This window comes from Scardinius erythrophthalmus (genome assembly GCF_964197995.2).
Source record: "Scardinius erythrophthalmus genome assembly, chromosome: 18".
NCBI lineage: Eukaryota > Metazoa > Chordata > Actinopteri > Cypriniformes > Leuciscidae > Scardinius > Scardinius erythrophthalmus.
This window is the reverse complement of record NC_138238.1, coordinates 13,235,126-13,357,536: the sequence shown is the minus strand read 5'-3', so window position 1 is coordinate 13,357,536 and position 122,411 is coordinate 13,235,126. Positions and strand designations below refer to the sequence as shown.

General features: G+C 37.4%; 7 protein-coding genes across 11 annotated transcripts; 6 read left to right on the top strand and 1 right to left on the bottom strand.

The window, feature by feature from the left end:
• Window positions 1-1,659: 1,659 nt before the first annotated feature.
• Window positions 1,660-33,222, top strand: skap1 (src kinase associated phosphoprotein 1). Its single transcript, XM_081393259.1, has 13 exons — window positions 1,660-2,426; window positions 3,070-3,175; window positions 3,838-3,863; window positions 4,080-4,196; window positions 17,382-17,462; window positions 17,543-17,626; window positions 17,723-17,847; window positions 17,961-18,024; window positions 19,074-19,328; window positions 21,682-21,726; window positions 21,818-21,924; window positions 31,055-31,148; window positions 31,626-33,222. The coding sequence occupies exons 1-12, from the start codon at window positions 2,387-2,389 to the stop codon at window positions 31,145-31,147; spliced, it is 1,143 nt and encodes a 380-aa protein (XP_081249385.1). The 5' UTR covers window positions 1,660-2,386; the 3' UTR covers window position 31,148; window positions 31,626-33,222.
• On the bottom strand, window positions 32,933-38,196 carry psme3 (proteasome activator subunit 3). Of its 2 annotated transcripts, none has more exons than XM_081393261.1 (11): window positions 37,787-38,196; window positions 37,164-37,196; window positions 37,017-37,079; window positions 35,672-35,776; window positions 35,265-35,310; window positions 35,057-35,175; window positions 34,907-34,975; window positions 34,613-34,680; window positions 34,479-34,533; window positions 34,301-34,387; window positions 32,933-34,171 (listed from the first exon to the last, which is right to left on the bottom strand). In XM_081393261.1, the coding sequence occupies exons 1-11, from the start codon at window positions 37,826-37,828 to the stop codon at window positions 34,091-34,093; spliced, it is 768 nt and encodes a 255-aa protein (XP_081249387.1). In that variant the 5' UTR covers window positions 37,829-38,196; the 3' UTR covers window positions 32,933-34,090. The 2 variants fall into 2 exon arrangements, with proteins under 2 accessions (XP_081249387.1, XP_081249386.1); XM_081393260.1 differs by having other exon boundaries at window positions 35,618-35,776; window positions 37,787-38,158.
• Window positions 38,197-38,381: 185 nt separating this feature from the next.
• Window positions 38,382-48,905, top strand: nbr1a (NBR1 autophagy cargo receptor a). 4 transcript variants are annotated; one of them, XM_081393254.1, is made up of 21 exons: window positions 38,398-38,614; window positions 39,004-39,066; window positions 39,241-39,259; window positions 39,368-39,390; window positions 39,580-39,762; window positions 41,273-41,350; window positions 41,478-41,692; window positions 42,369-42,488; window positions 42,581-42,832; window positions 43,081-43,240; window positions 43,329-43,577; window positions 43,691-43,813; window positions 43,903-43,978; window positions 44,096-44,206; window positions 44,836-45,012; window positions 45,104-45,229; window positions 45,388-45,853; window positions 45,976-46,058; window positions 46,658-46,724; window positions 47,174-47,276; window positions 48,031-48,905. In XM_081393254.1, the coding sequence occupies exons 1-21, from the start codon at window positions 38,513-38,515 to the stop codon at window positions 48,208-48,210; spliced, it is 2,976 nt and encodes a 991-aa protein (XP_081249380.1). In that variant the 5' UTR covers window positions 38,398-38,512; the 3' UTR covers window positions 48,211-48,905. The 4 variants fall into 4 exon arrangements, with proteins under 4 accessions (XP_081249383.1, XP_081249382.1, XP_081249380.1 ...); XM_081393255.1 differs by having other exon boundaries at window positions 44,120-44,206; window positions 48,031-48,904; XM_081393257.1 differs by lacking the exon at window positions 39,241-39,259 and having other exon boundaries at window positions 38,382-38,614; window positions 39,004-39,081; window positions 44,120-44,206; window positions 48,031-48,904.
• An 892-nt stretch (window positions 48,906-49,797) lies between these two features.
• On the top strand, window positions 49,798-54,641 carry tmem106a (transmembrane protein 106A). Its single transcript, XM_081392333.1, has 8 exons — window positions 49,798-49,977; window positions 50,946-51,117; window positions 51,205-51,268; window positions 51,380-51,533; window positions 51,638-51,778; window positions 51,911-51,954; window positions 52,124-52,177; window positions 53,469-54,641. Exons 2-8 carry the CDS (start codon window positions 50,994-50,996, stop codon window positions 53,581-53,583), a joined length of 696 nt encoding a protein of 231 aa, XP_081248459.1. The 5' UTR covers window positions 49,798-49,977; window positions 50,946-50,993; the 3' UTR covers window positions 53,584-54,641.
• A 1,104-nt stretch (window positions 54,642-55,745) lies between these two features.
• On the top strand, window positions 55,746-58,946 carry arl4d (ADP-ribosylation factor-like 4D). The gene is made up of 2 exons (XM_081392332.1): window positions 55,746-55,972; window positions 56,686-58,946. The coding sequence occupies exon 2, from the start codon at window positions 56,814-56,816 to the stop codon at window positions 57,414-57,416; it is 603 nt and encodes a 200-aa protein (XP_081248458.1). The 5' UTR covers window positions 55,746-55,972; window positions 56,686-56,813; the 3' UTR covers window positions 57,417-58,946.
• A 25,465-nt stretch (window positions 58,947-84,411) lies between these two features.
• dusp3a (dual specificity phosphatase 3a) lies at window positions 84,412-97,848 on the top strand. Its single transcript, XM_081392074.1, has 3 exons — window positions 84,412-85,043; window positions 90,994-91,220; window positions 97,082-97,848. Exons 1-3 carry the CDS (start codon window positions 84,877-84,879, stop codon window positions 97,288-97,290), a joined length of 603 nt encoding a protein of 200 aa, XP_081248200.1. The 5' UTR covers window positions 84,412-84,876; the 3' UTR covers window positions 97,291-97,848.
• An 11,029-nt stretch (window positions 97,849-108,877) lies between these two features.
• Window positions 108,878-113,363, top strand: sost (sclerostin). Its single transcript, XM_081392536.1, has 2 exons — window positions 108,878-109,170; window positions 111,421-113,363. Exons 1-2 carry the CDS (start codon window positions 108,930-108,932, stop codon window positions 111,813-111,815), a joined length of 636 nt encoding a protein of 211 aa, XP_081248662.1. The 5' UTR covers window positions 108,878-108,929; the 3' UTR covers window positions 111,816-113,363.
• Window positions 113,364-122,411: the final 9,048 nt, after the last annotated feature.

The window sequence follows — 122,411 nt, the reverse complement described above, 5'->3', positions numbered from 1 at the left end:
CACAGGCAATCATCATTTACATTTTCTTCAGAAAATCGAAAAACCTAGTAGGCTTTTACATTTGTCTGCAAGGTAAGGTTAATGCACAATGTATAAAGGTTCCTTGGGCAAAAGGTTCATTTGAAAGACACACCAGTACTTTCCTAAACACCACTTTGTCAATATGCACTGAAAAAATTAACCATAAAATCATCATGTGTAATAATGATTTTGATTAAATTAGATCGAACATGTAATCATTTTTTTGGATCACTGCATATGAAAATCTCTGAAATGATATATACTGAGACAAAAAAAAAAAAAAAAAAGCAGAACTAAAAATGAAACCAAATACCCTTTTATGCCGCAACTAAAACATTGAAACACCATTAAAAATACATCATACCTGAATAGTTTTTCATCGTTGGGAGGGAACAGATTTGTAAAATGGATCACATAACTTCTCCAATTAAAATGGAGATTAATTAATAAAAACCTGCTTATATTGGAGCTCCAAGATATTAATTGTACTGGACTAAAGGCAAAACAACACAAGCTCTAATAAAACATTTAAATGGTTATGAGATGCCAAAGTGTTAAAATATACTGGTACAAGTACAATTGTATGGAGTGTCATTGTCTTTCCTGCAATTTGAGCCTCGCTTAAAGCACTTCATTGCCCAATAGCCCTGTGCAACTGTACAAATAATAAATTGCACATAAGTTGTTAATATGTTACTCAAAAATATTTTGTCTAAAACATTTGGATATGATGAGATTTATTTTGTGTGTCATATCACTTCCCCAGAGGCTTTTTGCCCCAGGTTGGAGGGGTGGGGTGCTTTTACTCCACGTGTGGTAAAAAAAAAAAAAAAAAAAAAGGCCCCTCTAGCTTAATTTTTTTCCACAAACTTTTTTTTTTTCACCTTCTTTACTTCTTTTAACATTTCTTCTTACACAGATTATGTTGGTCAATAAATATATGTAGTAGCCTAAACATAATCAAAATAAATTGTCCTTGCTCTGATTAAATTCTGTTATTAATGTAATAACAGAAGAGATTGTGCCGCCCCAATGTGATGCATTGCATTAGGTACCAGCTCAGCATCAAACTGTTGCAAACAATTGTGAGAGGCAAGCAAAACCTTTTGTGATATGATGCAAATGGCTCAGATAGACTACACTGCATGAAGAGAAGTAATTCCACTGAGCAAATGTAGGCCAAACCAGGAAGTGTCATTAGTTTAACAAATAAAAAAGAGCTACAGCTTCATGTTCACCACATGTCTTGTCCTGTCTCTGCATAAAACATATGTGGAAAAATGTCTAATTTTATTTGGTTTAAAATAATGATGATCTTTTACATTTTTTAATTAAAAACGTTAACATAAAACGAGGGCAAGAGGTAATGATGGCAGATGGCTTAGTAGGCTAATTATTTCTAACAAGTATAAAAAATAAATAACGTAACGAGTATAATAGGCTAACATTAAAAACAACAAGAATTAATAAATGTAGCCTACATCTGATTATCACAATAAATTAATGGTAAATTTAAAATGTAGGCTACATGTTTTCTATCCAGCTTTGACACTAATTTATGCAATTCAGGGTGAGTAATAGATTTATAAACTAGGCTACACACAATACTTAAACTTCCGGTCTCCATGAGGTAGTTTTGCTTTAAGATGGCGCTTAAACATTGCATAAAATAATAATAGACGCACCTGACTCGACCTATATAACAACATGGAAACTTCATTTAAACAAACAGACAGACCAGAGGCCTAGTAGGCTACCCTAAACATTTCGAGTCTTTCAATGTGGAGAAAAAACATGGCCACATTTGACCGCTGATGGTGGTATAGTCACGATCGATGGCCATGATACGAGATAGAGGTTGGGGAAAACAATGAGATAAAAAAAAGAGGTGCAGTGGTTTTGAGTGGGGCCCGTTAGTGTCAATTCGTAGCAAACGAATAAAAACACTCAAAGTTTGACAACAAATTCAAAACGGTGTAGCCTAGCCTACTCAATTTTATTTTTAACTGGGTGGATGGTCTAAAAATATACATATGGTGGAAAAGGCAAATTCACTTGTAATATTTTAAAATTAGTTGGACTTCATTTGAGACAGTAGAGAAGTAATTCGCCTACATCTCTTTAGGCATTGTTTCATTTTCACAACAATGTGCTTTGCACTTCCTCTACACCTTTCCTCCGCGAGCTGGTTCGTGTGGTGTGATATCTCTCTCGATAATTTTTTTTATTTTACGCTGCAAACTCATTATGTGGGATGACAAGTGACCAACAAATTCACTCAGAATTGTTCTGACCTACAATCGTTGACATTAGCATATTTTATTTGCTTTTATTTCTGTTTGGAGTCTCACTCAGAGAGTAAGAGATGGGGACGGTGCTTGATGACATCAGACAACTATTAAGAGGTAGGCTAGGCATTGTTTCAATGTTAATGTGTTAAAATCAGACTTTTATACGTAGGCTACCTATTTGTTTGCTGTATTGTTTTATCTGTGTGTTTTTATTAAGCTAAATTATGAAAGTAAACTTTTGACTTTAAAGAAATGCTTCTTATATAGCATACTAAACGTGAAATTCACAAAGAAATCGCAGGACTTAAAGCACATGTTTAGGCTACATCTTAAAGTTAGCTTTCAAATTCATTGTAAACAGGTCATAATTATATAAGTTGTGGTTTGTGTTATTAAACCTACAGACTTATGATTTCAGTTTTATGATTTCTTTAGTTTTATCTACTCTTGTAATTATTCTGCTTTGCTGTGTTTACTGTAGAGGAAAAAAATTTGTACAAAATGGTACTTCATGAATGATGCCATCATGAGATTGTTATCGTCCTTCTGACACGCAGACAGGATGACTATTGTCATTTACACATTCTGGCATCTATGACATTTGCATGAACAGAACAATCCTTTTATGATTTGCATCTTTCAAAACATATTGAATGGCAATATCACATGACATAAAGGTCACGTTTTTCTTTTTCCACATGTTGTTTAAAGTTTTTTTTTCATTCACAGTTTCATTCCCACTCTCTCTCTCTTTCAGACTGTGAGCTGTTTGTTTTTGAAATACTCCAGGATGAGAATCTCAGTGATGTTGCTCTAGAGTCCAGGGAAATTCTTCTACGAAATTTTCATGTCATCCAGAAGAGGTGAGGGGTGTCACAGTATGTTTTATTCATTTGCAAGTATTAGAGCTGACACATACTTACTCCCCTTTGTTTGCATTGCGCAACGAAAACCGCAAAAAGTAAATTTATAGAAGCAAATTATTGGCCGCTTGAGAATCTGTGCTCCCAGTCGAGCTACAAATGAAACACAACAGTTAAACAGACAGGAAGCAAATTGCTCAGTTTTTCTATTGTTGTCTTTTTAGAAGAAAGGAGTACAATTACAGCGCTGGAGTGGTTTTGTGGTTTGCTGTGCTGAAACAAAGTGTTTGCAAGGAGAACAAGCATACTTAGACTTTTTTTTTCCTTCAGCACATGAATGCTTTGTTGTCAATGCATCGTTTGCAAATGCTGCAATGCACAGATGCATGTTTATACTGATACTCAACCTGCCATCAATCAAACGCCTCTTCAGTTCTTTTTTGAATTTGTAGTTCAGCTTTCATTGTAGAGCTGAAATGTTTATCTAGACTAAGAAAGATAGTGGAACAATGCAAACATTACATGCACTTGATTAGAAGCATTATACAGTGATCCATTTTAGTAAAAACTTTGAGCATTGCAATGTCCATTAGTTTAGAAGGTTATTTTATCCTTTATTAAACGTACTTCTCTAAAAGCATTTCTAAATCTTCTCTTTTCAGACACCCACAAGAATTTCCCCACAGACGTAAGTGAACAGCTGCTTCATAATTCTAATTAATTGCGCACCGAGATTTCCGTTCAGATTCAGTCTTTCCCGGAACAATGGGTTCTTTAGAAAACGAGTCGGTTTGACAAAAATGATTAGATTCTCCTCCCACAGCATTTTCATTTTATGTATATCTGTCGAACTCACTCAACAAAGTTTCTACTTATGTGAAGCTCTTTTATTTTTTTCTCCTAGTTGAATCCAATCTTGAGGATAGTTCAGATGACAACCGCAGCTCCAGTCTGGGACGCTCTGCCCCCTCAGATGATATGTCAGTGGCCTCTGACTACCAGGAGGAAGGTGCCAGTGAGCGTGAGTTCAAGCCACTCTGTGCATATGAGTGTTTTTACTCGTATGTCTAATGCATGTAAGCTGTGATAAGTCAAGACAGGAAAAATGGCTGAAGCATCTTTAGCACTTTTCTTGTTGTGGGGGTTTCACTGCTAATGATGAAATACCCCAGTGGAGGTGTTTGGTAACAGATCACCCTCTAGTGGATTCCCACAGCTCTGCTGCTGGCATTGAGGAGTGTGTGGAAGGGGAATGGGAGGGTGGTCTTTTACCTCCATAGAAAAGGGATGAAGAGCTCCCTCTAGTGGCAGGCGTGGCGGATGTTTGGGCATGTGTGCTGCTGCTGAGGCATGCTGGGTTCTTGGGGTTAAACTGTGGCATGTTTGCCTGCTTTTAACAATGGTGTCTAAACGTTAGCTTTCTTGTGCTTCTGACACAAAGTAAATTTACTTGGGTGTATAGCCTACTAGAATTTGAAAAACGTTAACCGGAGTGAAATTCGACGTTTAAAGAGGGTTTAAAAACAGGATGTACTGCAGATTGAAAATAGCCCACCAAAATCTGTTTTGTGTTTGCTGATTGTTTTATTGACCAATATGGGCAGTTTGCTGTTGCTTCGGGCCAAATCTTTGACTGATCATCCCTGGCTCCTCTGTAAGCAGCTGGTCTTGAAACTCAACACTGTACCTGAGGGGCGTTTAATCCATTTTCTCTTCTTTATCACTCATCATACAGCTGACAATTTTCTCAGAGGCATCAAAAGCTTGCAGCTTTGCAGAAAAAGCTAAAAAAAAAAAAAAAAGAATTAAGGGACATTCAATTCAATATCATTGATCACTAGTGACCCGCTCTGAGATGCTACTGCAATACGCTAAAAGTCAAAGACAATCCAGATTCTCTCTCTCCGTCTCTTTGCTGGATTTTACTTCATAGACATATTTTCTTCTTTCAACAGTTTTCCAGATTGAACTGAAAAAAAAAAAATGTCAGGCAGCACAATTGTCAATTGTGAAAACCATAAATTATTGTTTTTATCTCGAATACGTCTTCTTGTTCACTGACACGAAACTTCTCACCACCCTGGAAAAAATGAATAGCTACTCCACTATCCCATTTATTTTATATGTTGTTTGTAATTTAGCAACAAAAGGGGGTCAAACCTGGATGTGCTCCTTTGATTCGCTCCTTTGCCGGAAAAGGCATATAAGTCAAAGAGGAGTAACTCGAAGAAGATTCGCATCATGTCGCTCTTTCAATAAAGATAATGACCAGCAAGGGCAAGTGCAGTTCAGGGTTCATGTTTAGTTCACCAGTTGGGAATCTCACATCAAACCCTGCGATAGGACATTTGGAATTTGAGCGGGAGAGAGAGCGTATGAAATTAGAAAGAGAAATATAATCATGAAGATTAAGGTTCAAATGTGCACCTTTTTTAGCAATTCAGATTTAGTTTTCTCATTTGCCTTTGATTTAATAAAGACGCTCCACGCTGTGAGCCCTTCAGATTTTTTTTTTTTTGTGTGCTTAGCTCGAGTGAATGAAAAACAAAATGCATATGTGATATGAATGAGCTGGTGTTCTTGCATGCTGATATTTTCAAATTTGCCCTATTGAATCGGAGGGTAAATATAGTTCAGGCATTCAATTCCTGCACTGTTACTCGCTCCGTGATGTCACATGCTCGCCTGTGTGAGGAAGGGAAATTGACTGTGTCTGCTTGTGCTCTAACCTGACTGGAAGAGAGGCAGCGGTTGACTCGTCGGTGGGAGGAGTCAGTTTTATTTCATTTAGCCAGCTCTGCCTCCCTGTCTCCAGAGGGAGGTTTGACAGTAGATTTGTTATAGCTGACAGGAACAGATGGGCGCTCTATTGTCAGGGCCCCTGTCTGTATGGTAATGTGAACTGAGTTTCACCCGCAGACCGCACGGTTGACCCCACCGTGCCTGCAGCCTCGTCTGGATGACAGCAGCCCTGCAGCCGAGGATGGGAAGCCCAGGGCAGGAGGAGCCTCACAGTGGGGTGGATGTTTAGCCAGGTCAAGTTTAGGAAATGCAAAAGTAGTAGAATAAAAAAACATCCTTATCTCTTTGACTCTTCCGAGTCGTAGATATTTGCCTGGGATTATCACTAAAAATGATTAAAAAAAAGGCAATTTTATATTGCGTACAACAAGACGTCAGTTCCACCAATCATTTCAGTCATAACAAATACAGCAGAAAAAGGTGTATGGTTTGTCAGCCTGACAGGAGTTTGTGTGTTTAAGAGGCTAATATCAATGCACGTCCTATCAAAGGCTGCACATGCTCTGGGCTCTTTGTGTGCACTGACTTGATTTATGTCCAGAAACAAAAGCCCCTCTCGTTCCTGTTATCTTACCCCACCACGGCTCTACAGGCAAAGCTGGAGAAGCCAATCAGAGAGAGGCAGAGGAGTCAGAGTTGAGTTGTTTCTTTATCGCAAATTAGATCATCAAGATGTAAATTTGATTTTTTTCAAGATCTTAAAGCCTCTTAATTAATGGTTGTGTTGGTTAGGGAATTGATTGTTGTAATGAATCTCTGGAGAGTCCAAAAAGAGCTTGCATCAATGAAAAAGACATTTTAGCCTAGCAATTAAGCGATCCCTCGCAAACCGAAGTGACCAGCCTAACATGCAAATCATCTTCGTCATCATCGCGGTTACTGTCAGGAATTTCAGCGGGGCTCTGTCCTGCAGCCTGATCCTGCTCTATTTTTCCTAATGCAATGGCATGCGGCCACGTAAAGGTGGAGTCGTGTGATCATAAGCACCTTACATGACCTCAGTGTTTGAGTCGTCGTCAGCTGGTCCTTATCCACGTCGCCTCTTAACTCCATGCGTTTGCTGTGAGTCCTCACACTCTTGAGTGTTTCTTCCTCCCTACAGTAAACTTTTGACCCCTGGGTCTTGTTCTGGTCATTTCATGACCTGTCTGAACTCTGTCTAGGGCAACTGAGTCTACATTATTGACCTCAGTTGCCATAGCCACAGCACAGTTCAAATAAAGTTACCCCTAGCTCGGACAGGATTATCAAAAACTTTTTCAAACCCATTTCCCCCCCCAAAAGCCTCCTTCCATTCTAGTAATCATCCATTAATTTTCCTCTAATCACAATTAATATTCCAATGCGGTTATAGAAAGCGTAAAGAATGAGGCATTGGCAGGCTTCATAGGGCACGTTAAATGACTTCGGCAAAGATGACACCATCTTTCCTCTGCGCTGTCGTTTTTCCCACCCTCTGTTTCCCTTTGCATTAATTAATTGAAATAGACACATATTAGACCCGAGCATCCTCAGTGCTCCGCTGCTTCTGCCGAACGGGTTCAAAAGTTCACTTCACTCTCCGAAGGCTGCGATGCTGCTGAAAAAGCCCATATTTGCTCTCGCTCATTTGTAATTTTACTGTTTCACCCAAACACGCTCCTGCCCTGTAAACTGATCATTCGGAAGAGATTTTCAACTGTTAATGTCATATCATTGTCAGTCGCCCTATTCATTGTGCAATGATGAGTCAACAGAGCATACATCACTATATTCATCACACATTTTCTTTTATTAGTTGGTAAAATATTGCTTCTGTGCTCAATATAATATGTCCAGGTCTAGTAAAAGTTAGCGTGGGTGAAGAGAGGAAGTCTTTCATGATTCGCAAGGTATGAAATAAGCAGAATAGGAAGTCACAACCTTGAGTGTCTAATCTTCTTTGCAGCCTGTCAGTATCTCAGACAAATGGCAAAACGATTCAATGCTGTGGGTTCAGCTAGAGGTTAGCCTTCCCAGGTACCTCTCTCTCTCTCTCTCTCTCTCTCTCTCTCTCTCTTTCCTCTTACCCATCTTGCAAATGAGAATTTGATTTTTCTCTCCACTGGATTCCATTTCTGGAGATTGATGAAGTTTCGATGCAAGGCCCAGGTGGCCTGATGCTTTCATTGGGAAACAAATGAAAGCGTGCGTAGGTGTGTTTGCTGTACACCCACAGGGAAGGAGTGCTGTTCAAATGTCTTCTGTGTGTCTTTTTTTGGTTTTGTCTTAATGCAGATTTGCTCTTGGCAACCATGTACGTGTTGCATTTTTAATATTTCGAATTTTTGTGTTTTACAAGGGCAGCGTTTTTATGCTAGAAATAAACAATGGCCGATTAAGAACTTTTTTTTCGTCTTTATATTTACCGACATAATCCATTTGACACGTCTGGCTCTCTGAGGTTCTGTTCTACTGCAGCATTTGGAATGTTTTCACATCTTTAAACTGACCAGAAGATCTGTTTTTCCATGAAATGTCTTTCTACCCACTGATTTGTCAGCCTGTAGGTATCATTTATCTGTCAAAAAATGGAAAATATTATGCTAATTGCCTAATTTACCATATGTTTTCTATTGAGTGTTGAAACATGTAATAATCATAAAAGAGTCTTTTCCCCACACGGTTCTGAATTTGAGTAAGGATCTTCACGAGTGAGAGGCTATATTTAAGTTTGGGAGGTTTAGGCTGGCCTGGTAATGTAGGTACATCACTGCAATGTGTGTGTGATAAAACACAGCCATCGGTTACCACTGAACCAAATCATTTTCATGATGACTGGCAGGGCCATGATATGACAGATTCCCATACAACAGAAAAAAAAAACCCTCTTGATGTAATCACAAGATGAGGATTTTCTGTGAAGTGATCTTTTTTTGTAACGACAATTCCTGGCTGCAGTCTATAAGCATTTTGAGCCAATACAAACACTTCAAGTTAAATTATCCTGCTCTCCTAAATTTTATAGAGTAGCTTAAGATGGAAAATTGTTTCCAGATTTTTGTTGTGTATATATAATAAATTATTTAAAATAAAGGACAAGTTTTATTTTTATAAAGAGGATATTGCTCATATATGGCTGGATTAAGATTACAGACGTGTTACCGTTGGCTCTTGTAGTTCTATCATTTAAACAGTTAAGCCTTTGAACTTTCTATTTATTTACTGAGGGGACACGCGCTGAGGGCCTGGATGCGCGTGCTAGTCAGGCAACATGGACATAGGCGAATAACTAAAAAAGTTATTTAGAAAGCATTTCGAATTAAATTTTTTCGTTTTGGTTATTTTTTTTTTCCCCTGATATATAGGCTACGTGGGGCTACCCAACGAAACGAATTCCAAACGGATTTTTAAATCTAAAATAAGAGAATCCCAAATCATTTAAAACAGAATAAAGTGGAAAAGTAGGCTACAAAAAAAAGTTTTCTTTAATATTTGAAAACGACGTTTGTTTAACAGAATAATAGGCTAGGTTAATAATAAGGAATGCGATTATACGGATGAAACTATAGCCTACAATAAACAATAAAAAGAATTACGCATTATATATTTATTCAAATCATTTTGAAAATTAATACAAAGTAAAATAGTATTTTGTGAAGTCCTCTGGTAATTAGAAAAAAATATAATTTTAAATTAATAAAATTGTCTGACTGTTTGATGCGGAATAAATGAGTAAATAAACAATTAGTTTTAAATGTGAATGGCGCCTATAAGTTGTAGGCTTACGGGAAACCAACACATCCAGGGATTTGTGAAAACCTCTAGGTGAAAATCGTGAATATCCTTTTTTAGGCCTAAACACACAATAAACATTTGTGGGAAACATAGACAATCAACAATAGCCTACTGTTATTTTTTTTATTAGGATGTCATTGAATTATTTTTCTTCGTTGTCGTGTTCTGTTAGCTTGTTTTATACGTTTGCTATCTTTTAGTGATTTAGGCTACTTTAATACAGTCGAAGTTCAGTCCTCAGAAAACACCATTCACTTTCCCTCAACACGCGCCCTCTGGTGGGCTTTTTAGTCTTTACCATTTCCTAAATCTAAAGCAATTCTAATGATATTTACACGACTTAATTATATAAACTAAATTACACTTTTGGGCTATCACTTAATACTGTCGAATTTTATATTTTTCCCCCCCTCTGAAATGCGAAATTTAATTATTTTTCACTCACTCATTCTCAGTTAAATAAAACAGACCCACAATAGCAGCTTTCTGGAGTTTATCAGACGGTCATAAATACCTGTGTGACGCACATGTATGTGAGCGTTAACAAACACGTCAAACTTTACGACCGTGCTGCATTCCTCATGTGATCGATGCACGATATCATGAATCATGATTTGCCGTCTGCAGACAGTCGACACGTGTCTGCTGGCATATTTCATCGTTCTTGCATCAAATCTGTTCTAAAAAACCTAACAAACACGCAGACAAGAGACGTACAAACTACTGAATGGTCTAATTGTTGGCCTATTCCTTTACAGACCTTTGGTGTCATGCTATTTTATATTTACCTTCGAAGTATATGTTATTGAACTCGTTCAATTTAAATCTAATAAATCGATATTGACTGGGAGACCATGAAGTACAGAGGCCTTTATTTTGTTTCAGCATTAGCGTCGAGTAGGCTACAAGAAACCGTGAAATTGTATTTTATTGTTCGGCTAAACAAATAAGATTTAATAATTTTTTTTTTTAAATTCAAAACAGCATATTAAATGGGAAACGAATATAGAAGAAATGCATACAAAACAGGAGAGCAATTCTAACAAAACAGGCAGTGTGTGTGTAGCTACCATTCTGTGCAGCCTTTGTGAGTCCCGTTGAAATAGATTGTAACCCGTCTGGCCAGCCATGGTTATATTTATACATATATATATTTTAAAACATGTAGATGAAAACCTTTGTGTGTGATGTTATGTAGCCTCAAATTTAACAAAATTACCTACTGCATTAGTTGATATTACTGTTATTTAGCATCCATTAACATTATGCAATGCAATTGTAAGAAAGAAGAAATTATACTTACTTACCTCATTATTTTCAGCTCTGTAAATCCTTTCTTTTTTTACAGACTTACAACTTGAACTGTCACCTCAGGAGTATGGTGGACATAGGCTATATGATTCAGCACTAAAGTTAATTTCTAATTGGTTGAACTGATGCTTTTACAATTCATCCTGAAATACAACACTCCCTGTCTTCCCCTTTTTTCTTCTCTTTTAGGAATGTCTCAATTTCTCCACGCATTAACAACATTTGCTTGTGACAGAGTCTTACCAAAATTACATTGAGCGGCTATAACAGAAACAGCAGCAGTGCAATATTTAAAAATAATTATACTTGTCTGAATTATAGACTCTATATAAGCAGTATATTTAAAAAATCTAGTTTCTTTTGTAAAATAAATTCATATCCTTTCAGGGTTTTTTTTTTTTTCTTCTTTTTTGTAGCATTTATTTTAGACAGGAACCTGCTCATAATTCTTGTTGAAATAAACACACACTCATTTTTATCGTATATTCATGTTTAGTAAGTTCATTTTTCTTTGTGAATTGGCTATAACCGACAGCACCGAATTCCAAGCTTTCTCATGCCTCAGCTCCACTAGTTTAAGTATATTTCCACATCTCGCCGAACTCATTTTTCTTTTCGGCCGTGTGTGATGATGACACTGCTTTCGAGTCATATCTCCTCTGGCTGTCGCACCCCGGTCCACCTCTCTGCCATCTCAGGATTATAGTATTTGCAGTTAAACTTTTGAATGGATGTCATAATATATGGGGGTAAAATTTATAGAGCTCTGGTCTCTGAACGGAGGACCCCCTTTGCTTTCCCTGCTCATTGCCAGGCTATAAATTCTCCTCTTGTACGGTGCGGCTCGTCAGTAAAGGAACAATGTTGTGGCACTAAAGCATGTTAAATGGTTTCCCACATCATGTGTGAAGCCCACAATTGCGCCGTTAAACAGAGGCCGGCTAAAGGTCCATCCTGGAATCTTGTAAATAATAAGTAATACTGCAAAACTGTTCAGGGGCTTCATGATTTCACGTCTCATGTTGTGAATAACAGATCCTTTTCATTCAAATCGAATCAGTTCTTGTTAAGGACAATTTAGAGAGGTGATGCTCAAGTGAGCCATTCACCTAGGGATCTCTCTCTCTCAGTCTTTCAGTCCCCCCCCCCCCCATCCCTAATGCCTTTCCTTCATTTTTTTTCTCACCCTCCTAATGTTTGCTGTGCGCAGGCATCGCACAGAGGCCACTGCCTTTGCCTTTAATGAGGAAAAATGTGTCAATTTGCTGTTCTCTGTGTGCAGTTTGCGTATTGGTGTGCGGTATGGGGGGTTAAGGATGCTCAGAGTTCTCCTTTTTTCTAATCAAGTGCTGTACAGGAGAGCGCAGTAATTCCGGTCTCTCCATCTCTCCCTGATCAGCATTCCTCCCCTGCCTCTCTCCTCGGCCCCCCAGGGACCCTCGTGCCTTCTGTTTCACCTCATCTCTGAGGTTCACGCCGAGGTCAGCCTCAGGCCCGTGCGTCCCATGCTAACAGAACAATACTGAGAAGACATGGATAGGGCAGCGATATGATGCAGATTTCGTGCACTGTTTATATATTGTCTTTTTGTTGCTTTATAGTAATTGGTTGATATTAGATTTTATTTTCATTTATCAATATTGTGTGTGTGTATATGTTATAGATATTAAATAGTGCATGCTCATTTTCACAGTTTTACATTTTCCTTTGCCGTCATCTTAATCATTAAAAATGCTAATAATTGAATAAAAACTGCTAAATGTCATCTTTAGCAAATATCAAAATTCCATTTTCATACTGTACATTATAACATTTTGCTGACTGAATTTGTAGTGTCCAATACATGTTTAATTTTTAATTTATTTTGACAAAATAGTATCGAATTTTAATATTCATAATCATTATCGGCTTATCTGTGTCGGCCAGAGTAGAATTAGGCGCAGTATATTTTGCAGTGCAATATTGCTTCATTATGCAAATGTGATCACACGATTGGTTAGTAATCCTTCACGGACTCATTTAATCAATAGTGTAAATATGTTAGTGGTCTTGACTTTTGTGTCCACTGAATCTACAGTAAATCATTGTATTGTGTCGATGGTCGCATTCGGAAATGTCAAGGTAAATCGGCAATGTAGTCATTCAATCTTCCCTAGATATTTAATAATTTGATCAATAATGTGCATTTTGATCATTGCCAATGTCGTAAACTGAGAAGAGAAAAAACATGCACACCACCATGTCTTGTAAAATATACCATTTTTAAAGCAACATTTTTGTTATCTGACTAGGGGTGTCACAATATATCGCAATACAAAAATGCATCAATATGTATCGCAGATAGTGACAATCTTTATTGTGTGTAGTTCACCTAAAAGAGAAAAATTAAAGTTTACAGAGTTTTAGTGTCAGTACTACATTAAACTACTATATAAAATGTTGGATATAATGTATAATAATGCATTGGGGGAATATTTGTGGGTCCTGATAATGCTAAATGTTTAATGTCACCAGTGAAAGTTACATTATTTTAAATATATTTAGTCAGTGACAGAGTGCAAGCATATTCGTCTAAAATAATTCTGTATTTTCAGCTTCAGAATCATGGATATTTTTATTCTGGTGTTACCACGCCCTTTCATTTCCACCACAAATGTAATCCCAAATTTAGCATTTTAATCAGCAGTACATTTTTGGTTAACCTAATAACATGTCTTGGGGAATTGCAATAATATCGTATTGTGAGTTCAGTGTCAGTGTGATATATATCGAATCGTGACATGAGGGTATCATTACATCCTTCTATCTGACCCTAGTCAGGCATTATAAAGAGAATGAAAACAAACTTAAATGTGTAAATTAAACTACATTTACTTTTTTGACAACCTTTACATCTGTCACTACTGACTGTGCCCTGTCTTTGATCCATAGCTACTCAACTGATGCTATTAATGTTACATTAAATTCCTCAGATCATTACAACATCAATCAGATTTTTATAGCTGGATCACCTGCTGTGCTCATAACATCACCTGTGAGCACAATATTCTGCATGTTGGTGATGTTGAATGTGCACAGAGCCCAGCTTTATTATCCAATATGAATACCTGATATGAGCTTATGACGAATGGTAATTAATTAAATAGTTTATGAGGTTGTTTGTTTGCCACTCATTTGAGACCTGCTGCTCTGGCTGTCAAATCCGTTTTTGATGTCATTTTTACATAAGGGCTCTCTGCAGAACGAGTCCGTGAGGAGTAAACACTGCCGCACATTGGTTATGGCAGGCAGTGTGCTGTGGAGTGATAGGAGTAGTGTGACCTGGAGCTGTGCCTGTACCTCCATGTTTAGAAGGAGGTGGAGGGAGGCTCTTGGTTCTCCGGTATCCCGCCGAGCTCTTCTCGTGGCATCAGTCCCCGCTCTCCTGCTGCCATGGCACTGATGAACGTCCCTCTGCGTGGCACGCTCAATGCCTCACTCCACCAATCTCGGCCTGCCACATTGCAGAGGCCGCGCCATGCATCACCACAAAGCGTCTAGCAGCCGCCGAGAGCGCCTAGAGGAAAGTCATTAGCTTTGCTTCGCTCCCTTTCTCCTCTCCCCACATCTCTTCGTTTTTGTGTGGCTCTTGCGATGAGTTACTGACAAAAATCAAGCTCGGAATTGGACGTCTGCTTAACGAAAACGAAATATATAAGTACTCTGATTTATGTATTTCTTTTTTTGATACAATTTGATGCGCCGTTTTTTCAAATCACTGAATACTTTATAATAATTGATGTCGGCCCCGTACAACATGAGAAAACAAAATGAATGAAGTTGGAAAAGGCACAAAGCCTCTGAGAACGATGGTGATGTAACACTCTGAAATATTCATAAACATCCACAGCACATTTAAATGGAAATGATTGGCCTTATGCTAATTAAGGAGGGGGAATGCTGGGGTGAGAGTTAAGAAACCTCACTGCTCTGAATAATTAAAAATGCAATTTATAGCCGAAATGAAAATCCTCAAGACTGCATTTTTTATGATGCTTTAATAGTTCTGCAGAGGTAAATGATTGTGTTTATGATGTGCAGGTTTATAAAAACATGTAGAATCAAAGGAAACTGACCAAATGTAAGAAACAGGCAGAAATATAATATGGTTCGGCCTCTTGATTTTTCCCTGCCTTTTTGGCAGCTTTTTGTCCTCTGTGGCTTTAAAAATATCAAGCTCTGATTGGTTTGAAAGAAATGGCTGAAGTTGAATCTGTTCGTCCAATCAGAATCTTGGGTTTCCTTGGAGACAGTTCAGAATGGAAAAACATGCCATTTATTTCTGAAGGTGAAATGTTTGGTTACACTGCTACCCTGTGGAAGAATCACGAATATAGGCTAGTGACTGGCCAGACACACGCCCACTGTTTAGTTTCCACGGAAAGGCAGGTCGTAGGTTGTGAAGAATGGCGAATTTGTGTTCAGTCATTCATTTTACCGTTGCTTAAGTCTCTGACCGCACCATGGGGTCAGACAGCAAGGCCTGAGGAAGAAGGTTGTCAGTAGGTGTGTGAAGATTAGAGAGACTGTTAATTGTACGCCATTCTCACATTTCTTCTGTTTATTCTGTTTCTTCTGAACTATTACCGGGGCTTGACCTTTTAGATAAATGAACAGAGGGGGATGTGGATGGATGAGGGGAGTAAAAGGTGTCAGGACGAAAGCGCACAGGGAGAAAAATTAACAGAGAAGTGGCTGGACTGAGGCCTCGTTTTTTTTTTGATGATACATCAACATATCCTTGACAAACAGTGTGTAGTTCAGTTGTATTTATGACGACGTAGATGTGACCGTGTGTGCAGGGAAGGTTCATGTGTGTTGGTGAATGTGAGTGAGGGTCAAAGGGCTTCTCTCTGAGATGGTCATCTGTCTGATAAACTGGACACACAACATGGCAGGCTACAGAGCTCAGTGGTGATGTCACGCAGACTGGGTGCGTTTGATGAGCTGAGCCTTATTTATAGGGGCATTAGATTCTCCAAGCTGTTATATCCACCGCCTACATCCCAGTTGCACTCGTCGTTGTTCTTTTAACATTTTTTCCAATGACAAGTCCTAGACAGCCCTGCACAGTTGACTACACAACATTGCCTGTTTTATGCATCGAATGGCAGCCTTAGCTCAAAGAGAAGAGATACCACAGAGATTACTTCAACATCAGCGTGCAGGCAAGGAAGCATCTGCTCTTGTCTAAATGAGTTTTAAATAAGTCTGGTAGCGTGCCCAGAGGCCCACCTGTGCCTACGCTCCCTTGAGGTTTGAAGCTGATGAAAGCTGGATCGCGAGGGTGAGGATTTGTGTCTCGTTTCTCTGTTTGCAGCAAATTGTTCGCCTGCGCTGCCACTCTCATATGGCCTAGAAAACATGCTAAAAATAGATGCGCGGGTGCAGATTTAAGTGCAGTTGTAAGTTACAGTTGTCATCATATTAGCTGGGACAATTTGTTTTTGACTTGGCCCCTTCTCCTCCATGCCTAATGAATCGGTTGTACCATATAGATAATGGTAAATGCTAAAGGGTGCATATATATACAAACACAAATATTTGTTTGGGGTTAGTCAGATTTTTTAAAGACTAATTAATTATTTTATTCATCAAGGACACAATGATTAACAAATGATCATACAATAAATCATATTTCTAATAAATGCAGTTCTTTGTTCCTTCTATAATAAAAACTTGCTAGAATGAGTTCTGCCATCACAGCAATAAATTATAATTTAAATTTTTAAAAACAGTAATTTTAAATTGTAATAACATTTTACAATATCACATTTGTACTGTATTTTTATCAAATAAAGCCTTGGTGAGCACAAGAGGCTTATAAGAGCATAAAATATTTGTGTGCCTATGGGCTTGAATATGTGTTATGTGTTAAAACTATAAAGATGACGATATAGATATAGGCCTAGTTCTAAAAATCGTTCTAAATATAAAAGAATAGCAGAGTCTACACCACAACTATAACGATAACGGCACAGAGAAACAATAGCGTTGGAATCACTTTCAGAATGATTTTTTCCAGCTGATGAACGATTAAAAACATTGACAGCCAATCAGAATCCATCCTCCTTTAAATAGCTCAAGCATTTAAAGAGGCAGACGACATAACCGCAGCACGTGCTTCGAATAAACAGAATGATATGGTCCTCTGGTGTGGACGCAAATGTTATCATTATAGTTATCTTTATAGTTATCGTTCTTGGAGTGAATGGGCCTTTACTCATTTTCTTACTACTTATGTGTCACATTACAACATAATTTCACAACATTATTTACCTTGATTTCTGATTGACAGTTTTTGAAGAGATCCCTATGGTGGCTGCACAGGACCTGAGTAACATTCTAAAGCAAGGCTACCTGGAGAAGAAAAGACGTGGTAGGAATCTTAGAAAAACACGTGCATCATACGTTGCATAACGTCCATAAGCATTTCTAATCTTTTTTTTTTTTTTTCAGATCACAGTTTCTTCAGCATGGAATGGCAAAAACGATGGTGCGTTCTGAACAACACCATATTTTATTACTTCGGGAGTGAGAAAGGTGTGTCCTGTCCCGTTGAAAGAGGTACACAAGTCTTTTCATAAACATCAAAGACAGAGATATTGAGAAACTTTGGATTTTGTCTTCTAAATTCAGACAAGGTGCAGAAAGGCTCCTTTTATATCAATGGCTACAGTGCAGAGTTGGTCCCCAGCTTACGCAAGGACTCCAAGAAGAATTCATGCTTCGAGATGAGTGCTCCTGGAAGACGTTCTTACCAGGTTCAACACACACAAACGCAGTCACATTGCTCATTACTGTAGCTGTGTGCTGTCATTACAATGAAGAATGAGAATATAGCCTTCAAATCAACAATGATAGTTTCTCTCTGCAGTTCACTGCCAGCAGTCCCCGAGAGGCAAGGGAATGGGTGGACCAGATCAATTTCGTTCTTAAGGGTATGTGAGATATGAAATACATTTTTATTGTAATACATACCATATTTTATATTATGCTGAATGCATCTGACTTGAGCCAAGCACAACGGTGATCATCTTGATGTGAAAAGGGCAGATTTATAAAAAGAGGCATACCAATAACTTTCCGTCTGGCTCAGCCAATAAGATAGGCTCTAGACCTCCTCATGCCCCACGTCACTGAGCTTCTGAGTCCAACGTGCCTCAGGCTGCCTCCTCTTCCCCGTAGCGCAGCGCTCTTTACAGGAAATTGATTGGGATTTGCCCGGTCATCCTTTAGGGGCATCGATCTGGTCCTGCTTGGCATCTAGGCAGTGAGGATACGATAGCCTGTGTTACAGAGCTCAGTCACCTGCAATCAGGCCCTCACTCCATCTGAGACAGATCTGAGGCACCCTCGCCACTCTAAAATGGGCTCAATGCGGCCCTCTGATTTGCGGGAAGTAATAGACACTCCTGAGATAGTTTTCTCCCTCCCCATCCCCCTTCGCACATGTGGATACAGCCAAATGGCACAAGCATCATTCAGTATTAGAACTGTAATAAATGTCAAACTTGCCTTTTTTTTCAGATTTCTTTGCAGTTATTGTAGATTTCTGATATTATTATTATTATTTTATCTTTTTTTTATTTTTTATAAATTCTCCAAAGCTTTAGTGTGGTCTAAAAGTGCTGAAGATCATTCAAAGTTTAATTTAAACCTGGAAACAAACTAAAGTTTAATGATTTTGGAGTTTAACTAATTAAAATAATTTCAACCAAGTGTCCAACCAAGTGTCCAACCAAGTGTCCAACCAAGAAAACAAAACAAAACAAGACTAAGTAAACCTGAAATTCTTTTTTTGGTAAAGTTCAACTTTTCACTCAAATTAAAATATGCTATGTATTTTGTAATAGAAAAGCATTAAAAAGAAGCATTTCTACTAGTGGTCACAGACTTTTGGGTCCCCACTATATGTAGATTGGTGATTTGTCTGCTGCCGTTTTCATTATTTAGATGTTAATGATTGCTTTTATGACTTCTCTGTAAGATCTGAGCTCTAACTTCATCCCCTTTGATGATGATGAGGAAGAGGAGGTGGAGGTGGAAGAAGAGGAAGAGACATATGATGACATTGAACGAGCTACCACACCACCACCACCACGTCCTGGGCCAGCATCTCTACCGGCCACAACCCAGAGTCTGGGACAAACCCCTCAAAGCAGCCGCGAGGAATGGCAGGACCAAGCAGGGACTCAGGAAGAAGAAGAAGAGGAGGAAGAGGACATTTATGAAGTGCTTCCAGGTATAGAAAAAAACATGAATTGGCCCTTTAAACAAAAACAAGGTTATTGGATTATCCTGATAGATAAACTTACATATGATCACTAGCTTAAAATCCTGATATCAGTGTTTGATGGGCTTTTAGTGGAGCAAAGCAACTAAGGTTGTAACCATCAGCTCTTCAAAGTTGAACACCATCAATAAGAGCACATACATCAAGGTCTGGTCACCCAAAGTGATAGCAGGACCCTCGGAGGACCTAATGAGACCTCTGAGGAGAAATACATCACTCTGGAGTGCTGTCATTTTCACCTTACTTTGCCATGTGTGCTGGGCAGCTGAGCTGGCCACAGATGGCGGATCGAGTGACCACTTCTCTCACTTTTCCGTCCTTCATTCATCTCTCTCATCTTCTTGTGCCTCTCAGATTTTCAGTTTGGAAAAGTGCTGAGCAGTCCTATCAGGACATTGTCTAAAAAGTGCTGAATTAACTGTTCTCATTTATTAACTAATCTCATCAAAGAAATCATGTAGGCTATATTTAATCGTGTATCATACCGTTCAAAAGGTTGGGTTCAGTACGATTTAGATTTTTAAAGAAATGTATTTATTCAGAAAGGATGCATTTAAGCAGGACAACTGTTTTTAGCATTGATAATAATAAGAAATGTTTCTTGAGCACTAAATCAGCATATTTTAATGATTTCTGAAGGATCATGTGACACTAAAGACTAAGTAATTGCTGCTGAAAATCACAGGAATAAATAATATTTTAAATAAAATATATTAAAATAGAAAACAGTAATTGTAATTATATTGTGCAATATGACTGTTTTTACTGTATTTTAAACTAAATACAGCCTTGGTGTATATAAGTATATATACAAAATTTCAGATACATTTCTAGGAGTGTTGAACCGTTAATGGAACTATATATATTAGGGGTGTAACAATATTGTGTCACAATATCGCAATTCAAAAATGCAGCAATGTGTGGATAGTGACAATATGTATTGTGTATAATTCACCCAAAATGAAAATGTCTGTGTGAGAATTATAATTTTTTGTTTAGTTTTAGTGTCAGTACATTAAACTACTATATATAATGTTGAATATAATGTATAATAATGAAATGGGGTAATATTTGTGGGTCCTGATAATGCCAAATGTCTTATGTTACCAGTAAAATGTGGCCTACATTATTTTAAACATATCTAGTCAGTGACCGAGTGCAACCATGTTCATCAAAAAAAAACAAAAAAATTCTAGCTTTAAAATCATGTCAGGTGTCACCATTGTCCTGTGCATTGGGTTTCCAGCAACAAGTCCAAGCCTATTCATTTACACCCACAATGTCATATCAAATTTAATATTTTAATCAACAGTCCATTTTTTGTTAACCTTTTACCAATTTTCGCAATAATATCGTATCGTGAGTTCAGTATCGTGATATGTATCGAATCGTGACATGAGGGTATAGTTACACCCCATATATATATATATATATATATATATATATATATATATATATATATATATATATATATATATATATATATATATATATATATATATATATATATATATATATATATATATATATATATATATACCTTCATTAATGTTTCAACACTGTCCTGGAAATTAATCTGAGAATTGTATTTTTACTGGAAATTTTTGGGATTCAGAACACACACATCAGTTCACACTTTGACAAAAATCTCTATGCTTTTTAAATAAAGGCTTATACAACAGATTTCAACACATATTTTATACGCATTTTACCATATGCACACAAGCATATGGTAAAGGGCTACTTTAGCTTTACAGGTTTTTTCCTCATGCTGTTCCTGGAAGCTCAGGGCAAGCTTGTGCTGTGGGAAGTATAGGGTTGCTGGACGGTGGTTTTATCGGCAGGCTGACAGCGTGAGGATGGATGTGGGAGACAGAAAGCTGGGCTATCACTGTCACCTCATAGACCTAGAGGTGCCACGCCCAGAATCAATGCCTGTCTGCCTGAAACACACTAGCCATCTAACCCGGCCTGGCACCTCCCCTATAAATCAAACGGGAGTTGACTGTACTGCCAGCACCACAGATATTGTTTAATTTACTTATGAAAGAGTTCAGAGGTACACAAAGTTGATCCAGAATTTAAATCTGAGAGGAAGATATATAGCATTAATTGACAGATGAGATTAGCTGTATCAGCTGCAAGGCTCTTAGATTCTTTTTAAAAAGCTACCACCCAAGTGACAGCTATTATACCTTTTTACTTAGAGTGAATAGACTGGTGACAAAATAAGTATTACAGTTAAACCTCAGCAATGGCACTTGTTTTATATTTGTATAACCTTTGATTCTGTATTTTTCAGATGATGAAATTTCTGACAACGCTGAAGAGTTCATTGAAAAAGCTGGTGAGTACTTTGTGTATGCAGTGGTGGAGGGATGCTGTAAATTGACTAAAAATTAGATTTTTTTTATGAGTCTCTGTGTTTTCAAATAAAGGGTCTTCAGATTATGCAAATTATTACCAAGGCTTGTGGGACTGTGAAGCGGACAGACCCGATGAGTTGGCCTTCCAGAGAGGAGATATCATCTACATCCTCAGCAAGGTCTGTGTTTGCTCCCTCCATCTCTCTCTCTCTCTCTCTCTCTCTCTCTCTCTCTCTCTCTCTCTCACACACACACACACACACACACACACACACACACACACACACACACACACACACACACACACACACACACACACACACACACACACACACACACACACACAAGGTCAGACTTTTAGTTCAGCGCTGTTGGTTGCGTCCTTGGCTGATTTGTTGGTTGAAGCGCTCTGCATGTTTTTTGATTTTCTTTTCCTTTTCTCGCTCTATCCATCTCCTCACTAATGATGAATAATACGCAGCTGGCCATAAGATGAGTCATATCGGTCAATACACACTGACTTTCTCTTAGCAGCTATTCATTTACTCTATTCTAAATGACAAAGCTGGGATGGTCTTCGCTTAGTCAGTAAATTCTTATTGTAGCATTTTACAAACAAGACCTTATACAAAATATAATGCATCAGGATTTGTGGCTCTCTATTTCTACAGATTTTTATTTCTGCTGATTTTTCTCTATAAATCACACAATTTAGAAAAAGATGAATAGCATATGCAGCTTTCTAAAAAAGCAGTAGCATTTGTAAAGATTATCCGTACAGATATCCAAGAGATTTGCAGGCAACAAATTGAGCCTGTTTTGTCGCATGTCATATTGACATAACAGAAAACTGTACATCTGTGGTCTGTAGACCTCTGCAATACTGTGGCCACACAGGCACATTCTCAATAATAGGCTGTTGGTTCATCACTGTAGTTGAGTCTTGGAAAATTGAGTGGTCGGCCAAGCAAACCACTTTTATTTGATACATTCGCTTTAATCTATATATTTTTGTGTTTTACAAATGGGGTGTTAGCAGGAACGCATAGTGTAGCTGTTTCTTAAAGATACACCACTGAAAGAATCGATATGTTTTAATTTTGCCTTTAACTGAGCTCAATGTCTTAAAGGGGTAGTTCACCTAAAATGAAACTCTGTCATTGTTGTTCTAAAACACGCAAAAGGATATTTAAAAATGTGTTTAGTGTTTTTTAGGCCATACGTGAAAGTCAATTGGATCCCATGTTGTTTTGAACTGTATTGACTTTCATTACATGGACAAAAACAGTTGAAACATTCTTCAAAATACTTTCTTTTGTTTTCCATAGAAAAAAGGAAAGTCATATAGGTTTAAGAAAAAAAGAAGGTTTAGAATGACATGATGACAGAATTTAAATGTTTTAATTTTTAGGTGAGCTATTCCTTTAAAGGGGTCATATAATGGTACATGCACTTTTACAAGTTGATTGTACTGAAATGTGTGTTGGCAGTGCCTGTACACAACCATCATATAATGATAAAAATCCATCCAGTGGTCTTTTTTTTAATCTCCTTATATGTTTTCCCCCGTCTCAAATCGAGCCATCTGACCGTGTGACGTCACACGGTCGGACGCCCCTCCCACGATTGTTAATTGACAGCATCGTTTCAACACAGACCCGCCCTGAGCGAGCTGTCATCATAGTCCGCCATTGTTGATACGCTGGAGCAGAATGGTGTCTAAGTGATTGTGTTGTTCTGTTCTTGGGTGTAATAACGAACACAGCAGTCATTTTGATGTTCCTAAATCCGAACCGCTGAAGACGCAGTGGCTGAGTTTGTTTTCGAAGGGAATATTCCCCACGATCAACAGCAATGCTTTCATGTTTGCGCAAATCATTTCACACCAGACTGCTTTACAAACGAGGGTCAGTATAAAGCTGGTTTTGCTAAGAAGCTGCTCCTGAAAAAAGGATTGTTACCAACTATTCGTGTTCCTGCTGCACCTCCAGAAGAAGTGAGTGGAGCGTTTTATTAACCTTTATATTAATCTTTGCAAATCGCTTGCACGCTTCAAGATGAATGCGGCTAAGGTTTACACTCAGGGTACACTACGGCATGTTTTCTATGTACAACGTTCTCAGTATAATTCATAATCCCAAGTTTATAATAAACAACGCGTTATGGTTATTGTGTTATTTCAAACTGTGTACCACAGAACAGAGGGGCGGGGTGAGCAAAGCTCATTATCATTTAAAGACACATGCACTTAAATGGCGTGCTGAAAACAGAGCTGTTTTTGACCAGGCAAAATTAGTGTTTTCTTACAATACTAATGAGAATTTTTAATTAAAGTGTATTACAAACTTTTCATTTAGACCCTAAATAATCATAATAACTTGGCATTATATGACCCCTTTAAGTTAAAGAATTCTAACATCATGTTCGACACTCTTGATATTTAATTAACATTAATGAAATGTGGCAGATATGCTATGAACCGTATAATCAGGATTAAATAACAGGGCAGCTAAAATAGGTTTGATTCTGTTATTCAGAAAACGGTGAGAATATATAACATCCGATATGGTTGGCTATCAAAACGTGGTGAGGATGTGCACGGGTCATTTATTTTTTTTATCTCATGTCGTATTTCTAATTTGTATATAAACAATGAGTCTAACCATCTCAGATTGCTGGAGCATGTCTCTGATTTTGTCATCAAGCTGTTATTATATTCAGACAAGTAGATTTATCAGCTCTTACTTTTAATCCCTCTGTGACTGACATGTAATTGAAATAGCTTTTATTGATGGCAATATTTTCAAAACGGCTGCACTTGTATCACTCAAATCTCTTAGACCTCGTCAGATGCGTCCTCAGAATCGTTTCAGACAATGTGGGGCTCCTGCTCTTGTTTTACGGGTGTTCCCTGGAACGTTGACCTTACTGAATGAAATATAGGCTGTTGGCTAGAACTCAAGCCTAACTCTAGCGGTCCCACTCATAAAAGCAGTGGTCATAAAACCTGAGTGCATAAATTCTGCTGCACAGAGGTGTGGAGGGGAGGCCAAGTATATTTGTGTCAACACCAAGCGTAATTACAAGGTGATAAAGACGTGGAAAGTGCTAAATCAATTCCTCTAACCAACAGGTTTTTGAGGCAGCGCTATGATTGACCGTTGTGAAGTCACAAATCAAAGAGGTCGACAGCGCTGTCACAGCACTGGTGTAAGCAGAGCGTACAGATTAAAAAAAGCTCTCTCATCAGTCTTTATTGATCCACCACTTACAGTGAATAAACAGCTATTCGGCTCATCTACACAAATCACTACACGTATCTATAATATGTGGAAGCATTTTGGATAGCACAAAATAGTTAATGGCTTATTAGTGGAGTATTTTGTTTATGCTCAGGTGGAAGCAGGGAAATGAAATTTAAAGACCTAAAAAAGAAAATCTAGTTTTTTATGTTGTTTATGTGTCTATGTGGTGTTTTTAATATGACAAACCATGTGCAAATTCAGTATTTTCTCCTTAAAACAGTCTCAAAAACATGGTTTGAAACTTCCCCTGTTTCCTACAATGACAAACATGTAACCAATCCCTTGAATGTGTGGGGTGGGGCTTTTCTTCACTGACTTCTAAGTTGTTCAAAGCATTTCTAAGAATGCTGACTTTTAGAAGGCAGCTGTCTGACTTTGAGATGGCGAGTGGGAACATGGTTTGTGTAACAAAAGCAACACATTATTAGCTGTTTGATGACTACGTCAAGCTAAAGGCTAATCATATCGATTAACGGTATGTGTCCGGCGTGGTAGTCAGCGACACATAAAACACCATTCTGACACATCAACTTGTAGACGAACCTGTATGATTCGCTCTTCTTCTTCTGAATCAGTTTCTGATTCAAAACATATATGGCTGAATTAGACCCATATTTCAACTTGCCATTGTGTAGCGTTTACTACAGTTGACCGAATGGATCAGGTAGTCCGAGCTGGTGCGATTGAGTGGAGGCGGGGACTAATTTGCATATTCATGTATCCAGGAGATATTATTTTCTTCTTTAGTGTTTCACAAAAGAAATATAGCCATACAGGTTTGAAACTATCTCTTTTTTGGTGAAGTACACCTTTAAGTTCTGGACTGCATTGCGTAGTTATTCATCTAAACCCAATGTTCAGTTTTAATCTTCTGGTGATTAATCCAGAGTTAATTTTGCATGCAACACCGATAGTTGCACTAACAGCTCCCCGCTTCCTTCAGATCAGCCTCCCCATGCCTCCATTGTCTCCTTTCTCATGCCGCATGGCTCCTCAGTCAGAACACTTGAACATGAAATAGTGGCGAACGCCAACATCCATCTGCCAGCTTTGTACAGCCTACTCAATCCTCAAGGCTGAAGAATCATGGCAGCAGGACAGCAGGATATTTGGTGTTTTTTCTTCCTGCTCTAATCACATTACATGTTCGCTACCATGTAACACATATACTTTAATTTGTCTTATTGTTGTAACTCTCGCTCTTTGCGCTCTTGTTGGTTTGCTGCGTTCCGTTTTTTCCTACATATAGTTGAAGGGGCCCATGGAGACTTTTTCTAAACCGTTCTTTTTTCTTCTTCAACCATGCCATCCTTTTGCATTCCTAACTCTTAATTTATGCCCCTAGATTCAAAGTACATGACTCCCAAAGGTCAGACCCAACACATGCCAGTATTCCCAGTGGAATCCCCTTAAAATCCTGGAATGAGATTTATTGCACTAAAAATGGAGGCAGACTTCTCCAGGACTCCTTTTAACACGCAAGCCCACTGATATCCCTTTCTTTCATTTAGCCCTGGTCTTTCTTCAGAATGTGCTTTACACTCTCACCATTAGGGGCTGTAAACCAGGAATCTTGGATGCCAGTCTAGACAAGGGCCAACCCACTGTTAACAACCAGATTCTCCATCAGTATGGCTGTAGACACTACTGCCTCCTTCTGGCTGAAATTTGTAAGGTTTTTCAAGCTAGGTGGCCCATGTAGTGTTTTTTTTTTAAACAAATACATGATGGTTTATGTAGAAAACCTGGCTAGATGTATAGTTTCCAGCTCATTTTACTGTATACATTTTATATGTTTTATTTATCATTTTATATTGATAAATATATATTTTATATTTATAGTTCCATTTAAGTTTTTCTGCTTTTAAGCCGTACGACAGCTTTTAGACTACTATTTAATCTGATAGGCATGTATGTTTTATGTGTATTTCTCTCCGCTGTGCTGGTTTTTACAGGTAGACATAAATGTGAATTTGCATATGAATGTGCAGTTCTCACAGACAAAAAGGGGTGATTGTGACTGTTATCCCTTGTGGGACACATCCTAATAAACTTCAGACAGATGACGGCTCCAGTTGGCCTCCCGCCCAGGGGGTCAGTCTCCTACAAAATGCCTAAAGAAAAGAAAAAGGTGCCATAAAAGAAAAGGAAAATCCAGTGGAAATAGACACTCCTTTCTAACTCATTCTCACAGACTCATCTAAAGGCCTGCTTTCTTTGTGGCAATATAGGCGCAGAGGTGCTGTATAGACATATTGAGCTTTCTATTTACCAGCAGAGGCATCAGGGGGTGAGTCTGGGGTTCTGGGGTCATGCAGAAGGCAACGGTCATCTCCCGGTCAACTACAGTAGGTCATTATTCAGCCTAAGCCAATAGTCCAGAACTGCACGGCAGCCGCCCCCCCTCACACTCTGCATAATTATTATAAATGGGAGGCCACATAAACAGCCATCATTACAGGCTCTCAGCAGCATACACAATCCACTTTAAATGCCTATTAAGTTTAAGTGCCATCAGTAATCCCCAAGTGTACTTTTACAACGGCAGATTATTGGGTCTTCCACATTTTTACTTGATGTCGCACCTTCGAATGCCCAGGATTCAGGATTAAATAAGGCATGTTTCCTCTCCGGTTTATTTGACTACGCCAAACAAATATTAACACTACATGTTCGTAATGACTGGCTAAGATGAAAATGACATGCAAATGAAATGCACTGATTGAGATCGATTGAACGACGGCTGTCTTTGCTCGAGCAGCAGATCAATACCTGTTCGCCACCTGCCGTGTCTGCTGCTTAGGACTAGCAAACAACGTGACGTATTGGTGTTTGTCTTTTAAGATGGCTGGATGAGTGAGTCCCTGTGCAGCACTGAGCGTGTGGAGCCGATGTTTTACGATGCGAGTTAAGGAAAGAGAAGCAGGAGAGGAAAAGTGGAGGAGGGGGGTTGTAGCACCCGAGCGCCGGGTTCAGCTGCGGGGCAATGAGAGACTTCCTGCGCTCCATCACTCCCAAGGCCTACCTCAGTCAGCTGGTGGCCAGGGGCAGAGGCCTCATGTCTCATTCTTATTACCATGTCTCCTGCCTCCACAGTGTGTGTGTGTGCGTTTCTACTCGTAACAGAAAAAATGAATGCGTGTGGGCACCGAGGGAGAGTTTGCAAATAAGGGAAATGATTAAAACACGATTGAGGAAGGAGGCGTGCATGCAAAGCGTGTCGTCTTGGAGGGGAAATTTATAGAATGGAGAGGAAAAAAAGGGAGCTCGGTATTCTGCCGTTAATATAGACAGGAGTCACTTTTGAGCCTGTCATGATATTGTTCAGGTTAAGCCACTCCTTTTTAAGGCATCATTAGCTGTCAATCTGTCCCCTGGCCGCTGGAGAGCAATGGGCCCATCTGAATACCATTGCCAGCCGCCCCCCTGAGTGAAAAATAAATGATATCAGTGGCACACTGCAGGTGTTGTCATGGCAACACACACTCTTGATAGCTCCCTGTGCCAACTCCGCCTTCCTCCAGAGAAGGTCATGCGGAGGTCAGCGCCATCGCAACGACGCACTTCACTTTCACAACAGCTGCCCACCAGACCTAGACCAAACGGAGACGCACCTGACCCTGTCCTGTTACAGAGCAGCTTCCCGAAAAGCCACCCATTATCCCAGTCCCATGCAGTTCTTTCGGGTAAATCTCTATAACAACCTCTATACGGTCAGGCGCAGATTGGATGTCTCCCAAATGCCTCTAGCTGACAGATGCATTGCCGAAAAGCAGATTGCTAATACTGGGAGGCAGGAAAAATGAGGCAGGAATGAAAAGGACACGAGTCATCGAAATGGGACGGACTGCACTGGAATGTATTGACTCTCTTTCTTGTACTGCGTGTGTACTCTGTTTGAACCCACAGTTACACCATGTTGGGGAGGAAGGTGGGGCGGAGGAGGCGTGTTGGACGGGAGGAGGTGCAGCGTGTTCCAAATGGCTTCATTAGCCGTGGGCACCTGTGATTTTACAACAGTTTTTTCTGGTCCTCGACTTTGATTGCCATTCTAAGATTGCTGATATACAGTTGAACGGGACTGGGACTTTTCACTGTTTTAACGCTTGTCTGTGTGTGCTCCAGAAACACTGTGCATTAATGGTGGGGATTTTTCATTGACTCTTTCTGTAGGTTACCTCATTGCACCAGTAGGTGGCGATGTGTAATTTAATTACTACAATAGTAATTTCTTGCTAGAAATGACATCAAAAGTGGAAAACGTTGGTCAAAAACATACATTTGCACACAAACTGACCGCCAACCGCAACTTTCAGTTGCCATCTTTTTTTTAGCTTGGAATGTAAGGCACAGTATTGTGGGATATCAAAAGTAGCAAAAGATTAATCTAAGCTGTCTTCAAAAATCGATCAGATTAAATTCCATATAAACGAGTCATTGAATCATTAACTCAATCGATTTGTTCTGAAACAGTGATTCATTCTGTAATGAAAAAAGTGAGTTTCTTTATGAGGGATTCATTTCCTCAACTGATCTGTTCAAAATAAATAAGATTTGGGAAAAAAAATTCCTAGTAAATAATTACAACATTCATAATCTAAATAACAATAAGGACACAGTTTTGAGTGATCACAGTGTGATTGAGCGAAAATGATTCATTGATTCATTCAAACAACGATTCATTCAGGAACAATTCTGTTGCTCAGGGTGAATGACCTGGGGGTTTTGCGCTTGTGCGTTGAAAAATGTAAAGAAGGAAAAAAACGCAAGGTCCAGCGACGACTTTTTAAAAAGTTGAACTGTTTACTTGAGTGTCACGCTTTTAGAACAGGAAAAATGGTGAGACATGAACGGAACAGTCAAACTGTTGTCCATCTAGTCATGTTTGCATCGAAATACAATGGAAAAGCTGCACATTAAAGTGCAAAACTCTCTCTGCGTGATTGTGAATGACCCCTTCCTTCTGGCAATATTAGGTCTAAAATGTAAGTTACTCAGTATTAACTTCTTGTTTACTGAACTGTTGTATAAGAGCATCAATCTACACCTCCAAAAATCCCCATCTGCATAGCTGTACGCTTCTCAAACAAAGAGCTCAAGTTCTCAGATGTACTGTTACCGAGGCGTTGATGCCACAGCGGCATTCAGCTCACCGTCCAGATGGATTTGATTCTGTATAGCATCATTAAAGCGGCTCATCTGCATGGGCTGAGGACTACATTAGGCTCTGAGCACTGTGGGTGTGCTTAAAGAGAGGAAGGTAATTAGTTCCTACTCTCCTCAGCAGGCAGTGGATGGATGACATGCTCATCATGTCTAAATGTACAGTGTGTGCTTCTAGAATACTAAAGCTCTTAAAACACTTCACTCTTTCACTATCAGTCTATCTCTGCGTTCTTTAATCTCCTCATTTATAACCCCCTGTCCACCTGAGTCTGTCTTCATTCATTAAAGGCCAGATCTTGAGCTCTCTCCACTCTTACTCTGAAGAGCTTTGGTCTGGAATAGCTCTTATATTTGATTTTGGAGAGGAGAGAATTTAGAGAATGTTACGCTGGAAAAACAAGAAGCTTCACGATAAGAATTAGGGATCACTCAAGACATAAAATGGCATACCCTATTATGCAGTTCCAGCACTCAAATGTTAATGCAGTTCCAGCACACCAGTGTTAAATCCTTGTTTCTCTAATCACTAGTCCCCTAACTTAACAACAGAATCATCATATTTCTTTAATTACCATAGAAATGTCTAAATTGGTGTTTTAAGATTTAAATTAACATTTATATTTGCATTTGAATGGCTGTAAGCAGGTGCATGTAATTTTGTTGTATTACAAACATTTTGCTACTATCTATTTACATGCAGTTCAAAGGCCCCGCTGAGACATGCAACTGAGTAAACACCTCTTCGTTCAGCAGATTTTTCTGTGACAAGACTGAATACGGATATACAGTGACCGTATCTGGACACAAAATGATCTGTATTTCTGTCTTTCTAAATTAGGAATACAACATCCATGGATGGTGGGTCGGAGAGATAGACGGTGCTATCGGAATAGTCCCCAAGGAGTTTTTGCATCCTGCTTATATTCTATGAGGTACTTATATTCACAGAATCATTCTACATGATCACTTATAGGACATAAACAAGAACAGCTCCCTAGCTCTCTTAAACTGAGAGTGAGAAATAAATGTAAAGTGTATTAACATATTGTTAAAGTTACAAATGCCATTGTCCTATCTGTGAACTTTAGCACTGTTTTAAAGTTTAAAAAGTTTTCATAATTGCTTCAGCATTAAATCGTATTCCTCTATGCTGACACCTGCTGGAAATTATTGCAACTACAAAGAAATATGTCAGTATTACACAGAGGCTTTGACTGAAATCACATACTTTCTTAAGTAATTACTCCACGACTGCTAGAAAGTACTGTGAATTCGGACATACTACTTTTGTCTTATACTGTTTTTCGCATACTATATAGTAGGGAAGTGTGCGATTTCAGATGCAGCCGGAGACGTGTGTTTTGTTCAAACTGGTTTTAAATATATATTTTTAATGTTTTCTCTTCTAGGTTTGCTTTTTGTGAAGATCACAGAATTTCCAGGGTTATAATAACACTTTCACACGTCATTGTTTCGAAATGGATAGTTCACCCTGAAATTAAAATGAAGTCATAAATTACTCACCGTAGTAATGCCGTATGCCCTTCATTCTTTGATGGACTACAAAAGGAGCACTGTCCCGCTCGCGCTCGTCCTTATGGGTGATTCTATAATTGCAGGTACATTTGGTGTCCAAAGTCATTCTTTTTTCTGCTTTTTTCAAATGGTTATATTTTAAATAATTTTTAATAATTTGTTACTCATTGTCATGGGTCACAAAATGTTACAGGCCATAACAATACATTTTATGTAAAAAGTGTCTTATATAGCTGAAAATCATGATTTCTTGTCAGTGTATTTTTTCCATTATGTATCATTGTATAATCAACATATTTTATTTCACTTTTCTTTTTGTAATATTTCATTTATTTTATTTATAAAAGTCATAAATAGTCATTTTTTCTAATTCTACAACATTAAATTTTAAAAATAAATGTGTGTTTATAAATCTTGCATCAATTCTGTTAGTTGCCTTTAACTACTATGCAGGAAATGATGCCACTTTCCCGCACTGATCAAATCTGAAGCACTGAAAGGCATGTGTGCTTTCTCTGATAAAAAAATGTAATCAGAAGTTCTTACACCGAGTTATTTTGTAAACCGTCAAAATTGTTACCTTAATATCAAAAGGAAAACAGAATGTATCACTGATCACACAGTGGGTTGTTTAAAAGTATTTTATACATGATTTCATTTGTGCCATGTGCTCTTAGCATTTATGCTAGCAAGTGGAGTTTTCGGCTAATTTAGATTTTTTTTTTAAATGCTAAATTTGTCTCCAATAATAGAATCACTCATATAATGGCAGTGAATAGCGACCAGCATCAAGCTTTTTTAAAAAGCCGCAAAAGTATCAAAGTATGATCCCATGCGACACGTGTCTTATATTCCAAGTGTTCTGGGGGGTATAAGATATGAAATTTAATGTATTGTTTAATGATAATTCTGAAAAATGAGTAATTTATTACTTAATTTTCATTTTAGGGTGAACGATCCCTTTAAGTAAAATTGGATTTTAGTTAATTTCTAGAAATGGCAAAAAATAAATCCAAATAATTTCTTGCATTTTTTTTGTGCAAGTCTTTTTATATATTACATTATCAGTGTACACTAAGTCGAGGCGTATCTAAATCTAATTTTCTGATTTGTTCAAGAATTTGCCATATTTACACAAATTGTGTACATATGAAAAACATTAGTTCGAAACTTATTTTCTAGTTTCTCTCATTTATCATGTACAAGTCTATTTCAACATCACAAATTACAATTCTTTTCATGCAAAATTTAGGCTGTGACAGCATCTTGAAAAAGCCATCTATTTCTTGTTAGAGTTATTCTATATGTGAGGTGTTTTCTTTCTTTTCAAATACATTTGTATTTGAAATTGAGTTAATAGTGTGTACCATTAACCAATTCAGCTGATATTACTTCATGGAAATAACTTGTCATACCACAGTTTGTTTTAATCAAAAGAGAAATAAAGAGCCTTTGTACTTTGGACTTGCCTATTTTTTTGTGGTGTAAAATTTAATCTACTTGTATTCATACATGGACTGCAGTTCTAGAACAATGCAAGTTCTTTAATATGGAACAAAGAATAAAAATATTCAGGACAAAAGCACAACACAAGAACAGTTAATGACGTCTATGTCTTGAATGTATTGTAAAACAATAGTTTATTCAGCAAAATGTAATTTATCACTCTTAAAACTGGACAAAAAGAACCTTAAAAAGCTTCCAGAATTTGATGTAATTTCAGATGAAAATATAATATTCCATCATGTTATAACAACTGTCAGTTCACACTCCAAATAAAATCTTGCAGATGAACCACCTTGTTTCCACTTTAGCCTACATGAACATTTCAGATGAACAACGTAAACTGCTTAAATGAAATACAGCATCAATAAGAGCTTCTCCGCTTCTCGACCGGAGAAACCGACCATTAAGGGTAGATCCATATTCATGTAACCCCATAAGGAAGCTCAGAAACACTTGAAATTAACTTAAACAGAGCTACATGGAATTTGGCTTTGCAAAAAAAAAAGAAACCCATTGTTGAAACGTCTCTTTAATTAAAGAAAACCAAATCTGAGAGTTTCCTCAGGACGCATGTTCAGGCTCTGCCTTTATACATTTACACTGTCCGCTAAGAAACAAAAGATAAATCAAAAAGGGCTCAATTTAAAGGGTTTAAAATAGTGACCATATTTTACAATTCTATCTTAAGTGGCATGTTCTATCAGGCCTGATTGAGCGGTCCCACTCTAGGCCTGGTTATAATGGGTGACAGGACTGCTCTAGAACCATCTGAAGGCTAAAGCTAGCTCCAAATGGCGGAACAACGGGCCAAGAACGAAAGGGGAGGGTGATCTTAATACAGAGCATCAGTGTTGCTGCTCCTCGGCCTCTTGATCTTCTCGATGTTCTTCAGGATCATGTCATGTAATGTTACCTGCAAGACAATTTTGCTTTATTAAATCAGTTATCACGACAACACCCAGGACAGCACATACATGCAGTATTCTAAACTTTAAAGATAATCTTCAAAAATAATTTGCATTGTTGTTACAGCAATACTTACGTATTGATTTCTCAGCTCTGACACTATGATCTTGAGGCTGATGTATTCTTTCTCATCAATCTCCGTCACTGTGCGACGATAATCCTCCTATAAAAGTCAAAATATATATTATGCATGTGAAATAACTACTGTATCCCTGATCTAAATGCCATGTATGTGTACTGGAGATATGACTTACAACATGAGGGTATTTTGCCATTTTGGAAACCAGCTTTGCCCTTGTGATGTAGTACCTACAAAATATAGTATTTAAATACGAAGAAAAAAAAAAAAGCCTGAATGTAAATCTTCGTCTGACATATCGTGACGTACCTTGATATCTGATCTAAGAAAGAAGCTGCTTCTGCTTCCACTGTTCTGAGTTCAGCAACCGTCTCCTCCTGTGGATAGTGAAGATAAACAGAATCACAACCAGGTTTTGACAATTTCTGCATTTGACATTCCCTGACAGGACCAAAACTTCCTTGATGTTTCTTTTTAAACACCAAAATTTACCATAAACTGTGACAAATTACCGCTTCTAGTCTATAACAAATGTTGCTAATTGCTGTTAAAAAGATATTTAATTAACAGGCAAACAAAGAACTGAAGGATGTGGCACCATACCTGAATTGAGACGCCAAAATTGTTGCCGTCTTCTATTCTTGGGATTAACAACTGAACCCACATCTTGACCTAGAAAACAACAGAAATGACATTTACCCAGAACACTTTAAATGAGAGAGTATGTCTGAGACTATGGTTACATGGACATACCGTGTTGCACTTTTCTATGAGAGTTCTGAGTTCAGGCTTGACTTTTTCGATCAGTTCCACCAACTTGGCATTGCTTTTCATCATTCCACCAGGCATGACAAAGACCTTGGTCCCGCCAACTACAAACAGAAAACATATAGGGAGGATAATGTAGGGAGGAGTGTCTGTATCGATGCGTTTCAAACTTGCTTTAGTCAGGAAAACTCACCTTTGTCATCTGCGCCATCTTCGAGTTTCCTCTTTTTAGCATTTTGCTATTGAAGAAATATTTCAGGGTTACTGTCTGATCTTTATGTTTCATGTATGGAATCTTATTTCCACCACAGAATAAAAAATAAAAAAGGTAATTGCGACTTTCTCACAATTCTGTCTCCCCCCCCCTCACAGTTCTGCATTCATATATCAATTCTGAGAGGGGGGGGGGGGGGATTTATAACTGACTGTTCTCTGAATTGTGAGGGAAAAAAGTCAGAACTGAGAGATGAAATTTTTTATTTCGTGGTGGAAACAATCTTCCATAATGTTTTGCACAAAGCAACAGAAGCCTATTTTTTGTTTTACCCTATTCAGAGACTTTTTGACTGATGAATGAAGACACTTAAAATGACTGTTTACCCCCTCAAGCCCATCATGGACGTCTGCAAGTAGAATTGGGTCTGGCACTGTCAGATTGATCTCTGAATGAATTTCTTTCAGCTCACGGATATTAATTGAGGGATCCTAAAAAAGAAGACATCAAAATGCTATTTAGAACACCTGAATAAGTAAATGTCAAGTATGCATTAGAGGCTGACATTTTTTCGGGAATCCCACGGGTCACGGGATTCCCGTGGGATTCCTGCAGGATGGGAGTCATCTTTGCTATTAATCACGGGATTTGGACGGTACAGGATAAATGGTTAACGGGAGCAGACGGGAGCGGGAATCAACCAATAGCAAAGACGACAAAAAAAAAAAAAAAGTAAATGCACCATTTTGTAGTTTCCTTTTAACCTGTTAAGCCTCACCAGTGCGTCGGCGCACTGAAGCGTTTTTTTTATTTTATTTATTTAGTTCAAAGTTACTATCAGATTTAATGTTATACATTGACAAACTATAGGCTACATCATTAAAAAGATATAATACTCAAGTTTCAGTATTTGACCACTATTGTATTCTGAGAAACTTATAGTGACAGTTATTTCTTAATTTGTGTCAGGAGTTATGAAATGAAAAAAATGCGTCGATACCTTTAATATGAATTATGCGCGTCAGCCGCTTTCATTCACAAAAAAACCTCCCGTGCTGTCGTCATGACAGCGATACACAAAATAACGTCCCTCAGGGCTTTAGCTCAAAAATGTGCAGATTTTGAGAAATATTGATAGATTCTCATAGATTTACATCAGATTTCTATTGACAGGAATAATATTTATTGAATTTATACCCATAATTGGACTCATTATGCAAGAGCATAATTGATGAAAATCGTTAACATGTAATTAAAAAAAACTATAAATGTAAACTATAAATGTATTGTTTACTCAACAATAAATGAGAAAAAGGCAGCTTTATGTGCTGTTTGGGTTTATTAAACTATTGTAGACATGGTGTGAACTATGTACTGTTTTTCTTTTATTTGCTGTCTTACATTTTCTGGAGAAAATCTAGAAACGGGCTCAGCAGCTGGTCTAAAACAGTATGGAGAGCAGATTAAATCAAATTATGTATTAACTAAACACTAATTGAAGAAAAAAATATATGGGAGCGGTACAGGAGCGGGAGTCAGTTTAAACAGGAGCGGGATGGGAGTGGGAGTCAATTTACCAGGAGCGGGATGGGATGGGATTGTTTTTAAAACTTTGGTCTGGGAGTGGGACGGGACAAGATTTCTTTCTATGGGAGTGGGACGGGACAGGAGTGAAAATCCACTCCCGTGTCATCCTCTAGTATGCATCATATTCTATGATTAAATGCTTACCTTCAAAAACTGGTCCAGTTCTAACAATTTCTTCGGGAAAAAGTTTGCAACCAAGTCTTCAGCCTAAATTTGAATGATTAAACCGTAAGCAGCCCAAATGTCAAAGAAATGTTCATATATAAACTCTCGGTAAGTGCAGTAACTTACCTCTGCTGTAATTCGTTCCCTGAAAGCATCAACCTGGCAAATAGGCAAGATAAGAAATATTCATATACAACTATTTAATCACAAGACTGGCAATTTTGAGTTTTGGTGTCACAATTTATAATGTCATGTGTTTAAAAGTCATACGCTTTTAGAAAAATAAATAAAACAACGGGTGGCCCTTCTATTGTATGACGCTAAATGTTCACAACATGTAACGTTACCATATAATCAAGCCGATTCCCACATGACTTGTTAACTCACGATCTTCACCGTAATCCCTTGCAATTATAATCAAAGATTTAATGTCAAAATCGGGGTTGAAGCAGTTATGCACATCTCCCGCAGCAACATGCTGCTGTGCTAAAAACACGCTTCATTCACACCAAGCATGTGGGAGCTCTGGCTTTCCCTTGAAGATTTGATATGTATAATCCACAAATACTTTACCACAATATGAATTTTCTCTTTTAAAACACAAGTGATTTTACAAGCATACGTGCGTGTAAAAGTTAGCTAACGCGCTCACGAGGTGAATCACGCACAAGCCGGCTAGCCGCAAGCTAACTACAAACAGTTCATCTGAGTGCTCCTTATTTAAATAACGTAAGCGGTGAGAAATTTACCTTTTTCTTGATCTCATTGTCCACCTTAAGAAGCGAAGACATCGTATTAATTCAATAAATGGGAAAAGTAAGGGATTGTCCTAAAAGCATTAACTAACCGTGTGGCTCACTAACTGCTGTCAGCCACAAGGCACTTGCGCGCTTCTAGATGACGCACATGCTTCGAGACCGTAGATGTAAGTACATAGAAATCACATCAGCACTGTCGTGTGGAAACATTTCATCTTCATTCATTTTTAATTTGATACAATCTCCAATACGCATAATCATCTGGCATTCATGAAAAAAACAAGTTAATACAATATAGTAACCGCGTCGACGTATCGCTGTAATCAGCAGAGCAACTATTGCTATAATGGGATCTATGTATTCACTCTATGTTCGCGGCAACTTCGAAATACGTACGTGAATGCGTGCGTCATATTTTTAGCTGTATAAATATTATTTATTGGAATCACAATTTTAAATACTTACAGAACCAATAAAATACTTTCACGAGCTATTGAAATAAGTTTTTATAAAGATAATAATAAAAAAATATTTAGTTAGGAATAGGACGTAAGGAAATCTGAGACACTTCCTGTGACGTGTGTTGGGGGCGTGTACGAATCTAGCGATGTAAACAAGAACGCAAAAGACAAGACTCACAGTGTTGACACCACAACGGGTATTTTTAGAGCATCATATCACCGCATCATACGTATCAGTTGATTCTGGCTCACAGTCATGAACCTCCCCGTCACTGTCAAAGTGAACTTTAGGGGCAACGTGAAGAAATTTCCAGTCTTGGACACGAACAAAGCACAGTGGGAGACTGTGGAGGCCTGGGTAAGGAGTCATTAAGCCTTGCTGGGTGGCGTTTATGTGGGGACGTTTACATTTCTTGGTCCTGGAAGGCCGTAGCTGAGGCCTACATAAACAAACCTTAACCGCGTTTAACCTTCGGTAAAAATATGTAATCCTATCATAGCACATATATCATAACTTATATCTCAGTTCTGTCTTTTATACAGCCCCCAGTGATCTAAATTGCAACAATATCTGTCATTTGCTTTTGACCTTTCTGTTCGGCCATAAATCAGATGACGGCTTGTAAATAAAGCGTAACGTTGGAGGATATTGTTTTTCACTCTAATCTGCCTGTAACTCTTCGATGTCTTACTAATCTCTGCAGTTCTTGATGGTGTTTGTTTACATTGCCTTTTTATAACCTCTAGATTAAAACTACATTCGGCTTGAGCCATTTTCAAGTGAAATATTTTGATGAGGACAACGAGGAGGTAAATAATCACAGTGTAATAACGAGTTTTAAATTTATTTTTGATTTAATAGTTTTACAGATTTCATTGATGCTTATCCTTTTAACATATGTGTATGACAACAATCAGTAAACTGTTTATTGTTATAAATCTATTTTCAATGTTACTTATATTCACATCCTCTTATTTTTACAGGTGTGCATTAACAGTCAAGGTTTGTAATAAATTCAATCAATGGTTTTCACAAAATATGTTATCTGTAGTGTTGAAATATTGATGTCATAATAAATATGATTGTTTTTATCATTTGACAACACCACAGATGAATATACAGAAGCTCTAAAGGTAAGGACATCAATATTTTTGAATTTCTGTGATGCACAAGTCCGTCTACTCCACTGAGGCCCACTGTCATCATTATAATTTATATATATATATATATATATATATATATATATATATATATATATATATATATATATATATATATATATATATCTCCAAGGCTTTAAACAAGGCTTTTTTTTTATTTAGAGTTCATTTAAGCAAGCCAATCAGCTGCACATGAATGTCTATAAGATGAAGGGTCAGGCAGAGGGTGGTGCGGTGAAGGCAGAGATGAAGGAACTAAAGATAGACCCTAGACCAGCTCCACCGTATCGAGCAAGGGTCAAGATGGCAGACAAGGAGACCCAGGTGACCCCCGAGCGGGACTCGGTAAGCAGTTTGCAATCTTTTAAACATACTATATGCCAGGGGTGTCAAACTCAATTTCTGCCTGAGCCACGTGAGCATTATCTGATTCTGTACCATCAAAAGGGCCGACTGAAAATTTAAGCCTACTTTCATTCCTTCTTATCAGAGGCATTTCTAGAGCATTTTTGTTGTTGTTGCAAAAACAGCACCAAAGCTTTCAGTTCTGGTGATTTTGGGAGGAGTCTTTATTTATTTATATGTAACAAACATTAAATATGTGCTGCATGCAGATCATTTTATACGTTTAATATTACAGTCTAATTTCCTGCTTATATATCTTTATATTTTTTTAAATATAAAAAAACTGGTTATGGTTTGGTTGATGATAATAACAAACTCCCCACATATTTATACATTGGAACTCTGTTTAATCATGGTAGTTTATTATAGATGCATATAATGTATTGCATAGGGGTGTGTGATTTTGATACTTTCTGAGATTTTATCGATAATTAGACAATATTTTGCTGCTGAATATTGATATTAGACATTATTTAAAAAATGAAATGATACTTTAAATGTTAAATTAAAACAGCCAGTAGGTGGCAGCAAGTCCCTGTTAATGAGTGAGTCATTGAATCATTCATTCAAAAAAATTGTTCATTTAGTAACGAAACACTGCAGTGTGTTGCAAAAAAATCCTGTTGCTTTGTCTGGAACTATTTTCGTTGGTGAAATAGAGCAAAAACAGGCAATTTTGTGTCTAAAATGTTAGTCACTTAATATTAACTTGTTTATTAAAATGTATCAATATCGTATTTGTAATTATGCTGATATTTGGTGAAAAAACGTCTCTCTGTGTGATATTGATAAACTATATTAAATTATATAAATAGAAAAGACATACAGAGGAATTTTTGCCCCTTATATTGTGGGCATTCTAAATACATTTTAATAAACTAAATCACACAGTGAAACTGTGCACTCTAAATGCACAAGCGGACTAGTCTAACCTACTAAGGCACACTTCATATGCACTTTCGGTCTTGTGGACTTGTGGATCCACATTGTTAAAACGACAATCACAATATTATCATAGACGAGACCCTAAGCATACCTATTTCCATGGCAATGCATCAAGCTGTTACTTAGCGCTGGATGACTGATTATTGCTGCTTCTAAGGACATGAGTGTCACATGAAAGCAGATTGGAATTTAGCAGTAGATCACCCAATGCATTGAATGTTGTAAACACACTGGTGTAATCATATGTATCAAAGGGTTAATATTCACAAGGAAAGCACTAAATGAGAAGCGTTAACTGAGAAGTGATAACCGAGGCGTTTCATATGTACATTTCAGATATTCACTATCCAGTTTCACACCTGTGCTATGTGCATCTCTATAGTGTGAGCTGTTTATTAGTTTATGCATATCTTGTAACAAGATGTAAATAATAATGAATTGGGCTTGTTGCAGAGAAAGACAATTTCAGACTGAGAAAACCGTTTGTATTGTTTTCCTTAAACAGGCTGTGGCCAAAGAAAACAAAGGGATGAAAACTGAGGAGGAAGCAGTCCCAACGTGGTTCAAATCCTACATGGACCGGGTACTGTATTTAAAAAAAATGTCGAACTGATAATTGTATAGGCGTTTTATAGGTCTTTTTGTTGAATCTGATCCAAAATGTTGCAAAAGTTTTCTCTAAGTTATCAAAAAGTGATTACTGTTTGCAGTTCAAAGATCAAGTGGTAAGGGAGGTGGTGGACAAGATGTGCAGTGAGTTTTCAGGCCAGTGTTGCACACACAGAGCCTTGGATCCTCCCTCAGAGGAGCCGAGCACCTCCGGCACTCAGAAAGCTACGAGCTCCACCACGCTAAGGGCCTCTAGCTCAACTCCAAATTGCAGTAGTTGCAAAGGACCGGCCACTGGGGGAGGATATCAGTGCAGGTGAGACTGTCCAAAAACTTGTTTCAAGAATATTTATTATTACACACTCTTTGAGAAACTGAATCACAGGATGTATTTATTATTTATTCATTTAGCAGATGCTTTAATCAAGCGCGACTTACAAATGAGGAATACAACAAAAGATTCATCTTAAATTGCCAATATGAGAATACAACATAAATCAGAATGGTACAAGCTAGAACAGAGAAGAATTAAGAAATAGTGAAAGTATAGAATTTTTTTTCTCAGCAGGATGCAGTTAAAGTCACATTGAAATCAAACCTGACAATTAATATTTTTTTTATGAAATATTACAGTATTTATTATAAATGTATCCGTGCACATCGGATTATGTGTTTGCTGGCGTGAGGGCGGGACAACCTGTCAATCACACGAGATCACGGCAATAGCAAACCACAGCGATCCAATGATCCAGTCAATTCTCGATGTACAAATTAAAATCCTGCTATACATTTTTTCTAGCCGTTTCACTTGAAGACTATCACAACTTCTGTTTAATGCCGACTTTAAGTGCTCATGGAAGAGATGAGTTTTCAGCTGTTCCTCGAATATTGTCAGGGATCCGGCTGTCCGGATAGGGTTAGTAAGGTCTTCCCACCAGCAAGATGTCAAATGTAATGCTCAATATAAAACATTTCTCTCCTTTTACGTGCAGCGTGTGTCCATCTTGCATCTTATGTGAGCCATGTAGTCATAAACACGATCCCAGCCACAACCTAAAGAGAACAAGGACTCCTTTGTCTGTCCCTGAACGTGGAGTTACTCCAGAACCCAGGCAAGCCAAAATAAACACTTGGTGCTCAGAGTTTTGTTGTGTATCCTCTGCTTAACCTGAATGGTTGTTAAGCGATATTATTATATTGTCAGGTTTCTGAGGCGGGGTGACAGGACGGTGCGAAAGGCGGAGAGGCAGCGGCTGAAAGCTGAGCGGAGGCAGCTGAAGGCCGAGGTGAAGGAGATCAAGAAGAAGCTGAGGCTGGAGAAGAGAGGGTTGCTGTGGAGTGGAGCCTCCAATGGGACCGCCACCTCGGGCCTTGCCCCCGCTCACGCTCCGTCTCTAGGCCCAGGACCAGCCCCAGCTCCGGCCCTGTGCCCAGACCCTCAAACTTCCAGTCCAGAGTAAGGGCCACACTGAGAGGGGTCAGGGCTGGGTGACCTCCCTACCCAGCCCAGAACAATCATTATCAAGATTATCACATTGTCTGTTATAGTTGAGTTATCGCTGGCAAGTGGATGGAACTACCTCAAAATGCACCCGCTGCCTTTATGTATTACGTCCTTTTTATACTTTTTTTGATATGAGCTTCAAGAAAAAGACAGACGCTGAAACAAAGCTGTTCTGATGATCCTCTGTGCACTCAAACCAGGGGTCCCAAGGTCTCCTGCTGCACCTTGGTGCCCACAATGACTGCCTTGTTTCTGGATGAGAATCTACCAGATGGCACTTGTCTGGAGCCAGGCACCAAGTTCATCAAGTACTGGAAGATGAGGAACACTGGCAACATCAGCTGGACTTCGGATACCAAGGTACTTTTTAAAACCCAATATAAGTTTATATAGGTCGGAAAAAAAAAATGTGTGAGCTACGTTTGCATGTGTGTTTGTGTCTTTGTAGTTGAAGTTTATGTGGGGCAACCTGACCCTGGGATCACGGGAGCAAAAAGAGGTGGCAGTGCCCTTTCTGCAGCCGGGTCAGGTCGGTGTGGTGAGTGTGGCGTTTGTGGCGCCCCTGCTGGAGGGCACCTATACGTCTCACTGGCGCCTGGCACACTGTGGAGTGCAATTTGGGCCCAGAGTGTGGTGTAGCATTGTAGTGGTGCCAAGCTCAGGGCAGAAACTCAGCACCCACTGCAGCAAATCACTGGTGAGTCAACTTTAAACCATTGTATCTGTTCTAAAATTGCCTTCCGTAATGTTGCACTGGTATTCACTGTAGTTCCTGAGATTGTCATCAAATACTTTATCTTCCCCTGGCAGAGGACCGATCTCTGTCTGATGGGAAAAGATGGCATGTTCTGGTCAGGCACCAGAGATTGTGAAGTGTCTACCAGCTCCAGGAGAGAATGCTACATTCCCTCTGTGGACTTACTGACGGCACAGGTATGTACGTTGTCAGACACAAAAACACCACCTTATGTATGTTCAGTGATGTGTGCCTGACTAATGTCCAAATTCTTGTTGTTGGCCAGGATCTGTTGTCCTTTGAGTTGCTGGATATAAACATTGTGCAAGAATTGGAGAAAGTCCCAGCCAACACTCCCGTTGGTAAGGCCTCATTCTGGTCACAGTTATGTAATATATCCTCAGGAAGAATCTGTTCTTCAATGTCATGTGCATAATTTGTCTGGCATCATTTTTGGAGTAATTGTGTAATCTCCTCAGATATGACCTCCTGTGTGTATCCAGCACTTCATCATGGATCCTTGTTTGGAAAGCACGGAACGGGACTAAGCAAAGTCGAGGCTGGACGTTCAGGCAGGAAAAAAACTCAAGGTTAGAGCAACTGATGTGGAATTTGAATTGCTGATTTGTACTTACATTTAACAACCACTAATATCAGGATAGGTCCTATATACTCAAATCATCATTTCACATACACTACCGTTCAAAAGTTTGGGGTCTGTAAGATTTTTCAAATGTTTTTGAAAGAAGTCTCTTATGCTCAGTTGAATATATTATGAAATCTAATCGAGTCCTTTCATGGCAAAGATCATGACTCAAGAAACATTTCTTATTATTACCAATGTATTACCAAAGTTTAGCATTTATTTGAAATAGAAATCTTTTGTAGGCATTACAAATGTCTTTACAGTCACTTTCGATCAGTTTAATGCATCCTTGCTGAATAAAAGTATTCATTTCCTAAAAACAAATCTTACTGACCCCAAACTTTTGAACGTTAGTGTATGAATTTTTATCAAACAAAGTGGCTTTTGCAAATAAATGACACTAGACTTTTTTTCCGACCTTTCTAAAAAAAGAAAAAAGAAGTAGCTCAAATTCCCCCCCCCCCCTGATGTTTGGAACTGTTAAACGCTTTTGTGAATCATGGCCTATGTGATTAGATCATAAACAGGATGGTAGTGAACTTGTATGTACTGATGTGGCCTGTTCTCTGTTAGTGTTGCTGCCTCAGAAACAGAATGAGCCTCTGGACATTCCAGCCAATGAGGAAGGAGATGAAGACATCAGTGGGACCCAGTTTGTGTGCGAGACTGTGATCCGTTCTCTCACACTCGAGGAGGAACCAGAACGCAAGCCTCAACGCAGGACTCGGCCCAACCTGAGGAGGCATGACGGTGAGTTTCTGTCTGATGTCTTAGTGCTCAAAGAAAGATATTTTATGGGGCCTCTATTATTTTGTTAATTGTACTTTTAATTATTTTGCAGTTCATGACCCTGCTCGCTTTCAGGAGAGATTATTACAGGTGAAGAATGACAGACCTTTGCCAATAAGGCCTGAGGCTCCAGCCCCTGTGCCAAAGCCAGTCATAACAGCGGAATCGGTCATGCCAGGTGTGCATGTTCTCTCTTTGTTTTTTTTGTTTTTTATGTCGTTGTTGCTTAAACGGACATACTGAAAGCACTGAAGTCACTGTAAATCCAGTACAAAGAAACATGTTTTTCTGCTAGAACTGTTCCTTCTTTCAATTCACACCTGGTTATTTCTGCAGTCTTTTCAGAGGCTTTGATTGGCTCAAATGAAAACCTCTACACCGACCCAGCTGCACAGGAGGAGAATGAAGAGGAAGTGGAACAAAAGGGACATGAAAATGATCAAGATAAAGAGGAAGAAGCAGGAGAGTGGGATGAGGTGAGCAGCCAGGTGTCTTCTGCCTCATCTGAGGACTACATTGTCATCCTGCCTGACTGCTTCGATACTTCCAGGCCACTGGGAGAGTCAATGTATAGCTCAGCAATGTCCCAGCCTGCAGTCCCTCTTGCCAACGAGCCAGAAGCACCGCAAATCCCGAGCATGGCTGAAGGAGAGAACGAGGAGCCCACCCCTGTTCCAGCGCTTCAAAACACCCTAAATCGGATGCTGTGCACCTCTCAGATATTGGACACCCCCCCTCTGATTCCAGAGATGGTACCTCCGTCCATAGCTCTCCCGCCACCCCCATCTCTTCGAACTCACAGGTTAAAGAACATTCAGAGAACCTGCTAATTCTTTTTTGACTAATTAATAATGCAGAGTGAATGTAATGTATTATTATGCATGGACTTTCATTCGTTTTAATCGCTTTATGATTCTTTTGCAGATCAGTGAGATCTCATGATCTTGAGTCAGGACCAGGGGCCTCTAAAGAGAACGCATCATGCCAGTCTGAGGATGAGTCAAGTGGTGAGTTTTCTCGTATGCTAGACTCAGTAGCAGTCGTGATTTTATCCCACGACTGACACTGATCTGCACAAGAACACGCACACACACACACACACACACACACACACACACACACACACACACACACACACACACACACACACACACACACACACACACACACACACACACACACACACACACACACACACACACACACAAATTGACACTGATCTGCACAAGAACACACACACACACACACACACACACACACACACAAATAAATAAATAAAAGATAAATCAATAAATACAAACATACAGTACTACTACTATTATTATTACTTTGAAATTAATGTCAAGCATTTTAGGTTAAAAATGTGAGGTGTGAAGAATTCACCAAGAAAAACAAAATACAATTTTAAAATATATTCAAAGTAAATATTATTTAATTATTAAATATGAATTAATATGATTGTTTTATAGGCATACATTTATTTGGTTCTTTAGACCAAACCCACTGTCCAAGAGTTAGACTGTATTTGTTGTTAAACTAGTTCATAGCTTTGAGCCATCTTAAAAAAAAAGGTGTCTCAGAATTATATGTTGTTTATTTGCCCTAGGTTACAGATCAACTCATTCAGAGGCCCCTGTTAGTGCCTTTGAGACCTGCGGCTCCCAGGAACTCAGGTATAACAACACAGTGATGTCATTTCTGCTTACATGCATTACAGGCATCACATTATGATTTATTTTAGTATACATCTACTTCAGGAAAGTGAGAAGGATCGGGTTTTGAATATCTACATAATGTCTTTTTTAAATCCACCTTTTCCTAAAGCTGAAAGTTTGAATGCAGCAGAAGAGGAAGTAGCTCTGCAGACAAATGTTTTCCTGTGGTCGACCACATTTTTTCTTTGTTGTCAGTATGGTTGACAACATGCCTATGCTAAATAGTTTGCATATTTAAAATAATTTAAAAAAGGTGTTAAGCATGTTAATCATGTTGGCTTTCTTTTTTTGTTGACTGCTTTTCTCATAGTGTTGTTTTAGGAATGTTAATCTCTGGAGTCCTCTTGTTTTGATGACACAGAACTATTATGACACGACCTTCTGTTCCTGTTTTTATTCTTCTGCAGGGCACATCACGGTGGTCTGACAGAGGGCCTGGTGAAGGGAGCACTCTCTGTGGCTGCCTCTGCTTATAAAGCACTCTTTACAGGCCAGAGCACACCGGCACAGGTGTTCATTTTTTCCTCATCAGTGCACGACACTCCAGAACAGAACATAAACAGCCTCCATGTTGTGACTTTTCTTTCTATTACACTACCATTTAAAAGTTTGTGGTCGTAATATGTCTTATGCTCTGATGCTCACCAATACGGAGCCCCTAAAGGGATGTGGTGATGTTATAAAAGATGTCAATGCTTTTGCATTCTGTGTTAATGCGTGTTAATTCTTAACCAAATGCATCCTATGTGGGATAAATCAGATATATATTACACAAAATAAACATATTACAACTTACAATTGCACAAAACAAAAGGTTGTGAATGCACAATCAAACTTATAGTCATAAAGGTGTACACTTGCGCTGCAACTGTTGCATTTAACTGTATTTTCCTTTTCGAAGTGATTTTAAATCATATTTCAAGTAATTCAAAACCATCATGGCTGAAGTGTCTCAGCTGAAGGAAATAATCCATTACTTATCAGTTTAAATATATCGGGAAAATTTTCTTATCTGGTCGATAACGATAACATTAGAAAAAAAAACACATATATCGTACATCCCTATTACAAATAAGTTTGTCACTTTTGTATGAAAGTCTTAATTTCCCAAACTTTTGTACACTATGTTCACTATTTCTAGAAAGTTGCAGTATGCATTGTGTACTTTATTGAGGCTTTTCTGCATTCTTTGTTATCTCTGAACTCAGGATTTGGCACGCGAGTGACCTTTTAACATACTAACTTTGGTTTGTTTCTCTTCCAGCGGCCTGCTGTTGACCCCGCCTGCGAGGATGCCTCCATGATGGCTGTTTTACAGGAGATGGGTTTCAGTAACCAGCCGCTCAATCAGAGGTTGCTGAGGAAGCATCACTACAGTTTGCTCGACGTGGTCAACGAGCTTGTGCAGTTGACCGACAGCGAATGGCACATCTCAAGACACTAGGAAGCACCGTGGCAACCTCAGTGAAGTATAGGAATTGTAAATGATTTCATCGTGTTGCAGTAATGAAATGCCTCTGATGTTCTTTTCTTAGAGAAATAGTTTGGACTCTCGAAAAAGAGAACTATATCACTAGAACTGACCATAGCTGCAATGATGCAATTACTTGATTGTAAAATTTTAGTTTCATGTTTGTAGGACATTATGAATGGAGAAACAACATAAGGTTTATAAAGAAGTCTTAATGCTATCTTTATTCAGTGTGTGTGCCCTACTAACACATATAGACTGCTGTTAGGTAGGCTTCAGGTATCTTTTGTACTGCTTGATTAGATAAGACTAATTACCCAGAGGGTTTCCATTTGTTTGAGCACTTTTGCCTCTCAGAGGAAAGATATAAAAAGAGAAGCTTGTGTTGATTTAGTTATTTGTCACAGTGACCTCTATATTTATATATCTTATTTTAAATCACACTAATTCATGTCACACTGGTGTTGGGCTGCCTGACATATAGGAATGTGCAATGAGTTTTTCAGTCATGCTTAACTCAACCAGTGATTGATTGGTCAAAGTTTTTGCTAGGCACCAATTTTGATCATCTTTGTCATTTTCATGTGCAATGTATTACTATGAACTGAAGGCTTATCAACATGGCTTTTTGTGTCCAGCACAGTGAATAAAAAAACATTCCATTATAGTTATGAGTGTGTTTGAGTTTTATTCGCATGTATAATCATGAATCTTCTCGGCTATTGTTCAAATCACACTAATCAGCAAAACTATGTTTGGTGAATGTACACACATCTGAGTTGCTGAAACAATGGAATGTTCTAAAGGTTAAAATAGTTCTTGCTTTAGTCAGCTTCTACTTTCAAGGCAGGAACTGAGTACAGATTCCCCCACACAGATGTTTTGTATCTTTTTCTTTTTAATGATAGTATTAATTGTCAAATGAAAATAAAAATAAACTTTTTTGCTACACTTAATATATTAACAAGATATACATACCTTCTAAGCACAGTGTGTGTAATGTTTCCAAGATATATTGTTGTGAGATCTCTTGGTGTTAAATATCAGAAATATTTTTGATATCCAACAAAATCATGTTCCAAAAAGGGAATATTTTTGGACAACTCCAGAATACATGAAGATGGTCAAAATCGACATGCACATATCCAGTATAGTTATGTTGTGGATAATAGGTTACTTTTAGGGGGTAAGGTAAAAAAACGCATTATTTTTCCATGCAAACTCTTTCCATCTCTGTGAGCAGGTACATGTGTCTTGCAAGCAAAATAATGCCATTTCCGTTTAATATAAATAGATGTGTTTTTTTATATTCTCCATCATGGCCCGATAGAGAGAAGAGATTAATCTGGGATTAGTCAATTATCAACTCTAGTGTATTCAGATCCGTACCATTTTTTTTTCTTTTTTTCGCTTTTATTCTAATACATTTTAAAATGATATATTTTTCTTTGTTAACCTCTAAAAAGTCTCGACACTAATTCCCAAATAATAATAATTCCCAAATATACGGTATATTAATCAACCGCAGTCTTTAAACACGCAGTATCGATTATGACCACCAGATGGCGACACCAAACAACTGTGAAGGACTATAGGGAAGTAACTGCGCACTCGAAAGTTCATACTCAAATCTTGAAGGAAAGTGGCGTGTGGTGTCTTCAATAACTCACGCAACGAATGACATTAATCTGCGGGGAAAGATTAAAACGCGATATCAAACCATGCTCAGATGAATTCACGGTAGGTGGGAAAAGTGCTGTGTGATGATTTGACAATAAACGCATTTAGTAATGTGTCTTGACGTGACTACTAGATGTGTCATGATGTTAGTTAAGGAAGGAAACTGATATAAATTCAACCAGTCTTTTGTGACTTACAACAGTCACTCATCTCTGATACGACATTGTGAGGTTGTCTGTGTACTCTTATCTTTCTTAAAATACTGTTAACTTTACACATTACTTACTGCTGTGTTCAGAAAAGTATAAAAGTTGCCTAACTTACATAGACACATTCGGACTTGGGAGTCGATGGCTACAAAATGTGATTACGAGATAGCTAACTCTAAATACTTTTCACATTCCATTGCATTTACGCCACAAAACATTTCAGCTGGAAACGGTTGGGATTAATTTGGTTTCTTTTTCCTAAACTCGAAAGTTGTCAGCGATCACCAACATCTTAAACAATCAGAATAGTCACTGTCCCTAACGTAATTTGCGTTGTGAACTATTTCTTTTCACGCTTCCATGCCACTTTACGTACTTTAATTCAAAGTTAGTTAATGAAAATTGAGAGAATGTTGCATAACATTAAAGTATATGAAAATCAAAAAAAAAAAAAATGTATACACTTATAAAGTATGTATAATTAAATGTTTTCTTCAAAGGTCACGTAAACTGTGTCGTTTAAGGTCTTTAATTAAATCATGGAACTTTGTTCCATAACCATAATGCTCTTTGACATCATTGCAAATTTATTGTTGTGGAGCTTTGTTGATCATTTGGTGATATTTTACTGTTTTACGGTGAGGTTTTGGAGTCAGTTTGGGTTGTTAGTACTGTAATGTATAACTAGAACAGTACAATCCCTGACCTTAAGTAAAAAAAATGTAAAAAATACTTTGAGTTTGCTTGTTGATTTCCTCATCAATGATGTGTACCTACATACCAACATACAAACCTTACTGAAGCTGTCTTATTGTTTAGGGTGGGGGTCTTTAGTTTTGACCTGATATCTTCTGGAAATACAGCATTATGTCCCAGAATAAATACGGAGAGAAACGAAGGTTTTCCAAATGGATGGACTATGGCAGTGTAAATGGGGAAGGACAGTCAGATCCATGCCCTACCTGCCAGGGCACAGGACGCATCCCGAGAGGCAAGTTTCAGTGTATTTTCTCATTATCTTATTATTTGGTTACAAATAAAGTTTCTTAGGCAGTTTCCGTTCTTAAACTTTTGACAGGTCAGGAGAACCAACTTGTGGCGGTCATTCCTTGCAGCGACCAAAGGCTGAAACCTCACCACACGTCAGTTTCACTATGACAAGAAGCCTATAATTCAGCAATTTTCTCTTTCAGGGATTAATAAAATGTGCTTCATCATGTTAATATTCTTCAACATGGTTCAATGTCCCACAGGAAACTCTATGTGTGTATAGCAGTGGGGCTTTGCCTCCTGATCTGCTCACTGATCCTGTTTTTCCTCTTCCCACGGAGTATGGATATGTCAGATGTGGAACTACAGTCATCTATGGTCTATTTCACTCCAGATAAAGTTAAAATAGTGGTCACGGTAGGTGATCTGACGTATATAGACGACACCCTAAGATTCAACTGTTGTAATGCATTTTTTTTTACAAAGCTTGTATTCCTATGTGCGTATTATCCATTCTTCAGCACAAAATGAACCTTACCAACCAAAACTTTGTCAGCATCACAGCTGACAATCTTAGTGTGCAAGCATTGATTTTCGAGACTGTGGTTGGCAATACCAAGCTCCTCAATGTCACCAACCTTCCTCCTCGATCACAGAAAACGGTAAAACTTTTTTTATTTAAGCAAATTGTAATATAAAGCATTTTTCCAAGATGCATTGTACAAGGCATCAGAAACCTGGGAAGAAAATTATCATTCTTTCAGGATTTCATTCATCTTTCTTTCATCTTTCAGATTAAAGTTGTAGCCAACATTGTAATTGATGACACAGGCCTCAAGTAAGTAATTCAATCAGTATCTAAACTTCACTAATTAATGTATTTAATTATGTATTGTTTCCCACTATAATATCAGTGCAAATTACATTGTGTTTATGACTGTGTATGACAATTTTCAAATACAAAAAATATATCTATAAACATTCTCTAATGTCCGTTCCTTTTACAGTAATTACTGCAAGTCACGTGCCTTTCAGATTCACACTTTATTCTTGCATTTGCAGTAAGTATTTACTTTGCAGTAAGTATGCATTTCTATTAGCATATTGTTTGACTGAATCATTGAATGATAGTTGCTATCTTTGGTTGATGTTTTGAAGGCTTGGATTTGGAAGGTGTGCATTGAAGAATTATGTCGTCTGGTATACCTTGTAAATGTATAAAATTCTAAAATCTATTCACTTTCACTATAGATACAACAAAAGACTTGTATTTCACATAATGTTAAATCATATTCAAGACAAGCAACAGTCAACCACTGGCAATAACTAAGTCAAGTAGTCTATTTATTATATTAGGGTCAATCCATCTCAAGTAGTCCAATGGAAGTTGCTTGAACGTATCATTTTCCTAACTGTTTTTTTGAGTGATTACCTCCCTCATGACTCATGAATTGGTGGCAAAACATAATTTTTATTTTAATTATTATCTTTAGTGGGGGACTAGATGGGAACCTGAAATTCCCCATATCCGCTGTTTTAGACCTGAAGCACAAGCTATTATATTTATGTATTCTGTAATGTGCTATAGAGATCAAGATTTATTTCAAGGAGTTTGGACCATCCTGAAGTGAGATAAACATAACCATGCAAACATCTGTAATATTTGTTGTAGGCCATAACACAAAAACTGGTTGCTGCGCTTAAACCAAGTAAAATAAAAATTAAATTGGTCATGCAACCAGTGACCCATGAATTTTTTGCTGACTGTCAGTCATGTGAACTTCATGGACTTTGGTCTATGTTAAAATCTTGTAAGTTATAAAGTGCATGACCTATAAAAAAACATCTATAGTAAATTATATTTACAGTACCGTTCAAAAGTTTGCGGTCAGCTTTTGTTTTTGAACAAAGTCCAAGCTGCTTACCAAGGCTGCATTTATTTGGTTATAAATACAGAAAAACTGTAATATTGTGAAATTATTGCAATGTAAAACACTTGTTTTCTATTTTATTATATTGTAAAATATTATATAATTTATTCCTATGACGGCAAAGGTGAATTTTTAGCAGCCATTACTCCAGTCTTCAGTCACATGATCCTTCAGAAATCATTTTTAAATGCTTATTTTGTGCATGTAACATTTATTACTATCATCAATGTTGAAAAGAGTCGTGCTGCTTAATATTTTTGCAGAAATTAAATTTCTTGCACCATACATACTCAAGGATAACTTGAATAAGTACATTTTATCTTTAACTTGTATCTTAATGTCACGTGCAAATGTTTGGTTTTATAAATTCAGTTCAATTCATATTTAGTAATTAATGTTAAATTCCTTGTGTTATCTACAGATTGAATATCAAAGTCTCCTACCTGTCCCATTCAGAGGAGGTGTCTACAGATGCCTATGAGTATATTGACTGTGGAGTGAATTCCACTATGCCTCATCACTTCCCTCTAGACTAAACCATTGCCATGGCCATGAATATTGATGTTATAGAAATCGAAGTAGGCTGCTTTAAAAAGGATTGCTATTTTATGCCATAATTTACTGCAGTCCATTTAAATAGGATTAGACTATGATGACAGTAACGTATGATACAATGCAAATATCACCGGAATAATTAAGGAATGTGTTTTGTTAACTTAGACCGCTTGTCTTTCCTGTTGATTTGTTAGTGTTTACATTATATAAACACGTTTTAAAACTTGCACACCACGATTTTGCACATTAAATAGAAATTTTTTGATCAAATTCTGCAAAAAATCGAATCAGAACTGTTAAATAGCCAATTCTGTTTTAATTAGGATTATGAAAGAACAAATAAAGTCTGGTTTCCTGTAAGATACATATAATATGTGGAGTTGGTGCCGTCCAGTAGTCTGGTCTTCATCTTCACCATTGCTGGGAATACTGGAGGGACTAGAGCAAATCAAGCACACATCTTATGTAGATGCTGCTTTATTCTGGATCAGTTTCACCTGATAAGTTCTTTAAATAATCGCTGTGATATTATACACATATGGGGGCTGGACAAAAAAAAGGTAAACATTTAAATAGATAATGTCCAGCCACTGGATCTGTTGAATCTTACAGCTACAGAAACAGGTTAAACAAGTTTGTGATGAAATCTGCAGGAATGTACTCACTGTGTATCTTTTCATCTTGGCATGACATTTGCAACTGCATTGCTTGTCAACCTCTGAAGAAAACAAATGTTTACACGGACTGAGTGAAGATTCCATGTATAGTATGTTGTTAATTTTGTATTTTGATCATTAAAATTCAGTCACCTCTAAAGCGGTGACTCTTTGTTCTGAATGGCATGCAAACAATGGAGAATTCTTGAGTTTACTGATGTTTGTTGACCTGTTATTATGAGCAGCTTTACCTGGAGACTCACTGGACCCTGCAGGTTCACAGGGTTTCATATGTGCCTCAGAATGCTCTTTGTTTTTACCTGGCTTGTCTTCCTAAAAAAATAAATAAAATCCTATTATTTAGATGTAATATTTAACTTATTTATAAAAAAGGGGGTATAAAAGTATTACATATACTTTTGTTAACGTGGGAACCTGCTTCACTGAGGCAGATAACCTGCGGTCCAGCACTTGCTGACGGCGGCGGGCCTCCCAGTGCATTGCTGACATGTTACACCACAAGCGGGCCTGCAACGTGAGACCATTTCCTGATTAATGAAATTCAAACCCACATGATGAGATGTTTCTTTTGTCATGACACACTCATTAAGAAATAAACACTGAACTGATTTCTTAGCTGCTCATAAATGTTGAAAGTAGGCTTCATGACAGCTGAGTTAGCAGTGTTCGCAATAAGGTTAACAAAAACAACAACAATTCGTACTGTGACAACTTGGTCAATGCCGTTGTAGAGCTGTGGAGTAACATTTAGGCTAACGTTAGTCAAGTCCGATACCGTTACATAGGTCTACAGTAGGCAAAGCATAAACATGCAAAAGTATGTCTCAGTGTAAGACAAACAACACTAAATAATAATAATTCTTAACAAACAGGCAAGAAAAGCATATTTGCAGAGCAGTGGACAAAATTTACCAAGTTCTGTTCTGTAGATAATGTCCAAATCCACAGCGGACAACTCCACGTCCTCCTTGGACAGCTTGGTGGTTTCCTAGCAACGTTCAGCAATCGCTCACAACGTGCTGACGACGCCACACAGTTCGATTGTAGCGCGTTGTGTCAATTTAATTGTTTAGAGAAAATAAAAACACACTAAAAACCTTGCTAAAATTAGCATTGTTTTCTGAAAAGGTATATTATAGACTCTAGACATTTTGCTTGAAACAACATTTAGATCACAGCCTTTGACAGTGTTAATTTACGTCTTTATAGCGAAGTTAGCTTTAAACAAAACACTAACTAGTTTTTATGTATATTTAGTTGCTATATAAGTTTTGAGTTTTGTAGACGTTGGCCTACTTTAATTTAGAGAGAACCCTTCATAATTCGCAATCATGCACAGCCAAAAGATACAAGATCTACTAGTACTTGGTAGTTTCGATGCTTAGGCTCGCCACAGTGAGGTGCTGTTTGTTTGTAAAACAAACTCGACTTGTCATTTGATAACTCGCGTTGAACAATCAAACGCTAGAGGGAGTCGCGAGAGGAATGCGGGGTTCGCGTGACGTCACTTGCGGGGATTGTTGTTCTGGATCTTGTGCGCTCAGCTCCACTTTCATCTCTGAGGTCGATACTGTCGGAGGGAAGAGAGACTCTGGAAAATGAGCATTGTTTTGAGTCATTTGGAGAACCGGTCGCCTATGTTTTTAAAATGAGAAATGGAAAAGCTGCCTGTTTCAAGATAGACACCTATTAGGTAAGTGGTGTGAATGTTGACAAAGATGAAATCGCATCGTTTTAGAAGCCAGGTTTTCGTTCTCTTTACACTGCGGTTTTCGTTCTCAAGTATCTGCTGAATTTGCTCGACAAAGATGTTTTTAATTTTATCGTGTAGTCTTTAATCTTTTTTAAAGTTGTTTAGAATAGGATTTTATAATTTAAACTTTAAATGATCTGGCTTCCGTACCTTTTACAGTAGTGGTAATTACTACGTTGACATAGCCTACCCATACTTTCCATTTAAACTATGTGCGTGAATGTAATAATAAATCACAGCTGTTTACAGGAAATTATAATATCTATGTTTTTTTTTATTTTTAGAAATCTATTTCTGTTTAGACTTAAGAGGATTAGAAGTGGCAAGCATTGAGAGCACCCTCTAGCTCGATCTTTAACGCTACAATTAACTTATTTGTGTTCTTTTTTTGTTGTTGTTGTTGATTTTAAATTGACAATAAAGAGTTTTACAGTGAGCTATTGTGAATGTAAAACCAACGTCTTTTTCTAATTTAATTTAAAGATTTTTTATAGAATAGAACCAAATACTTTTTCATTACTTGAACATTTGATGTAGTAGCTGCTAAAACCTTGCAGCTGGTTTACTGTGTTTGCTTGAAGGTAAATCTGGTGAAGTTGTAAATAACTTCCTTATCGGTGATGATAATCAGCTTTTGTTTCTCCTTTAATTAGGTTCCACACGGTGCCGCCGATCTTACAAGCACGTCTGTCTGTCTGCAGTACCTTTGAAGTAGGTGCAAATGCCAAACACTTAGACAAATCTGCTTCTCCTTACAAGAGGGTGAGAAAACCAAGTTGCCATGGGAAACCAGTTGACAGAGATTGCCCCCAACACACCGTTCCTGCCTAACTTCCAGTCCTTCCACGTTGTGGTCATTGGTTTGGACTCTGCGGGCAAAACCTCACTTCTCTACAGACTGAAGCTGAAGGAATTTGTTGAAACTATCCCAACCAAGGGATTTAACACTGAGAAGATTAAAGTTCCTGTCGGAAATGGCCGTGCCATTACCTTTCAGGTGTGGGACGTGGGCGGTCAGGAGAAGCTTCGACCTTTGTGGAAGTCCTACACGCGGCGCACAGACGGCATGGTATTTGTGGTGGACTCCACGGAGGCGGAGCGCATGGAGGAGGCTAAGGTGGAGTTGCATAAGATTACACGTACGTCAGAGAACCAAGGAGTTCCAGTGCTTGTGTTGGCTAACAAACAGGACCTTCCAGTTGCGCTGCCTGTCTCTGACGTGGAGAAGGTTTTGGCAGTACACGAACTGAGTGCCTCCACCCTACACCACGTGCAAGGGTGCAGCGCGGTCGACGGCCAGGGGTTGCAGCTCGGTTTGGAAAAACTGTATGATATGATCCTCAAACGAAAGAAAACGGTTAGGCACAGCAAGAAAAAAAGATGAGCTGAATGGGACGGCTTATTCAACTCGCAAAGCTCCTCGGTGAACCCTGACTTGTCGTAGGATTTTGGGAATCCCTTTATGAAGGAAATACTCCAGATGCCCCAGTGGCCAGGAGAAAACAGATTTGACCTTTATGTGTCACACAGTATTGAACTGCTTTCTTCCATGCCGAGTAATTGCTGTGCAGCTCCCCTTTGTAATGAAGGAATATGTGATAGCAATGATAGGCTGTAGTATCAGCAGAATTTAAGCCTACATCCTTGCCTTTTTTATTTCTTTTTTATTTTTCTTCCAAGCAAGAAAGAGACTGAATCACAGCTTGGCAATATATTTATTTTTCACAAGACTTCAGGCATCCTTTTTTCACATATGTTAAGTTGATTGCCAGTGCCGATATAATAAAAGGCCCTATACATGTTCACGCTATGTTAGTTGTGAAACTGAAGTCCTAAGCGAATCACTGAGATTCACTATTCACAGATCTACATTTAAGTTGGAAAATCTGTTTGTTTTTACATGCTGTATATAGTTTTTGTAATGCTGTAGAATTAATAAATTATAGATGGCTTTGACACAGTCTCAGAAGCCATATCTTTTATTCCTGAGGCTGTAGTCTTTGCTGAAATAAATGATCATTTTGATTATAATTTATTATTAAATCATGTATTATTTATTAGATAGATAGATACTAGGTTTTAATTCACTGTGATGAAACAGAAAACTGCCCCTATTAAAGTATTAATAGAGCAGGCGCTCATGATGATGTCATCTGTGTTCAGGGAGGATGTCCCACAGGAAATGCATTGATGCTGAAAGAACATTGTTTGATATAACCTCAGAGTTATAGCCTAATTCGGAAACAGCCTAGAAATGGGTGGAAGCAACGGTATATCACATTTGCTGACACAATATACAAAAAAACTATTTATTAAACAACCAAAGTAAGATATATGTAGAGACTAAGGCATACAAAATGGAGAGTGACTAATAGGTTTCATGCTGCAGCGCCTTTAATGTAGCCTAAATCTACTCTTATTTTGAGGATTTAATTGTTTTAAGAGAGCAAATGGTTTTTAGATGTCCCGACCCCCACCATTGCACCGACAGACACATCTATTGACTTTGCCATGGAGTTCCCAGTAAAGCAGCTGCTTTGCTCTGATTGGATTAATTGATGCTCTGGGTTTATGGTGAGGAGACTGAAGCAGGGATGATTTACAAGATGGGCAGTAAATGTGATAACGTAGTAAGACTTCTGGGCCTGTGACATGATGATATGTAACTTGCAATTTTAATAATTTGTTTAGGATTAAAAACAAATGTGTTATACTATATGACTGGAAACCAATATGTGTTATTTAAAGTTAGTGTTATATTTCAGTAATAGAACCTACTTTTCCAAACAATGGACAAAAATAGACTGAAATTCATCAGTCAATATCCAATAAGCATCTGCTGTGCTGAAAGGGACACCACCAACGTAAATGTTAAATACTTTATTGATCCCTGTGGTCACCCTGCCTCCACCTCAAAAAAAAAAAAAAAAAACGCTTGTCAAGGTTTCTGATCCATGACCTCTGGCTGTCGATACACCATGAGTAGCACACGGGTGGAGCTCCGAAGACGAAGACAAATGTCATGACAGACTTGGTATCAGTGGCATTTGACCTAACTGGTTCTCTCAGTGTTATCTTAAGAATGAGGCCAGTCATCCTGCTGAGCTGGTTAATTAAGAAGTGGCACTGTCCTCTTCAGCGGAAGACAAACAGTAATCCTCTCCAACAAGACGGACTTACTTATGCAAATGTTTGTCTAAATATTTTACTACAATGAAGTGGATTTGAATCTTGTAAAAAACAAACAAACGCATTTTTAGTCTTAGAAAATGCCCTTAAAAAGCATCTAGCAAATGCATCTGAAAAAAGGGGAAAGTGTTATGTAACAAAGAGCTGTTCCAAACCATTCTAAATTGTTCATGTCCCCTCAGGTCAGCCATGCATGATGTCACATGGTGAGACCAGCGGTCATTGATAATGCACTAGTACACCACTAAACAAGCCCTGCGGAGTATTTCCATGCTCATGCTTTCAGCCTCACCTGAATACCCAGACAGCAACATAGTGTCGGCCCAGATCCGGCCCACATCTGGATCTGGGCCGACACTATGTTGCTGTCTGGGTATTAAGCCTCCAACTTTACACTCAACATTTAACTTTTGTGTAAACTTGCTTCAAACCTTCATGATGGAATTTTATCAGCACTGCAGATAACTCGAAGGCTGTTCCATGTGTAGTTTGAAATAGCTCTTTGTTACATTTGTTCTTTTATCAGATGCTTTTTTGCTAGATGATTTTTACCAAAGCTTCCAGGCCTAATCTTAGGAAGAAAAAGGTAGCACATACAAAGATGTTTATCTGATGTTCTTCTGCTTCTTGAATCACTGTTAGCGTTATTAAACTGGGGCTTATGTTTACTGTGGACAATCCTACTAAACTGAAATGACTTTTAAATCTGACCTGTAATAAAATCAGCAAAATTGTCTGTTGTAAACATACACACTTACGTTACTTTTTATCACAAAAGTTATCACTTTTATTTACAGTGCACCCCCCCCCTCCTTGAACAAGAAATTAATACTTTTTATTTAGCAAGAATGCATTAAATTGATCACAACATAAAAAACAAACAAAAGATAAAATAAAATAAAAATCTAAATGCTGTTCTTTTAAATGTTCTATTCATCAAAAACTATACAAACATATTAAGCAAGACAATTATTTCCAACCTTGATATTGAAAAGAAATGTTACATCAAATCAGCATGTTTTCTGAAAATTCGCCATTGCCATCACAGTAATAAATTACATTTTAAAATATATTAAAATAGAAAATTGTCATTTTAAATTGTTCTATAAAATTACTGTTTTTTTTACTGTATTTTGATCAAATTATTGTTAGCATAAGAGACTATAAAAAAATAAATAAATAAATTCTAACTATAAGGGGCTTAAGACAGCATCTGAATTAAAAAATGCCAAACATCTCAACGAATTACCCTTTGAAAACAAACCCTTTTCAAAATGCATTCAACGGAATGTGAATCGCTGTTTAAGCATATCCCATGTCTACTGTGTCTACTAAAATAAGGATCTGAATGTTGGTAAAATGATCCGTCATGTGTTGACATGGACCCAAGTAAGGCAGGGGAAGCTTCTGGGATTCTGAAATCCCAGGGGAATCACAAGATGGCAGGTGCATGTTTCAAATCATGTCACATCTATCATAGAATGGTTCCCCACAGTATTTCCAGTCAAAGTGTCAAGCTTTATACTCGTGTATTTTAATCTAGAAAATAGCTTGTACGCACAAAACAACAGTTACTATACAGTATACATCAAAATGTGCTACTGCGAAAGAGCTTTCTTTTTATATCTGGGCTAGATTAAAGAATAAGGGATGCAATTTTGGCCTCAATCCGGCTGTAATTTCACACAACACAAAAAAGAGCGTATAGGTGCTCAGGGAGCCCTTCTGTGGAATAGCTGGCAAATCAAACAACCCAGACGTTCTTATTTGTCACCTCAGCAACTGTGAGTGTGTAACCATGGGTGACCTCTTAGAGCTGCACAGGACCTTTTAATTGCCTTTGTGGCTGGCTATGTATTTCATGTGGGGGTGACAGAGGGGGCAGAAAGGGATATAGAGTGTTTATGGCTGCTTACGATCTCCAAAAATCTTGCAAGCCATATTGCTAAATCCAATATTGTCTTGAAAGACACCTCACAGGTCTGGAAGAGATTCAGCGCAGTTGTAAGACCGCCCCTCACACTGGGGGATGCAATGTGTTTATCATTTAACCGTTGTTGTCAGGAGGCGGTCGATCTCTCTAGCCAGCACTATTTTCCACTGGCTCGTAAAGCTGCCACTGGGACTGAGATGAGAAAGCGTCCTGGGGAGTGGGATTGTCGGGAACCGAACAGAGTCCCAGGGCAAGATAGCGTGGGTCATAAATCTATACCCCAACTCAAAAGGTTTGCTGGGGAGAACACTGCCCTGCAGTTTCACACTTCACACTGAGGAAAACACCCTGAAACAGCCGATACATACTGGACTTTATAAATGGGTTGGGGTTTTATTGGTTTTCAATGAGATCGCCATTTATCTCTGCTTTATATTAAGGCAAGGCTCTGTTTGACAGTTTTTTTTCACGCTGAGTCAGGGCGTAGTTTGTGGGGGGGTTGGGGGGGAGATAACCCCCTCAATATTTAAATCTATGCATTACAACCCCCCCAATATTTATACCACGATCACATGAAAAATATGCAGACCCAAACTTCAACCCCCCAATGTTCAAACCAAATCTACACCCTTGCGCTGAGACCATTGGTGGCAAAACTTCTTATACAAATCAATTGTCTTAATGCACTGATTAATCAGCTATATATTAGTTAAAGTGTGTACCTTATTCACCTGTAGTGTCTTGCCTTTAAGTTTCAGTTTTTTTGTAAAATACCTATAGTAAATGTTACTTAGGTTCACACATACAACATGGTTTTGTAAGTGTGATTCATTAGGCGGGAGGCCCCTCTGGAATTATTGCCTTACATAAATGCCTAAATGCTTGTTCCAAAGGTTTCACATAATTCAACAGTGGGCCTCTGATCATTCAAAACACACCGCATTAATGTTGTAACACAAACCTTAACATCTAAAATAATCATTGGTCATCAACAAATAAGGATGGGTTTCATACACTCGATGCGTATATAATTCCCACAGCAAGCATCATTCTACAAAAAAATGTTTTAAACTTTTTAAGGGATAGTTCACCAAAAAATGAAAATTCTGTCATCATTTACTCACCCTTAAAGGGTTAGTTCACCCAAAAATGAAAATTATGTCATTCCTCAGACCTCCATTCATCTTCGGAACACAGTTTAAGATATTTTAGATTTAGTCCGAGAGTTTTCTGTCCCTTCATTGAAAGTCAATGGACGGCATACTGTCCATGTCCAGAAAGCTAATACAGACATCATCAAAGTAGTCCATGTGACATCAGTGGCTCAATCTTAAGTTTATAAAGCGACGAGAATACTTTTTGTGCGCAAAAAGTAAACAAAAATAACGACTTTATTCAACTATTCATTTCCTTCTCTCTGGGCCTTGAGCTATTTCACGTAGTGTTTTTGCGCAGCGCGTCTATGTTGCACGTCACACGTAGGCTCACTATTGGCCGACGCTGGTCATGTGTGATGCGTGTGACGTACAACACAGACGCGTTACGCAAAAACACTACGTGAACTCACTCGAGGCCTAGAGAGAAGGAAATGAATAGTGGAATAAAGTCGTTATTTTTGTTTACTTTTTGCGCACAAAAAGTATTCTCGTCGCTTGATAAACTTAAGATTGAGCCACTGATGTCACATGGACTACTTTGATGATGTCTGTACTGCCTTTCTGGACATGGACAGTATGCCGTCCATTGACTTTCAATGGAGGAACAGAAAGCTCTCGGACTAAATCTAAAATATCTTAAAATGTGTTCCGAAGATGAACGGAGGTCTTACGGGCTTGGAACGACATGAGGGTGAGTCATTAATGACATAATTTTCATTTTTGGGTGAACTAACCCTTTAAGTTTTTCCAAATCTGTACGAATTTCTTCTGCTGAACACAAAAGAATATGGGTAACCAAACAGTTGATTGGCCCCATTGACTTCCATAGTATGGGGGTAAAATTATGGAAGTCAATTAACTGTTTGATTACAGACATTCTTCAAAATATCTTCTTTTATGTTCAGCAGAAGAAATAAATTCATACAGGTTTGGAACAACTTGAGGGTGAGTAAATGATGCCAGAATATTCATTTTTGGGTGAACTATCCCTTTAAGAATGAATCGTGTTGGTGTATGCTCTTTGTGTCTGCATTACTTTAAAATCCTGGACATGTTAATCCTAAATATTGTAAAGGCGTTTGGTAATGCCAGTGTGGTGCACAAGCAGGAAAAACAGTTTTTATGTGTTTATCACCAGTCTTTTCTCTGAGGTCTAGTCATCCTGTACCAGGATTATCCCAGTATCCCATCTGGCCAGACAGCTCTTGGGATTAATGCAGCAGCATCTGATCCAACTCAACAGCTGATTTATGTTTCACAGTGTTGTGGTTGCTGAGAGTGATTGAAAATTGATCTGCCTCTCTATTTCGGTACATTGGAAATCCGGGAATTTAAACCTGGAAATAAAGAAAGTTTTAGAATCTTGAAAAATTAGGATTCAGAAATCACGTCTAACAGTGAGGACAAACAAATGCGGAAAGGTTTGCAGAGCAGAGCAGATTTTGTAAGCACATGTTCTGTAGTAAACAGTACAACCCATGTCCCCTCTGCAAGATAAGGTCAATGAGTTTTCTTCTACTTTCATTAAGTTAATGTACCAGACTCAATTTTGACGACAACAGCACATAAAACATGGATTTTCTGTGTCAGCATGTCTGAAGCTTCAGGTAGCTTCATTATGGCTTAGTCCTTTAAACATCCCAGAGTACTAATAAATGTAGTGCAATCCAGCTCTGCTTATAAAAAAAAAAAAAAAAAAGAAGAAATATGGGAAATAAAGGAAATCTTCCCCATCAATGTTATGACAGAAAACCTAATTTTATTTAAAACCAGTTCCATTAAAAAAAGTACTGGAACCGAATTCTGTTCAGTTCCATTCTTCTGCCAATGTGAACAAAGCACCATAAACGTAAGTTTCCCGCACAATACCGAAACTTTTACATTTGACCGCACAAATGATTTACAAAACACTTCTCAATGTTATATTTTGCATTATGGTTTAAGCATGTTTGCAGATGCAGCAAATTTCATGCTGTTTTACTATTACTTCTCAACAGATCAAAATCTCTTATATCACTCCATCAATACCCTGCCTACCCACTCAGGGCTCTTCTCTCACCACCCACTGTTTGTTTTCTGATAGTTAAGCAGTTTTTAGTGTGGGTGGGTGATCTCTCACTAGCCTGCTCTGCCTCTGGCTGAATGCACGCTGGTGATGACTCCTTTGTTGTATAGCATTCCAAGCAGCCTGTCTTGCAGGCAAACAGTACAGTATGCTAGATACAGTAGTTTTGTGCCATTATTGCTCAACCAGCCATGGAGAATCGTGAGTGGGGTCATGGTGTGAGAGAGAGGAACGCACGTGTGAAGTGAAGCCCACGTGAGTGTGGGAGCTCATGTAGTAAACGACTCACAAAAGAGGTCCTCTTCAAATACATTGCAGTGAACATCTCGGATTCATATGTGTTTATATGAAAAGCTAGACCCACTCTCAAATAGAATAAAGTGGATGAATTTGTGGAACGTGCAAAAAACAAAAGGTGTTTTATTCATTAATTTATAAATTCTTAATTTTAATAATATTTAAGAAAAATTTGGTAACACTTTACAGTAAGGTTCCATTTTTAACTAGTTAAAATGACCAAAAAAAAAAAAAAAAAAATCCAACAACTATATCTGAAGCGTTTATTAATCATAGTTATTGTTAATTTCAGCATTTATGAACATTATTACAATCAAAAGTTTTTTTATATTGTTCAAATTCAAAAGTTTTTAAGTTTAAAAAAGTTTGATGAACCTTAACTAACATGAACTAACAATAAATAGTATTATTTTATTTATTAAATAACGCTAGCAACGCTAGACAAACACTGTAACAAATGTATTGCTCATCACTAGTTAATGGAAAATAATGCGTTAACTAATGGGACCTTATTGTAACGTGTATGGTTGTCGTCAAAAGATGCATGAAGTAAAGCCAAGGTAAATATTTCTAATAATAATCACTGAGAACAATGAACTACACAAACCACTCTGATCAAACAAGAGAACCGACACACTGAAGAGAACATACACACAAGTAAACAAGGGAACTAAACGAGAAACAGGTGAATGTAATTAGGAACCATAGTTACAAACACAAAACTGAGGGGCCATTTGCGACACCATTTTCAACTAAAAACGGAAAACTTTTTATGCGTTTGGCCGTTTATTTAAACTCCACTGTTTTTTGGGGGCCTGAAATGCGAACTTTTGAAAACGTGTTCCAAAGTGCAAATTTTTGAAAATGATTCCGTTATCGTCTCCGTGTAAACTACGCACATGTGTATTATGTGTTTAATCTGTGCTTTTGGCGCGAGTGTCTCTGTAAAATAATGCATATGGCAGCATCTGAAATCGCATACTGTCCTGAGTGGGTACTTGTTTTGAATAAGTAATTACTTCATGAACACTAAAAAAGTATGTTCTATATAGTATGAATGTAATCTGGACGTACTACATTCGCTATGTTTGTCATTATCATGTGACCTACCAGCATCAGTTGCGTCACTTCACTCTCCCTCGGTCTCATGGGATAGTAAAGTGTTCATCGTATGCACACCTCACCGGAAGTAGTAGGTCATCCAGGTACTTTTTACCTATAGTCTTTACTGTGAATTTGGACATACTTCTTTTGTCACATAGGCTACTGTTTTTCGCCTACTATATAGTAGGGAAGTATGCGATTTCGAATGCAGTAAATAAACCACAATGTAAAAATATTTATATTTGAGGTCCACAACACTCTTCTTTCATTAAAAGGAAAACATGATTCAGGCCTTTTTCCTAGAACTGGACTTTTCACAGCACTCACACCTTTTATTTTAGCAAACAATTACCCTATTTAATAGGAAAATAGTCTTCATGCTGGCAGCTGGGAAGCGCTGCAGGTGAGAGTTCAGGTAGCTGTGTGGATCAGCTTTGAGCCCAGGGCTGGGATTCAAGCACGGTTCCTCTCATGATTGTTGAGGGGAACCCATGCAAAGCAGATCGGGTATTCACTCCACAGCCCCTACATGGACACCTCCATAAAGAAGCTATTGTTTATCCCTGTTGCTACAAAGTCCATCACAAGCTTTCCCGTACAATTATTTTCTGGCTTGTGCTCGCTTGGTTGACTATTTTCTGAACCCATTCTTCCAGAGCGGTCATCAGCTTGAGTTCAGAAAGGTGAACGGACATTCTATTCCACTCTTATGGGTTTCAAAAATTAGTGTATTTATTGCTGTAAGATAACCTTAAATGCCCAATGAATATGCTCAGTTCACATATGATTCATGAATTATTATAGGCAGCTAAATGGCATTAAAATTTATGGAAGATTTATGAAAAGCATGCATCCAGAGATGACAGCATTACTTTTCCATTGCCTCATGTTAGAGCTGAGGACCAGTCAGACTCCTGGCTGTTACTGCTTAATACCATGTTTGGGGACAAACTCACCCGTCTTCTTGGAAACAGCACTTTATGCAAGTTAGTAACCGACATTCGCATAAACATCACTAGGGTTTGTTTGGAGAGGATCAGAATGTTTAAAGTTTAACCACGGGCAATGAAGACACACAGATGCATGCTCGCTAAACTTTAAAGATTTTCAGAAGACAAGTGAGAGATGGAAACTTCATAAATACAGTATATAACAATACAGAAAAGATGGCCCCTTCACCAAATTTTACCATGATTGTCATCTTGAACTCTAAAAATAGACAAGAATGAAGGCTTGTATTTGACATTTATGTGGTCTTATTTAAGAGAGGGTGGCTAAGCAATTCCAGACTATTCTCAATCATGTGAAAACATTGGTCAAGAGCTAGAATTAATCTACCATAGCACTATGGCTATGAGGAGAATAGAGTAAATGACGCAAATAACGGGATAAGCTAATGGTTTTGCTGTATTTTAGACTGGTTAATTGCTAATTCAAACAGCAAAAGCTTTGATTCTGGTCTTTTGTTTGCACTCATTCCATTTCCGTCTCATTAAACCCACTGAGCCACCATGAAAACTCACTATTGCCAGTATAAATGAGAAGTTTAATTTGTGCTCAGTGGCCAGTTTTAAACATTCAATTTAAATAAGCTGCATTTTAGCACATCTTTATTCACAATAAAAGCAGAACCAATTATAAACAACAATTGCTTGTAGATTTACTGGGCACCAATGACGTCTTGTTCTTATTCTGACTGAAACATGTAGGATTGCCAAACAAGACAAAGTAAATATACACTCTTAAAAGTAACGGTTCTTTATTGGCATCAATGGTTTCAGAACTTTTAACATACTGGAACCTTTCCATTGTACAAGTTTCTTATAGTGGAAAAAGGATTTTAACATTATTAAAATATTCTTTACACACACAAATAATGGTTATTTTCAAAACTCTTCACTGAAATGCTCTTTAGTGAATCATTAGGTGACAATTCTAAGTATACTAAATATAGTATGTATATTTAGTATTGCATTTCCATTATATGTGGCCATAATATTTCCCCTAAGTATCATGCAATTACGACGTAAAAGTAATATGCAACATTATGATCAGTGTTGGGGAAGTTACTTTTAAAAAATTGCGTTTGCTCGTTACTCGTTACTTTTTAAAAAAGTAATCCGTTACTTTACTTAGTTACCCCATTTGGAAAGTAACTTTTTACGTTACTCGTTACTATTACGTTACTTTTATGTTGCTTGACTTTGGGCAGAACCCAATATCTGTTCCTAAATATGTATACATAAAGTTATACAATGGAGGACATAACAGGTAATTATTTTGTGCTCTTTATTATGAAAAATAGTATCAATTTCGAAAGAAAAAAAGTCCTTCTCATTGGCGCTGCTGTGTGCGGCAACTTTTATTCTCAGCCGGCTCTGCATCATGGGGTAGAGTTCGACACTCCGCGATGAGCAGCGCGCCCGCGCCACTTCTCTCCGCTCCGCTCCACCAATCCACCGAACTTTAAATTTCGGCAACAGCCAATAAAGCGCTCCTGCTCTCTAACACCGGTGCGAATCGCGTCTTGATAGCATAGGACAAAATGATATAGAAGACATAAGCTTAGTTTTCAGACATACGACTCACTCTAAGGGAGTAGGAGAAAAAAAAAGAGATTTTGAGAGAAAAAAATATATTTTGTTTAAAAGTACACATATTCAAGCTTTCTATATATTTCTCAGGTCTGTGAGACAAGTATAGCTTATCTGAGTTTCGGTTCATTTACAGTATGGAGACGAGCTCCAGTTCACGCGCTGGTGCCGTCATGATTATTTTGCATGCCATATTTACTTATTTATTAAATTCAGGCAATTAATTGGTTGGTAAAACATTTATTAAAATTAAGATACAATTAATACACAACGAAATTCGTTTTAAAGAAAGTCTTTCTACAAAAACAAACTTAATAAAGTGGTCTAAATCATGTCTGCCCACTCCATTTATCTCCCGATATATTGCACAAAATTATGATCTTACTCATGCTTTTCACTTTTCATTATTTATTTATTTATTTATTTTATTTAAACATAAACATGAAACTAAATAGTTTTCTTTAATTTACTTCTTATTAAATTCAGGCAATTGATTGATAAAACATTGATTAAAATTAAGATACAATTAATACAAAACGAAATTCACTTTAAATACAGGTTTTCTACAAAAACAAACTTAATAAAGTGGTCAAAATCATGTCTCCACACAAAATTGTTATTTAATTTAATTTAAACATAAATATGAAACTAAATCGTTTTCTTCAGTTCTCAACAGTTCTCTTCTCTCAAGCGCGCAGCTGAGGCAGTGTCGCTGTCAAATATATCCATGGGAAAAGTAACGTTGCGCCGAATTGAAAAAGGAACTACGTTTCGTTACCAAATTTTTAGTAGTAACGCGTTACACTACTTTTTACCCGAAAAAGTAGTTACGTTACTGTAACGCGTTACTTTGTAACGCGTTACACACAACACTGATTATGATACACTGTTTTAGGAATGTGTTGAGCGCTGTACTCTCTGCCTCCCGCGTCCCACAATTCCCACTTTGTGAAATGTGGGTCAGCATTAATGTATGCAGCACCTGAGCTAATTGGTGCAGCACAGAACCTGAAAAAAAAAAAACTCAAAATACAATCAAGACATGCCATCCATTTCAATGTATATGATTTATGCCATCCATTTCAATGTATATGATTTCAAAAGAGTAAATCTATGTGTGATGGTCTGCACAGATGGACAGTCAAACACAAAGTCGCTGTGATTCTGACTACGAAGGGGAGCTTGACAGCTCGCAATTTCGAGGCAGCAGTCAAGGGGAACAGAGCTGTCAAAGAGGTGACTGTAAAGGATGATGGGGACTTTGAAGAGATATGGATGTAAATAGCACAGTTGTATGGCACAGGAGACGAGAAGAGAGAGCAAATGGATGATACAAAGCAGCAGCACCGGAGCTTGCAGCTCTGCTCCCCAGGCAGACTCACACTTTACTGCATTGCAGAGGAAAAAAAGGGTGGTGGTGAAGGGGGTTGGTTACACACACACACACACACACACACACACACACACACACACACACACACACACACACACACAAACACACACACACACACACACACACACACACACACACACACACACACACACACACACACACAAACACACACACACACACACACACACACACACACACACACACACACACACACACACACACACACACACACACACACACACACACACACACACACACACACACACACACACACACACACACACACACACAAACTCTCAAAAGCTTGTTTTCTCAGTGATCAGCAAAGATTTTTCTTATGCTGAATTATTTAAAGAGTCAAAGATGGTGTTTTTCTTTCAAAATAGAGAGCTCTATGTGCACTTACTTACCTGTATAAAAGTACACTTAAGAGGTTGGAACCAATCTATACATTAACATGTTCTCATTTGCATGCAAATTCAAATCAGTGCATACATTTAACAGCATGCATATGATCTCTCCTAACACTTTGACATTGCTGTGGATGGGTAACCTCTACTGTCCACCTGTCTCAATAGCTGAAGTCTGACCCTGATCTGTCCTCTGGAACCCACTGTGGACTACAGAGTAAGGCTAACTGGTGTTAGAAACCATGCCAGCGCCTAGTTTGGCAGCAAAGTTTTTATGTCCTCACTTGATCCTCCATTGCAAGGTTAAGCGATCACGTGCAAGAGGGAGGAGATACTCCCTAAAAATGTGAATCTCCTATCTAATAGATAACATTATCTATTGCCCCTTCAAGTAGAAAGATACATTGAGTTGCAATGAATAATGTTCTTCTGGACTGCTGTTGCAACCAAAAGTAATGTGAGGGCGGCCAGTCAGCCTACAGGAAGAGGAGGTGTTGTACTGTGTGGTGTGGAATAATCAGAAATATTACAAACATAAATGCCAGTTTCCACTATAAATCTTACCAAGTTAATGCCATCCACCCATCCATCCATCCATCCATCCATCCATCCATCCATCCATCCATCCATCCATCCATCCATCCATCCATCCATCCATCCATCCATCCATCCATCCATCCATCCATCCATCCATCCATCCATCCATCTATACAAGTTTCTTCAGGTCCATGAATCTGAAGGGTTGAGCAGAGTTCCAAAAGTGCTGATAAAACAGTGAACATACTGATTTTTACTGTTTGTATCATGTGTCTTTCTTTGTTGCGTTTCAAACCAACTGTCAGTCTGTGTATTAGTGGTGGGGATTTTTCAGTTACTCTTTTTGCAAGTTACATACGGGAACTAGTGCATCTGAATATGCCTACTTCCCTTCTAAATAGCAGGCAAAAAATGTCAGAATTCGTAGTATTCATAAAACAGATGAAAAGTTGCCAGGTGACTGAGATTCCAAAGTGCTTATCTATTGGACACTTTCCTATCCCATGAGGCCATTTGTGAATTTCAGGGAAGCAACAGAAATGACACCTTAAGTCCCTTTACAAAGACACCATGGCAGATGTACATAGTACATCCAAATTTCATAAATTCTACACATTATATAGAACTTTTTTAACGGTTATGAAGTAAGTTCTCAATTAAAGCTGCAGTCCGTAACTTTTTTGGGTTAAAAATTATCCAAAGTAAAATTGAAAATAAAATACAATTTTGAGCAAGTGCATAACCAGCCAGTGTTCAAAACTATCTGCTTGCCTTAGCTCGATTTAAAACGGTAAGCTTGTAATAACGTTTTTAATTCCAGTGATACTGGTGGATTTCCGCCGGAAATTACGTCACATCTGTACACATAAAGAAGGAGTCTCGGCTAGTAGGCTATATTGCGTGTGAGGATGATGGAGGTGGAGATTTATAGCCTTTTCTCACAGCACTTGATATAATTAAACTTATCAATTTGATGGCGGATCCAGAACGACAGTTCAAACGAAAATCACCAGTGACAACTGGAGATTCACCCGTTGTAAAATGCAAAAGACTTCGGACTTCGGAGTGGCTACAGAAAAAAGAGACTGCAACCGGGCCAATGCGAAAACAAGGATAAATATCGGAGGGGCATTAAATGTAGTCACGCTATGCTGATGTTGTTAACATCAATATTTGAGAACAAAGTATAATTTGCACGGTTTGACGTGATATGATAAGCGATCGTTAGATTTAATCAGCGCAATTTACTGCAATGCTTTTTTTCCCTTAGTTGGTCAGAACAAAAGTGAATGTTACTTGTTCAGATGACATTTTCCGTTGAAAATTCTTATGTTGGTCATACTTCCAAAAAGTAGAATCTGTGATTCTGAATGACAGTATCCACACCGGCGCAGTGACTGACAGATGCACATTCTCCTCAAAACATTGGATTTATCCGCGCTGTGCCGTGCCGAGGCACAACCCACGTAAAGTTGATAATTCCGCGAATAACTGCATTTGCAGATTTCGAACAGAGGAAAAACTATGGACTGCAGCTTTAAATGTATTACCTAACAGTAAGCGATATTGGATGCACAGACTGTCTCTTTGAGTGAGTCATTGAATCATTCACTGATTCAATTTGTTCAAAAACACTGGTTCATTTACGAACAATTCAAGCAACTATGTTTATTAACAAATCATTAATTAATTCCCTCGACCGATTAGTTAAAAAACGCTGAATAATTCCCGAACAAAACACCACGGTGTTTGCTGTGACTTTGTTTGGAACAAACAAGTCCTTGACTTGAGCAAAACAAAAAAAGTAACTAGCAATATTGTGTCTAAAATGTGAGTTCAAAACAAGGATAATAACTAGAACGATAAAGATATCATTCTAAATTTAAAACAATAGAGTCCACACCATGATAATGGCACAAAAGAAAGATATTGTTAGAATCACTTTTTTAGAACGATTTTTCCAGCTGATGAGCAATATAAACATTGACAGCCAATCAGAATCCATCCTGCTCTTAGGAACTAGAGCATTTAAAGCAGCATACATAACTGCAGCGTGTGCTTACAATAAACAGAACGTTATTGGCCGTTAGTGTGGACACTAATCAGAGGTGGACAGTAACAAAGTACATTTACTTGAGTACTGTACTTAAGTACACTTTTTGAGTATCTGTACTTTACTTTACAATTTTTTTTTCTGGAAACTTTTTACTTTAACTGCACTATATTTGAAAGGCAAATATTGTACTTTTTACTCCACTACATTTCTGTCAAGGTCCTTGAGTAAAAAGTAGTAGTCATTCAGGGGATGATTTTGGTTGCAGGGATTGCATTTTGAAAGGAAATAAAAGTCAGATTGACGTTAGAAACCGGCGACAGATTGACGTCAGAACCCGACTTATGTTGTTTTCTGACGTCAACCCGATTTTCATTTTCAAACACAATACAACGTCTGTCCAACGTTGGAGATCAACGTCAGTCTGACATTGGATTCTGACATCAACCTGATTTTCATTTTCAACGTTGGGTTTGGTCTTCTAAATGCGAATTTTGTCATTGTTTTGGTGCACACTAGCTTATAGATAACAGTAAGACTAACATATTCATACTAAAAGTCCAAAAACTTTAAATAGGGCACTATTTGAGGGAACAGCCATTTGGGTGTCCGAAACCATTTTGGACGTTATCGAGTGCACTTATTCAATCTCACATTCAATCCCACTACTGGAACTGTGTTCTAGAAATAAATGTTATATTGATATGAGGGTAGGTAGGCAGGCATAGATTCAGAGGCATAAGGTACTGTAAGTATTACATACAACAATGCAACAATAATAAAACAATGCATTGACATTTACTTTGTACTTCTGATACTTAAATACTTTTAAAAACGAGTACTTCTGTACTTTTACTTAAATAAAAATCGGTCTTTACAACTTTTACTTGTAACAGAGTAATATTTGACAAGTAGTATCTGCACTTTCACTCAAGTAAGGAAGTTGTGTACTTTGTCCACCTCTGACACTAATATAATTATCTTTATAGTTATCGCTCTTGATGTGAATGGGCAGAATCTTTTTTTATAGATTCATAGTATAAAAGCAATATTACACAATCATGTTGAATTTTTGTACTCCAATAACATCTCAGAAATGTCATCATTACTAGTTCTAACATGTTTTCTAATTAGCAAAGGTATATCCTCTGTAGCATAAGAATGTAGCTCAAGTTCAACTCACAAGATTAGACAGACTTAGAGATAGATAGATAGATAGATAGATAGATAGACAGACAGACAGACAGACAGACAGACAGACAGACAGACAGACAGATTTATTGATAGACTAAAAGATAACCTGAAAGCTAAAGCAGGACATTTCCCGTTTGTTAAACTCCTCTGTAAGCACCAACAATTAAAGATGAATAGCACACACACATCAACTCTCTCTCCTCTCCAGCACATGCAGATACACTCATAATAAGCATCACTTATGTGGAGCTCGTGTCAGCACATGAGCACGCATGTGCGGAGGCCGTGGAGAGGCGTCAGTGCACTGCTTCCAGCTGACAGCTTCCCTTCTGCCTGAGATCAGGGTCAGCTGAGTGTACAGTCATTCATTCTCATACAAAAACATGTGGCATGTGCTTCTCAGAACTACTTCAACCAATCTGCCCAGTAACAGTTGCAGTGTGCAGTAGAAGGAGCGAGCAGTGAGAAGAAGGGATAGTAGAAGAGGAGGAGGAGGAGGCCACTAGAAAAACAATCCAGAAATAGCTAAAGATAGATCTGAGCTTCCAGGCACGCTAAGGCCTGGCACACTCAAGGTTAGAGCATGGCATGCCACGCAAACACACATGCACACAAGCAGATAGAAGCACAGACCAGAGGCCAATGGAGTGGATAGAATAAGTGTTACTTTTGTTTACGTGGAATTTCACACGGCCTTCAACATTCAGAGCAGAGTCATTTTAGTATCATTATAGTTAATACTTTGAATGGTTTTATTTTGTATTTAATTCAATTTAATTTTAGTTAAGGTTTTAGTAAATTTATTATGCTTTTGTCATTTTTTTCAATTTGTATATCGTTTGTATTACTTTTTTCAATTTTAGTTTGTAGTACATCAAGCTAAATGAAAATGAGAAATGTTGCTTTGGCAAAAAAAAAAAAAAAAAAAAAACGAATTAAATTTCAAGTTTTTATTTCAAGTAATGAATGTTTTTTTCAGACTGATTCAGAGTAATGAAGCATGTCGATCGCTCTTCTATGAGACTAATGTAAAAATCAATATATTGTAAGCTTCACTCTTGGCTGCAGTGACAATATCCAGCAGATGTTGCTTGTAAAAAAATCACAGATGGACTTTGTGGAATGATATGGAAAGGAAATTACTGAAACTAGGAATTTAACTTATTTATGTTTTATATACCAAGTCATGAAACTCTATATGGCACAGGGTCCTTAACACAGACAATTACATTGTTAACTACATGGCACAAGCTGATTGGTTTCTGTTGCATCTGCAGCCAATGAGCTTGTTGCTCAACATTTAAATAGTTGGTCAGTGTTTGCTGTAACAGTTTGCAGATTGCTTTCAGAGTTCCTCTGAAACCCTCCACCTTCCCCAGCTCCACCTGTATAGATCTGCTAGGCATAATTTTATGCTATTTGTGCAGCATCAGCGTGACCAAATACATTAACACTGTAATATCCATTACCATGCTAAACTCTTCAGAATTGTCATAAATATTTTCAGTAATGTCATTTGAATTCGATATTGTAAATGTACAAAAAATGTGATGACAAATATTCCACTTCTATTACAAAATAGTTTGTTATTCGGGACATTATTGTTCCCCAAACATATTTAAATAAGGAGATCAATCTGAAATGCTAAAATGTAAAGTGATAGTTCACCAAAAAAAAAGAAAAAGAAATTTCTGTCATAATTTACTCACCATTTTTTTTTTTGGTCAATACAATGAAGGTTAATGCTTTTAGTGCATCAGTTAAGTGTTATGAACATCTGCTCAGATGGACTGTCACGTGTACAGTGCTTACGCCAAGCGGTGGTTTTGCACAAACCTATCATACTGTTTAAAGAGGGAAGAAATTATGAGAAACACCACATTACTTTAGGTCCATTTTGGGTAGCATTTTCACAGGACTTGGCTTTGGCAACATAACACAAACTACATTTGCAAAAGCTTTAGATAGAACTGAACTTGTGCTGAACTCCCATGAGTTTTTAAATAAATCCAGAGTAATAGGTTCAAGGGGCTTGGGTTATTTTTTTATTTTATTGTTGTGTCCAGCCAATAAAGCCTGGTAATCTTTCCACTGAGACACACTAAGCCATTCGGAGACGGAAGGTAATATGGACTTGCCCCTTTGGCTAACCTAATAAAGCCTAACCTCTTTCCGACAGGCCTATTACACCGGTCTAGCCTTGTCGGTGTGACATCCTGTGTTCTTTCAGAAGGGTGTTGCAGTCTGAAGATTGTAGCTCTTTTGAACCTTTTTATTTAAAGGAACAGAATCTGCACTCTAGATCTTTCCTCTTAAACTGCAGCGAGATATTTTCGGAAACATACAATTTGGTGTCAAAAAATTTATAATTAAAGTTTCCAAGCATTTAACCCGCAAAAGATAATTGTAGCCTTATTTCAACCCTGTGCTTACAAGGACCGAATCCTCATGTGACAGAACAGTCATCAATTTGGATTCAAACAAAGATACAAAGATACAGCCCTTTCAGAGAATGAAAACAAGTGCAGCCTTCAACTTACATAAGAGAGCTCTGAGAAACAGCCATCGGGGCTTGTGTGTTCAGGGCCGGTTACATACTGAACTCATGATGTGGAAAACTGTAGAGTACTGATGGGGACTGTTTCATGGCACGGGTGATGAGAGGAAGAGAGACATCACAACACTTCTACAGAATCAGTTTTGTTAGTTTGTTTTCACTAATAGGCTACAGTTTTTAAAAGAAAAACTAAGCTATTTGCGTTCAACAAGACCACTATTGTATTCGTTCTAATTTGGTCTGGCTTGTTAGAACTCTAATAACTACAACACACAAAAGACGCCTATGGATTTCTGTACTAGCCTGATAAGAGGACGTCTGTTATTAAAGGTGCAAAGTGCTTTAGATAAACTTTTTTTATCGTTGTCTTTTAGCTTTAACATTCAAAAACGCGGTAAGGGGATTTCTACTGCAAACAAACCGAGAGCTGAAGCGATTTATGTTTCTTGACCCTGGATCACAAAACCAGTCTTATGTTGCACGGGTATATTTGTGGCAATAGCCAACAAAACAGTGTATGGGTCAAAATGATAGATTTTTCTTTTATGCCAAAAATCATTAGGATATTAAGTAAAGATCATGTTCCATGAAGATATTTTGTAAATTTCCCACCTTAAATATATAAAACATTTATTTTTGTGAATGAATGCAGCACTATCGCCAATAGAAATGGACAACTTTAAAGGCGATGTTCTCAATATTTAGATTTTTCTGTACCCTCAGATTCCAGATTTTCAAATAGTTGTATCTCGGCCAAATATTGTCATATCCTAACAATCCATGCATCAATGGAAAGATTATGTATTCAGCTTTCAGATGATGTTTAAATCTCAATTTTACAAAAAATACACATAAGACTGGTTTTGTGGTCCAGGGTCACTAATGAGGGATCTCCCTTGACAACGTGTTTCAGCTTTAAAAACACACCACTGCATCAAGTTATATCAGCATTGTGTTGACAACTTTGGAGACACTTGTTTATTTGAGCAACAGTATATCTGGTATCGGTTGTCAAAATGTATTTAGTTTAGTTAAACGTGTTTAATTCTCTTATGAGAACTGTTTAACACAAAAAAACATGCGTACCCTGAATAATGCAATAATAACTCCCTATAAGCTATAGTAACATTAATAATTTAACATATTGCAATGTACTATAAAATTATACACTACTGTTCAAAACTTTGGGGTCGGTAAGATTTTTTATAGGTTTTTGCAAGAAGTCTCTTATGCTCAACAAGGCTGCACTTATTTGATCAAAAACACAGTGAAAACACAATATTGTGTTATGTTATTACGATTGATGATAACTGTTTTCTATTTAACAATTTAAAATGTAATTTATTCCTGTGATGGCAAAGCTGAATTCTCAGCATCAATACTCCAGTCTTCAGTGTCACATGATCCTTCGGAAATCATTCTAATATGCTGATTTGCTAACATTTATTATTATTATCAATGTTAAAAAAAGTTGTGTTGCTTAATATTTTTATGGAAACTTATTTTTATGGATATATTTTTTTTCTTCAGGTTTATTTGATGAATAGAAAGTTCAATAGAACAGCATTCTCTGTTTTTTTTCAATCAATCTTTTTTTTAACATTATAAATGTCTTTACTGTAATTTTTGATCAATTTAATGCATCCATGCTGAATAAAAGTATGAATTTATTTGATGTGCAGATGATCTTATATTAAATATGTGACCTAAGCCTTAAAATATAAAGAAATCATAAATCACAATAAATTATGAAATGATGAATTATCCAGTGTGTGAGACATTTAGGATGTGCAGAGATTCTGTGAGCTCTGTGTTATTCAGGTTAGAAAATGTCCCGCTGCTTAGGTATGCACCAGTGAAGCAGGAGAGGGAACGCAGGGGGTTCAAAGAAAGTGCAAATCACCACAGATTTAAATTACAAATGTAACCACATGTACTGGGCACACAACATCTTCTATAAGGGTTTAAAAAAATCATTATGGTTTTTGATCTCATGGTCAAACCTTAATGGGTAAAGGCTAAATATGTTTTAAACATGTGTGGTGTTTATTTCAAAAAAGAACAGAATGCAGAAAAATAAATGCATCTTTTCTAACCCTCACTGTCTCAAAATAAACATTATAATCCTCAGGTCTGACAACTGAACAAAACGGCTGTGGACCCGATGACCTCATCTCAATGACAAACACGAGTGTCATGACCTCATTTCTCAAGTGTTAGATTCATGCGCCCATTATACAGCCACACACAACAAGCTGACACTAGTCAAGGAGGTCAGTATCAGAGTCTCTGAAACTCTCTTGGTGTCTCTTTGCAAAGTCAGGCTCTGTTCCTTGCTGTCATTTTGCTCCAGGTGCCTCGGCAAACAGATGGTAAGATTATGCACGAGTCTCATATAGTGCAGTGCTGTCTCAGGGGGGCTATTTTTCTTGAAGGTCATTATTAGTCATATATTCTTCCAGAAGGATCTGACAGCAATGATGAAAGCAAACGCTGAAAGTAAAAATGCCATTGCCAAGGTCACAATCAGAATGATCGCTGTGTTGTATTTAGCAAAACATGATTTGCTATGATAATAACATGCTTAGAGCTCATCCTCAGCTTTGGTGACATCCTCTGTGGTTAAGTGCACTTACGAATAAAAAATGGCCATTAAAAATCTAGAGCTGAGTGCCATCTACTGGATGATAAATGCTATTGACTACTGCAGTGAGATTTTCTCCTGAATACTTGAATTTTTTCTTTAGGTCTAAGAATCATAGGGCCAAATACACTGGGAGGAGACATTTAACTTCACACTGAACGTTTAAAGCAGACTGTTTTATATATGCAATATATTTTTATTGCTCCAACTAATCAGAATGCAAATGGTGTAGTCACATTCCCTATGGACAGAGCCGGATTAACGCAAAGGCAAACTAGGCACGTGCCTAGGGCCCGATTGGTTGGATGGGGCCCAGACAGAGGGACAAAAAAAAAAAAAAAAAAAATGTACAAATGTCCTATCTACAATTTATTTCAATATTTATTTATTAACTAAAAATAGTGACGATGTTTATCTTAACCATAGACTGTTACATTACTACAGTTAAACCAATTAATGTGTCCGTTACAAAGCGGGTGCCGGCTTCTGAAAGTATAGAGAGCCTAAGTCCCGCCCCTTCCGGTCGACCACCATGGGACCTTATTTCGGAAAAATATTGTATGGTAGTCAATGGCGAGAGACAACAAATATTTTGATCTCGTTTGAATTGTGCCCTGATTTACACATATGATGTTTGTCAATTTAAAAGATACATTTTAAAGTCAAGAAAGTCGCAGCTTGATGTAAAACTGCTGAGGTATAAGACTGTGAAAATACGTAATTACAAAGACTACAAACCCAGAAGGCGCACATGCGACGTCATACCTTTTCTCTCAATGAATGAAGCTAACTTTACTGAAGCTAACGTCTGTCATTTTATTCTATAGTCTTACATTATAATCGTAACGTTACGCCGTCATGCCTGAGTGTTTTGAGCCAGAATACACACATACGAGCAACGGATCTTGTGACGTACATAGTGCGAGACGAGAGATGTAGTTCATTGAGCGATTTTCACATAAAACTAAACGTTACTCTTCTGTTTTATGACAAACTGCGACTTTCTTGACTTTCATAATTACCTTTTAAATTGACAAACATCATATGTGTAGTTCAGGGCACAGTTCAGACGGAATAAAAAGATAAGTTATCTCTCGCCATTGACTTCCATACATATTTTTTCCGAAGTAAGGTCCCATGAGCCGGAAGCGGAGGGGCGGGACTTAGGCTCTCTATGTGTAAAGAACGCATCCATCAGGTGCTGCGAGGCAAAAGCCTAATAAGCACACAAAGAAGCACATCTCATAATGCAGGTGTGTGAGTTGTCGTCATCTATTTTGGAGTGATTGCAATGTATTCTAAATATAAACTTGTACTGTAGATCAGCGTCATTTCTGGAAAAATCATTCACCGCTTTATTACGAGTTTAAAAGAGCGCGAGCGTAACGTGCCCAAGACGCGACGCTTTGAATTTGCGCGTACAATGAATAACATCGCGTCGGGAGCTGACTAGTAAAAAAGCTACACAATTAAAAGACAAGACGTCTGTATTCTAAGTTAAAAAGCCAACACACTACAACATTTTTAAATGTTTCAAATAAAGGATCTCATATCTATGGGTCTATCTTCTAAATTCTGCTGATGATTAGATTCCTGACATTACGCCAATAATATCACTTTATATATTTTTTTCTGCTCAGTAGCGATCGTGTCTTTCTCTTCCACTTGATTTGTGTATAGCATATTTAAGGTAGCAATGCAATATAAAATCACTTATGCTCATCTACTGAAGTGGGATTCTGGAACTGTGAATAAATTGAATAAAACAGCAAAATAACAACAACAACAATAACATCTTCATTAAACAAAAAAGAGATTACCTTAGATAAAGTTTGATTTATATGTACATACAGTACCGGTAAAAGTCTGGACCCATTACTATTTTTAATGTTTTTGAAAGAAGTTTATTATTATGCTCTACAAGCCTGCATTTATTTGATCAAAAATACAGAGAAAAAAAAACAGGAATATTCAGCAAGGATGTGTTAAATATATAAAAAGTGACAGTGAAGACTTTTTTAAAACAACTTTTTAATAATCAAAGATCCTGAAAAAAAGTATCACAGGTTATAAAATAAATATTAAGCACCATTTCTAACATAATAAATCAGAATGATCACGTGGCACTAAATTCAGCTTTGCATGCAGAAATATAAAGTATAGTAAAATAGAAAACCATTATTTAAAATTTTAACTATTTTCACTATATTATTTTTCTGTATTTTTGATCAAATAAATCCAGGCTTGATGAGCATAAGAGACTTCTTTCAAAAACATTAAAAATAGTAATGTGTCCAAACTTATGTACTGTGTAAGTAAAAATATACTGCTTTTAAAATTAAATGTTGTATAAATAAAAAGGTTAGGAATCATATTTGTTTCAAGTGTTTTTTTATTGGGGGTGGGGGGCCTCCAACATGAATTTTGCCTAGGGCCTCCAAATGTCTAGAACCGGCCCTGCCTATGGATCTCTAGACAAACATGCGGATTTGGTATGAGGGCATGTTGCTCCCTGGGGTAACGTGCATTATGTCTCTTTGAGAAACATACAGGTCTACGCAACCCAAATGTACAAAGCTCATATATATATATATATATATATATATATATATATATATATATATATATATATATATATATATATATATATATATATGAGTGTGTGTGTGTGTGTGTGTATATATATATATAAAATAAAAATTTATTTTATATTTGCTATAAATAATTATATTTGCAAGAAATAGTATTTATACATTTAATATTTATATTTTTAAAAGTTTTTATATGACAAAATGTACAAAAGGAAATTTAAAATTTGCAACAAGCTTGAAATTGTGCAGCTTTAACATAACTCTATAAAACATATAATCATTTTTTATTTTTGTTAGAAATAATATTTATCATTTTTAAACGTTAAGTAGTAAAAAAGGACTAATATGCTACATTTTCTGAAGAAAAATATTTTGTTTACTTATAAAAGGAAATTGGAAATTACCAACAAGCTGGAAATTATATAGTATAATGTAAATTGTGTTATAATGTTATGTTATGTGTGTATATATATATGTGTATATATATATATATATATATATATATATATGTATATATATATATATATATATGTGTGTGTGTGTGTGTGTGTGTGTGTGTGTATATGTGTATATATATATATATATACATATATATGTATATATGTGTATATATATACTGTACATATATGTATATATGTGTATATATATGTATATATATATATATATATATATATATATATATATATATATATATATATATATACATACATACATATATGTATATATATTGTATTTACTAGAAATACTATTTATATTTATAAATGTTTTTGTAAATGTTTATTTTAAACATTTTCTGTAGAAAATAAGATTATTTTACACGACATAATCAAAAGTGATTACAACAATATAAATAATTATGTTAAAAAAAAAAAATCATGCATGTATTATGTTGTGTTGTCAGGGTCTCAGGTGGTTTAGTTTTTTCCAGGAATAATTGGATGGACATACAGAGTCCCAAGTTGTCAATAAAAAGACAATTGAACTGATGCAGTCCTTCCTCCAACCCTAGATTACTTCCAAAATATTCAAATCATGCCCTTGGCTATATTTTACAAAGAGAAATCCACACAAGAACTCTATCAGTCAGAAATGTAAACACAAGTGAAATAAATTGGCATCTTTTTGATATGGCTCGTTGCTATGGACTTGCATGGCACCTCATTTTAACAGTCAATGGCTGGCTTTCTATGTCAAATATTGTAATATCATGTCATTTACAGGGCAAAGTCACAATGAGTATGCAGACAATGACATTTATACTTGACATTCCAATAAAAAAAGTGTCCTCGCAGTAACATTAAGCTTACCACTCCAAAATATAATCACAGACTAATCAGTCAGATTGATTTTATTTATGCAACTGTAGAACAGAAGGTCACAGCAGAGGTCAACTGTTATTGGACACAAGACCAGCTCTAAACACTTTTCTCTCATTGATCAGCTGTTCTGCCAATGTCGTATATTGGACTCTGTGTCAAGCTGAGTTTTTTTTCCATAAGACAGCTTGAATAAAGACACTACTGCTCGCTTCACTTATGTATTTCACTTATGTACTTCAAATTAAAATCTCTTAAAACCTGTATTTTGTTCAGTAAATTCAGGTGTGTTGTTTTTTTTTTCAATGGGGAAAAAATCAGTTAAAGGGGCACTTAGTAATGTTTTGGTCAAATAAAAATATTTTAAACTTAAAAAAAATACATATTTTTGAGAAACATAAAATACAATGTAAAGGGCTCCAGTCATATCAGTCTTTTCGAAAAAAGCTGTTTTTCTACATGAACATTAAGCCAGTAAACCATGACTGAAGGAAGTTAAAGTTAGAATAAACATGCATGACTAAGAAGGTAGAGAAAATATAGTTTCTTTCCCTGTCATTGTGTCTTGACCCTTAATCCACTTCGTTTTTCAGAGATTTTTTTTTTAAATGCTCTGTGCAGATTTGTTCAAAATCCAATAAATGTACTATTACTCCCTCTAGTGGTTTAATAGATAATTACAAATTTAGGATATTTTTGTTTACATGCTTTCATGAAACAATGCATTATTATTTATTTTAATAATACTCATGCACAAGGCAGAAGTGGTTCATGAAAAGAAACAGCAACACTGGAAAATGACACTCGAGGATGGAAGATGAAAAATGATGGAAATAAGGGCTATACATTTCTTCAAATGAAATGCCTATGACTATCGCTAAATACACTTTATATCCTGAGTGAAAATTTACTGTAAGGCAATATAAAATTCATTTATATGTGAACTTTGGATCTCAGTTTCAGTGTGGCTATGATTCAAATAAAAAACATGAGCCATATGTATTTGTTTGAAACCATGCAAGTGGCTGTGGGCCTATATCCCCACATTTTATGCTCATACACAAATTATGTCACTCCATCAATATTTAGTTAACTTTCTTTCTATTGTAATACACATTTTGTCCAGATAAAAACACATTATCCCTAATTGGAGCTCGTGTAATTGTCTTCAGGGTCTGTCAATAGTGACCTAATAAAGCAGAAATTAAGTTTCAGAGTTAAAATATGTGGGTTAAAAGCCACTTGTTGGATTAATAAAGGAGAGAGAGAGAAATAAATAAATAATCTTAATTACTTTTACTAAGCCTGGCTGTCACAACATCAATTAACACACAAATCTAGCCTCACATGAAGGGAGGGGTCGATGCTCAGTGTTACTAGATCAATGGGAGACACTAAACGGATTACGTGTGGAGAATGAGCTTTAAAGACGTTGTTTTACGCACGACAGGCGATATGCACGTGCAAAATACTGTCTAACCTGACTGAAATGTGGATGGATTTGACGAGCGAGAATAGTCCCCTTTAACGCCGCTCTCATTGACTCGTGTATCGGGGCGTTGTCGCCATCTTCCGCCAGTTCTGTTACCGACCTCATCACCGGAGCATCACATCAGACCGCCGGTGGGCGAGTCCGGGTGTGTCTGTCTGCCTGCGAAAGCGTTCAGAAAGCTCGCAAATAACACCGAGAGGGGAGGGAAATAAAATGCTGGGTTCTCGAAAGCTGTCACATCTTCATCACTAGACACTTGTTGTTTCTTTATTTCTTTTTTTATTTTCTTTCTTTTTGCTTTGGGAGGAGGACAGAAGCATGAAGAAGCATCTCAGCCCCGCGAAGGTACCACTGGAAGTCACCGTGTCAGACACCGAGGCGACTGTACAACAACTCAACAAGCTGCTGTCCAACGGCAGCGGGTTTTATAGCCTCCCAGCACAACATTTCAACGAGGTCTTTCCCAGGATTTACATCGGCAATGCGTAAGTTCAAACGATCTCATGCAGACTCGTCTGCTTCTGATAGCAGGAAAACACTGACAGGTATCTGCTTTCAGCTCTTGGTCAAATGTGTTGATTCGTGAGGTGGCACTGGCAATTGATCTGTAGCTGGATCAATAAATAAAACCTCTCAGTACTAGGCGAATCTTTTACATTGTCTAGGTGCGAAACAACAAACCAGTGAATGGGAGTGTGTCACCTCTCCACCTATGAGAACAATCACGAAGCCAGGAGATTTTTGATAACGTTTACATAGCTAGTCAGTCTGCAAGGGAAGCTGCTTTTCTCCACGACTGTCCTCTATCGGTAACATCTTGCTATCTCTGAGATCACTGGTTACAAAATCGCTTCAGTCTTACATCAGTCACGTGTTTCTTTGTATTAAATTATTACTAACGCATATTAAGTGCATATTTCTCTGTCACACAAAGAGAAAACGAGGGGTTTAACGTGAAGTCATTCATTTTCTCGACTCACAGATTAAATTTCCTGCCGATTCAACTGCATCGATCTCGAAAGATGACTGAATCATAAATAAAATAAACTTTTATGAAAATTTGTATAATTGGGATTTTGGACTCAAAATCCGAGACACGTCCACTGTCTCCACTATTTTTGGTTTTAAGATAACCCGAAAGGTAGTCAGATTGAGTTAATTAACTTATTTTCAGGTGTTAAAGTTACCATGAAATCAAAATTTGTCAATGAAAAATAAAATAAAAAATGTGATCACATGACATGCGAAAAAAAAAGTTTAACTTTGATATTATTCACAATTATGTTTGTACCTGTTTATCATGATGTGGTGTTATGTAGGCCTATTCAGTAACCGAGCTTAATTGGTTACAAATGGATCTTTACATTGATTGGTCATGTGATTATTTTAAAGGGGATTGAGTTTGAATATTATTTGTATGAAGGTCGTGAGACAACGTTGCTAAACAAAAAAGTCGATACTCATTTGCAAGTACTAATAGTGTGTGGGAGTTCCTTGTTTTTTTGTAGATTTTTTTACCCTACTTATTTGGTCTTTTTTTTCATGCATCTATCACCTGCAGGTGTGCAATGGTGTTTGCTAATTAATGTAAAAAAAAAAATTGGTACATAAATTGTCCATAATTTGACCATTTTGTGATTGTTAGCATTTGCGAATGATTGTGCCTATTTGGCAGATTAACAGAGGTGTTATCTCCCCTTGTATACGCTGATTTCACGCAGCCGTTATTTTGAAATCGAAAGCGAGGCTCCGGTGGGAAGAAAACCGGAAGTGTCGCCTTTAATCACAGGAGAGTCGTGAATGCGATGGCGTATTGTTGTGTTTAATGATGTTGTGTCAATTCTAAAACTGTACATACATTTCTTTCATACTTTAGACTATATATAGTGAAATTCATTTATAAATAATATATTTTTTTTATATAATTCAGAAAGTAAAAAAAGAAGCAGGAATGAACTATATACATATCCTATATTGGATATTAACATCCAAAAGTGTAAATCGCGGCAGCAGCTTCAGGTTGGTAGTCCAAAGGCATTGTTGTTTATCTTTACTTCCGGGGTTTTTCCCACCGGAGCCTCGCTTTCGATTTCAAAATGGCGGCTGCGTGAAATGCTCTTAGGTTTTCAAATATTCTGAGCAGATTTCAAATAATAATAATAATAATAATAATAATAATGAAGGTTTATTATTGAGTATAGTGTTTACTTCTATAATGAAACTGAGTTAGTAATGGCAACTGATATTTTGAATGGTTGGAGTATTGTTTTATGCATTAAAGGGATACTCCACTCTAAAATGAAAATTCTGTCATCATTTACTCACCCTCATGTTGTTTCAAACCTGTATGAATTTCTTTCTTCTGCTGAACAGAAAGGAAGATATTTAGAAGAATGTCAGTAACCAGACACTTTTTGGTACCATTGACTTCCATAGTAGGAAAAAAATATACTAGTCAATGGTAACAAAAAGTGTCTGGTTCCTGACATTCTTCTAAATATCTTCCTTTCTGTTCAGCAGAAGAAAGAAATTCATACAGGTTTGAAACAACATGAGGGTGAGTAAATGATGACAGAATTTTCATTTTAGAGTGGAGTATCCCTTTAATTGCCATTGCTAGACTGTAAACAACACACATCTTGGACATAGACTCTTATGTTTTATGAGTGATTTCCTCAGTATCACTTATTTGTGTAATAAATCAGCTCACATAAACATCATTGTTTGGATAACTATAGAACAAGCACATTATCTCTGTGTAACAACAGATCAATTTGAGCATAAAAAACAACAGTCTGATGTGCCTGGCTTAGTCTGTGCTCCTACGAGCAACAGGAATTTACATATGGTCATTTGTAGATATTGACAAAACATTCTCACTGAGCTGCTAATGTCTGTATCCACCCTGTCTGTAGCTTCCAGATTTATTTATATTCAATTCTAATAAGAGCATATGACAGATAGATAGATACATATGTACACATACAGTACATAGATATAGTCTACAATATAAACAAAACACACATATGATGCAATTAAAAGAATACACTTTATAGACAAGTACACCATGCACAACAAATCCTGCTGTCTTTTTTCTTTTTTTTTTTACACAATATGCACGGTATGCACAAAAAGTACTCGTATTAAATTGCACAGTGATTTACATTGTTGTATATTAGGGCTATTATTACAAAACGATAATGTTTGAAATTTGATGATCCCATCCATAATTACCCATCTAGATAAGATTGAATGTCCACATTGCGTACAGCATGTACTGCACTGTTGTTGTTTGTTCAGATTGAGTGCAGCTATAAGAGTGAAACTGAGTGCAGATATAAGAGTGTGCCAAATCTTTGGGGTTATTATTCAGTTAGTGTTATGACTGTAGGATATGACCTAAATGATACTGTCTTTTGTAATATAAAGTCATTATGATTAGGCTATATATAAATCCTAAAAGTTTGCTTGTGCTGCTTATTGATAATGTTTTCAGCATTTGTGCATCATTGTCACTACTAACATTTTTTTATCAGTTCATGTTAAAAGTAACCTTCAGAGCGATTTGAACCTTTTACCATATGTAAAGGTGCAGTATGGGGCAATGGGCCACTTTTTTCATTGCACACCACTCTTTGTAAGACTTACATTAATAATGCATGTGAAGGGACTGCAGTGAACAGAGTGCAGGACAGGTGAACAAGATGCAAAGCAAACACCTTCTCTCTCTGTTTTTCTCTCTTTCTCTCTCATGCACACACACACACACACACACACACACACACACACACACACACACACACACACACACACACACACACACACACACACACACACACACACACACACACACACACACACACACACACACATACATATACAAACACAGGGAGAAATATGACCACAATCTGCAAAGGCTCCATATAGACAGACTCACTGGTTAGGGGAGAGTTTGAATTATGGGCGTTGGGCGGCGCAACAGAGTCCATCACTTCATCACCACTGAAGAGCCTCCGCTGCTGGCAGAAACAGAGACTGATGGGCCGCTGCATCCTCCACTTATAAACCAAAAGGGCTGCAAATTTAATCTTTATTTAGTTTTTTTTATATATATGTATATTTTATACTGTGTAAATATAGTGTCATATATAATTTTAGATAAGTATTTTAATTGTATTAGGTAATATACACTATATATACTATTCTCCATTACCCATATGTGCAGTCATTCATCTTCTGCATTGTAAGGAGGGATGGCGCTGAGGAGTGGACGAGAGAGACATAAAGAGGCTGGATTTTTAGCAGACAAAAATGAAAGAGTTCCAGGTGCTAAAGCAAAATAGACAATGCAACTACATTGCAGAGCTTTCTGCTCCGCTCTCTTCTCATCTCTCGTTCTCTCTCTCTGTAGACTTAAAGTCCTATTTTTGGGCACTACGCTGGACGCCTATGGCTCTTTGTATGCCTCTGGGCGGCAGCCAAGATCTCCTTGGTGTGTCTGTTCTGGTTTAGAACACTGCTGTCTCCAGGGCCCCTCTGACATCGGCCGACATCTCTGCCAACTAAAAGCGGCTCCACAATTCACTCCAATCAATCTCAAACTAGACACAGCAGGCCGTTCCGTAGTTGAGGCTTTGGGGTGGGGTTGGCAGGGTTTTGGGTTTGTTGGAACTATAACTGAGAACGTGCAGATTGCCATTGTTTATCGCTAATGCGTAAACATGTACGTAACATAAGGGGTTACGTAACAGTTTATCAATAATTAATGATTCAGCAGTGAAAGAAAAGAACACGAGAAATGTCATTAAATTTTAATCTAGGCCTACCTTTAGAAATATGTTTGTGAATAATGCTGTGTTTACACTGGCAGCGATCTTACAATTGAGATAGTGCTGGTAAAGATAAGATGTTAAGGCATGTTCACATAAAGGACTATAACTATAATGATATAGTTTTAAAAATCTTTATCAATTTAAAATAATAGCAGAGTTTACACCACAACAATTGGAATCACATTCAAAACGATTTTTATTAGCTGATAAATGAATCAGAATCCATCCTGCTTTAAAGAGCTTGAGCATTTAAGGAGGCAGACGACATAAATTGAGCATGTATCTTATAATAAACAGGAACGGGTCTTTATTTTATTTTATTTTATTTTTGTTAAAGACAAAGTTTTCTTGCTGCCAGAAATGAATGGCAACAATTTCTATGACATGGTTTTCCAAGAATTTTTATAACTTGTCACTGGGCAGAGACAAATTGTATGAATAGTGTCTTCACTCCTAATGGTAGATGTTGAATTGTGAGCACGGCTCATTTGCATCATTTGAAAAAAAACAAAAACATTGTCATATCACCAAAGGTTGATGTCACTAATGTTGCTGTGATGGCCAACTTTCGAGCCTCGTTCGCCACTCTGTCGCTGGACTTGTTGGTCATTAGTTGGCTCTCCTAGTTCTAGTTGACATGGTAATGTTTATGAACATCACTACCGTTAAAAGGTGCTCTAAGCGATGTTGGGTGACGTCACTTCTTGTTGACGTTTGAAGTATTGTCAAACAAAATGGAGGCTAGCTCGACCCTCCCTCCTCCTCATCCCGTCCCCCTCCCCCTCCCTCTCCCTTCCGTGCTTCCTGAAACAGTCATGAACGAGTCGGAGGCTTTTCCGATGTAAATTCAGGACTTTGCACGTTCCTTCTCCTTTTCCCTCTTCTTTGCTATTTGTTCATCGGAACGTCGTCTCTTTGGTCGTGCGTCGGCCATATCAAAATTCAAGAGAATATAATTCTAACGTTAGTCATTGTCCAGGACATCTCTCCTCTAGCTAACTTTTCTCTTCATGCTTCCCCCCACTCCCTACACACCCCTTCACGCGCACTAACCCCTCAACCCCCACCCCCAAATCATTCTTGTCGTTTATTGGCTGGAACACTGTTTGTTATGTTTCGTGGTCCAGGCTGGGCCAGTTTGTATTTCTTGCCGTTTGTGGAGCCTGGGCTGTCTACAGAGACCGTGTTTTTTTACAGTGTGTTCAGGGGACAGGCAGCTAGCAGATAGTGAGGAGATGTTTGCTGTATGTGACAAAAAATGTTTTGGCATAAAAAAACGTGTGACATCGCTTAGAGCACCTTTAAGATTGTTGTTTTGTGTTCTTACTTTTTAGAAACTTCATGAACTTTGTTGTGTTACTGAACACGGCCACATCTGTTTGTTGCTGTAGGTTGCTGACAGTGTGAACAGGGCTTAATTGAAAATGAACAATGTCGTCATATTTCATGTTCTTGGTTTCTCATTGACTCGGTCTCAACTCACTTCTGGTCTTGGTCTTGACTCAAAAGAGCTGGTCTCAACTACAACACTACCACAAACCATTACTAAATTGGTTTGTGTGTTCCAGGTGAGTCTCACACATGCTCTGCTTCTTCTCCCCAGGTTTGTGGCCCAGAATGTGATGCGTCTGCAGCGGGCGGGTGTGACACACATACTGAATGTCGCAGAGGGAAACTCTTTTATGCACGTGAACACCAATGCAGAGTTCTACACAGGAACTGGGATCACATACCATGGCATACAGGCCAATGACACTGAGCAGTTCAACATCAGTGCCTTCTTTGAGGAAGCGGCAGACTTCATTGATAAGGCTATGGCACATGGAAAAGGTTGGTTGCTCGTCCCTCTTCTTTTTTTTGTCTTCTTTAGACCTATATAAATTAATTATAAAGAAAGCATTTCCAATTCACCAATAAGACTATCCCAAGATATTACAGAAATCTTGTTCAGTCCATTTAAATGGTTAGTTCGACCAAAAATAAAAATTCTGTCATTAATTGCTCACCCTCATGTTGTTCCAAACCCACAAAACTTCCGTTCATCTTCGGAACACAACTGGAGATCTTTTTAATGAAATCTGAGAGCTTTCTGTCCCTCCATTGGCAGGTATGCAACCACTATGATGCTTCAAAAAGTTCATACAGAGATCGTAAAACTAATCCATATAAATTTAGCGGTTAAGTCTAAATTTACTGAAGTGACTCGATCGCTTTATATAATTAACATATTTAATTTAGGCTTTTATTAACATATAAACATTGATCAGCGAACATAAACAGCACATCAACTGAACCGACTTGACACGCGCAAGAACAAACCTCTGCGAATAAGAATGAACCTCATTGGTTCTCGCTTGTCAAGAGAACATACTTGAGCTCCCGTTTCCCACAGTTGATATGTGAGTTGATGAATGCTTATATGTGAATAAAAGCCTAAATTCAATGTTTATTGTATAAAGCGATTGTGTCTTTTCATAAAATTTGGACTGAACCGCTCAATTCATTCGATTAGTTTTACGATTTCTTTATGAACTTTTTAAAGCGTCAAAGTGGTAGTTGTGTAGCTGTCTATGAAGGGACAAAAATCTCTCAGATTTCATTAAAAAGATCTTCATTTGTGTTCTAAAGATGAATGAAAGTCTTACGGTTCGGAATAGGGCTGCACAATATATAGAAATTATTGAAATATCGCAAATGTATATATCGTGATATGCATATCGCAACGGCTTGCAATAACTGGGGTCATGAACAAAAGACAAAGAGAAAATCACCGCTCTTGGCTGAATAACTTTTGTAGCTTTAATAAGAATCAGTATACATTTAATTCATACAGTGAAAACTAAGCAGTGTTTATTTTTACATTTAATTGTTCAGTTTCTGTTGTTAAATAAACCTAATGTAGGATAACCTGAAACCCTAAACCCTGTGGTTTACACTGATGTTAAAATAACACTTCTTATGCTACAGTAAAACACTGCTGTTCACTTTCAGAAGTTGTAGGTATTTTTTCTTGTCACAAAAAGAATGTGAAACAAATATGAAGATCATATAATTTAAAATATATTTTAAAGATAATTTGTTTATTTTACACACTTTAAGCATTATCGTATCGCATATCGAACATCATTATTTAATGAGTTATCGCATATCACATTTTTCTTCAATATCGTGCAGCCCTAGTTCGGAACGACATGAGGGTGAGTAATTAATGACAGAATTTTCATTTTTGGGCGAGCTATCCCTTTAAAATAACACAGATTCTTGATAATTCATGAAGTACTAAGCCAGCGATGTCTTTGCGGAGTAAAATTTCATGCATGACTATGCTGTGGCATTTAGAACTTGACCTTTCTCTAACAAGGCAAGTTATTTATTTTTACACCAACCCTTTTCCCTTATGCCAGCATTCTTGTATGTATCACTGTCTTTTTTTTAATGCTTTGTCAGGATGTAAAAAATGAAAGGAAAGAATACAGTATTTCACTTTATTGAAATGTTATATGTATCCATGGATAATGTATCCCAAAGTGGATCTGGTAGTCCCTATACACAAATTTTATCCCTAGATATCTCACACCAGTCGTTTTAATTGGTGCGTTTAAACCCATCTTTTATGGCATGGATTTTATGCCATCTCTAACACAGAGGAGCAATTATAAAGCATCTTAATTGCAAGTCATCTTGGCAGCAGGAGCCCAGTAAGCGGTAAATCAGACGCCAAGCCTGGGTCGAGGGAGGACACTAATCTTTTCACTGAGAGCTTAAGCTGAAACAAAACCTCTAGAATATATGCTGCCATTTCGCAGCCCGGCTGAGCTTAGCTGTGACATTTGCGACAGCCATACTTACAGTGGGTTTGATGTCATCTGGTGAATTTGCAGGCTGAATCACAATGAGCTGTGGGAGGGATAAAGGTCTGAGTGCTCCCGCTGCCTCTGAGTCACACTGAATCTGTTTTAAAAATATGCTCTGCATTGGGTTGGGTCACGATGGCCGATTTGTCGACTAGTCTTAGATCCATTCTTGTTTTAAGTGTAGGTGCTTTAAAGGTGCACCGTGGAGGATTTTATTTAGCAGGATTCCATTACGTGAGTACTTAAAAAAAATAAAAAATAAAAAATAAAAACGTTATTTTTGCCTTACCCATATTCACTATGGTGAGCCTAAAATTATTAATTATCTTGAGCAGTAGACTTGCAATTTTATGTTTCAGTGATAAGAATTGAGAGGCCAAAGTTCAGAATATAGTTTAGATGGTAATGTCATTCACACAAAACATTTTTTGTGACATGCAGGGCAGTGGAATGAGAAAACAATGCAAAGTTTAGAAATACGTTTGTTAAAAGTTTAACTTTTTTTAACTTGGGGACTGTGTTTTTAGAAAACCGTGTTATGCGAGATGCAGGAAAAGACGTGAGCGCAATAATCTGTCAAAGCAGCAGAATGAAATGCAAAAATGCATTTTATGTGAATGACAGTAAAATAGTGTCAAATTAAAATAGTTAAATGTTTTAGTTAAATTGTTGAGAAGCCATTCACGTTGCTATGGTCAGTATTGGGGGTAACGTGAGTTACGTAATCAGTTACTTTTTTCAAGTAACTAGTAAAGTAATGCATTACTTTTAAATTTAGAATGAAATATCTGAGTTACTTTTTCAAATAAGTTACGCAAGTCACTTGCGTAGAGGTGCATAGGCGTTGTGTGGCTGTGCAAATATGATACTTGCACAAAAACAGATTCAGTATTCTTTAAATTAAATAAAAAATTGTGAAATACAAACTCAGAATATTATGTAAACCTGCAATAATTAAATGCTTATTAACACAAATATACTTCATGTATTTAATCTAATTTTATTAACCAATGTCTTTGCTACTGTCCTTTGACGATCCAATTCAATCATATATGGCAATATTATGCAAAAATGACTTTGGATAAACATCACATTTGTGTGTTTTTTTTATTGCTGAAGTAAGGCTCTGTCCCAAATGGCACCCTAAACACTTGCGGTCTTACTACGAGTCCGCACTTTCGTGACGTAACGCCGCTTTGACTGTCGGGAAGAAGTCTGCTGCGGAGCTCGCTACAGTTCGGGCTCGGCAAAAGCGTGCATTGATGGCGCATATCGACCTCAAAGGGGGGGCGCTCGCGAGCACCCTTCTGAAACCTAAGATGACAAATGGGACACCCTACTTGGACTTAACGGACGCGCGCACTCGGCAGCCATTGTAAGTCCACAAGACCGAAAGAACATATGAAGTGTGCCATTTAGGAAAGGGCCTAAGAGTGTTGTACTTTCTTCTCCTGTGTCCAATTCTTCTGCAATCCAGAATGGTAATCTACAAAGGTTTGAGCTGCGCCCTCTACTGTTTAGGCATGAATTTGCATTTCCTTCTGACTGAGGCCAATTCATTTCACTTATGGTGCCTTTACATTTGCCAAAAAAAGAACTTTTTTTGTTATTCTAGGGACAAGTGTTGCAAATTAGCTTTAGCTACTGTACAAGCACTGTGATACACGCATTGGATGGCTGTTGTCACACTTTTATCTATGTTTATTGTATCTGTCCCTATACAAAAAAACATAAAATAAAATAAAATATTAAAAAACAAACAAGCATGCCTAGCCCAGGTGAGAAAAACCAATGCAAAAGTATCATAACATATTACTTTCCATAAAAAGTAATTAGTTACTTCTTAAAGGGAGTAACGCAATATTATAAAAACACATTACTATCAAAAATATAGAGGCCGTGGTTACAATCTTAAATATACTACTAATAATAAAGAACTGAATTTCTCATGACATCTGATTTCAACGAGTAAACATTACCAAACAAGCGTTTTTATATCTGTAAGTCTACCTCTACATTTTTACAATGCAAATTCCCTTAGCATATTAATGATTATTTATTAAATGTAGTTAATTTTCCCTGATTATTACAACTGTGAGTGAGCTACATATACTGCAAATGTCAAAGTGCTCATTCTGAAATCTGAATACAGATTTATGCTTTTAAGGCATGCGCATACAACTTAATTTGCCTTATACAGTTATTCACTGTGGTTATGTTAGATAATATTGTTTTCATTCTTACACTTAATTTAAAGGGGGGGGTGAAATGCTATTTCATGCATACTGAGTTTTTTACACTGTTAAAGAGTTGGATTCCCATGCTAAACATGGACAAAGTTTCAAAAATTAAATTGTACGTTTGAAGGAGTATTTCTGTTCCAAAAATGCTCCTTCCGGTTTGTCACAGGTTTCGGAAAGTTTTTTTCGAGTATGGGCATGTGTGACGTCAGATGTAGCGGAATTTCCTTATACGGGTCCTAAGGGCACTTCTCCGGTAAGATCGCGGGTGCGCGCGCACTCGTAGACCAGAGCGAGAGAGCGAAAGCAGTACGCCCATCAAAGCGCTATGCTCGGCTTTAGGGAAGTCAATGTCACCAAAGAAGTGGGTTTTTGGTTGCCAGGGCAAGACAACCCTGCACAGATTCCCAAAGAACCCAGCGTTAAGGGAGCAGTGGATGGAGTTTGTTTTTTCAGAGCATCAACGGAGGTTGTGCCAGACTGTTTGTTCCCTGCATTTCGACGATGCTTGTTTTATAAACAAAGCCCAGATCGACGGATTTGCAGATCGTCTAATGCTTAAGGATCGAGCAGTCACAATGATAAAGGTTCGCGGTTGTGCGTTGGAACCGCAGCCGGTGAGTAAAACTGCTTCTGTCTTTGTGTTACTAACGCAACTTGTTAGCTCGGCGCGTTAGCACAGCTTTAGCTCCGCCCACACGGCCCGCCTTCAGTCGCTCGTTTTTTTCCGGAAAGACTCGGTACAGCCTATCTTTCTTTTATAAATATAATAAAACTAAAGACTTTTTGGAGATATGAAGGATGCAATACTACTCTATAGGTACTCAAGATTAACAGGAGATTGAGTGAAAATGAGCATTTCACCCCCCCTTTAAACGATTTGACAGTGGTTTGGTTAACAGCATCTATTTTAAAGCAGTTAATAAGAACACGTTAAAAAAAAACACTTCACAACTTAATTAGAGAAATATCGCTGGCTGTGAATGGACTTAAAGACATTAAATATTATTTTATACTGTCAGTATTAAATGTTATTTATACTGTCCATCCGAGCAAGAAGATTTGTACCAGCTGGTGCAACCAGCCCAAGAAAGTGTCCTATGTGAACATGCACAGTTTCTGGAAACAGGACATCCTTAATGTTTAGTTTAAATTTACCAACTGGCTAGTCGATTTTGAAAATATGTAGCTCTACATTGATCTACAGGGAGCAGAGATTTAGAAATCAATGAAGAGTATCTCCTTGACACATAAACAGCACAAAGACTCACGGGAGAACATAAGTAAGTGGGGCTGCTGGTGGAGGAGGCATCAGGTTTCAGATCCTCTGCTGTATCTGCCAAATAAGCACAGCTAGGGCTGGCAAGGTGAATTCCTCTAGGAGAGTGGGCAGGTCAATAATGGATGTGTACGTGTGTGTTTGCATGTTTGGATGGGAATTGGTTTGAAGGGTGACTTGACTTGAGTAGGTTCGCAATGTAGTATATAAAACGGATGTTGCGGCAGAGGCCACATTTGTATCCTCAAAGGATGAGATCTTGGGTAGCGTTCCAAACACTGCCTTTTTAAATTGTTTTTTAAATTATTTCTCTTCTAGGAAAGGTGTATGTTCACTGCCGGGAGGGCTACAGCCGTTCGCCCACCATCGTCATCGCTTACCTCATGCTCCGCCACAATATGGATGTACGAGTTGCCACAGCTACAGTAAGACACAAGAGAGAGATCGGCCCGAATGATGGATTCCTGTGCCAGTTATGCCAACTCAACGAAAAGCTGGCGAAGGAGGGCAAGTTGAAGACCAAATGATAGAATGTGCTCTACCCCCACATATACTCACAAATACAGGCACACACAGTCAAACTAGTGTGCACAATATTTCCTTTCCAAGTATATTAACAGAATGTATTCATACATCCAGAGCATATGCATGGAGGTATACAAAGTGTATTCAAACACACACACACACTGTCACACACACACACGGTCACCTGAGGTGTTGTCAGTATCCTGAATAATTACTCCTGCTTCCAGCTGGCTGGTAAAGGGAAATTTACTGAATAATTAAGGCTGTAGAAGGAGCAAGGGTAGCATTTTATATGTCATCACAACTGTTTTGCTTTTGCATATTTCCCATGATAATCAGTGTCTGTGTTTCACCAGGTACACCTAAAGCATTCCGATTACCAACTATTTATATATCTCACAAATTCAACTTTTGGAGCAGATTAGCCCAAACATCATCTGTAAAGTAGAGCACAATCATCCTATGGGCTCCTATTTGCCAGAAATACTGCGATTGTTTAACCCATTCCTATTTGTATGTGGAGGAATATGATATTTAGGTATAAAAAAGCACGGAAATCCACCTTTTAACTCATTTACAGAACTATGTAAAGGCCAGATTTTTGATGGCTTTCCAGCATTTTAAATCAGGACTAAACAGGAGGACAAAACTGTTGTGTACCAGCACACAACCCAATCACTCTTTTAACATGAGATAAATTAACATTCCACAAATGGTAGCATACAATCAACAAGCCAACCGTATGTTGTAGCTCGGCTTCAACAGACGCTACAAACAGGTTCAACCCGGTTCTATGCAGCAGTAATAATGAATCAGCCCCATTAGATCTCTTTACTCTGGAATCACTGTCTCTCACTGCCAAGTCTCATGCCACATTTTGTCCACCACAAGATCACAGTCAGCCTTGACCAGAGAGACACGTCCGATAGGTGGAGAGCCTCTGCCATGCCAACTGCCTAATGATGTGCCCTTACACAAGGTTTGTTACCCCAGAGGCTTTGTGCGCCTTTATACTGCTAGTTCAAAGATCAGAGGAAGGAGTGCAAAGCATGTGGAGCGTAGATATTTAATGATAGCTGTTGAATTAGATAGGTTTACTTCGGGCCCAGCTTTGTCTTTTAAACAGCATCGCTTTAGCACTGGAATTGACTCGGTTTGCTGCATTCCTGGCTTGTTTCAGGTTTTAAAGGGGTCATATCGTACATATTTCTATCATTTAATCATTTTCCCAGAGGTACACTTATAACGGTAATCCAATTAAACAGGCCGTTTTTGCTGCTGTGCCTTTAAGACGTCTATGTAAGCATCCTCTTTGCATATGAAACTAGTTAGATTGATGAGTTACCGATGGTTGTCCTTCAATAACAGCATATTTGCAGCAGGCTCACTCAATGGTCCACACTGAAATACAGGCAGACAACAACAACACAGAACATTTCTCTTATCATTATTATGATTATTCTATTGTTTAGAAATAACAGGATCTATCATACTTTGTCCATGTAGCTTTTCTGGGACTGGTTGAGCCATGTTGATGTGTAAATGTTAAAGTACTGGCATCTTAAATGTTAAACATTTCAGAATGAGACCTTTTTGTAGCTTGGCTTTAGGAAAGGGTGTTTTTGGACTGGGGAGGAAGTTTAGATTCCTTAAAGTTAACCCCCAAAATGAGATTTCTCATGATATGACCCCTTTGAAGTGAACCACCATCACTTCATTTGGAATAAGTGCATGCGCCAGTTTCGAACATGTAGCGTTTTGAATTAATCTAATTTCGTTTGTCAAACTTGATCAATCTAAAACAGTATTAATAGCCCCTGGGCCTCTGCATATTTATTACTGAGGGGAAATAATAGTACAAATCGTAGGCTAGATTATAACACAAAGCACTACTTATGCCTCTTTTTTTATATTTCTATATTCCAGATATATAGCCTATACTTGTATATACATATTTAGATGTTGACATAAATGAATGTATATGACCTGTCCATAATATTTGTGTATGACCAGTATCTATTAACAATAGAAATATCTAATATATTGTTGTCAACATTCACGTTACTTTAAAACACCATGAATGCCACTGCACATTTACCCATAAGACACAATTTTTGCTTCATACACATTATTGTTTGCTAAAAGCTTCCATATTATCCTGTTTTTCTTTTCACTGTGATGGAGAATGGTGCGTTTTGCTATATTATTTTATTAAAAAAACAAACAAAAAAAAAACACAAAAAAACATTTTTGTTGTATTAGAGGATCGAAGTCTGTTTTCACAGCTAACATTGTAGCAGGCTACCTCTCAGCATTCACACTATTGTAGCTACTTATCTAACCCATAGTCATTTTATCCTTGGGTTTTTGTCTAAGAATATTTAAAATGGACAAATACCTATATGTATGAAAGCATTCAAACTATAAACATTCCTTTATTATAATCTGGAGACCTAGGCTTTATACAACCTAACCAACTGTAGCTATGGAAACCCTGTGTGCCGTCATAAAAAACGTGAACCAATGAGGATGGTCTGTGCCAATGGCAAACAAAATCTGCCTGAGTTTTTAGCAGCAACTTTTAACCTCAAAGAGCAACAATGACGCATTTTGAATAAGCATATTTGGAAATTTCAACGTAAATATGTTTGCTGGCGCTGTTGGCTTCAATGCTTCAGATGAAGAACACTCCCTTTTCTGAAACGGATCTGTGGAAGGAGAAACACTGCCATCTGCTGTTGATAACCCGTGTGGTTTGCACAAACTGTCCTGCTATGTATTGCCTTTTATTCATATGTATCCGATTGTATGTTACACAGTGTATAGAAATTGTAAACAGTGTAATTATACAGGGACGATTAAATGAAAATGGTTTTACCACTATATGGCTTGATGATGTCAATAGTATATAACAATGAATCACAATGCTGCTTGGTCATTTTGTATTTATGTCCCATTCTAAGTATGTGATTGTTTTTTATTTAATATATTTTTTACGTTTTATTTCTATAACACTGAAGGAACACTACCTAAGACTGAACACAAACTGTCTAAGTAGATTAACACGTCGACATGCATATACGTGATGCATTTTGGATGCACGTGCATTTTTAGGCATTGGTGCGAAGTATTGTCTGTATTTTTCCGTCGAAATTTGTTTTGTCCACGCGTACAAGCACATAGTTGCATTCATGTGTGCACGCCGCTGACTAAACGTAACTCTATATCGTCTATGTGCCGTCTTTTACTCCTGTATGCTTTGTGTTGTTGCTGTAATGTGATATTGTAAATGATTGACCACTTGTTTGTTGTAAAGGACATGGAAACCTCAGCAGCTGCAAATTTGGCAGAAGAGTTTGGCACAAATGTTCACACTCTCAAATTATGTTTAACATTTTGAGTTAGGGAGTTGCTTGAAGTGGCTAAATGACAGAATTCTGGTTTTGTTTGTAATCTGACTCAATCGGGAAAGGATTTACAGGATGCTTGAAATGGAGGTCAATTGAATGCATTCACATGACACAGGCTGTCTAAACATCCCACCTTAAAGCCTTATCCTGAAGATGGATTATATATATTTTTTTGATTCATGTCTTCACTTCACAAAGCAAGGTGTACAGACGTGTCTATAGACACTTTGTTGAAGTGCACTTGATTAAATCACAGTTATTTTTCTTACATTGGAAAAATGTTCTTTTGTTTTATGGTCAAAATAAATGTCTAAAATTAAAATGTGCAACTTTTTTTGTCTTTGATTTATTAAGATAGCGATTCCTACCTGCGAGTATGCATTGTTAAACCCATAAAATTACAAATTAATATAAAAATATTAAGTTGGCTATTTTTGTGGATGACACTTTGGATGATGAACCATTTGTACACATCACATACACTGCTTTTCAATAGTTTGAAGCCAGTAATATATATATATATATATATATATATATATATATATGAAGACTTCAGATGCAAAAGCCTCTAAGTGCCACCTCAATTTTTCTTCTAAAATGAGCATTTTATCAGCTCATATGTTTAAGTTCAGTAATTTTACTTTAATGACAATTAATGGGTCATTTTCATTGCCATTAAAGTGAAATAACTGAACATAAACATACAAGCTTGATAAAAATGATCATTCTAGAAGAAAATTTCAGATGGCACTTAGAGGCTTTTGCATCTGAAGTCTTCATATATATATATATATATATATATATATATATATATATATATATATATATATATATATATATATATATATATATATTACAAAAGTTACACTACAAAAGATTCCTATTTCACATGAATCCTGTTCTTTTGAGGTTTCTGTTCATCAAAGAATCTTGAAAAAATGTATAATTGTTTTCATAAAATTATTTAGCAGAACAACTGTTTTTAACATAGATCAGCATATTAAAATGATTTGAAGGATCATGTGAGACTGAAGACAGAAGTAATGGCTGCAGAAAATTCAGCTTTAAAAGTTAAAATATTTTTTTAAAATATTTACCACAATTGTACACTAAATATGTAAATATGATAAAATATATGACAGTGAAAGAGCGTAACATCAAAATCACATTTTTTTCACCCTTCTTTATTTCTTGTATTGTCTCTCCAAAGTCCAAAGCCAGAAAAAAACACTTAATATTACATTTCATTGTCTCGTATTACTCATATTGCTCAATGCAATCATAAATTATTTTTGCATTTCCTCCTGGAAGCATGAGAGAGACTCATTTCTCATGTGCAGGAGTAGTTTGCATGACAATACACTATTAGTTCTCCTTATGTGTTGCAAGCAGTCCATGTCTGTGGGCCTCTGCGGTCTTTGATTACAACAGAATGAGGCACATGAAAAAGCACTTACAACAGCCCCTAATTACTCCTGTTAGGTAACAGAGATAAGTAGGGTAACATTCAGCTGCGTACAGACTTTAATGCAACATTTGAGTCGCCTCAGCAAATCTACAAAGACTGAGCAAATGAAGGACTTCGTATTCACAGCTAGATTTAATGCATATATCATCATGTTTTATGTTGTTGAAGAGATCATTATAAAATATGAGAGCAGGGTTAAGGTTTTGGGTCAGGATGTGTGAATATTTATGGAAGTACAGTATGTACGTTATTTATGCACATATCTGAGAGATGCTTTATGGTAAGAGTTTATAGTCTGTCTCCAACAGATGGAGACAAATGCTTCCATAAATCTGTCTTCCTCTGGGGCCCTGTGCGCCTTGCACCATGACCCGCACACTAAAAAAACACTTTCTTTTGACACACACAGTACATACTCATATCCACATACTCATATAACACTTTGTCACAGAAACACAGAGGACAATTTCCCTGTGATTTGAAGCGAATGGTCTTTGAGGTCCTTTAGCATTTGTTCAGCACACCTGGCGCTGGGGATGACCAGCTTCAGACTTCATGTATCCACAAGGATCATTGAAAACGCTCAAATCAATTGGTCTGACACTAGGGCCGATCTCTATCCGTGACCCTGTGCAGACTGCAATTACCCGAGCCCAGCTGTGGCGTCCTTAGAGACTTCTGTCCAGGGTCTCCACCCTGTACTGTCACACTCACAAACCATGCAGGACCACAGAGCCAGACCCGAAGGAGAAACAAAGCACTTCAGACATCAGGGCAAACACAGCAGCTAAAACAGACACAGACGGTGCATTGAGAGCTGGGGGGTGAAAACTTTTTGAATTTGAAGATCAAGGTAAATTCTACTTAATAGCTCTTCCAATGGGCAGTACTAAATGAAGAAAAGATATTTTTAAACAACATAAGAAAAATGTGCTCTTAATGCATCGTGTTTCCTTCTGGAGCATTGTTCAATGTTTGAACCTTTTTTAATAGTTGTGAAAAAAGCTGCTCAGTGTGAAAATATCGATCTCAAAATCATATAGTCACTGCTGGAATATTCAAATATGCAAAAGATGCTGGGAAACTGAAGAATTTCCAGGACCTGGAGGATTTTTCTGAAGAACACAGGGCAGTTTAACTACTCAGGACAAAAAAAAAAAAAAAAACGTCGGATCATCCATGTAATAACACACAGTATTAAGAATTAAGGGTACATAAACTTTTGAACAGGGTCATTTTTATAAAATCAGCTTTTTTTTTTTTTTTTTTTTTTGACTATAAACATATTTTATGTAAAATATCTTATTTAGGACAGTCCTAAAAAAACATTTTGTATGATCCCTCTGAATATGATTCTGCACGGGGTTCACAAACTTTCAAGCAGCACTTTATAAATATATATGTATATTTATATATACATGTTTTTTTTTTTTTTTTACATTTAAATTCAATTTAATTACTTTACATAAACTTAATAATGTCCAAAACATAAATACAAAAATTTAGATGATGAGGAATAAAAGATGACAGAATTAGAATGTTTGGGTTAACTAATTCTTTTAGGTCATGGATGATATGTCCGTGTAAATTTGTTAAATTAATAAGAAAGAAAGGGAAATTGTTATTTCAAGACAAGTAAAATTGTGTGTTATATTATAAACATTGCCTGACAGATTGTGTAACCATCAGTTGGGCTTGACCAAATTCCAGATAGATAATTTGGCAGAAGAACATAGTTTCAGTAACAACTAATCTAAGAACTAATCTTTTAAAAATCTCATTATTAATGGCACTTCTAGTGAATGATATCCCCCTATTGCTTTGTCGTCTTCCTTAATGACCGGCTTAAATGAAAATCATATGATGTTTCCACTTTTTTGTTCCATTTCACCGCATGCTCCCATAATGAAAACTGGAGGGGAAAAAAGGAACATCTGTGGAGCAGCGCTAATTATTGGGAAATATGGGAGAGAACATTCTTGGAATGGATGGGCTTCAGATCCTCTTCCAAGCACTTGTGCCCGCAGTGGTGTTGCTCGTTTCATCTTCCTGCACTCTGCTGTTGTGGCGTTCCCGCGGGGCCTTGCCAAGTGCGTCTGATATTTATTAAAGAACTGTCATGTAAAAAACAGCAGAATATGGCTGCGTGGCTCCTAAGTCAGATTGCTGGTGAGATACTGCCGGGAGTGTTTGATTTGGAAGCAAATAGGAAGGAAAGCTGGATGCGCTGTTATTTTTCCAAAGCCATTGTTTGATTTTAGGCGTGAAATATACACACGGCACTTGTTCCTAGTCATGTAGAACAACAAATTAGACACATCTAAAGCACAACTTCATTATTTTAGGAGATCAACCGAAATTATCTCTGATTAGCCAAACACACAAAAACCACATGAAAAGGGATCTTCTGTTATTGATGCATAAATAAAGACAGAGCTAAGATACAACAGAGAAACATGAGTTAACGAAGAACAGGCTCCACATTTGACCCCTATTTGCAAGGTCAAGTATTAATCCATTAGCTAGAATTGGAAGACATCGAAGTCTCAATATAGGCGGCAGAAAACCAAAGAGTTCAAAAAGTTATTTCAACCAAAAATATTCATAAAATGCTTGGGAAATTAAAAACACAATAAGCCCTAACAGGGAACCACTACAATTGTTTGCTGTATGCATTTAGTTTGACATAATAACACTTTTCACTTGGCACGGCGACAGTAAAAATGACCTTTTAGAGTGACCTCTGACTTAAAGGAAACCCAAACGAAGAATACATCACCACAAAGTAGGATTTACGTACACATCTGATGTGACAAATCGACAGCATTGACAAAAACAGACGGAAGGAAAGTCCACACTGCGAGGTGTCTGAAACTTGTCCCTTCCCAAAGCAGGTTTATTTTCTCAGCACAGTGTGGGTGGCCAGTGGGAATATCTTTCCTGCTACTCCATCATCAGCTATCTTCACATGACAGCCAGTGTCATGACCCTGTTTATTAGTCCTGTTTTTAATTAGTCTTTATTGGATTAGATACCAGAGAGCTAGATTATTTTCACATGCTTGTTATCTGGTTTTATTGATCCCATAAAAAAGCAAACTTGTGGAGCTTTTTGAAACGTGCTCTTGAAATAACTTCCTTTTCCCCCCCTCCCTCTCTTAGAACCCAAATAAATTCCTGCATGCTCAGCATCTGAGGCTTTTAATACGTTCATGGCTAATTAACGCACCTTTACAGAGCATTCTGGGAAATGGTGGCGCCCCATCAGAAGAGCACATCATCATTGTGTGTTTCTGCAATAAAAAATCTGCTTCAGATTTCAATAGTCGCTTTCAGTTTCCAAATAAATTCAGAGACACTTCCACTCATAAAAAAAAATTAACAGCCACTGAAAGAATGATTCATGTCTCATGAAAATGGCATTCGGCTCTTACAAACTGTTGCAAAATATCATGCGAGTTACTGATCCACATATTTTGAGTTTTCCGTCAATCTTGTGAAATCAAGTGACCTTTCCATAATAACTACACTAAAATTATTCATTACATTAAGATTGAACATCATAATGACCCGCAAGGTGAACATGAATTCACCAAGTGCAACATTTTCCTGGAACAACATTCCAATCAACCAATCAGATTTGATGGACAAGTTTACAGTTAATGTCAAGTTTAGACTTTCAACCAGGGTTAGGTGCTTTGGATCATTTCCCTCTGATTTTAGGGATAAGTTATAGGTAGGGTTAGGGATATGGTTAAGACTGAATTTTGAGACAGGAATCAACAAAATATCGTACTTTCTTCTTACTTGGCAAAATCACGGTAACAGTGTGTAAATGACAATGCCAACTTGCTTGATCATTTCAAGACATTGAAATGACGTTGTTCTGACATTGTTCTGTACGATCTCACTTCCAGTAACCTTGGATCTGATTTGATTAAATAAATAAATAATTTAGGAAACCTAGCAATCTGGATTGTAACAAAGTGAACCAGAGAACAATGACGCACTATATTTCTCAATAATATTCTCTCATAACAATCACTGCCGATATATTTCTCCCACAACTCTATTTGTTCATAACCTCGTCAGAATGAGTTTAATGGCTTGGCATTTTGTTCTTTTTTTCCCACCATGCTATAGCTGCAACTACACTACCGGTCTGTGTGCATATCTTGTAAGAATCAGTTGATAAGTATTGGCTAGGTGATCATTGTTTACAATTGCACTTGTGGCAGCTCTGTTGTACATAGAGTGGTTAAAGAGTGGTTAACACATGGACCCAGCGGTAAGCAAGGTTTGCCGAGACTCTCAGTAAAACCACAGCTGAGGTTTCCGCTGCTCTTAAACTCAAATGAACTCTTTTAAAACATGATTTAGTCTTGGAAGTGCTATTAGTATGATTCAGCTAGTCATGGCTTATTTACCTAATGTGCTTCTATTTCTGTGAAATTTTCATACTATTATATCCAGCATGACAAATGTGCTACTAATGACAAATGGAAATGACTTGGCAGATTGAGATGTGAGGTATTACTGTAATATTCTAGGTTCATAAGCTGCAGGGGAGCGGTACTTGTACAGATAAAATATGATCCATAAATGTTTTTCTTCAGTAACATTGCGCAGATGCTTCATTTATAATACTAGTTGTCAGGGCTGTATTTCTAAATGAGACATCAGTTCCCAGGACAGCTGGAAATGGTATAATCTGCGCATTTGAAAGTAGAAATCACTAATGTTTTGTGCAAACTACTCCATTTACCACATATTATATTCATACACACTAATGTGTATCCTCTCATCAGACTTTGTGAAATGTTATGACTATATCCCTCAGAGTATCTCCTAAGCTTTTTGCTGACTCTAGTTTGTGTGAAAAATTGCCCTGATTATCATATACAAAAGAACATTTTCACACTTTATTATGACCCATGTAAGATCTTGTAAATAAATGTAAGTGACACTCGAGCCACTATTATAAATGTTTAAATAAGATTAAAAATCTGAAGCAATATAAAAAACAAATAATAATAATATTAATTATTATTATACAAGATTTAACCATGAATCTGGTGATAAAAACTTATTAGCAGGGCCTGAGAGCACTTTTTGTTTTCACAAGATCAACTTTGACCCTGTTCTATTATCTGAAAACTTTTAATGCTCAACTGCAAGTTGGTATGTTTGCATTTCATGCATTGAGAGTCTAGCCCTGTCAGTCCAGATGAGTTAAATGCTTTGTTTATGTGGCTTTCACATAGTGTTGCCCTTTTTTCCTTTTTTATACAAATATCTTTTGCTGGCAGCCCTTGTAAATCTGGAACACATCTAAGTGTTATTTATGCTCAAGCTGCTATCTTGATAAAGCATGCCTGGAGACTGTGTTTTCTGTGCACAAACCCAAAGAGGTATAAAAACAGCTAGCGAATGACAGGGAAAGAGTATAGGCTACAATCAGTCTGGGCCTGTGGTGGACACTGTGATCTTTCTTTTTCTTCATGATGACAGGCCAAAAAGAAGAGTCACAATAGATCGCAGAAGAATTCCATCTATCCTGCCAAAGTGGTTTCTAAGCTGACTGGCTGGACACAATGTATCAGAGTAGCATTAGAAGTTATTGCTCAACCAGTCTCATGCACACTGACAATTGCTTAGCTTAAGAATTTCAAGCAGAAATAATGCAACAGACAGGAGAAGCAGAACGTTTTCCCATGTATGCAATAAAAGAGATATAATATCCTTTCAAGGTTTTTGCTTGTTTGGGCTCCCTCAAGAGGGCAGTGTTTGTACAAAGCGATGCATTTAACGCTGATGTGACAGTTATGTGACATAAAGAATCTGTATCTTGTGCGTGTCCAACTGCTCATTCATAGTAGTCTTTAATGTATAGGCTACTGCCAGACTGATAATGCACGTGTCCCTAAAATAGCCTAGTCTTTAATGTATAGGCTACTGCCAGACTGATAATGCACGTGTCCCTAAAATATTCACACAAAAATAGAGTCAAAGGAAGAGGGGGATGGGTTAGTAAAAGTTGTCCTTGCCTTTAGCCTGTAAGGTTTTCAAAAGTTCCAGTTATTATTAAACTTAGTCATCATAGCACATAAAATTCAACGGTCGCCAAATATGCTAACAAACACAAGACACGTTTTCCATTGCGATCGGTACTTTCTAGCCCCAATTTATTATCATAAATGTATCGCCAAAAAAAAAAACAAAAAAAAACAACTTTAGTATTCTGTTTAAATGTCACAACATGTATGCTAGGCTATATTATAATTCGTGTTACGTGTGAGAAATAGCCTATCAACCGACTGTGTCTGCTGAAAGATAGGCAAATTTAGCCTATTTTAGCACAAATAGGCCTACATTTTAAAGAATGAAAAGGTCTGTCCAAAAGTCTGTTTTGTAGCAGGGCCTATATTTTTTTGTGATCTTTCGAAGTGAAGACAACAGCACACGACACATGAAATAGAGCAGTAACACGCTGTCTAATTTCTGGTAAAAAAAAAAAAAAAGAAAGAGAAAAAAAAAAGATGACTTTCCTCTCAGGTTGACCTTACACTTCTGCGGGTGCCCCTTCCTCCCTATCAGTTTCTGAATGAGCTACTTTGCCTAAATCCCTCCCACTTCGTGTAAGCGCTAAATTATCTTCTTTCCCCCCCCCCCACCGAAACCTGTGGTACTTTAAAAAGGAAAGCCTCTCACGAAGAGAAGAAAACCGGTCAGAGTTTGCCCGCTGAACGTGTCGTTATTTCAGTATGCAGGTGTCTCTAGCGCTCGTGCACTGCGGCGCGCGGCTGTTGCTGCTGGTGCTGCTACAGGGATGTTTCACAGCTGCGCACGGATGGAGGGCTTTAAAAAATGATGCTACAGAAATTATACCAGAGTACACGGAGGACACGAATAAACCCGAGGAGCAGATACAACTTTCTGACAATAACACAATGAACCGGGCTAAGAACGGAGGAAGGAGATCATCAGCCAACTCACGCATTTATGGTAAGTAACAAGAAACAGATCTTTAATGAACAGTATTGAGCTCTATTAAAATAGATCAATACCAACATTAATATAATACTGTATGGATGTTCTAATTCTTAACATGGATTTTTTCTTCTTTTTCTGAGCTCTTTCAAATAGAAAAGTATTTTAAAAATGTTTTCTTTAAAGTTAATAACCCCCCCTGGTAACCTAATGCTGATATAAAATTTTGTAACTTAGTTATTTTGACTTTAATGAATTTGAAGCTATTTGATTAAGCAAGCACTAAAGTACATTATAGATATTTTATGTAGACAAGTATACAGATTGTAAAATCTGAACATTTTAACAGGAATATGCTGCTGTTGGCAAGGGTTTGCGTGTTTGCAAGTTAAATAAATGAATAAATTAGTCTCAAATATTATAATTAGATAATTTTCACTAGATAGATCTTGAGACCTACACGGTTTTGTTATCTAAAACGGATTAGACATCAGCAACTGAAAAGGTGACTAAGCAAACAAGCCTATCTATAACGATATTTGCTCCAGTAATTTGTTAAACTAATGACTTTAAAAAATCCACTCTGCATTTTATAGTGTAATGTATACAGGCTACACAAATAATCATTATAAACTTCCACAAAACTGGATATCCTGGCTCTAAATAGATGTGCCGCTTTTAAATAAAAGCTCAAATTCAGAAAGAATGCATGCCGCTCCACCTTTTCACCAGCCCAAGTGATACGCTAACTTCAATAACCCTTTTTTTGTTGCTGTATCCCCAATTTTACATAATTAGACAAGGTCTGCCTTTCCATAACCATCTAATTGCAACAGTATGGTTTCAGGGTAGTTGAAAATGTGAGAAGTTTTTCTAAGGGGTCATTTCTTCAGGGCATTGCCATGAGAATGACTCCCACCTGTGAAAAGTAAAACTACTGTGAATTCAAACCAACAGTAGTTCTAACAATGTACAATGTGTGTTTGTGTATGTGGATGTAAGAATTAGCAGGAAAAAAGAAAAAAGATGGGTGTTTTCACAATCGGCCCTTTTCAGTTTGGTTCTTTTAAAGAGGACTCTTGTAAAAAACACCCTTAGAACTTGTTTCCAGAACACAAATCAAGACTTTGGACTGAAGTAAAGCCTTGTGTTTGAGTAATTGGAATGTCTAAATTTACTGCTAAATAAATACACTGATTACTTCCAAAAATAATAATAAGCAATCCTCCAGATTACACAGGTTAATGAAATTATTATACAAATAATTAAGGATTGAGCAATTTGTTAAGTGAACTGAAGATGCAAGACAATTCCATAATGTCAGTGAACAGTCCTAAAATGATGTTGTATTTCAGCAGAAGGAAACAGTTTTCAAGCCAAGCATGTATGTTACACTTGCCAGTCAGGGGGTGGGATGGGCTGGAGAACGAAATCACACTCTCATGTGCTGATCTTGAAGAGGTGACGTGTGTATTTTCTCTGGTGGTCAGTGTGGGGTCATGTTGAGATATGTTCATCTTCCTCTGGCTCTCCTCCAGCTCCTCATAAAACATCAGATCAGATTTTCTGAGAATCAGGGGAGGCAGAACCTGAACTCATCACACACATAAATCCTTTGTTCTTCTCCAGGAGGGGAGCTGAAGAAGGAAACAGATCTTTTCACTCTCAGTTTCATCTTTTTAACTGACACATAAAATGCGAAACATAAATGAAGACATTGTCGATGTTGTTTGAGGAGAATACATACTGTGAAAATGTTAGCTCTTACCCAGACAGAAGTCTCTTGATCCGGTTTACAAGTATTCGGTCCTTTCTGTACTTATCAGAACAATCTGGTAAATGTATGTTGTTTAGTGTCTGTGGGTTTCTAATTGATTGGGTTTCTCATCAATTCCAGCCTCAACCAAGAGCACATACTAAAAATTAGAGGCCAAATCCAAACCAGATTAAATACAAAAGCGAAAACATATTGAGTCGATATAAAAATGTGATTGTGCGTTTCCTCTCGAGTTGGACACAAAGCAAATTTTTCTGGGAAACTCGACAAAACACAACAAAGTCAACTTTAGGAAATTTACTGTATATAACAAAACATGAAAAATAAAATCTGATTTGTTTATCCTAGTTGTGAACAATCCAAAACCCTGTGTGTCACACAGGCTGTAATCAATACCAGCGTTGGTAGCTGTGTTTTATTTAAGATGCATCCCTAAACCATTTTGTAAACATTTAACTAATCTGTTCTGGTCCTGCTCTCTTTTCCAGGAGCCTCTGAACTAAGCTGCAGGGAGCTGCGTTCTACCCGCCACGTTACTGATGGATCCTGCCGCAGTGTCAAACCTGTGAAGGAACTGGTGTGCTCTGGTCAATGCCTTCCAGCTCATCTCATGCCAAACTCAATTCTCAGGGGGAAATGGTGGAGAAGCAGCTCCTCCGATTACCGCTGCATCCCAGCTCACTCCCGCACTCAGCGGATACAACTCCAGTGTCCGAACGGACCAAACCGGACATACAAAATCCGAGTAGTCACGTCTTGCAAGTGCAAACGCTTCACTCGCCATCACAACCAGTCGGATGTCAAGGAGTTGCCCTCTAAGAAGCCACGGCGCAATAAGAAGCACCGTAGCAAAGTGCCCTCAGTCAACAGCAATTCGTACTGAGGGGGAAAGTTGAACTGCTACAGAAACTCTCTCTTGCACACATACAAATACACCTTTATACATGCGCACACATATTTCAGAAACTCCAATCCAAGGGAAGGAATACACACATTAGCATTTAACAAACTTATTGGCACGCCAAGAAGTTTCCAATGTATTTCAGATGTCTCACTGTTTGAATGTGCTCTTGAGCTTAAATAGTCCCAGTTTGATCGTAGAATGCCAGTGGACTAATGGATGCTTGAGTGAAAAGACGTATACAATTATGTGAGATTAGTTCAGGGAATGTGATAGTTCATGATATTTTGAGGGAGGAGGAATAACTCCACATATTCTTACCCAAGCAGTTCATTTCAAGTTTGAAGTTCATTGAAAGGGTAAGCTAACATACGGGCAAACACACTGAGCGCTCAACCAATCCACCAAGCGCTCATGTGAATGTTTGTGCACCAGATTTGTCCTCCTCTTTTTGGACTTGGAGCAGCGTATGATTTGACCGTCCAGCCGTGTCGGGCCCAAAAGACACGCCGCTGCTGACAGATCGCTGAGGCCCAGAATTCTTAACCTTGGTCAGTTTTACCAGCCCGTGAGTGCTCTTGACGGGCTGGGGAGCCGAGCCAGGCACCATGTGAGTTTCTGCAACTTCACATTTCCACAAGAAACTGATCGGAACTGGCAGTTAGAGCCGCGTTATGGAGAGTTCGAAAAGTTGTGTCAGCCCTCCACGGTCCAAGTCCCCGGAGGTCAAGAACCGCAAACGATATTCCTGTGACTTGTCCTAATTACCAAATAGTTCCATTCCTGTGTTTAGGATTTGAGTCATAAAAAGCCATTTCCTCTAGACATGGTCAGTTCCTGTTTGTTAGAACACCCGAAAAAGAGGCCCACATGTGCGCAAGAATCTGCAAAAATTCCTCGCGGGCAAAAAACCTTTCTGCACCTTCCTTCAATGGAAACCATTTGGAGATATTCAGCTATCTGCAATTGCTAGCAGGTTACCTACATCCATTACTGAAGTCTTCACCAAAGGTGTCATCCTTCCTGTCTCCTCAAGTGACCGGAAAAAGAAGAGACAAATAAGTGAACCAAACTCTGAGATTGTGGGCTGGATGTTGATTTTACACAGGATAAAGAGATTAAGCCAATGCCAAATGTTCAACATTTTCTGCTCATGACTTCCCCAGCTTTTTTTTTTTTTTTGTTCAGTGCTGATAATATTTGCTTATTTTTCAATTGTGTATTTAAAATAGCAACTGGAAGGGATTTTTTATAATGTAAGCAGACTTGCCACGAATAGCAACTTGTATATACTGTACGTGTGGTCTCATTGAGCGTTATCCTCCTCGATGAATGGATCCACTCTCTCTCTTTGACCAAAAGACTGTTACAAAGAATGAACTGCATATTTATTTTTTCAATTTCATCATTTAAATTATTTATGCAATCTTTTTTGTAGAAAATAATAGCCAGTATTGTACTATATGTAATTATAGTGAATTTCATACCGAAAAAGAGTACATGAATAAAGTTAAGCAACGTATATATGTGAAAAGAAGTGTGTTTGTTATCATTCTTGTCAGACTGCCTTGACAGATCCTTTCTCCTGTTGGGCCGTGCCCGCACGCTAAATCCAACCCTCAATGAACCCTCTGTAAACAATATTCCGCAATTAGGAAGTAGAGGCTTTGTAGCACTTTGGAATGTCTAAGACACGTTACAAAAGGCGAGAAAAGGAAAGAATCTCCTCGTCAGACGGGAACGTTACAGTCACAACAGAAATAGCTCTTTTTGTCCGGTATGGTGAACTCAACCCACAGGCCTCCATTCATCTATTTGTTTGTTTAAGCTTGCACAGTCTGAGCCATAGATTGACAAGACAATGTGTATTGGCCGACTCCTTCTAATCTTGTCTGCATGCTCTCTCATGATGAAATTCTCTATATTAGTCTAACTGGGTCCAGGCTGCTCAGTACACAAAACGACATAGAGTCTCTGTGCTGTAAACCAAACAAATATTCATTTTTATGAATGTTTACAGCGTTTATGTATCTTACAGAATGACTAAAAGATGTATATGAGCAAACATAAGGATACATTCTAAACTAAATGATTTTCATTTAGTTCACATCTATCGGGAACATATTTTCCCGCAGTTCAAATATAATCGTCCCAAATTCATGGCCGCTTGACATGCCATGCTTTTGCTCAAAAGTAGCTGGCAGGCCGAAGCATTTCCGAGTAAATCAAGAACAAGTGCTTGAATGTGTCACATGAGTAGTTCCTAAATAAATTGATGCTGACAAAGCATCTGACCTTAGTTACGGCCCCTGTTTGCAGTCGTTACTCAGCAGGGACCTGGCACGGACCTCCACAGCCACAGGGAAAGCAGGAGTGTGTGAGAGAGGTCAGCTGGGACTCACTCCTCAGTGTGTGTTTAACACTTTTGTGCCTGCTTCACAGTATATCTCAGACGCCACAGCACTGCTCAGACACTTAACTCCTCCAGGAACCAGTCAGCCAGAGCAGACAATATCTCGCATACACCTCTGCATGCTTTTGCTGATGAATATGCTATAAATACAGTCGATTTTGATATTAGAACACTGGCTATGGGACAATTTCAAGAAAAGCACTTAAAAAAAAATCTTCTCTGTTTCATTTGAGTATCTTAGAAAACTGATGAAAAATCTATTAATATATATACTGCTTTTGCAAATGAAGTGTTACGGAGCTGCTGTGTACTATCCCATGAAATTCAAGAAGTGCTTGAGTTTGCAAAGTACCTAAATAAACTCATGCTGACAAAGCACAAGTCGATAGATTGGCTACATCAGTCATTAATGAAGGCAGTGATCTTCAAAATATAGGCCAAAAAACAAAAAAAACAAACATATCTGATCAACTGATTTACATTTTATGTTATAGAAATGGTTTTTGCCACAAGCCAAAATACATCATCTTTCTGTTAGCTGGGATTGTGTTGTAAGTTTTGGCTTAGTAAAAAAAGTAAACGTCAAATTCTCACAAATAATTGTTTCAATCTTTAGTTTCCTTTTAGACGCCCAAACTATAAGTCATCAATGTCCAAGTTTTATATACAGTAGTGGCCAAAAGTGATGTCCGGCCTACGAAAATTGACATCTTCACCCTTTTATGTCAAATATTATTACAAATTTGTAAGCATATTGCGTAGTTGTGCTTGAAGTCAACATTGTTTTATGTGTGACAACACAATGAAACATGCTAAATAGTACAGACATCATTTTTGGCCAGGCTCGAATACAAAGAAATTATGAACACGTGCAAGAGAGAACCAATGAAATATTAGCAACTGATTATGTTGTAGACATTTTTTTGCATAGTAAAATAAAACCTGTAGCTGTACTTAGATTTTTTCCCCAAATCATTTTGTCAGATAATTACTTTCACCAAGTTTAGTGTTTAGTTCTTCCCTCATATTTAACATATTAAAAAAATATAAAATATTTTTCTCATATTTTGATGGTTTAATCAAACTTGTAGGGCCACAGTAAAAAAAAATATTCTATATTATATAAAAATATATGATTTTATATCAAATTTCTTTTTATATAAAATATGTGATCGATAAGGGGCACATTTAGCAGATATATATATATATATATATATATATTTTTTTTTTTTAATCACAATGCTCTTTGGGACTACAAAAGAAGAAGAAGAAAAAACTGAGTTCAAGAAGTTTTTAAATGAGTTTTCAATTTGTGTTGAATGTGATCCAAGGATCAGGCGGGCACAGTATGAGGGTTAGGAAAATGAGGAGGCTATAAACTCTAAGTGTCATTTAACCCTGTTATCCACTTGACTATAACGTATTAAAGACATACATTGTTGAATAAGTCATTGCTTAACCTAAGATGACGTCTACCTTCTAGTGTCTCAAAGCACACAGGTGGACCTCTTCAGTGGTACATGGCTGACTAGCAACACATGATGGTGATTAAGTAAATCTCACTGAACTGCTCCAGAATGTCACTTCTTCCTGGTCAGACTGCAAAATTAAAGACACTGCTTTTGAAATGAAATGTTATGGAGCTGCTGTGTACTATCCCATGAAATTCAAGAAGTGCTTGAATACCTAAATCAAGCACTCATGCTGACAAAGTATGAGATAGATTGGCTACACTAGTCATTAATGAAGTAATCTTCTTCCAAATTAAGGCCAAAAAATCCTCCATCTGATCAGCTGATTTACATGTTATGCCAAAAGCCGGAATACATCATCTTTCTGAGATGATTGCTCTGTTAGCTGGGCTTATGTTGTAAGTTTTGGCTCAATAAAAAAAAAAAAAAAAGTAAAGGCCAAATTCTCATGAATAACTGTTTGAATATTAAGTTTCCTTTTAGACTTGCATAATAACTGTCATCATCAATGTCCAAGTTTTTCCTAGGGTGGGTATATTTACTGAGCAAAATATTATATAAAAGAAGCAGGAGTTTGTCAGGACAGAGTTTGCCCAAAGTCAAGAAACAAGGAACAACAACATACAGTGTGTCCCAAAAGTTTGAGGCCACATTGAAAACCTGGGATTCAAAATCTAATTTAGATCTGAAAATAAACAAAGTAAAGAAGTGAAGTGTTTCATTTCATTTGAGCATTTTTCAAAATGCTCAAAAAGAAATGTTATGATGTATAATTAATATGAAATATTTCAGATTACTGGTTATGAAAATTAAATATTTAAGATTATACTGAGTTATAAAAAGTTGAGTTAAGATTATGCTCACTAAGGCTGTATTTATTTGATCAAAATACAGATAAAACTGTAATACTGTGAAATATTATTACAATTTAAAATAACTAGTTTCTGTTTTAATATATTTTAAAATGTAATTTATTCCTGTGATGGCAAAGCTGAATTTTCAGCATCATTACTCCAGTCTTTAGTGGCACATGATCCTTCAGAAATAATTCTAATATGCTGAATTGGTGCTCAATAAACATATCTCATTATTATCAATGTTGAAAATGTTTGCGCTGCTTACTTTTTTGTGTAAACCCTGATAAATGTTTTATTCTTCAGGATTATTTGATGAATAGAAAGTTTTTTTATTATTATAAATATATCTTTACTGTCACTTTTGCTCAATTTAATGCATCTTTGCTAAATAAAAGTAAAAAAAAAAAACATACTAACCCCAAACTTTTGAACGCTATAAAAAATACAATTTCTTTTTATACAAATGTAAAATTGATGCATTTTTAGTAGTGCATCTGTATAGGAAAAGTCCAAACAAAGACAAAACAAACAGGGTAAGTTAAATGCTCAAGAACATGACCTAATAAATCACAATAATGAGATTAATTAACAAAACACACCTGGAAACAATAAAACAAATGTCAAAAGGAAACAAAAGACAGGAAACAATGCCATAATATAAAGCATATCAAAATAAAAGGACATGGATGCAATTCATGCTATTGGATGCATTACCAGGGATTACTTTAACTCAAAGCAAAGTCAGTCCCCCTAAATCCTTGATTCAAGGCACTCCAGACAAGAAACTAATTTCCAAAGTCAAACACATGTGGGTTATGACGGACACATTTGGATATGGATGTTCAGCCCCTCCCTTATCAGGTCATTCGAACTAACAGCTTCAAACAAATCCAAAGCAGAGCAGCACTTGGCATAGACCTGGGAACATGGGAAGTGTTATAGAGGAAAGAGAACGGGATCTGGTGGTGGTGAGGGTTGTCTGAGGGAAAGGCCAGGGTCAGGGCAGAAAAGAGAGACTGGAGCCACTCAGCATGGCCTCCATCACCCCCCTCCCAATAAAAGGCTTTTAAGTGTCCACTGCTCACTGGATTCAAAGAACGGATCCTGGGTCTAAGAGTGGAAAAGGGCCACCTATCAATGATCCATGAAGGATGGCTCAGTGGGAAATTCGAGTGAAGGGGGAAGAACGGATGTGTCCAGGGGTGGATGGTAACATCACGGGTCAGCAGCGTTCGATGAGCCTTGACCGTCCCAACCAAGTGGCAGCATCCGATCTAGGCCAAAGATATGCAGCGGGAAAAGAAACTGGATAGTTAATAAACATTTAAAATCCTAACTCAAAACAAATATGCACTGGTTGACATTTTGTGCCTCAATTGTCACCAATGTGGCAAAAAAAGTGGAAGTTTCTTGTAGAAACACACCAAGCTGAGGCAAACAGACTCTGCGCAATGTGTTTGTGTGGGAAGCGGGGTAACATTCATATCAGTGCTAACCACAGGCCTTGCCAGCTGGGTGTCGAGCCTTGGCTCTGGATTGCAGTTTGTTTGTTTAAAAGATTACAATCCATCCAAGTCAAACAGACACCTTGAACATAACCCAGCTCTGCCAATAAACACATGCCAAATGGCGTGCGTGTACTGCGCTGAACACTCTTGCATCAGAGAGGAAGGAGAAAGGCCAGGTAAAGGCCACCTTACGCATGTGTGACATCAACATATGATGTCATGGCTACCAATACACAGAAAGTTGAACTGATTACATATAATAATTCTACAGCTTAGGCAGTTAACATAAGCACAGTCTGATGTTTATGGAAAGTCTCATATAGTCTTCATTATGTATGGAACTTTGTATGACATATTCTGGAACGGCATGTCTTGAGCAACAACAAATGAAATCAGTCTTATTCTTTCTGCCTAAGACAGGAAAATATGACAGAGCAATTTTCTGTTAATAAAAAACAAACATTACAGAAGAAACACCAGAACTATTTATCTAACCTATAAGGGGGGCCTTCGCTATTGTGTTGGACCGTAGGGGGCCTTCAAATCAAAACGGCTGAGAAAAAAAAACGCTGCCTGCATCCAAGCATGCATTAGATTTGAAAAATGTAGGGGAAATGATTGCCTGTATAATGTCTATCCATTTGCTGACAAAGAGCAATCACACTGTTGGATATAAAATATGGTACCAACCACTGAAAACCCATGCAGGCCAAGCCCACCTCTCATCACCCAGATGTGCACCACAGCAGGTTCTGATCATGACAGAACGGTTTCGATTTGCACACAACGTTACTTTTTTTGCCATGAGCTTTCATATGTCTCTGTAGCATTACCTCACCACTCAACACAGGGGCTGACAGCTCTAATGGTGGTTTCACTGTGTCTCTGTAAAAATGCCACAACTTCAACATCCCAAAAACAGCTTAAGAAGAAATGCAGAAACCTGGGAACTACTTTTAAGATATCACCTCATCATTGCCAAGATGATTCAATTTATTCTTACTGAAAGAGCAGATATTTACTTCTCTTGGTGCACATTCAATAAATTTATTAAACTGTTTCAATAATGTGTGCAAAAGTGTTTTCATTATGCTAAACACCTTTGTAATTCGTTTTTTCCTCTGAGCTTAGAACACGCTTAAAACACTTTTCATCCTCTCACTATTTATTTAATTTGTCCAACAGTAGATAAACATGCTAATTTCAGCTAAAGCATAGCTATAGGACTTTATGTATCCTATAGTAAACACTAAACACCACTTCCTGCAAAATTGGACAAATCTTGACAAAAGCTTGCCTGGAAAGGATACAATAAAGCTATACTGCCCACAAATAACATTTACTTTGGGTTTCATCATATTCTAAAGCATCTCTTTCACTGTTATCTGGTAAACTAGTACACTAATATTTGAAAAAAAAAAAATTAGATAATAATAACTGACATGAAATATCATACAAATAGTTTGTTGTAAATGACACCACAACGATGAAGCCATATAATGTAAAAAAAAAAAAAAAAAAAGAGATAAATAATTTGTACACAATATATATTGAAATGCTTCATTTAAAAAAATCATATTTTATAATCGCTTTTTATAGTTAAATATTGAACATCTGCTTCTGGGATGATTTAAAACAAAATCTACATCTACATGATTTTTAATATAGCACACAAATACAATTGATGAGAGCATAGGCATAACAAGTAGAGTTATGTAATCAGATTACTTTTTCAAGTAATGAGTAAAGTAAAACATTACTTTTAAATTGACAAGAGAAATCGGGAGTGAGGTGCAGAGGCGTTGTGTCACTGTGTGAGCATGATGGTTATTGTAGTTCTACCAGAAAGTCTCGGGCAAAATAACGTAGCAAAGCATACATTTATTAACAGACCAGCAAGCAAATATTGAGTTATAAAGTTCTTTGGCGTAGCCAGAGCCGGATTAACGCAAAGGCAAACTAGGCACGTGCCTAGGGCCCGATTGGCGGGATGGGGCCCAGACAGAGGAAAAAAAAAAAAATGTACAAATGTCCTATCTACAATTTATTTCAAAATGTATTTATTAACTAAAAATAGTGACGATGTTTATCTTAACCATAGACTGTTACATTACGTCACATTAACGCCAGCCCATGACTGTATATATAGAGGCGCCAGCCAGTTAAGTCCGAGGGGACGTCAGCGGCGGTCAACGAACGCATCCATCAGGTGCTGCGAGTGCGAAGCAAAAGCCTAAATAGGCACGCAAAGAAGCACAGCTCGTAATGCAGGTAATCGATTTTGGAGTGATTGCAATGTATTTTAAATATAAACGTGTGGGCTACTGTAGATCAGCGTCATTTCTGGAAAAATCATTCACCGCTTTGTTAGTCTACGAGTTTAAAAGAGGGCGAGCATCATTAACGTGCCCAGACGCGACGCTTTGAATTTGCGCGTACAATGAATAACATCGCGTTGGGAGCTGACTAGTAAAAAAGCTACAAAAGTAAAAGACAAGACGTTTGTATTTAAAGTTAAAAAACCAACACACTGCAACATTTTTAAATGTTTCAAATAAAGGATCTCATATCTATGGGTCTATCTTCTATATTCTGATGCTGATGATTAGAAAATACCCTGACATCATAGCCTATACGAATATTAGTTTAGAATTTTTTTCCTGCTCAGTAGCGATCGTATCTTTCTCTTCCTCTTGATTTGTGTATAGCATATTTAAGGTAGCAATGCAATACATAATATCATATTACTGATATTATTAATATGACAATATCTGCAGTCAATATTGATTAAATGGGAGGGAAAAATCCTGCCCATAACGCAGCTATGAAAACAATTATAAAAGCACGCTCATGTTCATCTACTGAAGTGGTATTCTGGAACTGTGAATAAACTGAATAAAACAGCAAAATAACAACAATAACATCTTCATTAAACAAAAAAAAGAGTTTACCTTAGATAAAGTTTGATGTAGTAGGCTACCAGTAAAAAGTCTGGACCCATTACTATTTTTAATGTTTTTGAAAGAAGTTTCTTATTATGCTCTACAAGCCTGCATTTATTTGATCAAAAATACAGAAAAAAACAGGAATATTCAGCGAGGATGTGTTAAATATATAAAAGTGATAGTGAAGACTTTTTTAAAACAACTTTTTAATAATCAAAAAATACTGAAAAAAAGTATCACATGTTATAAAATAAATATTAAGCACCATTTCTAACATTTGATAATAAATCAGAATATTATAAAGTTTTCTGAAGGATCACGTGACACTAAATTCAGCTTTGCATCACAGAAATATATTTTAAAGTATAGTAAAATAGAAAACTATTATTTTAAATTGTAATAATATTTCACTATATTATTTTTCTGTATTTTTGATCAAATAAATCCAGGCTTGATGAGCATAAGAGACTTCTTTCAAAAACATTAAAAATAGTAATTTGTCCAAACTTATGTACTGTGTAAGTAAAAATATACTACATTTAAAAATAAATGTTGTATAAATAAAAAGTTTAGGAATCATATTTGTTTCAAGTGTTTTTTATTGGGGGTGTTGGGCCTCCAACATGAATTTTGCCTAGGGCCTCCAAATGTCTAGAACCGGCCCTGGGCGTAGCCCCCGTCCGTAGCTCGCAATCCGAGGGTTTTTCAAAGTGCCTGACACCCTTGTCTTCTGTTTCTTGAAAAACATGTCATTGTGTGAGTTACATGTGATTGTGTTACAGATGGGAACCGTTTTGATTTTTGGTATTTTGAGTGCTCTGATTAAGCAGTCTCTTTTGAATCCTTTAAAAAAGAAAGAAAGAAGGAAAAAAATAGCAATCAGTAAAAACGCGGTGAAAATTGTTTCCTATCCGTGTGGCCTGGTGCATAGCCCAAGAGGGGGTTAGCAGCTATCTTTTGGATCTCTGAAGCTTACAGGGATTTGAATGCAGTGATCAATTCAGCTTTCTAGCCTTATCAGATGACATACAGCCTCTGGGAATGTCCATGCAAACTCCCTCACTTGAAATACCAAACAGAGGTAAACTTTGATTTAAAAACCCAAATCCAAATCCCTGTAAGAGTATAGAGAATATATAATTCAGCAGGGCTCAGCAGAGAAAACGTTGATGAATATGTAAGATGCATTGACTTGGCCAAAGTTTGACTCTCCAGAGTTTGATGATATTAAGAATCTCAAAGATGTGGAAGACCCCTGAGTTCTGAAGCATAGAGATATCTGAATTTACTTTCATTTTTTTCCTCTCGATTGAGCTAGTATTTGAAGATGGAATGAAGATGGGCAAATATCCCATTTTAATCTCAGATGGAGGAGACCTGCAA

Bases quoted from the DNA above. Each gene is read 5' to 3' on its own strand.
- skap1 (XM_081393259.1), top strand. From the start codon at position 2,387: ATGGGGACGGTGCTTGATGACATCAGACAACTATTAAGAG. The intron at 3,864-4,079 runs GTAAGTGAACAG...TTTTTCTCCTAG, and splicing joins ACAAGAATTTCCCCACAGAC to TTGAATCCAATCTTGAGGAT. The intron at 21,727-21,817 runs GTGAGTACTTTG...TTTCAAATAAAG, and splicing joins AGAGTTCATTGAAAAAGCTG to GGTCTTCAGATTATGCAAAT.
- psme3 (XM_081393260.1), bottom strand. From the start codon at position 37,828: ATGTCTTCGCTTCTTAAGGTGGACAATGAGATCAAGAAAAAG. The intron at 37,197-37,786 runs GTAAATTTCTCA...CCTATTTGCCAG, and splicing joins ACAATGAGATCAAGAAAAAG to GTTGATGCTTTCAGGGAACG. The intron at 34,681-34,906 runs GTATGGTGCCAC...CACTATCCACAG, and splicing joins ATTTTGGCGTCTCAATTCAG to GAGGAGACGGTTGCTGAACT.
- nbr1a (XM_081393254.1), top strand. From the start codon at position 38,513: ATGAACCTCCCCGTCACTGTCAAAGTGAACTTTAGGGGCAACGTGAAG. The intron at 43,578-43,690 runs GTGAGTCAACTT...TTCCCCTGGCAG, and splicing joins CCCACTGCAGCAAATCACTG to AGGACCGATCTCTGTCTGAT. The intron at 43,814-43,902 runs GTATGTACGTTG...GTTGTTGGCCAG, and splicing joins TGGACTTACTGACGGCACAG to GATCTGTTGTCCTTTGAGTT.
- tmem106a (XM_081392333.1), top strand. From the start codon at position 50,994: ATGTCCCAGAATAAATACGGAGAGAAACGAAGGTTTTCCAAATGGATG. The intron at 51,118-51,204 runs GCAAGTTTCAGT...AACTTTTGACAG, and splicing joins CACAGGACGCATCCCGAGAG to GTCAGGAGAACCAACTTGTG. The intron at 51,955-52,123 runs GTAAGTAATTCA...TTCCTTTTACAG, and splicing joins ATTGATGACACAGGCCTCAA to TAATTACTGCAAGTCACGTG.
- arl4d (XM_081392332.1), top strand. From the start codon at position 56,814: ATGGGAAACCAGTTGACAGAGATTGCCCCCAACACACCGTTCCTGCCT.
- dusp3a (XM_081392074.1), top strand. From the start codon at position 84,877: ATGAAGAAGCATCTCAGCCCCGCGAAGGTACCACTGGAAGTCACCGTG. The intron at 85,044-90,993 runs GTAAGTTCAAAC...TCTTCTCCCCAG, and splicing joins AGGATTTACATCGGCAATGC to GTTTGTGGCCCAGAATGTGA. The intron at 91,221-97,081 runs GTTGGTTGCTCG...TTTCTCTTCTAG, and splicing joins GGCTATGGCACATGGAAAAG to GAAAGGTGTATGTTCACTGC.
- sost (XM_081392536.1), top strand. From the start codon at position 108,930: ATGCAGGTGTCTCTAGCGCTCGTGCACTGCGGCGCGCGGCTGTTGCTG. The intron at 109,171-111,420 runs GTAAGTAACAAG...TCTCTTTTCCAG, and splicing joins AGCCAACTCACGCATTTATG to GAGCCTCTGAACTAAGCTGC.